We start from the raw sequence: 125771 nt of genomic DNA on the forward strand, positions 1-125771 counted from the left end.
GCTCGTAGTGAAACGGGCTCGTAGTGAAACGGGCTCGTAGTGAAATGGGCTCGTAGTGAATCAGGCTCATAGTGAAACGGGCTCGTAGTGAATCAGGCTCATAGTGAAACGGGCTCATAGTGAATCGGGCTCGCAGTGAATTGGGCTCATAGTGAATCGGGCTTGTAGTTAATCGGGCTCGTAGTGAATCAGGCTCATAGTGAAACAGGCTCGTAGTGAAACAGGCTCGTAGTGAAACAGGCTCATAGTGAATTGGGCTCATAGTGAATCAGGCTCATAGTGAAACGGGCTCGTAGTGAATCAGGCTCATAGTGAAACGGGCTCATAGTGAATCGGGCTCGCAGTGAATTGGGCTCATAGTGAATCGGGCTTGTAGTTAATCGGGCTCGTAGTGAATCAGGCTCATAGTGAAACAGGCTCGTAGTGAAACAGGCTCGTAGTGAAACAGGCTCATAGTGAATTGGGCTCATAGTGAATCAGGCTCATAGTGAAACGGGCTCGTAGTGAATCAGGCTCATAGTGAAACGGGCTCATAGTGAATCGGGCTCGCAGTGAATTGGGCTCATAGTGAATTGGGCTTGTAGTTAATCGGGCTCGTAGTGAATCAGGCTCGTAGTGAATCAGGCTCGTAGTGAAACAGGCTCATAGTGAATTGGGCTCATAGTGAATCAAGCTCACAGTGAAACCGGCTCACAGTGAAACGGGCTCACAGTGAATCAGGCTCATAGTGAAACGGGCTCACAGTGAATCGGGCTCACAGCGAATCAGACTCGTAGTGAATCGGGCTCGTAGTGAATCGGGCCCGTAGTAAAACGGGCTCGTAGTGAAACAGGCTCGTAGTCAATTGGGCTTGTAGTGAATCGGGCTCATAGTGAATCAGGCTCACAGTGAAACGGGCTCACAGTGAAACAGGCACGTAGTGAATCGGGCTCAGAGTGAATCGGGCTCGTAGTGAATCGGGCTCGTAGTGAATCGGGCTCGTAGTGAAGCGGGCTCGTAGTGAATCGGGCTCGTTAGCGAAACAGGTTTAGTGAAATGGCGGCCAGTTATACCCCACGCCCAATTTTCTTTTCCAACGTGAATGCTGCTGACGTTGTAATCCATGTATTGTTCGACCTGCAGTGAGCAATACCGCAGGAGGTCATCTAATTTCTAAATAATCTCAGTGAATATCATGAGACTAAAGAGACGATTTTAAGATAGCGGAGAGATTCCCGACACATTCCCCCACCCCCACACACATCGCCACGATTTCTACTTACCTGACTCCAGGCACAGCAAGGCCTCCTGCCCCAGAGAAGCAGGGGCCTAAATTAAATGGAAGTGTCGCATCGCGATGATGTCATCGGGACGCTCACGCCATTTTAACCGCGGGCCAGACTGCGGCCCACTGTGGCTCCAGCCCGCCAGTGAAAGCCGGCGGCAGCAAGGCCCCAGGCCCAGGTAAGTGCTTTTAAAAAAATATTTAAAGCTTCTTCGTGGGCCAGGAGAAGCAGGATACGTTGGACCTCCCCTGCCCCGGGCTTCCACTCTCACAGATTGAAGAGGGGGTCGGCAACCCCCCCACCCCCCGATTGTGGACTCGCCGACCCCCTCTTCAGCCTGTGCTTACCTCGCAGGACTGTTTCCCTCGGATCCCAGGAGGCGGCCTGGCCACCTCCAATAATTTTGATTCCCACCTCCTGGCAATGACGTCATTCCCAGCGGCTCCGGGCAGGAGTCAGTATTGGGGCCTATAAATGAGGCCCAGGAGTTAAAATCTCCCGGATTTCATGCTCCAGGGTCGGAGAGGCAGGGGCAGACAGATTGGGACATTTTGCGACAGTAAAGGCGCTATATAAACGCACGTTCTTGTTGTTGTCTTTTTACTAGATCAGATGATCTTGGTTTCTATCTCATTCATTGGGTTTGCTGACTAGGTCTCAGCAAGACTGCACCACAGCTGCAGCCAGTTAAAGCAATGACGTATTGCGACTACTGCTCACGTCCCTTCCGCTGGTACTTGTGGATTCCTGCTCTTGAACGTAGAATTGGAGCTTATTAAGAACATTATCAGGCAGGCTCAGCTGTTTTCTATCAGTGCTCACGCGGCCTGTCATAAGGGTTGAGCGAAGGATGTTGTCAAATTCTGCATCACTTACGGCTTATCAAAGAACGATCCCAACCTTGTCAGGGAGATAAAGAAGAATCAGTCGCTTTTCCGGGTTTTATTTTGACCAACATTCCTCTTTCTTCTCTGCAAAACTTTGTGAACTGTATTAAAAGGGCAACATTTTCATGAAAAAATGTTTGCCAAACTTTTTCATTTGTTTACAAGTGCGTAACATATACTGACATAGACTGTGTTCAGATGTATGCTCAAGATGCTTGAGTACGACCCTGTGGTGATAGAAGTGGTCACAGCTTCCCGTGTCACAGCTTCCCCTGTCACTGCTTCCTGTCACATCTTTCCCTGTCACAGCTTCCCCTGTCACAGCTTCCCCTGTCACAGCTTCCCCTGTCACTGCTTCCTGTCACATCTTCCCCTGTCACAGCTTCTCCTGTCACATCTTCCCGTGTCACAGCTCCTCCTGTCACAACTTCTCCTGTCACATCTTTCCCTGTCACAGCTTCTCCTATCACATCTTCCCCTGTCACATCTTCCCCTGTCACAGCTTCCCCTGTCACAGCCTCTCCTGTCACATCTGATTCTATTGTCTGGAACGAGCTGCCAGAGGCAGTAGTAGAGGCGGGTACAATTTTGTCTTTTAAAAAGCATTTGGACAGTTACATGGGTAAGATGCGTATAGAGGGATATGGGCCAAGTGCAGGCAATTGGGACTAGCTTGGTGGTATAAACTGGGCGACATGGACATGTTGGGCCGAAGGGCCTGTTTCCATGTTGTAACTTCTATGATTCTATGATCTTCCCCTGTCACAGCTTCTCCTGTCACAGATTCCCATGTCACAGCTTCTCCTGTCACAGCTTCTCCTGTCACAGCTTCACCTGTCACAGCTTCTCCTGTCACAGCTTCTCCCTGTCACAGCTTCTACCTGTCACAGCTACGCCTGTCACATTTTCCCCTGTCACAGCTTCTCCTGTCACAGCTTCACCTGTCACAGCTTCCAATGTCACAGCTTCCCCTGTCACAGCTTCTCCTGTCACAGGTTCCCCGTCACAGCTTCCCCTGTCACAGCTTCCCATGTTACAACTTCCCCTGTCACAGCTTCCAATGTCACAGCTTCCCCTGTCACAGCTTCCCCTGTCACAGCTTCTCCTGTCACAGCTTCTCCTGTCACATCTTCCCCTGTCACAGCTTCCCCTGTCACAGCTTCTCCTGTCACATCTTCCCCTGTCACAGCTTCCCATGTCACAGCTTCTCCTGGAACATCTTCCCCGCCACAGCTTCCCCATCACAGCTTCCCCGTCACAGCTTCTACTGTCACAGCTTCCCTTGTCACAGTTTCCCCTGTCACAGCTTACCCCGTCACATCTTCCCCTGTCACAGCTTCCTGTCACAGCTTCCCCTGTCACATCTTCCCCTGTCACAGCATCTCCTGTCACAGCTTCCCCTGTCACAGCTTCCTGTCACAGCATCTCCTGTCACAGCTTCCCCTGTCACAGCTTCTCCTGTCACAACTTCCCCTGTCACAGCGTCTCCTGTCACAGCTTCCCCTGTCACAGCTTCTCCTGTCACAGCTTCCCCTGTCACAGCTTTCCCCTGTCACATCTTCCCCTATCACAGCTTCCTGTCACAGCTTCCCCTGTCACATCTTCCCCTGTCATAGCTTCCTGGAACAGCTTCTCCTGTCACAGCTTCTCCTGTCACAGCTTCTCCTGTCACAGCTTCCCCCGTCACAGCTTCTCCTGTCACATCTTCCCCTGTCACAGCTCCTCCTGTCACATCTTCCCCTGTCACAGCTCCTCCTGTCACATCTTCCCCTGTCACAGCTTCCCCTGTCACATCTTTCCCTGTCACAGCTTCCCCTGTCACAGCTTCTCCTGTCACATCTTCTCCTGTCACATCTTCCCCTGTCACAGCTCCTCCTGTCACATCTTCCCCTGTCACAGCTCCTCCTGTCACAGCTCCACCTGTCACAGCCCCTCCTGTCACATCTTCCCCTGTCACAGCTTCCCCTGTCACAGCTTCCCCTGTCACAGCTTCTCCTGTCACATCTTCCCCTGTCGCAGCTTCTCCTGTCACAGCTTCCCCTGTCACAGCATCTCCTGTCACATCTTCTCCTGTCACAGCTTCTCCTGTCACATCTTCCCCTGTCGCAGCTTCTCCTGTCACAGCTTCCCCTGTCACAGCATCTCCTGTCACATCTTCTCCTGTCACAGCTTCTCCTGTCACAGCTTCTCCTGTCACAGCTTCCCCTGTCACAGCTTCTCCTGTCACAGCTTCTCCTGTCACAGCTTCCCCTGTCACATCTTCCCCTGCCACAGCTTCCCATGTCACAGCTTCCCCTGTCACATCTTCCCCTCTCACAGCTTCCCCTGTCACAGCTTCCCCTATCACATCTTCCCCTGCCACAGCTTCCCCTGTCACAGCTTCCCCTGTCACAGGTTCTCCTGTCACAGCTTCCCCGTCACAGCTTCTCCTGTCACAGCTTCCCTTGTCACAGTTTCCCCTGTCACAGCTTTCCCCGTCACATCTTCCCCTGTCACAGCTTCCTGTCACAGCTTCCCCTGTCACATCTTCCCCTGTCACAGCATCTCCTGTCACAGCTTCCCCTGTCACAGCTCCCTGTCACAGCATCTCCTGTCACAGCTTCCCCTGTCACAGCTTCCCCTGTCACAACTTCCCCTGTCACAGCTTCTCATGTCACAGCTTCCCCTGTCACAGCTTTCCCTGTCACAGCATCTCCTGTCACAGCATCCCCTGTCACAGCTTCCCCTGTCACAGCTTCCCCTGTCACAGCTTCCACTGTCACAGCTTCCCCTGTCACATCTTCCCCTGTCACAGCTTCTCCTGTCACAGCTTCCCCCGTCACAGCTTCTCCTGTCACATCTTCCCCTGTCACAGCTCCTCCTGTCACATCTTCCCCTGTCACAGCTCCTCCTGTCACATCTTCCCCTGTCACAGCTTCCCCTGTCACATCTTTCCCTGTCACAGCTTCCCCTGTCACAGCTTCTCCTGTCACATCTTCTCCTGTCACATCTTCCCCTGTCACAGCTCCTCCTGTCACATCTTCCCCTGTCACAGCTCCTCCTGTCACAGCTCCACCTATCACAGCCCCTCCTGTCACATCTTCCCCTGTCACAGCTTCCCCTGTCACAGCTTCCCCTGTCACAGCTTCTCCTGTCACATCTTCCCCTGTCACAGCTTCTCCTGTCACATCTTCCCCTGTCACAGCTTCTCCTGTCACAGCTTCCCCTGTCACAGCTTCCCCTGTCACAGCTTCTCCTGTCACATCTTCTCCTGTCACATCTTCCCCTGTCACAGCTCCTCCTGTCACATCTTCCCCTGTCACAGCTCCTCCTGTCACAGCTCCACCTGTCACAGCCCCTCCTGTCACATCTTCCCCTGTCACAGCTTCCCCTGTCACAGCTTCCCCTGTCACAGCTTCTCCTGTCACATCTTCCCCTGTCACAGCATCTCCTGTCACAGCTTCCCCTGTCACAGCTCCCTGTCACAGCATCTCCTGTCACAGCTTCCCCTGTCACAGCTTCCCCTGTCACAACTTCCCCTGACACAGCTTCTCATGTCACAGCTTCCCCTGTCACAGCTTTCCCTGTCACAGCATCTCCTGTCACAGCTTCCCCTGTCACAGCTTCCCCTGTCACAGCATCCCCTGTCACAGCTTCCACTGTCACAGCTTCCCCTGTCACATCTTCCCCTGTCACAGCTTCTCCTGTCACAACTTCCCCTGTCACAGCTTTCCCCTGTCGCATCTTAGCCTGTCACAGCTTCCTGTCACAGCTTCCCCTGTCATAGCTTCCTGTCACAGCTTCCCCCGTCACAGCTTCTCCTGTCACATCTTCCCCTGTCACAGCTCCTCCTGTCACATCTTCCCCTGTCACAGCTCCTCCTGTTACATCTTCCCCTGTCACAGCTTCCCCTGTCACATCTTTCCCTGTCACAGCTTCCCCTGTCACATCTTTCCCTGTCACAGCTTCTCCTGTCACAGCTTCTCTTGTCACAGCTTCCCCTGTCACAGCTTCTCCTGTCACATCTTCCCCTGTCACAGCTCCTCCTGTCACATCTTCCCCTGTCACAGCTCCTCCTGTCACAGCTCCTCCTGTCACAGCTCCTCCTGTCACATCTTCCCCTGTCACAGCTTCCCCTGTCACAGCTTCCCCTGTCACATCTTTCCCTGTCACAGCTTCCCCTGTCACAGCTTCTCCTGTCACATCTTCCCCTGTCACAGCTTCTCCTGTCACATCTTCCCCTGTCACAGCTTCCCCTGTCACTGCTTCCCCTGTCACAGCTTCTCCTGTCACAGCTTCTCCCTGTCACAGCTTCCTGTCACAGCTTCTCCTGTCACAGCTTCTCCTGTCACAGCTTCCCCCGTCACAGCTTCTCCTGTCACATCTTACCCTGTCACAGCTTCTCCTGTCACAGCTTCCCCTGTCACAGCTTCTCCTGTCACAGCTTCCCCTGTCACAGCTTCCCCTGTCACAGCTTATCCTGTCACATCTTCCCCTGTAACATCTTCCCCGCCACAGCTTCCCCATCAAAGCTTCCCCGTCACAGCTTCTCCTGTCACAGCTTCCCTTGTCACAGTTTCCCCTGTCACAGCTTTCCCCGTCACATCTTCCCCTGTCACAGCTTCCTGTCACAGCTTCCCCTGTCACATCTTCCCCTGTCACAGCATCTCCTGTCACAGCTTCCCCTGTCACAGCTCCCTGTCACAGCATCTCCTGTCACAGCTTCCCCTGTCACAACTTCCCCTGTCACAGCTTCTCATGTCACAGCTTCCCTTGTCACAGCTTTCCCTGTCACAGCATCTCCTGTCACATCTTCCCCTGTCACAGCTTCTCCTGTCACAGCTTCCCCTGTCACAGCTTCTCCTGTCACAGCTTCCACTGTCACAGCTTCCCCTGTCACATCTTCCCCTGTCACAGCTTCCCCTGTCACAGCTTCCCCTGTCACAGCTTCTCCTGTCACAGCTTCTCCTGTCACAACTTCCCCTGTCACAGCTTTCCGCTGTCGCATCTTCCCCTGTCACAGCTTCCTGTCACAGCTTCCCCTGTCATAGCTTCCTGTCACAGCTTCTCCTGTCACAGCTTCCCCCGTCACAGCTTCTCCTGTCACATCTTCCCCTGTCACAGCTCCTCCTATCACATCTTCCCCTGTCACAGCTCCTCCTGTTACATCTTCCCCTGTCACAGCTTCCCCTGTCACATCTTTCCCTGTCACAGCTTCCCCTGTCACAACTTTCCCTGTCACAGCTTCTCCTGTCACAGCTTCTCCTGTCACAGCTTCCCTTGTCACAGTTTCCCCTGTCACAGCTTCTCCTGTCACATCTTCCCCTGTCACAGCTCCTCCTGTCACATCTTCCCCTGTCACAGCTCCTCCTGTCACAGCTCCTCCTGTCACAGCTCCTCCTGTCACATCTTCCCCTGTCACAGCTTCCCCTTCACAGCACCTCCTCACAGCTTCTCCTGTCACAGCTTCCCCTGTCACATCTTTCCCTGTCACAGCTTCCCCTGTCACAGCTTCCCCTGTCACAGCTTCTCCTGTCACAGCTTGTCCCGTCACAGCTTCTCCCTGTCACAGCTTCCTGTCACAGCTTCTCCTGTCACAGTTTCTCCTGTCACAGCTTCCCCCGTCACAGCTTCTCCTGTCACATCATCCCCTGTCACAGCTCCTCCTGTCACATCTTCCCCTGTCACAGCTCCTCCTGTCACACCTTCCCCTGTCACATCTTTCCTTGTCACAGCTACCCCTGTCACATCTTCCCCTGTCACAGCTCCTCCTGTCACATCTTCCCCTGTCACAGCTCCTCCTGTCACATCTTCCCCTGTCACAGCTCCTCCTGTCACAGCTCCTCCTGTCACATCTTCCCCTGTTACAGCTTCCCCTGTCACAGCTTCTCCTGTCACAGCTTCCCCTGTCACACCTTTCCCCATCACAGCTTCCTGTCATAGCTTCTCCTGTCGCAGCTTCCTGTCACATCTGATTCTATTGTCTGGAACGAGCTGCCAGAGGCAGTAGTAGAGGCGGGTACAATTTTGTCTTTTAAAAAGCATTTGGACAGTTACATGGGTAAGATGGGTATAGAGGGAAATGGGCCAAGTGCAGGCAATTGGGACTAGCTTGGTGGTATAAACTGGGCGACATGGACATGTTGGGCCGAAGGGCCTGTTTCCATGTTGTAACTTCTATGATTCTATGATCTTCCCCTGTCACAGCTTCTCCTGTCACAGATTCCCATGTCACAGCTTCTCCTGTCACAGCTTCACCTGTCACATCTTCCCCTGTCACAGCTTCTCCCTGTCACAGCTTCTCCTGTCACAGATTCCCATGTCACAGCTTCTCCTGTCACAGATTCCCATGTCACAGCTTCTCCTGTCACAGCTTCACTGTCACAGCTTTCCCCGTCACATCTTCCCCTGTCACAGCTTCCTGTCACATCTTCCCCTGTCACAGCATCTCCTGTCACATCTTCCCCTGTCACAACATCTCCTGTCACAGCTTCCCCTGTCACAGCTTCTCCTGTCACAACTTCCCCTGTCACAGCTTCTCCTGTCACAGCTTCCCCTGCCACAGCTTTCCCTGTCACAGCATCTCCTGTCACAGCTTCCCCTGTCACAGCTTCTCCTGTCACAGCTTCCCCTGTCACAGCTTCTCCTGTCACAGCTTCCCCTGTCACAGCTTCCCCTGTCACAGCTTTCCCCTGTCACATCTTCCCCTGTCACAGCTTCCTGTCACAGCTTCCCCTGTCACATCTTCCCCTGTCACAGCTTCCTGTCACAGCTTCTCCTGTCACAGCTTCCCCTGTCACAGCTTCCCCGTCACAGCTTCTCCTGTCACATCTTCCCCTGTCACAGCTTGCCCTGTCACATCTTTCCCTGTCACAGCTTCCCGTGTCACATCTTTTCCTGTCACAGCTTCTCCTGTCACAGCTTCCCCTGTCACATCTTCCCCTGTCACAGCTCCTCCTGTCACAGCTCCTCCTGTCACAGCTTCTCCTGTCACAGCTTCCCGTGTCACATCTTTTCCTGTCACAGCTTCTCCTGTCACAGCTTCCCCTGTCACATCTTCCCCTGTCACAGCTTCTCCTGTCACAGCTTCCCCTGTCACAGCTTCTCCTGTCACAGCTTCCCCTGTCACATCTTCCCCTGTCACAGCTTCTCCTGTCACAGCTTCTCATGTCACAGCTTCCCCTGTCACAGCTTCCCGGTCACAGCTTCTCCTGTCACATCTTCCCCTGTCACAGCTTCCCCTGTCACATCTTTCCCTGTCACAGCTTCCCCTGTCACATCTTCCCCTGTCACAGCTTCCTGTCACAGCTTCTCCTGTCACAGCTTCTCCTGTCACAGCTTCCCCTGTCACAGCTTCTCCTGTCACATCTTCCCCTGTCACAGCTCCTCCTGTCACATCTTCCCCTGTCACAGCTTCCCCTGTCACATCTTTCCCTGTCACAGCTTCCCCTGTCACATCTTTCCCTGTCACAGCTTCTCCTGTCACAGCTTCTCCTGTCACAGCTTCTCCTGTCACAGCTTCCCCCGTCACAGCTTCTCCTGTCACATCTTTCCCTGTCACAGCTCCTCCTGTCACATCTTCCCCTGTCACAGCTCCTCCTGTCACATCTTCCCCTGTCACAGCTCCTCCTGTCACATCTACCCCATGTCACATCTTCCCCTGTCGCAGCTTCTCCTGTCACAGCTTCCCCGTCACAGCTTCCCCTGTCACAGCTTCCCCCGACACAGCTTCCCCCGTCACACCTTCTCCTGTCACAGCTTCTCCCCGTCACAGCTTCCCCTGTCACAGCTTCTCTTGTCACAGCTTCCTGTCACATTTTCCCCTGTCACAGCTTCTCCTGTCACAGCTTCTCCTGTCAAATCTTCCCCTGTCACAGCTTCCCCTGTCATAGCTTCTCCTGTCACAGCTTCCCCCGTCACAGCTTCCCCTGTCACAGCTTCCCATGTCACAGCTTCCCATGTCACATATTCCCCTGTCACAGCTTCTCCTGTCACAGCTTCTCCTGTCATAGCTTCTCCTGTCACAGCTTCCCCCGTCACAGCTTCCCCTGTCACAGCTTCCCATGTCACAGCTTCCCATGTCACATATTCCCCTGTCATAGCTTCTCCTGTCACAGCTTTCCCCATCACAGCTTCCTGTCACAGCTTCCCGTCACAGCTTCCCCCGTCACAGCTTCCCCTGTCACAGCTTCCCCTGTCACAGCTTCCCATGTCACATATTCCCCTGTCACAGCTTCCTGTCACATTTTCCCCTGTCACAGCTTCTCCTGTCAAAGCTTCCCCTGTCACAGCTTCTCCTGTCACAGCTTCCTGTCACATATTCCCCTGTCACAGCTTCTCCTGTCACATCTTCCCCTGTCACAGCTTCCCCTGTCACAGCTTCCTGTCACAGCTTCTCCTTGTCACAGCTTCCCCTGTCACAGCTTCTCCTGTCACAGCTTCCTGTCACATTTTCCCCTGTCACATATTCCCCTGTCACAGCTTCTCCTGTCACATCTTCCCCTATCACAGCTTCCTGTCACAGCTTCTCCCTGTCACAGCTTCCCCTGTCACAGCTTCTCCTGTCACAGCTTCCTGTCACATTTTCCCCTGTCACAGCTTCTCCTGTCAAAGCTTCCCCTGTCACAGCTTCTCCTGTCACAGCTTCCTGTCACAGCTTCCCCTGTCACATCTTCCCCTGTCACAGCATCTCCTGTCACAGCTTCCCCTGTCACAGCTCCCTGTCACAGCATCTCCTGTCACAGCTTCCCCTGTCACAGCTTCTCCTGTCACAACTTCCCCTGTCACAGCTTCTCATGTCACAGCTTCCCCTGTCACAGCTTTCCCTGTCACAGCATCTCCTGTCACATCTTCCCCTGTCACAGCTTCTCCTGTCACAGCTTCCCCTGTCACAGCTTCTCCTGTCACAGCTTCCACTGTCACAGCTTCCCCTGTCACATCAACCCCTGTCACAGCTTCCCCTGTCACAGCTTCCCCTGTCACAGCTTCTCCTGTCACAGCTTCTCGTGTCACAACTTCCCCTGTCACAGCTTTCCGCTGTCGCATCTTCCCCTGTCACAGCTTCCTGTCACAGCTTCCCCTGTCATAGCTTCCTGTCACAGCTTCTCCTGTCACAGCTTCCCCCGTCACAGCTTCTCCTGTCACATCTTCCCCTGTCACAGCTCCTCCTGTCACATCTTCCCCTGTCACAGCTCCTCCTGTTACATCTTCCCCTGTCACAGCTTCCCCTGTCACATCTTTCCCTGTCACAGCTTCCCCTGTCACATCTTTCCCTGTCACAGCTTCTCCTGTCACAGCTTCTCCTGTCACAGCTTCCCTTGTCACAGTTTCCCCTGTCACAGCTTCTCCTGTCACATCTTCCCCTGTCACAGCTCCTCCTGTCACATCTTCCCCTGTCACAGCTCCACCTGTCACAGCTCCTCCTGTCACAGCTCCTCCTGTCACATCTTCCCCTGTCACAGCTTCCCCTGTCACAGCACCTCCTCACAGCTTCTCCTGTCACAGCTTCCCCTGTCACATCTTTCCCTGTCACAGCTTCCCCTGTCACATCTTTCCCTGTCACAGCTTCCCCTGTCACAGCTTCCCCTGTCACAGCTTCTCCTGTCACAGCTTGTCCCGTCACAGCTTCTCCCTGTCACAGCTTCCTGTCACAGCTTCTCCTGTCACAGCTTCTCCTGTCACAGCTTCCCCCGTCACAGCTTCTCCTGTCACATCATCCCCTTTCACAGCTCCTCCTCTCACATCTTCCCCTGTCACAGCTCCTCCTGTCACACCTTCCCCTGTCACATCTTTCCTTGTCACAGCTACCCCTGTCACATCTTCCCCTGTCACAGCTCCTCCTGTCACATCTTCCCCTGTCACAGCTCCTCCTGTCACATCTTCCCCTGTCACAGCTCCTCCTGTCACAGCTCCTCCTGTCACATCTTCCCCTGTTACAGCTTCCCCTGTCACAGCTTCTCCTGTCACAGCTTCCCCTGTCACACCTTTCCCCATCACAGCTTCCTGTCATAGCTTCTCCTGTCACAGCTTCCTGTCACATCTGATTCTATTGTCTGGAACGAGCTGCCAGAGGCAGTAGTAGAGGCGGGTACAATTTTGTCTTTTAAAAAGCATTTGGACAGTTACATGGGTAAGATGGGTATAGAGGGAAATGGGCCAAGTGCAGGCAATTGGGACTAGCTTGGTGGTATAAACTGGGCGACATGGACATGTTGGGCCGAAGGGCCTGTTTCCATGTTGTAACTTCTATGATTCTATGATCTTCCCCTGTCACAGCTTCTCCTGTCACAGATTCCCATGTCACAGCTTCTCCTGTCACAGCTTCACCTGTCACATCTTCCCCTGTCACAGCTTCTCCCTGTCACAGCTTCTCCTGTCACAGATTCCCATGTCACAGCTTCTCCTGTCACAGATTCCCATGTCACAGCTTCTCCTGTCACAGCTTCACTGTCACAGCTTTCCCCGTCACATCTTCCCCTGTCACAGCTTCCTGTCACATCTTCCCCTGTCACAGCATCTCCTGTCACATCTTCCCCTGTCACAACATCTCCTGTCACAGCTTTCCCTGTCACAGCATCTCCTGTCACAGCTTCCCCTGTCACAGCTTCTCCTGTCACAGCTTCCCCTGTCACAGCTTCTCCTGTCACAGCTTCCCCTGTCACAGCTTCCCCTGTCACAGCTTTCCCCTGTCACATCTTCCCCTGTCACAGCTTCCTGTCACAGCTTCCCCTGTCACATCTTCCCCTGTCACAGCTTCCTGTCACAGCTTCTCCTGTCACAGCTTCCCCTGTCACAGCTTCCCCGTCACAGCTTCTCCTGTCACATCTTCCCCTGTCACAGCTTGCCCTGTCACATCTTTCCCTGTCACAGCTTCCCGTGTCACATCTTTTCCTGTCACAGCTTCTCCTGTCACAGCTTCCCCTGTCACATCTTCCCCTGTCACAGCTCCTCCTGTCACAGCTCCTCCTGTCACAGCTCCTCCTGTCACAGCTTCTCCTGTCACAGCTTCCCGTGTCACATCTTTTCCTGTCACAGCTTCTCCTGTCACAGCTTCCCCTGTCACATCTTCCCCTGTCACAGCTTCTCCTGTCACAGCTTCCCCTGTCACAGCTTCTCCTGTCACAGCTTCCCCTGTCACATCTTCCCCTGTCACAGCTTCTCCTGTCACAGCTTCTCCTGTCACAGCTTCCCCTGTCACAGCTTCCCGGTCACAGCTTCTCCTGTCACATCTTCCCCTGTCACAGCTTCCCCTGTCACATCTTTCCCTGTCACAGCTTCCCGTGTCACATCTTTTCCTGTCACAGCTCCTCCTGTCACAGCTCCTCCTGTCACAGCTCCTCCTGTCACAGCTTCTCCTGTCACAGCTTCCCCTGTCACAGCTTCTCCTGTCACAGCTTCCCCCGACACAGCTTCCCCCGTCACAGCTTCTCCTGTCACAGCTACTCCCTGTCACAGCTTCCCCTGTCACAGCTTTTCCCCTGTCACAGCTTCCTGTCACAGCTTCCCCTGTCACATCTTCCCCTGTCACAGCTTCCTGTCACAGCTTCTCCTGTCACAGCTTCTCCTGTCACAGCTTCCCCTGTCACAGCTTCTCCTGTCACATCTTCCCCTGTCACAGCTCCTCCTGTCACATCTTCCCCTGTCACAGCTTCCCCTGTCACATCTTTCCCTGTCACAGCTTCCCCTGTCACATCTTTCCCTGTCACAGCTTCTCCTGTCACAGCTTCTCCTGTCACAGCTTCCCCCGTCACAGCTTCTCCTGTCACATCTTTCCCTGTCACAGCTCCTCCTGTCACATCTTCCCCTGTCACAGCTCCTCCTGTCACATCTTCCCCTGTCACAGCTCCTCCTGTCACATCTTCCCCATGTCACATCTTCCCCTGTCGCAGCTTCTCCTGTCACAGCTTCCCCGTCACAGCTTCCCTTGTCACAGCTTCCCCCGACACAGCTTCCCCGTCACACCTTCTCCTGTCACAGTTTCTCCCTGTCACAGCTTCCCCTGTCACAGCTTCTCTTGTCACAGCTTCCTGTCACATTTTCCCCTGTCACAGCTTCTCCTGTCACAGCTTCTCCTGTCAAATCTTCCCCTGTCACAGCTTCCCCTGTCATAGCTTCTCCTGTCACAGCTTCCCCCGTCACAGCTTCCCCTGTCACAGCTTCCCATGTCACAGCTTCCCATGTCACATATTCCCCTGTCACAGCTTCTCCTGTCACATCTTCCCCTGTCACAGCTTCTCCCTGTCACAGCTTCTCCTGTCACAGATTCCCATGTCACAGCTTCTCCTGTCACAGATTCCCATGTCACAGCTTCTCCTGTCACAGCTTCACTGTCACAGCTTTCCCCGTCACATCTTCCCCTGTCACAGCTTCCTGTCACATCTTCCCCTGTCACAGCATCTCCTGTCACATCTTCCCCTGTCACAACATCTCCTGTCACAGCTTCCCCTGTCACAGCTTCTCCTGTCACAACTTCCCCTGTCACAGCTTCTCCTGTCACAGCTTCCCCTGCCACAGCTTTCCCTGTCACAGCATCTCCTGTCACAGCTTCCCCTGTCACAGCTTCTCCTGTCACAGCTTCCCCTGTCACAGCTTCTCCTGTCACAGCTTCCCCTGTCACAGCTTCCCCTGTCACAGCTTTCCCCTGTCACATCTTCCCCTGTCACAGCTTCCTGTCACAGCTTCCCCTGTCACATCTTCCCCTGTCACAGCTTCCTGTCACAGCTTCTCCTGTCACAGCTTCCCCTGTCACAGCTTCCCCGTCACAGCTTCTCCTGTCACATCTTCCCCTGTCACAGCTTGCCCTGTCACATCTTTCCCTGTCACAGCTTCCCGTGTCACATCTTTTCCTGTCACAGCTTCTCCTGTCACAGCTTCCCCTGTCACATCTTCCCCTGTCACAGCTCCTCCTGTCACAGCTCCTCCTGTCACAGCTCCTCCTGTCACAGCTTCTCCTGTCACAGCTTCCCGTGTCACATCTTTTCCTGTCACAGCTTCCCCTGTCACATCTTCCCCTGTCACAGCTTCTCCTGTCACAGCTTCCCCTGTCACAGCTTCTCCTGTCACAGCTTCCCCTGTCACATCTTCCCCTGTCACAGCTTCTCCTGTCACAGCTTCTCCTGTCACAGCTTCCCCTGTCACAGCTTCCCGGTCACAGCTTCTCCTGTCACATCTTCCCCTGTCACAGCTTCCCCTGTCACATCTTTCCCTGTCACAGCTTCCCGTGTCACATCTTTTCCTGTCACAGCTCCTCCTGTCACAGCTCCTCCTGTCACAGCTCCTCCTGTCACAGCTTCTCCTGTCACAGCTTCCCCTGTCACAGCTTCTCCTGTCACAGCTTCCCCCGACACAGCTTCCCCCGTCACAGCTTCTCCTGTCACAGCTACTCCCTGTCACAGCTTCCCCTGTCACAGCTTTTCCCCTGTCACAGCTTCCTGTCACAGCTTCCCCTGTCACATCTTCCCCTGTCACAGCTTCCTGTCACAGCTTCTCCTGTCACAGCTTCTCCTGTCACAGCTTCCCCTGTCACAGCTTCTCCTGTCACATCTTCCCCTGTCACAGCTCCTCCTGTCACATCTTCCCCTGTCACAGCTTCCCCTGTCACATCTTTCCCTGTCACAGCTTCCCCTGTCACATCTTTCCCTGTCACAGCTTCTCCTGTCACAGCTTCTCCTGTCACAGCTTCCCCCATCACAGCTTCTCCTGTCACATCTTTCCCTGTCACAGCTCCTCCTGTCACATCTTCCCCTGTCACAGCTCCTCCTGTCACATCTTCCCCTGTCACAGCTCCTCCTGTCACATCTTCCCCATGTCACATCTTCCCCTGTCGCAGCTTCTCCTGTCACAGCTTCCCCGTCACAGCTTCCCTTGTCACAGCTTCCCCCGACACAGCTTCCCCCGTCACACCTTCTCCTGTCACAGTTTCTCCCTGTCACAGCTTCCCCTGTCACAGCTTCTCTTGTCACAGCTTCCTGTCACATTTTCCCCTGTCACAGCTTCTCCTGTCACAGCTTCTCCTGTCAAATCTTCCCCTGTCACAGCTTCCCCTGTCATAGCTTCTCCTGTCACAGCTTCCCCCGTCACAGCTTCCCCTGTCACAGCTTCCCATGTCACAGCTTCCCATGTCACATATTCCCCTGTCACAGCTTCTCCTGTCACAGCTTCTCCTGTCATAGCTTCTCCTGTCACAGCTTCCCCCGTCACAGCTTCCCCTGTCACAGCTTCCCATGTCACAGCTTCCCATGTCACATATTCCCCTGTCATAGCTTCTCCTGTCACAGCTTTCCCCATCACAGCTTCCTGTCACAGCTTCCCGTCACAGCTTCCCCCGTCACAGCTTCCCCTGTCACAGCTTCCCCTGTCACAGCTTCCCATGTCACATATTCCCCTGTCACAGCTTCCTGTCACATTTTCCCCTGTCACAGCTTCTCCTGTCAAAGCTTCCCCTGTCACAGCTTCTCCTGTCACAGCTTCCTGTCACATATTCCCCTGTCACAGCTTCTCCTGTCACATCTTCCCCTGTCACAGCTTCCCCTGTCACAGCTTCCTGTCACAGCTTCTCCCTGTCACAGCTTCCCCTGTCACAGCTTCTCCTGTCACAGCTTCCTGTCACATTTTCCCCTGTCACAGCTTCTCCTGTCACAGCTTCCCCTGTTACAGCTTCCCATGTCACAGCTTCCCCTGTCACATCTTCCCCTGTCACAGCTTCTCCTGTCACAGCTTCCCCTGTCACAGCTTCCCCGACACAACTTCTCCTGTCACAGCTTCTCCTGTCACAGCTTCCCCTGTTACAGCTTCCCATGTCACAGCTTCCCATGTCACAGCTTCCCCTGTCACATCTTCCCCTGTCACAGCTTCTCCTGTCACAGCTTCCCCTGTCACAGCTTCCCCGACACAACTTCTCCTGTCACAGCTTCTCCCTCTCACAGCTTCCCCTGTCACAGCTTCCCCTGTCACAGCTTCCCCGACACAACTTCTCCTGTCACAGCTTCTCCCTCTCACAACTTCCCCTGTCACAGCTTCCCCTGTCACAGCTTCTCCTGTCACAGCTTCGCCTGTCACAGTTTCTCCCTGACATAGCTTCTCCTGTCACAGATTCCCTCTGGCACAGCTTGTCCCTCTCACAGTTTTCCCTGTGTCACGTCTTCTCTCCGTGTCACGTCTTCTCTCCGTGTCACGTCTTCTCTCCGTGTCACGTCTTCTCTCTATGTCACGTCTTCTCCCTGTGACACAGCTTCTCCCAGTGACACATCTCAGGCTCCGACCAGTTCCAACCTAAAGTAGCCACCGGGATCCTATTTACGTCACAGGACTCCAATTTCCATATTAAAAGGGGCTATCACCTGAACAGGTGGGTGGTTTGGACAACCTGAAGTAGACCCCTTTCAAAATGGAGCTGGCCGCATCCCCGGGGTTGGTGAGGCCATTTTAGGGCTGTTACTGCCCCATTAACACCAGGCGAAGGCAGTGAAAATCGACCCCACTGTATCCTAACACTGTCATGGTATTGGGAAGCTACCAGAATCCAAAGAATGGGACCTCGGCAACAGTCACGCCTCAAGTACAGACAGAGGGATAAGGAGAGAAAACATTGCAGAACATCCCTTCATTCTCTCCTCTGTCGCAGCAGCTAGTGAACACAGCTCAATCTGTGAGGCGAGCTGGTGCACAGTTCCTTTTGTCTCGTGCATCTGGATTTAATCCAGCCCAGACTGAAGGGACGAAATCAGTCCCAAGTGAGAGTCAGTCTCAAACCAGCTTTAAGCCACCACGAGCGTCCAGCAAAGAACTGCATACAATTTGGTACTAAATCAGCAACCTCACTCAGAAAGGCCCTGGAGATGGATGGATGGCAAGTGTGGGGGATGGGAAATTCACCCTGCAATAGGGATTCAGACACATTATTGGGGAACTGTAGAGAGAGTCTTACCCTATTGGACCGGATCTGGATTTCTCAATGAGACAACAGGAGCCCCGATTTTAACAAGGATCTTGAAGTTGGTTGGCAGCATTCTACACTCAGGGCTATAGGTGCTAATTGGGACCCACCCCTCTGGCCAGCTGAGCCCATGATACACATGGAGACAAAAAAAATCAATCAACACCGGCTGGAATCGTCAGTGGATCAGATGGCCAAGGGTTAATCTCAATGTTTAGACAGAAAGTAGCTCTGATTATTTCAGACACTGCTGTTCTGAGAAATGTACAGGAAGGAAAGTTTTCGAGTAATCCCAATTCCAGGAATCTGGGCTCAGTGCCTGTTATTTTTTGTGTGCCTTCTGTGGCTTTTGCATGAGTAACACACCGCTCGCCCACGTGACGTGCAAGCTTTATCTGACCACATTAAGCGCCCATGAGTTTAAAAATTAAATTTGCATCCAAAGGCTGATGTAATGTGAGGTTGGTGGCCTCGCAGAAAGCCCATCGTCCTACTGCGAAGCCCACTGTCAGGGTGAGCCATAGGGACCAACAATATCCCCACTCGGCACTGAGGCACTTAACCTCGGCTGGGGTCGAATACTGTACGTATAGGAGGGCAACAGAGGGCTTGGATGTGATGTGACCATGAGGATTCACGGCTGGGTGAGGTACCAGAGGGCTCCCAATGCCCTGGCGCCAAATCATTGGCTGGGTTTTCGACTCAGACGGACATATGGCAGAGTGTGATTCATGCCCCGCCCCCTGATGGGAAATGGAGGGCCCAGGACCCCAAGAATTCTTCAATGGGCTTTGCGCTCAGCATTTTAAGCAAGCACAGCCCGCATTTATACATCGCCTTTAATGTGAGAAAATGTCCCAAGTTGTTTCACAAATGGGAGAAGGAGGATGGATGCCAAGTCACAAAGTGGGGATTAGGAGGGGCGATCGTAAGCCTGGACAAAGAGATGGTTAACGGTGGAGAGAGAAATGGAGAGGTTGAGGTAGAGATTCCAAAGAGTGGGGCTGAGGAGGCTGATTGCTCTGCCCTCCGTGATGGGGAAAAGGGGGAACGGGATACATAGAAAGCTGGAGTCAAAGGAATGGTGCGTTTGGGAGGGCTGAAGGAGATTGCAGAGATATGGTGCAAAGAATTGGAGCGAATTGTTGACAAGGGTGTGGATTTTAAGTGTGATACATTGTAGGACTGGAAGCCAGTGTAGATCTAGAAGGATGGAGGTGATGGGTAAGCAAGACCTGGTGCAGGATAGTATATGTCCAGCAGAGTGTTGGGCAAGTTCGAGTTTATGGGGGATTAGGGGAGGAGGTCAAGATCTGGATCTGGTTCCTTCTCAATTTTCTTTCCCCCTAACAAGCTGTAAATCACTCCCCACAATTTAGACCTCTAAATCCTGGAATCATTTTTTGTCACTCTTCCATCAGCCCTCTCTATCATCAATGCCCTTGTGAAGATAATTGTAAACAATTTTACAACACCAAAGTTATAGTCCAACAATTTTTATTTGAAATCTACAAGCTACAAGCTTACACTTGTGAAGATAGGCTGCCCAATGTTACAGTCAACATCCGACTGGCAACTCCAACAACTGGTTATCCACAGTTAGAAAAACCTGTTTTGAATCAGAAGGAAGTTCCTTTGAGATACAAAGCAGTACTTAATAGCCTTGTTGACAGTGGTTTATACTGCCTGGCTGCTTTCAGTGATTTGTCAATACTCATACATACAACTTTCATTTATACCTTGGACATGTCTTCAATCTTCGCGAATAGTTCATTTTTTCATTCCAACATGCCTGATATCATATTTATCTCCATTCAAGTACATCCACCAGTACCTAAATTGGGCAACCAGCCAATACTCTGAGCTAAAGAATGGTCCATTGTTGATGAGCCTTGCAGCAGTCACTGGGATATTTAGTGAATACTGTTTTATGTGGTCAGGACATCTCCCATGACAAGTAACTCCCCAGGCTCAGCAGGTCAGTCAGCATCTGGAAAAAGCTGCAACATTTTAGACAGGTCCGCTTCATCAGAACTAAAAGCTGTGAAATAAGCATGTATTTTAGTAAGGTTGGAAACATTTAGAAAAATGGGAGGAGGAGAGGGGGAGAGAACCAAAAGATACACCAATCACAGAAAGGGGGAGAACCAACAGATACATCTATGCAGATAGATTTGAGGCCTTAAAGGGACACAACCTTAGCAGAGGAATGTTGCATTGTGCATTACTTGGCATAATGCTACTGTCTTTATAGAACAGTGCATACTCTGCCCTACTCTGAGCAATGGCACAGGAGGTCCATTAGATCAAAGAGCAGGGAGCATTCTTTGTGCCTTGGGCAGCATTCCCCCCCTCAAACAACACCACCAGAAACAGATTAACGGGTCAATCATCTCACTTGCTGTTTGTGAGATCTCACTGTGTGCAAAATGGCTGCCATATTTGCCCAACATGAAAACAGTCACTACCCTCCCAAGTAATTCACTGAGTGTGGGATGCTTTGAGACGCATTAAGGCATTATATAACCTTTTAAAATGCATTGGCATCGGGATCTGCATGGAAGTCCTGAAACTAGGAACACTTTCTAAAAGTAACTTCTTTGCGGAATCATGGACTTGTGGGTGCTGGTACCTCCCCAGTGGCGTTCCTCCCGCATCCACCCAGGGACTGCTGGCCAGCTATTCCACCACGGGAGGAGGTACCACAGCTGGCGTGACCCTGGCATCAACGCAAGTGAACTTTCCTGCAGGGGCCACTGGATATTCATCAGCTGTGGGAACCCTGGCTGATTCTTGTCCCTCCTCCCTCAAGAGCAGTCAGACCTCCCTCAGGAGCATCTGCCCTGGCTGAAATTAACAAATGCAATTGAGACTTCTGTGCGCCTCAGTACCGCACTGGGCAGAGTATTTACCCAATGAGTCACCTGGGAAAGTCTCCAGAAAGTAATAGGTTGTTAAACACTTCAGATACCCCTAAAGATAATTACTATTTGTTCTCACCGGTAAAACTTGCCTTACATAAATGTGCCAAAGTTTCTGTCAAAAAAAAAGTCATGATAGAATTCAGTGCCGAACTGGTTAATTACCCAGAACTAATGGTTCAGCTATTTCAGTGTGAATTCTTGTTCAGTAGAAGTCGCGATGTGAAGAGCAGACTTGAGGCAAACAGGCCACTTATATCATAGGACGTGACTGTGTTCTGCGAGATGGCCTAGTTATAACTGTGCCAGTGGCAGCCTCAACCTATACGATCCAAAATAAAACAAGAAGAAGAAATAAAATCTAGTTCCCCTTCAAGGAAAACTCATCTGCAGCTTGTGTAATTGGGGGGGGAGTGGGGGGAAGGATTTTTAAATTAAATTCTGAAGCTAAACTGTTAATTGTTAATAGTTCTGGTTACTTGCCCACATCCTGTTTTCTCTACAATCTCTCACCACTCTGTAGGCCGCAGGCTGCATTGGCGGCCAATTAATTCCAGACCAGAAGAATTACATTTTTTTTCCGAGACCTTATTCTAATTTTACACCGAGCAGCAGCAGCATTAACTATTAGAAGCCTGGTGGCAGAAGAACAATGCTGTTGGCGGAATCGGAAAGCTTTTCTAACAGGGATTACGTTAGGCCTTTCTGTCGTGCGAGGAGAGCTGGTGCCAAGGTCACTGGGAGAAACGGCGCTCTCTGTCTGTGAACCTCTGGCTTTCCTGGGGTTTCATAAAACTAAATTTGAGGCTGTTTAAACAACAAAGATAGAAGCTGCTAAATTTTCAAGGCCTCCGGTTCCAGAATATAATTACAAAAGTGCACTGGTGAGCTGTTTGTGAGTGGCAGAGTGATATTTTTGGTGGGTATTTGGGGCAGCAATTATGATGCTAAAAAACATGGAAGTATCTAATCATTTGAATTAAGCAACTTTAAATGAATAGTAGACTGTATTACAATTATGCTGCATGATATAATTCTGTACGGTTTTCAGTGGTCACCTATGCCTTTGTTACCTCCAGACTTGACTGTTCCAATGCTCTCCTGGCCGGTCTCCCATCTTCCACCCTCCATAAACTTGAGCTCATCTAAAACTCTGTTGCCTGTATCCTAACTCACACCAAGTCCTGTTCACCCAATGCCTCTGTGATCGCTGACCTACATTGGCTCCCGGTCCAGCAGTGCCTCAAATTTAAAATTCTAATCCCTGTGTTCCATCCATGGCCTCACCCCTCCCTATCTTTGTAGCCTCCTCCAGCTCTACAGCCCTCTGAGGTCTCTGCGTTCCTCCAATTCTGGTCTCTTGCGCATCCCTAAGTTCCTGCGCCCCACCATTGGCGGCCATGCCTTCAGCTCTCTAGGCGCTAAGCTCTGGAATTCCCTCTCGAAAACCTCTCCGGTTCTCCACCTCCCCTTCCTCCTTGAAGACGCTCCTTAAAACCTACCTCTTCGACCAAGCTTTTGGTCACCTGACTTAATGTCTCCTTCTTTGACTCGGTGTCAAATTTTTTGTCTGATCACACTGCTGTGAAGCACCTTGGGACATTTTACTATGTTAAAGGTGCTATATTAATACAAGTTGTCGTCATCTTCTGTCAGTGTGGAATTTAATGATTACAGTTTGGCCAAAGCTGTCTGGGAGCTGCATTGAGCCAGGTTTGTACTTGCTACATGAATCAACGTGAATAGGTTAGATACACTGTACCTTCCAATGGTGGGTGTCAAGGGAACATAGCAACAAGAGTGGACAATTCAACAACATTCCACCATTCAGTTAGATCATGGCTGATCTATACCTCAACTCCAATTACCCGCTTTGGATCCATATCCCTTGGGATGAGTTCTCAGCTTTGATTGGTCAGCTCTGGGCTTTAGTAAAACATCTACACTTTTTTTAAAGGTCGTCCAGTACCTGTAAGTTAAGCTGACCAATTTTAGGGGTTTTGATTGGTTCAAACCTATTTGATGTGACACAAAGCCTCATAATCAGCCCATTCCAGCACTTTGGATTCCTGAAACTGTAGATTTCTGTTCTCACACACCCGAGTAGTGTGTACAAAGGATAAATACGGAGCTAAATCTTGAACATGAGGTAACCTAAACTAGGTCGGTCTGGGTTAAAAACAAAGAACAGGGAACAAAAATGTCCGTGTATGTGTCATTTTGCCTGTCCTACCATGAGTCCATTTTAGGTGCACACTCCTGCCTAGTGTTGACTGTTGCCCATTATACATCCCTGTGTCTTGTATATTCCTGTACAATGTATTTCCTGACCACCATTTGTCCAGTGTGTAGATCCATATAGTCCACCTGCTTTTGCATGCATTCCCAGTGCTCAGATTTCTAAAGCCAGATTCCTAACCCTGCATCTTTCTGAAGTTCATATATGAACTTAAGGGTATTCTTCTTGACAGTGTGTTGTGTGCATCACAAAAATAAGCACACATAAGGAAAAACATTGAATTGATCCTTCCATTAAGACCTATCACCACCCTCTCACACATCTAACCATCTCTATCTAGCCCATTGACAGCCCAAAACACAAAGTCATCAAATATGCCAACAAACCCAACACCAGAAAACCAATCAAAATTTAACAAGAAAACCCAACGAAGGACACTTGAAAACGGAGCGAAATGCATACCAAAGAAAACTGGCCAAAATACAGCAGTAAACACAACATAATACCCCAGGAAACCTAATATAAAGCAGCAACCCCAACAAAATACATCAACAACAAACTACTCCAGTAAGCCAACTAAAATACACCTGCAAATCCACACACTAATAACAGGAAACATACCAAAATACACCACAAACCATACAAAAGGCGCCATCAAACTTACCAAAATACAATAGCATAAGCTGAGTTTAATTTATAGAAAATATCCATGGAAACACACCAGGAATCAACCGCTGGAATATGTTGGCAACTCATGCATTGACTGCAGGTTTGTTGCAAGCATTCATTAGAGAGCTGGACAAGTTTGTATGTGTGGTAAACATCTCAACCCATAGAAGTGGGTGAATGGGAGCTAGTCTCACCATTCACCGTGATCTCCTCACGTTCCATTATTGTCTTCATGGGTTGGAGAGAAATTTCCATCTTTTTTTCCGAAATTGGCCCAAGGTTTTTTCTGTAATTCTTCACCTTTGCCAGGAGATTATATGTCCGTGTGTGGAGGGGAGGAGGCGGTGGTGAATCAAAGTGATGGTGTGCATAATTTGCATCATGCAGCAGGACAGGCTTGAAGGACCAACTGGTCTTTTCCTGGCCTTCTTTTTCATATATTTGTAATACAGAAAAATAACCAACAAACCCACCAAAATACACCAACAAACCTACCAAAATATACCAACTAACCCATTAAAATATACCAACAAACCCACCAAAATATACCAACTAATTCACCAAAATACACCAAAAATCCACCAAAATATACCAACTAACTCACCAAAATACACCAACAAATCCACCAAAATATACCAACTAACTCACCAAAATATATCAACTAACTCGCCAAAACACACCAACAAACCCACCAAAATATACCAACCAACTCATCAAAATACACCAACTAACTCACCAAAATACACCAAAAATCCACCAAAATATACCAACTAACTCACCAAAATATATCAACTAACCCACCAAAATATACCAACCAACTCATCAAAATACACCAACTAACTCACCAAAATACACCAAAAATCCACCAAAACACACCAACAAACCCACCAAAATATACCAACTAACCCACCAAAATATACCAACCAACTCATCAAAATACACCAACTAACTCACCAAAATACACCAAAAATCCACCAAAACACACCAACAAACCCACCAAAATATACCAACTAACCCACCAAAATATACCAACCAACTCATCAAAATACACCAACTAACTCACCAAAATACAGCAACAAATCCACCAAAATATACCAACTAACTCACCAAAATATATCAACTAACTCGCCAAAACAAACCAACAAACTCACCAAAATATATCAACTAACTCACCACATGAACAAACCCACCAAAATGTACCAACAAACCCACCAAAATGTACCAACTAACCCACCAAAATATATGAACTAACTCACCACACCAACAAACCCACCAAAATGTACCAACAAACCCACCAAAATGTACAACTAACCCACCAAAATATACCAACAAACCCACCAAAATGTACCAACAAACCCGCCAAAATACACCAACAAACCCCGCAAAATAGACCAACAAACCCACCAAAATGTACCAACTAACCCACCAAAATATACCAACAAACCCACCAAAATATACCAACTAACCCACCAAAATATACCAACAAACCCACCAAAATGTACCAACTAACCCACCAAAATATACCAACTAACCCACCAAAATGTACCAACTAACCCATCAAAATATACCAACTAACCCACCAAAATATACCAACTAACCCACCAAAATATACCAACAAACCCACCAAAATGTACCAACTAACCCACCAAAATATACCAACTAACCCACCAAAATGTACCAACAAACCCACCAAAATATACCAACAGACCCACCAAAATGTACCAACTAACCCACCAAAATATACCAACAAACTCACCAAAATGTACCAAAAAACCCACCAAAATATACCAACAGACCCACCAAAATATACCAACTAACCCACCAAAATGTACCAACAAACCCACCAAAATATACCAACAGACCCACCAAAATGTACCAACAAACCCACCAAAATATACCAACAGACCCACCAAAATGTACCAACTAACCCACCAAAATATACCAACAAACTCACCAAAATGTACCAAAAAACCCACCAAAATATACCAACAAATTCACATAAAAAACACCATCAAATACATCAGGGAATCAATGACCTGCTTCTGGAATCTGATTGGTACCTGGTTCTGGGATCTGATAAATTGAAATTCAGTCATGTGACTGGTTGAAGGTAAGGCAATCCCTGGTTCTGCAAATTGATTGGCTGAAAGGACTCTACCCTATTATCGCATTACACACACAGGCACAAAAGTTTCTGTAATATGGATAGATAGAATATAATGTACACTAACATCCTCTAGTTTTTCTCCCATTATTTCTGTTCCTTTTTAATATCTTTCCTTAAACAGTCAACACTAATTACATCACCAGAAGCACCAGTATGAAGGAGTTGCTAACTGTGATAGGGCTGAGTTAACAGCACAGATAAAATCAAAAACTGCATTGTAGAAGTAAAATTGTTGGACTATAACTTGGTGTTGTAAAATTGTTTACAATTGCATTGTAGAAGTTATGCTGCAACCAATAGCACATCTACTTCTGCACAAACGTTCTGAAACTTTCAGGAGAAGCTTGTCCTTGGTTATTCCACGTAGTAAGTTGACACTCCTTTCAATGGAAACTTGTGATTTCCTGAGTAAAGAGGGCGTTTCCAGGTACAAAGGGTAAGTTGCTGGTTAGTTGCGATTGTGAGGAGTTTTTGGGTGATCGCAGTGTCTTTAGTGAGTCAAAGAGAAATTCACCAAATTTTGTCCTGAGTTCACCTGGGTCTTTGGCTGCAACGCAATGGGCTTCATGAACAAAAAGAGCTTTTATTCTACTAAAGTGCAGCTGGTCAGTGACCATCAATGCCGCGTCACATAGATCAGTGTTCACTTCCCAGCGCAAGCTTTTCTTCCCAAAGTAAGGGGAGCTTGGAAGTTGCTGTCAGTATAATTGCTCACACTGGCAGTAGTCTTGTGGGCGGGAGCATCTGTTTCACAAGTTCCAGAACTCACCTGCTTGACACCTCCATGAGCGCAGCAATGAATGTTCCTGGAAAGGTTCCATGTTGGTGTGTTGTTCTCTCACACTGACTGCGTAGTCACCTCATTAACAGTTCAAAAATGACCATTTCCGAGGGGGAGCCTGCAATTTTCCTCATTTCACAAAGCACGCGTGTGCTAATCCTGCCCATTCTACATGGGTGACTACCAGGTTCTCACCCATTTGGAACTGAAAATTAACAATAGCACCGTTCATTTGTTTCTGTTAGACTGGAGTTGCCACAAAATGCATGTGCATGGTAGACTGCAGTGGAGAAAGAAAGAAAGAACTTGCATTTATATAGCGTCTTTCACGGCCTCAGAATGTCCCAAAGTGTTTCACAGCCAATGAAGTATTTTTGAAGTGTAGTCACTGTTGTAATGTAGGAAACGCAGCAGCCAATTTGTGCACAGCAAGATCCCACAAACAACAATGAGATAAATGACCATATAATCTGTTTTTTTTAAGTGATATTGGTTGTACAGATTCAGCTAGTGGACTCTTCCATGCTCATGGCAAGACCTAGTAAACTTACATGACTGTAGATAATCCTGATTTGAATGCAGGTCCTGTGAGATCAGGAACTGTAGACACTGCACCTAAGAAAGGGAACAGCAGCTGCCGACTTCTCCTCTGCCGCCATCACTTGCACTATCTCACCCACGTACTGCGACCGCTCCTGGTGTGACCTTCTCAAATCCACTACCTACGTTCCCCAGGCTCTGTATAGTTGTGACTGTGTTTATGAAAGTGGGTGAGAATGATGCAAGGTGTGCGAGGTGTTGGCTTGCTTGTGACCACAGAAAGTGCTGGCAGGCCTACACAAACAGAAGAGGATCCTACGTTGAAAACATGACAAGAGCAGACCCTGAGCTTTGAGAAGACCTCTGGCTTCATCCTCCCCCCTACTCCTTTGCTATTTTCATACCGAATGATGACTAGGGTGGCCTTGTCAAAGGGAGTCAAGTGCTTGTAGCTTCTGCGCCCCTCTTCATTTCGGGTCTGTTCCGTTTTATTTGCTTCCACCTTGTCGTCCAAGCAGATAAATAGTCTTGAGATGCTGCAGGTTTAAGAAGAAATTACAGTGACAGGCGGCCCATCGCATTTGTCAGTAAAGCTTTGGAAGCGCAGCGAAAAATGAGATATCAGGAAGTACGTACATGTGGGGCAATTACTTGGCATGGAAGGCTGCTTTGGAGCTTTTACCTTGGCCGCTTTTTTTCAGGTCTGCCGTCTTCTTCCAGATTTGGATCCCGAACCACTGAGTCATGCAGAGAGATTTGACCTTGTCAGCTGTCTCCTGCCAGACTTAGCTCCTGCCTTTCAATCCCAAAGAGGCCAGCCCTCCTTTCCCTCATTTCCTGCAGCAACATCAACTCTCACAGTGCGTGGGCAAGATAGACCAATTTTCTTGGAATCTTCCATCGCAAACCCCCTCCTTGTTGTCCCAGGCAGGAATGTTAGAGTTTAAATGGCTGCCCAAGCCATGTAAATCAGCCTCAGCCATTCGCCTGGATTACATGCTCCATTAGGCAGCTCTCTGAGTGGATGAAAGCTCACTCACAACTCAAATGATATGCAACTCCTGAATACCAGGGGTTAACTCACAGTCCATTCATAGAAATGACTCCCACTGCATCCTTCACCCCTCACTTTGAGCAGGAGTGTTAATTGTATCCATGTGATTTGTATCAATTAGTGTTAATTGTATTCGGGTGGTGCGTATCAATTGGGAACTCTCTTGTATCCATTTATAAGAGAGCTGATCTAGGGTGTGGAGCTGGTAATGTGGATCTCTGTGAATAAAGGCTTGGAAACAACTGAAGACCAGGCTCCAGTGTTCTATCCTTCACCACCTGGCTATCCAGTTTATAAGGAGGAGTAGGAATTTCCAGGCGACCGTTCTTGAAGCCTTAGCAACACCTTTTTCCCACGATGCATTTCTTTAAGAACACAGATGTGCACAACGGACAATGAACTCAGGACCTACCTGCACTGCTGGTGGCCGTGTGTCTCCTCCAGGGGCAGTCAAATGTTGGTCCTCTGTAGTTGATTTCCATTGTCTTCAATGGGGAGCAACATTCTTCATTCCTTCTATCCCTCCCTTGACTGGGTTTCCTCACGCTACACAGAGTCACTGACCAAGATAATAGGCATCCAGTCAACACTCTTCTGAAAATGGTTGCCCGGAGCCTTGCGAGAGCAGATTGGAGCGACTCTCCCTTCAGTTTCCCCTCCCTCCCTGCACAGCGCCATTTGGCCTATCCTCAGTGATCTGTTGCCAAGCATCAAGGGCATGAAATGCCACCACTCCATGCACTGGCATGTTGGCCCTCCACTGTTCCAAACCAGCACGGCACCAAGGCTAACCATTGTGTTAAAATGGCGAACGCCATCATTGGTGGATCTTTCCGGAAGCACGATGAGTCCAATGAAGTTGAACAACATCAGCAAAGGTACAATTAATCCAGCGGATCCTTGGTCATTTCAAGTGGGCAGGTGTTAAACCAATTATCTGACTGAGCAATTCTGCCCCACACGGCTTAAATATTTAACGTGAATCTAACTCAGGAAAAAAATATGAGGGGAAAAATAAATCAGAGGGAAAATCCAAAGATGTTCAATATATTTTTCCCTCCTCTCCAATCCTGAAGGTAGTAACCTTTTCTGGAGATCAGTTTCATGGATGCCAAAAACCCTCTGGAATCTCATCCAAGTGGTCATATTTGAGGTGAGCCTAGACACTGACTGTCAGCAGGCTATTCGACTGCGGCAAGATTCACAGCGGTTCCTGGCTTTATCCAACTCCCACAGGTGCGCAACCTCCAGCATAAGGCGGCATAATGGGCTGTCAGGAGCAAAAACCCTGGCAGAGGAAACCTCCCCAGCCCAGGGGCACTGAGGCCACATGTGGCACCCCTCACCCGCCGTGCCCTCGGCTGAGATTGTGTAACCACAGGCCAAGGATCAAACCTGGCACCCTCCACATCTGATTGCTCAGTCCTAGGGTACCGGTGGAGCAGATAACATTCGTTTCTGTGCCGGCCACATCTTCACAAAGCAGAATGAATGGTCAGAAAATTCTAAAAAATAAGCTGAAACTGCAGAACAAACGAGAGAGCTCCGGGGGCAGCACGAGGAAGACTGCGAGCACATTCTCGAGAAAGAAGCAAGTCCAAAGCAACCATCCAACCTGTGAAAATTATTTTTGCATTACAGCAATTAATCTTTTTTGTTTTACTTTGACAAACATCTGTCTACCAGACAGAGCTCTGATCTTTTAATTCTATATCCTATAGGTTTTCATTATTGTTCCGATAAGGAAACTAGGCCAAATCCAACCGCAGTGTACCTTTTGCAGTATTTCTCAGTATTTGATACTATCTGTTCCTGGAAGTCACTTTAATAGATCAAGCAGTTTCTTTAAACCGCAGCGTTCAAAGATAATCTGTTATAATACACTGTTACCCCAGCCCAATTAGATTGGCCGGTGATAATATTTAAAGGGGAAGTTTGTTAGCCAATGTGCTGATCCATGTAGCTCCTCACCGACCTGGGGATGTGTGTCAGGGACCCAGCCTGTGTCTGTAGTGTATTTGGATTTTCATAAGGCATTCGAAAAGGCGTCACACAAAAGGTTGTTACACAAGATAAGGGCTCATGGGGTTGGGGGGGTAATATATTAGCATGGATAGAGGATTGGTTAACGGACAGGAAACAGAGAGTAGGAATAAACGGGTCATTTTCAGGTTGGCGAGCTGTAACTAGTGGAGTGCCGCAAGGATCGGTGCTTGGGCCTCAGCTATTTACAATCTATATTAATGATTTAGATGAAGGGACCGAGTGTAATGTATCCAAGTTTTCTGATGATACAAAGCTAGGTGGGAAAGTAAGCTGTGAGGAGGACACAAAAAGTCTGCAAAGGGATATAGACTGGGTGGACAAGAAGGTAGCAGATGGAGTATAATATGGGGAAATGTGAGGTTATTCACTTTGGTAGGAAGAATAGAAAAACAGAATATTTTTTTAAATGGTGAGAAACTATTAAATGTTGGTGTTCAGAGGGATTTGGATGTCCTTGTACACGAAGCACAGAAAGTTAACATGCAAGTACAGCAAGCAATTAGAAAGGCAAACGGTATGTTGGCCTTTATTGTAAGGGGGTTGCAGTACAAGAGTAAGGAAGTCTTGCTGCAATTGTACAGGGCCTTGGTGAGACCACACCTGGAGTACTGTGTACAGTTTTGGTCTCCTTACCTAAAGAAGGATACACTTTCTTTGAGGTGGTGCAAAGAAGTTTCACTAGATTGATTCCTGGGATGAGAGGGTTATTCTATGAGGAGAGATTACAGAGAATAGCGGACCCTGTGTATATTATAGGGAATAGCGGACCCTGTGTATATTACAGGGAATAGCGGACCCTGTGTATATTACAGGGAATAGCGGACCCTGTGTATATTACAGGGAATAGCGGACCCTGTGTATATTACAGGGAATAGCGGACCCTGTGTATATTACAGGGAATAGCGGACCCTGTGTATATTACAGAGAATAGCGGACCCTGTGTATATTACAGAGAATAGCGGACCCTGTGTATATTATAGGGAATAGCGGACCCTGTGTATATTACAGAGAATAGCGGACCCTGTGTATATTACAGAGAATAGCGGACCCTGTGTATATTATAGGGAATAGCGGACCCGGTGTATGTTATAGGGAATAGCAGACCCTGTGTATATTACAGAGAATAGCGGACCCTGTGTATATTATAGGGAATAGCGGACCCTGTGTATGTTATAGGGAATAGCAGACCCTGTGTATATTACAGAGAATAGCGGACTCTGTGTATATTATAGGGAATTTTACAACACCAAGTTATAGTCCAACAAATTTATTTTAAATTCCACAAGCTTTCGGAGGCTTCCTCCTTCGTCAGGTGAACGGTGTGGACCTGAGGAAGGAGGAAGCCTCCGAAAGCTTGTGGAATTTAACATAAATTTGTTGGACTATAACTTGGTGTTGTAAAATTGTTTACAATTGTCAACCCCAGTCCATCACCGGCATCTCCACATCATATATTATAGGGAATAGAGGACTATAATTAGCACTAATAACAGTGCATGGTCTGTAACTGCTGTCAACATTTGCCTGTGTTCAGGCTCTTACAGGCAATGTGGTCGTGTGATGTACAACCTGGTTATTTTTAAGACATAAGTGAAGAGTGGGATGCACAAGCCTCTCAGCGAAGAGTCCTTCCTTCTAGCATTGTGGCTACTGAGTGGTGGTGTGCAGTCTATTTTGACAGCACATCGTTCCTTGGTGTTAAAGATCAAACCATCTGACCTCAAAGCAATATTTGGACCCAGAAGCTGTATAGCTAAATGGGAACAAGTGGAACGGTTGAATTATTGCAGAATGTAACTCAGCAGTGGCAGAATGGCTCAGTTATTAATGCACTTTGATCCCTGGTCTGTGTCGAGTTGTCTGGTCTCAGCTGGTTAGAGTACTACAGTTAGCTTCAGTAACCCTGAGCTAAGGGAAGGAAATGAAAGGTTCCAGCTCCTGATCACTGCCCAGTGACCATCGCTGTGACCAGCGGTGTGCCTCAGGGATCGGTGCTGGGTCCGCTGTTATTTGTTATTTATATTAATGATTTGGATGAGAATTTAGGAGGCATGGTTAGTAAGTTTGCAGATGACACCAAGATTGGTGGCATTGTGGACGGTGAAGAAGGTTATCTAGGATTGCAACGGGATCTTGATAAATTGGGCCAGTGGGCCGATGAATGGCTGATGGAGTTTAATTTAGATAAATGTGAGGTGATGCATTTTGGTAGATCGAATCGGGCCAGGACCTACTCCGTTAATGGTAGGGCGTTGGGGAGAGTTATAGAACAAAGAGATCTAGGAGTACAGGTTCATAGCTCCTTGAAAGTGGAGTCACAGGTGGATAGGGTGGTGAAGAAGGCATTCAGCATGCTTGGTTTCATTGGTCAGAACATTGAATACAGGAGTTGGGATGTCTTGTTGAAGTTGTACAAGACATTAGTAAGGCCACACTTGGAATACTGTGTACAGTTCTGGTCACCCTATTATAGAAAGGATATTATTAAACTAGAAAGAGTGCAGAAAAGATTTACTAGGATGCGACCGGGACTTGATGGTTTGACTTATAGGGAGAGGTTGGATAGACTGAGACTTTTTTCCCTGGAGAGTAGGAGGTTTAGGGGTGATCTTATAGAAGTCTATAAAATAATGAGGGGCATAGATAAGGTTGATAGTCAAAATCTTTTCCCAAAGGTAGGGGAGTCTATAACAAGGGGGCATAGATTTAAGGTGAGAGGGGAGAGATACAAAAGGGTCCAGAGGGGCAATTTTTTCACTCAAAGGGTGGTGAGTGTCTGGAACGAGCTGCCAGAGGCAGTAGTAGAGGCGGGTACAATTTTGTCTTTTAAAAAGCATTTGGACAGTTACATGGGTAAGATGGGTATAGAGGGATATGGGCCAAGTGCAGGCAACTGGGACTAGCTTAGTGGTATAAACTGGGCGACATGGACATGTTGGGCCGAAGGGCCTGTTTCCATGTTGTAAACTTCTATGATTCTATGGTGATTGAGAGAGGGCAGGAGCAGATTTGGCTATGAGGCCCCACAATCAAAAAAGCACCAACCATGTCTATGTTCATACATGAAGGGTGACCACCTTGCTTAAGTAATGAGACGTTGCAGTTGTCCATTGGACCTCATACCAATGGTTCAAGACTCAACTCCATCGTTCATTCGAGGTTCACCCCAAAGCCTCAGTTTTTAACGTTGCATAAAAAGAGGTGGAGATTCATGTCACTGGGCCTCTTGTCACATTTCTAACAGGGGGATGGGGGAGGGGTGGAGGTTGGGGCTGCGGAAGCTCCTGATCCAGGCGGGAGTGTCATTAAAACATTTAAATGATGCAGGGGTACCACTCTGACATCTCCCGCATCTTTTCTCGGTTCTCAACACCACGTCTACGGCAACTGAAAATTAACACCTGTTGTAACTGGTTATCTAAGGTTTCTAGGTACCGGAAAGCATAGGTAGCTCCATCTAAAGGTTCAAAATTATTTTTTTGCAGTTTTGAGCCCATTTCTGGACCATTTTCATAATTGAAAGTCCATATACACCACATCAACTGCATTGCCCTCATCTACCCTCTCTGTTGTCTCATCAAAACACTCTATCAGGTTAGGTAAACACGATTTGCCTTTAACAAATCCATGCTGGCTTTCCCTAATCAATCCACCCTTGTCCAAGTGACTGTTAATTCTGTTCCAGATTATCGTTTCTAAAGGTTTCCCCACCACTGAGATTAAACTGACTGGCCTGTAGTTGCTGGGTTTATCCTTAACACCCTTTTTTGAACAAGGGTGTAACATTTGAAATTCTCCAGTCCTCCGGCACCACCCCCGTATCTATGGATGTTTGGAAGATTATGGCCAGCACCTCCACAATTTCCACCCTTACTTCCCTCAGCATCCTAGGGTGCATCCCATTTGGACCAGGTGACTTATCTACTTTAAATACAGCTAGCCTTTCAAGTACCTCTTCTTTATCAATTTTTAGCCCATCCAGTATCTCAACTACATCTTCCTTTACTGAGACTCTGGCAGCATCTACTTCCTTGGTAAAGACAGATGCAAGGTACTCATTTAGTACCTCGGACATCCTCTCTGCCTCCATAAGTAGATCTCCTTTATGGTCCCTAATCGGGCCCACCCCTCCTCTTAATCCCTGTTTACTATTTACATGCCTGTAGAAGACTTTTGGATTCCCTTTTATGTTGGCTGCCACTCTATTCTCATACTCTCTCTTTGCCCCTCTTATTTTCTTTTTCACTTCCCCTCTGAACTTTCTATATTCTGCCTGGTTCTCACTTGTGTTATCAACCTGACATCTGTCATACGCCCCTTTTTTCCGTATCATCTGACTCACTATTACTTTTGTCATCCAGGGGGCTCTGGCTTTAATTGCCTTACCTTTCTCCCTCGTGGGAATGTGCCTGGACTGTACCCGAACCATCTCCTCCTTAAAAATTACAGTTTTGCCTGCCAATCTTTGATTCCAATTTACCCGGGCCAGATCTGTTCTCATCCCACTGAAATTGGCCCTCCTCCAATTGAGTATTTTTACTTTAGAGTGGTCCGTGTCCTTTTCCATAGCTATTCTAAACCTGACACTTGCTCCACTTGGCCCACATCTTTCCCCTCGAACCAAGTGCAGCAATGTTTCCTTCCTCGTCGGGCCGGAAACATACCGATTAAGAAAGTTATCCTGAACGCATTTCAAAAATTCCTCCCCCTCTGTGCCCCTTATATTATTATTGTTATCCCAGTCAATATTAGGATAGTTGAAGATAGAAAGAGGTGACTGGACTTTGTTTTGGCAGATGATTACTGCATACAGAGGCTCCAACTCTCAGGATAGGCTGTGACGGCAGGCTCAATGGCAAAGATACATGTGAGGGCCTGATTAACCGTTATGCTGGACGGTTTTTCAGAAACATCCCAATCACTGCATGCCATGTTTTATGTGGCACTGCACGAACGAAGGCTTGCCAGGGTGACCGTCAGCCACCAAAATCCGATTGGCTGCATCTTGCCAAGATGCCACCAATGCTATCCGCAGACATTGACACATCGATCTGACAACAGCTGTGAGGAGCTATCTTCCCAGGATCCGGGGCAGCAGAGAGCCAGACGCAGAACTGTGCCGTCTACTATAAGGGCACCTGCAACTCACATACAGCATAGGGCTGGCACAGCCAGTGACAGAACCAGGCAGCTGTGCCAGACTTCAGTCAGCACATGGGGCTTCCTCTCGCTTAATTTTTGTCTGTCACTTCCTGATCCCCTGTTTCTTCAGCCTTGGCAAATAAAGAACTTGCATTTATATAGAGTCTTTCTCATCCCAAAGTGCCTTACAGCCAATGCTTTTGAAGTGTAGCCACTGTTGAAAGGTAGGCAAACGCAGTAGCCAATTTGCGCACAGCAAGCTCCCACAAACAGCAAAAGAGATAAACGACCAGATAATCAGTTTTAGTGATGTTAGTTGAGGGATAAATATTGGCCAGGACACCAGGGAGAACTCCCCTGCGAACAGTGCTATGGGATCTTCTATATCCGCCTGAACAGGCAGACAGGCCCTTGGTTTAGCATCCCATTAGAAAGATGGCACCTCCGACAGTGGAGCATTTCCTCGGTACTACACTGAAATGTCAGCCTAGATTATATGCTCAAGTCCGGCAGCGGGGCTTGATCCCATGACCTTCAGGCTCAGAGGGGAGGGTGCTACCCACTGAGCCAAAGTGACACCGAAACCCAGCACAGCCGGCAAAGACTGATAATCAGCGGAGATGCCTTTGTGAAGCCTTTCAGGATCTAATCCCCCTATTGTGACACTCTTTTTTAATTGTCCCCATCCTTTTCACATACACTCTCACGCTGCCCTGCTCTGTAAATAATGGTGCAAGTGAGCTGACCCAGGAAATTTGAGTGCTGTTGACACGTTGACACGGGGGGAGGGGAAGGGAAATGGCACCAATTTTAACCTTTAAGACATGACTTGCACCAGTGGAAAAAAAAAAATCAGCCCCAGAGTCTTCAGGAGAAAAGGAAGGAAGACTGAGGGAAAGAAACATCTAACCCAAGAATAAATCAATGTGTGTAAGCAGAAATTGGGGTCAATTTGTTTCTTTCACCAGTGATATTCTCTTATCAGATAGTTACTTCGATGGAAATGACTTTATTGAGTCAACAGGAATCACTGTGTATTGGCTGCAGAAAGGAAATGGCTGTGGTTTTCCGATTTCTATTCACTTAACAGAAATATTCTCTTATCGGGTTGTAGCAGCAGGTAAAGAGGAGATAATAATTTAACATCAGCAACCTCATATTAAGGAACAAACTGTTCGCAACGCGACACAAATGTCGACAGGGTCAGGTCCTTTCCTTTGCTGTATGTGAGCAAGTTAAACAGAAGGTTTCCCTCCCCGCTGCCTCCCCCACCCCCCCCAAATGAGAAATCTAGGTGAAGGGCTAAAGGCCCATTTGCTGCCTGTATCCTAACTCACACCAAGTCCCATTCACGCATCATCCCTGTGCTCTTCGACTTACATTGGCTCCCGGTCCGGCAATGCCTTGATTTTAAAATTCTCATCCTTGTTTTCAAATCCCTCCATGGTCTCGACCCTCCCTATCTCTGTAACCGCCGATTTTCATTGCTCTACCATTGGCGGCCGTGCCTTCAGCTGCCTAGGCCCTAAGCTCTGGCATTCCCTCTCTAAACCTCTCTGCCTCTCTCTCCTCCTTTAAAACCTACTTTGACGAAGCTTTTGGTCACCTGCCCTAATGCCTTCTTATGTGGCTCGGTGTCAAATTTTGTTTGATAATCGCTTCTGTGAAGCACCTCAGGACATTTTACTACGTTAAAGGCGCTATATCAATGCAAGTTGTTGCTTTGAAAGCCTGATGCTTTTAGAAGGAAGGAAAGACTGAGGGAGGTAAGGAGATCCTCAGCTTGGAGATGCTGGGGAGGAATGAGTTTGATTAGAAGATGGTACAATGAGTCTTGATGTCAGCACACCGCAGATGTAGGGAACTGCAAGAACATATGCGAGGAGCACTCAGTGATAATAGTGAGAAGGTTAAGATAGGTTGCAATGGAGAGAGAGGAGGTGGGAAAATGAGTGCCTATCAATCAGCAACCATCTTCTCAAATGCTGTCGAGTGGGTGCAAAAGTGCCCAGGAAGTACACGTGTCTCCCTCCATGGAAAGTTCTAACAGAATGGAGCTGCTTTGGAATGTATAAGGATGTTTTCATAATTGATGTCACCAGAACAGCCTAGAAGGAAGGCTTTTGTGGATTTTCATGGCAGTAAGTAGAATTTTTAAACAAATTATTCAGGCATCTTTTTAAAGTGGAGATGCAGGGGTTACTTATCAGAGAGACTTTGCTTCCCCTCTTAAATAAAGTACATATATAAACCAGTATTGGAGAATTGAAAGTTTAACAGCTATAATCACTCGAATTAGAGAAAAAGTTCCAATTAATGCATATTTCTAGTGCAAAATGTCAATACACATTTACGAAAAAAACTGATGAAATTTAATTTTAGCGGCACTGTCAGAGAAATAAAAAAGACTTGCGTTTATATAGCACCTTTCACAATCTCAAGACGTCTCAAAACGTTTTATAGCCAATGAAGTGCTTTTGAACTGAGTGGATATACTTATCAAGAAAGACTAAACACTAGAAAAGAGAAGACTGAGGGGTGACCTGATAGAGGTCTTTAAGGTAATGAAAGGGTTTGATAGGGTAGACGTAGAGAAAATATTCCCACTTGTGGGGGAATCCAAAACTACAGGTCTTCAATAGTCATTAATAAATCCAAAGGGATTTCAGGAGAAACTTCTTTACCCAAAGAGTGGTTAGAATGTGGAACTCACTACCACAAGGAGTAGTTGAGGCAAATAGCATAGATGCATTTAAGGGGAAGCTAGATAAACACATGGGGGAGAAAGGAATAGAAGGTTATGTTGCTGGGGGTAGATGAAGTAGGGAGGGAGGAGACTCGAGTGCAGCATAAACACCAGCATAGATCGGTTGGGCCGAATGGCCTGTTTCTATGCTGTAGACTCAATGCAATGCAATGTAACAGTTCAGTCTCTTAGCTGTCAGACTTTGTATTTTATTAATATGTTGTATTGCTGTCATTCAGCAGAATTCACGAGGACGAGGATGGATTGGGTACATGGGGCTACACAAAGGTATATAACCCACACCGCAGAGTCGCAGATAGAACCAGAGGGATGGAGTTTCACTTGCGTGACAAAGCCATTCTTGGCATGTGCGCCTAGACAGTGAATATAGGTGGATTATGTGACCATGGAGACTATGGCAACAAACGCCCACTACCCTCCGCACCTGGGAGATGATTTCATCTTGCGGCTAGGTGCAAGAAAATTGCAAACTGTACTTCAATGTGTTCCTAAAGGTGTTTCCATGAAGAGAGTGTGTTGGGAAAAGCCAGAACTTTAACAGAGGGAAGGGTTGGTATTGTGGAAGGAGATCGAATGGGCCAAAGGGTCTTCACCTAATGAAATCCAACATCTCAGTCAGAACTCAATCCACTTGCACATTAATGCTTGCAGATATACACATGAAAACACACAGACATGTACACAAACATGGACATGTACACAAACTCAAGCATGCACGAACAACTCCACCCCCCAACACACACACACACTCAGATACATAGACAGCCCATTGTAGGGAAATCTCAATTAATAGAAGAAGTTTCTTTACCATGTAAATCTCTCCTGAGCAGCTTGCTGCCCCTTCCTTTGAACTCCGATAACTTTAAAAGTCCTCATTTTACAATCGAGCCTCCAGATCCGTGACGATCGCTTATCAGTTCTCACGAAAGCTGACGGCTGCCATGTTTCCCCACCGCACAGTGCTACACTTTGGTGGGGGAGGGGAGGAAAACACAGGCCTCCGTCATCCCGATAAGAAGAGCAGAGCCAGTCCCACAGTCAGTGGAGTTGACCGGGATGAGCAAACGACCCATACCTGGCACTGATGTCACCTGCCGAAAAGATGTTTTTGCACTGATAAGAGGGCAGCACTGGGAAATTAGCCAGACCGTAGTTAGGCCTGTCTGTCACTAGGCCTCTCACCATCTGCTTCACTCAATGCAGAGCAACAAACCTAGTTCTGCAGAGGCCGTTTTATTTGTTTACGTTCCCACAGTCACATTCTCAAACCTAATTCTTTTTATTTTATTCATTGAATTTTTTTCTGTTAGGTAGGGGTTGAATTTTGAGTTCACCAAGATGAAAATGTCATGGAGCTGAGAAGTAGAACATTTTTCCATTTTTATTTCACCCAATGACTGGAGAGCGGTGCAGAGTCAGCAGTATAGCTGATATCAGCCGACTCCAGGTCACTCTAAGCAAGTACCAGTCTCAAACCAGTACCTGCAGTCTGACTGGAAATGCTGTCGACATCTGGAGAGACAAAAAAGCCAATGTTGGCCTAGAAATTTCATGGCAACTTGGCCGTTTTTCGGGTGCTAAACGGGCACTTAAAGCTCCAATATGGCGGGCGGGGTACATGCATTCATTGCACGCTAGAAGCGATGTAGACAAAGAAATAAGCGTTCAGGACCCCTGCCTGAAACTGGGGTTAGGCCCTTTGCATATGTAAATAAGGGGCTTCACGCCTGTTTGAGGACCCCTGTGCAAAATTGAGTTGCCCTGACCGCAGCCATCACCAGGTCTACGTGCAGCCTAACTGGCGGTCCTTAAAGGGATCTCTGGAGACCATCGCCAAAAAGGTAAGTTTGTAAAAAATGCTTACCTGAACGTGCAGCAGGAGCGCACCTCTCAACCCCTCATTAAAATCATGGGACGCTGCCGACCACCGCTCCCCCTGCCCCCACCCCGGTCCTGATCGCCGCCTCGACTCCCACCGTCCTGATGTCCCAATCACCCTCCCTTTCCTAGTCGCCCCCAACCCGATCTCATCCCCTTCCCCTTTAACAACCTACGGCCCAAAATTCGAAGCTTCTTTGCCAGTGAGCTGCCTGGGGACACCCAGCAAGGCGGTCTCATTTAAATGAGGCCCGAGGCCCAATATGAGGCAGGCTAGCGCGAACCAATTTCCAGGCTGTTGAGTCTAGTCACAGAAAACGAACCTGTCTTTTCTCTTTCAGATACTGGCAGGTCTGCTCTCGAATGTCCTTTTTTTAATATGTATTGCAAATTTCCAACATTCGCAGTTGTCTCTTTTTACCTCCACTTGCAGTATAACTGCGTTCAAAGAGGTAAGAAAGGATTTGTAATTATATAGCACCATTTGCATCACATAGTGCTTCACAGCCAGTGAAGTGTAGTCACTGTTGTACTGAAGAGAAACATGGCAGCCAATTTGCGCACAGCAAGGTCCCACAAACCACAACGAGATAAATCAATAATTAATCTGTTTTTAGGTGTTAGTTGAGAGATAAATATTGACCAGGACACCGGGGAGAACTTCCCTGCTCTTCTTCAAATAGCACGGTGGGATCTTTTATGTCCATCTGAGAGGGCAAACGGTACCTCGGTTTAACGTCTCATCTGAAAGACGGCACCTCCGACAGTGCAGCACTGGAGGGTCAGCCCAGATTTTGTGCTCAAGTCCTAGGGGTCATAAGAGCATAAGAGATAGCAGCAGGAGTAGGCCATTCAGCCCCTCGAGCCTGCTCCGCCATTTAATGAGATCATGGCTGATCTGATTTTTACCTCAACTCCACTTTCCCGCCCTTTCCCCATATCCTTTGACTCCCTTGCTGATCAAAAATTTGTCAAACTCAGCCTTGAATGTATTCAATGACTCAGCCTCCACAGCTTTTTGGGGTAAAGAATTCCAAAGATTCATGACCCTCTGAGAGATGAAATTCCTCCTCATTTCTGTCTTAATCGGGCGACCCCTTATTCTGAGACTATGCCCCCTAGTTTTAGATTCCCCCATGAGGGGTAACATCCTCTCAGCATCTCCCCTATCGAGTCCCCTCAGAATCTTCAATAAGATCTCCTCTCATTCTTCTAAACTCCAATGAGTATAGACCCAATCTGTTCAATCTTTCCTTATAACACAACCCTTCCATACCCGGAATCAACCTAGTGAGCCTTCTCTGAACTGCCTCCAATGCAAATATGTTCTTCCTTAAATAAGGGCACCAGAACTGTACGGAGTACTCCAGGTGTGGTCTAACCAGCACCCTGTACAGTTGTAGCATGACTTCCCTGCTTTTATACTCCATCTCCCTAGAAATAAAGGCCAATATTCCGGATTACCTGCTGCACCTGTATGTTGACTTTTTGTGTTTCATGTACGAGGACAAACAGATCCCTCTGTACCGCAGCATTTTGTAGTATTTCTCCATTCAAATAATATTTTGCTTTGTTATTTTTCCTCCCAAAGTGGATGACTTCACATTTTCCCACATTATATTCCATCTGCCAAATTTTTGCCCATTCGCTTAACCTGTCAATATCCCTTTGCAGACACTTTGTGTCCTCATCACAACTTGCTTTTCCACCTATCTTTGTATCATCAGCAAATTTGGCCACAAGACACTCTGTTCCTTCATCCAAGTCATTGATATATATTGTAAATAGTCGAGGCCCCAGCACTGAGCCCTGCGGCACCCCACTAGTTACAGATTGCCATTTTGAAAATGACCCTTTTATCCCGACTCTTTGTTTTCTGTTAGTTAGCCAATCCTCTATCTATGCCAGTATATTACCCCCAACACCATGAGCGCTTATATGAGCAGTAATCTTTTATGTGGCACCTTATCGAATGCCTTTTGGAAATCCAAATTTACTACATCCACTGGTTCCTCTTTATCCACCCTGCCCGTTACTTCCTCAAAGAACTCTAATAAATTTGTCAGACATGATTTTCCTTTTATAGAACCACGTTGACTCTCCTTGATTGTATTATGAGTCTCCAAATGTCCTGCTACTACTTCCTTAATAATGGATTCTAGCATTTTCCCAATGACAGATGTTAGGCTAACTGGTCTATAGTTACTTGCTTTTGGGTCGATTTTGACCTTTGGTGTGCACTAACCGGTTGCCCGTTCCGGCAGCGAGAGGCCCCATGATTTTGAGGACTTGGCCTCCTTTAAATCTGTCAGGCGAGCTGCGGGCCGCCCAACAGGTGCAGCTCACCAGTTTCAGGCCTCAAGGTCGGGTTGGGGCAGTCGCCAGCAAGGTTTGGGAAGGGGGATCGCAATCGTGGACGGTGGGGGTCCCAGACCGGCGGTGACCCAGATTTTTTTTGTGGGCTCTGAAGGTGCACTCCTGCTCCTCCGGGGCCCTGCAAAAAATAATTTGACACTTACCTTTGTCTGGGCCTCTTTGGTTCCACCGCCCGTGGAACTGGTCGGAGCGTCCATGGTGCCAGCTCCGACCTAAAATGGCGATCGGGGTCCTCTTTACGACATAGGACCCTGATTTCCGTATTAAAAGGGGCCTATCGCCTGAATCAGGCGGGCACTTTGGACGCCCAGCAGTAGCCCCTTTCAAAATGTCACTGGCCGCATCGCCGTGTCGACGGATCGCATTGTGAGGCTGTTTCCGTGCCTCTAACACCAGGCGAAGGCAGTGAAAGTCGACCCCTCACAGTGAGCTTGAACCCATGACTTTCTAACTCAGAGTGCTTCCCACTGAGGAAAACGGACTCTAATGATTTTTTTTTTTTAAATGGACACCTCGAAATGATACCGTGGGATACCATCGAACATTCAGCGTGCCCCCACGAAATAGCTTCCTTCACTATTTTGAGGAAGTTAGAAGTTAAAATAAGTGGCTGCTTAAATAGCAACGGAGGAAATTTCCCAGAAAGGGCGAGCGATCGCTCGCTGCCATCCCACGGCCTTTATTCCACGGCCCTGTTGAATTGGTGCAGACCAATCCATCTTATTTAAAATGGCCGCACCCCCCACCCCGACCTTCGCAATCCCCTCCCGCTGCCCGCCCTCTCAGCCTGCAAATGGTGCGGGAGGGCACATAAAACAACAAAAGGCAGCATCACAAGCTAAGTTAATACAAATACTTTTATTTTGCCCACAATAAATATTCTGTACATGTGCTGAGCAATACAGGGCAACTGAGCAGCTAAATTGCACTCGGTGCAAATGAAAAATTCATTTTGTAAACTTTAGAATCAAATACATGCTGAAAACTCAAGTGTTTCTTTTTGAAAGCAGTGTTTGGTTTACATGAGATTCTTAGTGTCTTTTGTCGAATTTTTAGAGTAATTTTACAGTTTGATTAGGAAACTTCCTGAAATGGCTTCAAAGGACAAATGGGAAATGATTTGCTATCTTTCATGACACTTACACACTCGCAATCTCTAAATTATCAAAGGTTTTGATCAGGAAATTTGGAAGCCTGTGACTCGACGGCATCAGTTTTAAGATCTTCATCAAAAGAACGAAGGGAGAGATTAGGAGATTGTGTTTTTTTTTTACGCAGAGGGTTTTAAGACATGGAATGTCCGACCAGAAACAGTGGTGGAAGCAGAATCCGTAACAGCTCTTAAAGGGGAAGTGGATAAATATTTGAAAGAGAAAAAAATTGATGGATTGCCCCTCCTCCCCTAGCTGAGGGTTGCTAAGGCCAATTGTAGCACCTCAACTCCTCCTCTGACTCAGATGAACTAATTTAACAGGGATCAAACCCAAGGCCTTGGGCCTGCGTGTTCAGTGTTAAACTGGGGCCTTTACCCACCGTCAAGTTTCACAACTCTTTAGCAAAACCATCAGACTGAGGACAATAGCAATGCATCATTCTAGGTGGGGGGGGTTTAGGGTGAAAAGATCAAGGATAAGCAGATGAAGTCCTGCCCAATGGACACTGAGAGGGTGAATACGTTTTCTCCCTGGCTCACTGATACCCATTCTGGGCCCCACGTGGAGTCTGGTACTCAGCAGCTGGTTGAGGCTACAGCGCGAAGTTGTCATGTACGATAGCCAATGATTCAGCAATCTCATTCAGAAAGACTGCTTGGATACAGAGTGTGGATAATGAAAAGGTCTCAGTGAAACAGCGGATGGCACTCTTTTGAGTTCAGCATTATTGGTTATCGTCAGGGCAAGACAGAGAAAACTTTGTGTTGTACTGATCCATTCTGACTTGGTGTCCAGTGCTAGGGTTGGAAGATAGTCAATCCTCACAGAAGTACCAAAAAAGAGGGGTGGGGAGTCAACATGTAAGCCAGACACTGCCCTTTTCAGACACACAAACTTTTTACCAAATCACAAAAATGGCAATTCCTCGGGACCTGTGCTTTATCCCTCTACAGTATCAAAGGGCGCACTGGTCAGAACTCGCACAGGCTACCCCATAACCCACGGGTGCCAGTCAATCTCTCTTTAGGGTTGCCACCTGCCCAGTCGTGAAGCAGGCGGCCTTGCTTTTCAGCAGCCTGTCCTGGGAATATAAAGAGGACAGCATAATATCTTGATTTTCAATATACACTTGTTCAATTTGCTCCTGTGCTTTTGTGACGATGAAGCATTAAGTTATTAAGGTTTTCAGTGAATTCTCATCCACAGCAAAGCAGACAATGGACCCCAAATTCCGACCCTTCCCTCCATCTGGTATCGGAACTGGGATAAGATGGAAACGCCAACTTTCATAGGACAACATTGCAGTATTCCACTGATCACGAGTGTCACGTGACAGGCTCCATGGAGCATCACATGACATAGTGTCAGATGGTAACTAGTTGCCATTAGATAGTCGGATTTTCACTGCGGTTGGAATTATTATTTGTATTAATAACTCTGACACTCAGACAAGAAGTAATTTTAAGAATTTTTTTTTTAAACTATTTACTTTTTTTATTAACAATTATTTTAAAAATAAAATGTGAGTACCAAAAGCTGATTGGCTACAAGTGACGCTCATCAGCATTGGTAGAGAATAGCAGAGCTTAGTAATGATACTCTACTGATGTCATAATTGGGATCTGATATAACGTCAGGATCAAGACAGTGGAATGGGGGAAGGTTGATGGTGTAAAATCCAAAATATTCAGCAAAAAGGTTTTAAAACATCGGCAAATTTCTAATTAAGCAAGAACATGGAACCATAGAGAATGAGTTACAGGCTGGAATCTAATCGTGGGATTCAGATTGTTTATATATAGAATAACGGATACCCGGGAGTGAGTTACAGGCTGGAATCTAATCGAGGGATTCAGATGGTTTACATATAGAATAACGGATACCTGGGAGTGAGTTACAGACTGGAATCTAATCGAGGGGTTCAGATGGTTTATATATAGAATGACGGATACCTGGGAGTGAGTTACAGACTGGAATCTAATCGAGGGGTTCAGATGGTTTATATATAGAATAACGGATACCCGGGAGTGAGTTACAGACTGGAATCTAATCGAGGGGTTCGGGTGTTTATATATAGAATAACGGATACCTGGGAGTGAGTTACAGACTGGAATCTAATCGAGGGGTTCGGGTGTTTATATATAGAATAACGGATACCCAGGAGTGAGTTACAGACTGGAATCTAATCGAGGGGTTCGGGTGTTTATATATAGAATAACGGATACCCAGGAGTGAGTTACAGACTGGAATCTAATCGAGGGGTTCAGATGGTTTATATATAGAATAACGGATACCCGGGAGTGAGTTACAGGCTGGAATCTAATTGAGGAGTTTGGATGGTTTATATATAGAATAATGGAGTGAAAGTGAGTTACAGGCTGGAATCTAATCGAGGGGATTGTATAGTGGATGAATGATGAGCTGACTGGATTGATATATTTTTACCTTAACCACTGTGAGGTGGTTAGATGAAGGCAGCAGAGCCGATGCTGCAATAGTTTAAAGACACAATTGCAGCCAGTGCTTCAGACTGTTTACCCGTTACTGTGGAGGTCCCCGGTTTTCACACATTTGATTCACAGCTCACAAAAATTTAAAAAGCAACGACATTAGTCATTTATTTCAATATCGATGAAGTGCGGGTGGAGAAATGAAAGGCACATTACACCTACATGGGGGATATTCTCACGGTTCTAGAATTGATGGGGGCCGTGTGAAATCTAAAGATGTGGATGAATTGGCACAAGGCCTTCCCCCCTCCCCGATGGAAAGCATTACTTCCATAGCCCCAAGATCATGAGGCTCGGCTCCAGAAAGTGCTGGCAAATTTTGTAACCATGATGTCAGCCATCAGCTCTCATCAAAGACTCATTGGTCTGATACTCCCAAATGCCCATTTAGAGTCAGTGAGCACTCACAGCTGCCTCAACTTGACCCATGCATTCTTCTGTAAATGTCACATCGACCACCATGTAAAATCTGAATCATCGTTTATCAAAAATGATCTAATGGAGCTCTGGCTATTAATTTTAGCCTAATTAAGGAGATTTAAACCAAAGGTGGAATTGAAAAGAATTTTCAAAAAGCAGGGGCTACTTTTTAAAGACGTGCCAAGCCGAATTTGATTTTTCCAATGATGGCGGATGGGTGTGGCGCGCGTGTTTGCTTGTTGACGATGCGGGGGACGAACAGATATTGTAGTCACAAGAAACGTTCAGCTGTCCCATCTTGCTCTGAAACTGACTTCACAGTTTGCAAATAAATCTGTGATCCTGAGATTAAACTGGAATGAAGGCTTTTTAAATGCTCTACCAAAGTACAAGCTGGTTCCTGAGCTACTGGGATCGAGGAGGTTCCCTTGCCAAGGAAGACAACTTGTCAAAAGATGTAAGGGTAGATAGGCCTGGAATCTTACTAAATGTATTTTGGAGGCAGAGCAAGGAAACCCAATCCAGAACCTTTCATCAAGAGATGAAATAGGTTGGGTAAAGTTGTAGATTAGAAGAAATTGGCTTGATGGAACAAGCACCTGTTTTATTGCAATACTTTCTTATCTTCTTCTATTAAGCCAGTGCATGTTCCAGGTGAGGCTTCACTTGCTGCAATGCCAACTTTTGTCGCAACTAACTTCTTTAAGAAAAACATTCTAAATGACAATATTATTGTGTTGACCCATTGCGTCCAAGCCCACGCTATTTATTAATCTTCTAATTTGTCGCAGGAGACAAATTAGGAGCAGGATGAGGGATGGTTAAACCATTGCCGACTCCACATTACCAGTGAAGAGGGAGACTCACTAGCAGAAATGACGTGGGAAGATTTAATGCCAGTTAATGAAATAGAAGGGGTGAAATTGGTTTTTGCCTGTAGCCGAACGGGCCCAGGAGTGAATCGGAGCCTGTTTTACACCGTGGCTGATATTTTTTTGCCGTCTGGCTCGGTGTAAAACAGGCTCCAATTCGCGATGAGGCCCGTTTCACGTTACTGGCGAAGACCAATTTCGCTCCCAGATATTCCAGCTGTCGATCTTTTTTGCCCCCGGCAGATGTTGAGAACAGCCTAGCTGCTACTCACCAAACAGGCCTCTCTAATTGACCCAATCATTGAGATTGCTCCTGATCATTCCATTGTTTACAATTACATTTATTTTAACCCTGATCCTTTCTGAATAAACATTCCCGGATGGATTCAATTGTATAAGTCATCACCAATTGAACAATTCCTTTAGTTTTGTTCCAGTTCACCCTCCTCCTCGTTCAAAGACACAGACTCATACTGGGATGCCTGTCCACAGGTGCCAGGTGCGCCACAAGACCAGAGTTCGTGCAAGAGACTGGGCGACGAGGGTGCATGGGCTATTCGACCACAGGGGCAGTACAGGGGAAGCTGATTTAATTCACACCCGACATCCTGCGAGGATCACTGAGCAGCAAAGAGTGCCCAAGTGGTTCAAACCAATATTTCCTTTACTAATTTCTTCTGAACCAATGCTCTGAACATCACTGGCCGCTTCCCAGCCGAATCAGATCAATTTTTAATTTTTTTTAATGTTGTATATAAAAAATAAAAATATTTCTTTCTAATACAGTAATGCTTTTTGTGTAAGTAAACATAATTCAGTGCTGGTTTCAAGTGAAACCACAGAACGCTGCATTCCTTGAAAGAATGAAGATGATTTCTGTTCATCTTTTAAATTCTTCATGAAAAACATTCTTCTACTCCAGCTTCCTCGCTCACCCAAGTGAGTTGCCGATACTGCGGAGCTTCTTGGCTCTGTACACCAGGCGTCCCATTGCGACAAGGGTCCCTTCCTGACTGCACATTGATCATAAACAACACTGCTCAACGATGCCTTCAACGACCTGACCCACAGCCAGGTTACGATGCCAGAGCAGAGGGCTGAGGGAAGAGAGTGGGGGTGTCGACGACATCCCAGGACCCCCATGCTCCACGCTGAGTGGATGCTTCCAGCGGTCAATCCCAGACCGGGTACTCCACAAAACAAAAAAAGACACAACGATCCCTTGTGCTTGGGGAGCTATATTTTGAATGGAAATTCCTCAACGTACTTTCGGAGAGTTGGCACCAAGGGAAGGTTCCTTATGCCATCTGTCCCGAAATGGCAGATTATATTCTTTCTGCATAACTCCTGCAGTTTTGGAACGGGGTTCATCCGCAGGGGTTTAGAAAAGACGACAGAGACTCCGCCTTCGAACAGGAAGGGTTTCTTTGCTGTGCTGTCCATGCAATACTCCAGGAGTTTCACGACGCAGTCAAAGTGGGCGTTATTGAACCAAAAGTGTTCTTTCTTGAACATAATCCGCATGCTGACCGGTTCCTTCTCAGCCCGGATGCTCAGGCTGAACAACTGGTCCGCCTGAGTGCTGTCCCGGACCAGAAAGGTGCCCACGGGCTCCGTTGTCAGCATGGCGTGCGCCCTCTCCACGGAGAGCGGCCCCCAGTAAAACCCGCTTTCGTTCAGGGTGCGCAGGGTCCGGTTGACCATCTCCCACTCCTCGTTCCGAAAGGTGCGAAGGTGGATCGGTGGCTCGGGCGGGCAGCGCTGGGATCGAGGTGGGTCGGGTTGTCGCACATTCGCCAGTGCATCCAGTGGTGCGCTCCCACCGACCATCTCAGAGAGTCCGCCAGTTCCAATGAGGCTCCATCTTTAACCTCCTCGCGGAAAAACGTCCTTTGGAGAGAGAAACAGAACATGCAAGATAAAACTTTCCAAAATGGAGAACATTGGAAGTTGTGTTACAGCTTAACTGCTACTTCAACAGACACCATCTTGACAATGAAGTGTTTTAAACTCCAGGCTAACACTCCAGTGCAGTACTTAAGGGAGGGCTGCACTGTCGGAGGCGCCATCGACCGGAGAAGTTAAACCAAGGCTCCATCTGCCCTCTCAGGTGGACGTAGTAGATCCCATGGTGCTATTCGAAGAAGAGCAGGGGAGTTCTCCCCATGTCCTGGCCAATATTTAACCCTCAACCAACATCACTAAAAACAGATTATCTCATTATCACATTGCTGTTTGTGGGACCTTACTGTGCGGAGACTGGCTGCTGCATTTCCTACATTACAACAGTGACTACACTTCAAAAATACTTAATTGACTGTAAAATCCATTGGGACATCCTGAGGTTGTGAAAGGCGCTATATAAATGCTAGTTCTTTCTTTTTGTTGAGCCTTTATTTAGAACCATGTTATGACATAAACCACCACATGTCCCTTGCACACCGCCAACATGATGAAACTGATGTCCGGCCCTCCTCACTTCTCATCCTCCCCAAAAGTTTGCCAAATACTTTTTCATGAACCCGTCTCTTCCCTTTTTTCCTAAGTTTTTAGGAACTGGAATTAGACCCAACAACCCCTCCCTTTTTGTTAGATCTCAAACCCACTGACCCACTTTCTCCACTTTTAACTGCTCCTTTAGCTCATTAATAGTGTTCACTCCAATGACCTTCTCTGGCCATTTATTCCACATTTCACAACTCTATTAACTCTGTAAAAAAATGTTCTTCTCACTCTGAACTTCCTCATTTTTAAACTTGTATCCACTGGTATTTCAACCCTTCACCACAGTGAAACATTGCCCAGCTCATCTTTGTTAATTCTCTTGACAAGGTCATCTCAACATCTCCTCACTTCTACAGAAAACAGGCCCAGCTTCCATCATCACAACTGAAAATTCTGCCGATTAAAAACATCTTTGTTAAAAGATCTTACTTATATATGTGGCCAGAGCTGCACAGGTCGGCCTGATCAACACCTTATACAGTAAGGATACAATCTCTTTCGGTTGCCCATCAATTCCTCTGGAAACCAATTGCTTACTTATTTTGACTGCAGCTAAACACTGTGCTGGTAGGTTCATGGTTGTTACCCACGATAACCCCTTTCCCAATCAGCACACCGTATCACTGCTCCATTTAACACCTATTGTTTTTCTGGTCCATTTTGAATTTTCTTTACGCTTATCAACATTGAACTGTATCTGCCATCCACTGGCCCAGTTACCAAGAGATCTAAAACCTTTGATACCCCCTCCCTGATCACCGTCTGAGGTTGAACCAGACTGTTTGCAACCTCGGCGTTCTATTTGACCCCATATCCTCTCCGTCACCAAGATCGCCTACTTCCACCTCCATAATATTGCCCATCTTCACCCTTGCCTCAGCCCATCTGCTGCTGAATCCCTCATCTATGTTTTTGTTAGTTCCAGACCTAACTATTCCAATGCTCTCCTGGCCGTCTCCCATCTTCCGCCCTCCGTAAACATCAGCTCATTTAAAGCTCTGTTGCCCTTATCCTGACTCGCACCAAATCCTGGTCACCCATCAACCCTCTGATCACTGACCTACATTGGCTCCAGGTGCAGCAATACCTCGAATTTAAAATTCTCATCCTTGTGTTCAAATCCCTTCATGGTCTTTCCCCTCTCTATCACTGTAACTTCCTCCAGCCCTACAACCCTCCAATAACTCTGCGCTCCTCCATTTCTAGTCTCTTGTCAATCCCCTACATCCTTCGCCCCACCGATGGCGGCCGTGCCTTCAGCTGTCTAGGCCCTAAATTCTGGAATTCCCTCCCAAAACCTCTTCGCCTCTCCACCTCTCTCTCTTTCTTTAAGACGCTCCTTAAATCCTATCTCTTTTTGTCACCTGTCCTAATATCTTATGTGGCTTGGTGTCAAATTTTGTTTAATAAGGCTCCTGTGAAGCGCCTTGGGATGTTTTAGGCGCTATATAAATGCAAGTTGGTGTTGATTTTATTGATGTTATGAGAGAGTTGTAACTTTACACTGGTAACACTCAGCACCCCCACCCCCATCCCCTCCAAGCCGTAGTCTGGTCTCCTGTAATACTATGCCATTGCTTCCTACAGGACCTTGCACCTCCATTACATAGACAAGGCAGCATGCGTGCCTTCAAAGGAAGGGAACACAACCATCTGACTTGGTTCCGTGCCCTGTTTCCAGAGCTAGGACACCAATGGCATCAATCCCTTTCCCCCACTGCACATTGGAGAAGTTGAAGAATCCTACAGCAGGATTAAGAATTCTTGGGGTCCTGTCACCAAGAATATTCAGGGCTCCTCCTGATCCATTGAAGCACAAATTTGTTTTCCCGGGGGACCCCTTATTTTCACTGGGGTCCCTGGGTATGGGCACTGTTGGGCTGTGCATTCACCCGCTCTTGTGCCCAACCACAAACCCAGATGCCAACACAATCTTTGAACAACTGCATATGCTTGTCCTCTCCGTAGTTAAGATTGCCAACTCTGCTTAGACGTATTCCTGAAGGTTTCATCACATGATTTCCTGCCTTCCTACGCCAATTGGAAAGTGAACAGACTTGTTATGACCTGACTGAATGATTCTTGACTGTTCGTCATAAGAGCCTTTTTTCTCATCTCCAATATTCTGATAACTAATAAATTAAAGTATTCAAAGAAAATGAATAAAATGCATTTTTTTTTCCCCAATGCTCCTATGATTTTTCACCCAGCAGCGTCCTGGAGATTAATCTTCAATTCCTGGAGACTCCAGGACAATCCTGGAGGGTTGGCAACCCACTGCGCCCCCGCAGTGTTGCAGAGCAACGTGTGGCAGAAGTTCCACAACATAAATGGGCAGCACAAAGAGCGTGCTACGGATGGTGTGAACATAACAAAAAGCATGTGATGTCCCGCACAGGTCCTCACACTTCATTGATGGTTTCCATATCCTAATTAATTGACACATTCAGTGAATTCGGTGGGTGTTTCTTACACATTTCTCATGTGACTGGGTTGCTGTACCCTGTAGGCTGTCACTATTTGCATTTCCTTTCACACTTGTGTAACATTCGAAATATATACCCGCAGAAAATCTGGGATGTTTTAACACACGGTGCAGAATACTGCACTTTACTCGAGGGTTGAGATTGACTGAGTTGCCTTCTCATATAAAGGAAGGCAGAGAAAGACGAGGAGAGACAGAGGGAGACGTGGGTCAGCAAACAGACACAGACACAGGCAGACAGACTCATAGACAGAGACATGGAAGGCCAGACAGCGACAAGGACAGGCAGATAATGACATAGGCAGACAAACAGAGAGACAGACACATGGACGGGCAGACAGAGACAAGGACACAGGCAGAGAGAGAAAGATATGGGCAAGCAGGCGGATGGAGGTGCAGATGGGCAGGTGCGTGGCCAGGTAGAGACACAGGGATAGGTGGGCTTGGGCTCAGCTATGAAGTCCCCCATGGTTAAACAGACATTCACTGCTTGGGCTCACACAGGGAGAATGGCTAATTATGTGAGGTCCCAGAGTGGAACGAGACCCCAAGCATGAGAAGAGGGGAGAATATTGGGAAATAAAAAAGAATGCTGTAACAGATCTACTTGTCAGCCAGCAAACTAAATAAAAACACAAACAGCTACACAGAGAGGAGATTTAAAGACTCACCAGTCCTGAGCAGCTTAACGCTCGTCATTATTAAATAACTCTGCAAGTATTAACTGTACAAAGCAGATATCTCTGTCCTCGAGGGGATTAAAATGTGTCTTTAATCTTATCATATTTTGTTGCTGCGCTAACAAGACATCCCACTCCATCCTGCAAGTATAGCCCCACCCTGACAAGGAGACTTCACAGATACCACGTTCTGTCAAACCCACAGTTATGCAAATCTGAGGAGAGCACATTTGTTCCTCAGGCCTCTTTTGGAAAAGTCACCAAAGCTTCCAAAGTACAATCCTGAGTCGAGCTTCCAGCCTTTGCAGTTTCACGTTGTTCTTGTTGCGGGAGCTTCACGTCCTCCACCATTTTAAGCTGCGTCTCATTTTGCTCCTTAAAGGTGTCAGCTGTGGATCAGTGGGCAGCACTCTCGCCTCTGAGTCAAAAGGTCGTAGGTTCAAGTCTCACTTCAGGGACTTGAGCACGTAATCTAGGCTGACACTCCCAGAGGGAGTGCTACACTGTTGGGAGATGCTGTCTTTTGGATGATATGATAAACCAAGGCCCTGTCTGCCCTCTCAGTGGATGTAAAAGATCCCACGGCATTATCTTAGTGTCCTGGCTGACATTTATCCCTCAACTACCACCTAAAACAGATTGTCTGGCCATTTATCTCATTGTGGGAGCTTGCTGTGTGCAAATTGGCTGCCGTGTTTCCTACATTACAACAGTGACTACACTTCATTGGCCGTAAAGCGCTTTGGGACAACCTGATATCATGAAAGGAGCTATACAAATGCAAGTTCTTTCCATCATTATATAAAGTTTAGGCTATTACCTCAAAGTAGGATAGATTAGTCGGACCAGCGAGTATAAAATTCAACAGACAAAAAGTAAATTTAAAATTGACTAGTTGATCTCATTCGGTGGGGCACACAGAAAGTTAAGACCAAGTGTAGTCTTTTAATTGAAGTGAGGTTAGAGGACAGGGGATAATTGGACCAGGGCAGGCAGACATAACTCAGTACCCATTTTAAAGTAATAAATTCTGTCCTTATTTTTAAATAATACTTATGGGCTGGTTTTAGGTGAAGGCAATAAAGTCAATGAAAAGGAAAACCTGGCTGGCTGTATAATCTGCTCTTGCCAGTTCTCACCACCGTCAAAAGTTAAAATCAGCCCTTTCGCTTTTATAGTTAAAAGCAGAAAAGCAGAGTTGATTGGAGTTTCTCTGCAGCAAAAAAAAAGCTGAGGACATGGGATACAGAAAACTGAGGGACAACAGTGCTGGCTGTGGTGGGAGGATGTAATTACAGTGCGACCGTTTTCACTCAAAGGGTAGTGGATATCTGGAACTCGCTGCCCTGAAAGGTTGTGGATGTTGGGTCAATTGAAATTTTCAAGACTGAGATTGATAGATTTTTGTTGGATAAGGGCATCAAGGGATATGGAGCAAAGGCGGGTAAATGGAGTTGAGGTACAGATCAGCCATGATCTAACTGAATGGCGGAACGGGCTCGAGGGGATGAATGGCCTGCTCGTGTTCCTGTCTTGACAGTTTGTATTACAAACGCGGACATAGGGATTTATCATGGAAAAAAGTTGACACAAAAGTGTGACAAACTGCGGACAGGAGGGGTGTGCAAGCCTGATTTTTAAAAAATATATTATAGATATTGGGAGGAACTTCTTGCCACAAAGAGTGAGAAATATTGGGAGCAATCTTCAGGCAGGCGGTAGAGTCTCAGGTATTAGGAATGCATTAAGAAGTAGTTGTGTGTTAGCCTGGGAGTCACAGTATTAGAGGACCCTGGTTTACTGGGCCGAATATTTCTTTGAGAAGGAAAAGGAAAAGTTATATAAATGAGTGTTAACTCTAAGACCCGGCCAACCTCTTCCTGTCTTTTATCTTCCTATGAAATATTTAGTTCAGGCAGCAAGTGCTGATGACATTCGAGGATGCTGCTGGCAGGTTTTACAGAGTTTAGCATTCAGAGGGGATAAGGAACAATCGTGTTAAAGAACTCCAAGCTAATCCCTGTATTGGTTCCCCGTGTCACCAGGCTCAGTCATTTTCCCCGGTCCTATCACAGAATCTTACAGCACAGAAGGCGGCCATTCGGCCCATCGTGCATGTTCTTTGAGAAAGATCCTCTGCTGATATTATCTGTACTCGCCCACTTACCATTCTGGCGAGACGTTAAACCGAAACCCAGGCTTCCTGTTTGGCTGGATATTAAAGACTCCCATGCACTATTGCAAGAAGAGCAGGGAGGTCTCCCTCAACCAACACCACCAAAAGCACATAGAATCATAGAAAATTTACGGCACAGAAGGAGGCCATTCGGCCCATCGTGTCCGTGCCGGCCGAAAATGAGCCACCCGGCCTAATCCCACTTTCCAGCACTTGGTCCGTAGCCCTGTAGGTTACGGCACTTCAGGTGCACATCCAGGTACTTTTTAAATGAGTTGAGGGTTTCTGCCTCTACCACCCTTTCAGGCAGTGAGTTCCAGACCCCCACCACCCTCTGGGTGAAAAAAATTCTCCTCAACTCCTCTCTAATCCTTCTACCAAAACCTTTAAATCCATGCCCCCTGGTCACTGACCTCTCTGCTAAGGGAAATAGATCCTCCCTATCCATTCTATCTAGGCCCCTCATAATTTTATACACACCTCAATTAAATCTCCCCTCAGCCTCCTCTGTTCCAAAGAGAACAACCCCAGCCTATCCAATCTTTCCACATTAACTGCTCATTCACCTCATTGCTGGCGTGCTTGTGTTCGTAACAACACTTCGTTACAAAACAAATTCATCGAATGAAGCACTCTGTGATGTTTCAACATAATAAGGTGTTATGTAAATGCCGTCTTATTTAACACATTAAAAAAAAGTCAATCATGGGCAGAAAAACAAAAAGGATTCTTTGCAAGTTTTTTTTCTGATAATATCTTCAATCCAGCAACACTACAGTTGACACCACCTTGTACAAGCTGCAGGAAACAAGTCGACTTCACATCATAAAGTGTGCTGCTTGCAGTGCCAGACTGTACTGCATATACGTTACATTGTGAAGTTATATGGCTTCATGTAAATATAAATTCCAGTAAGATAAATTGGCTAAAAATGTACTGCACCATGCACGCGTATTCTGTACATTCCCAAAATACTTAACGCTCAGGTTTACAAGAAAAGAATTAGATATAATAGTCCCATTGAGCAGAGTGGATAACACGGAGGAAGAGAGGTATTCTAAGCAAAACTAAGGCAGAAAAAGCAGAGGCCAGGATTGTAAGCTAAAACTTTGTGACATGTAGTCGTTGACTTACAGAACAGAGCCCGGCAGTATATACTATCTCAGGTGAAGCGTCAAAAAGAAAGTGGATTAATTCAACCGGGGTAGAGACCTATTAGACCAGGTCCTGAAATCGGATGTAGATGACAGAATGAGCTGGACAGGTTAAGGGTTTTCACATCTGCTTACATTCGTATTCTTTTATTTCCCACTGTCCTTCGGCTGGCGCACATCTGCCTCTTGACTGCTGTAAACGTCTCCTGGTGCCTGCCTATGTTACGGACAGCCCCAAACCTCACACACATGCATGACCTTTCTCTCAGGCTAAGTCTGCCACGCGCATCAAGTTGCCGTTTAAATTTAAACACTGCGGCGGAGTTCAGTTTTCTGTTTTATCAACTTTGCTATTTAAATATCAGACATTAGTCACCATCTCAGGGTTTAGTCAGGCTGCAAGTGTGAATGACACACACACACGCACACACAAACAGAGAACGCCACCCCCGACACCAGCACTGTACAAGCCTGACCCAGCTTGCTGTTTGCAGTGCGGGCGCAGTCTGAGTGTACATACTGCTCTCCCTCGAACACGGGCAGCCCACAGTGGCATTGAGCGCGTCTCACTGCAGCCTGGCACCACTCCAGCTTGCTTATTACTTGACTGTGGGAAGCGTTTTACTGAATGGCATCCGAGTCACATGCTCACGGGTCCTAGAATAGCATTAGACCACAGCTGTACTGATTGTACAAAGGAAGAAAATGCAGTAGCGCACAAATGCGGCATGTTAGACCATGTGTTAGTAGGTGGGCACATTACAGGCTGCTCCGGTGGTTTACTTTTTGTAAGCAGAGGACGAATTTTTGTGCTCATGAAGATGAGGGATCTTAATGTTTTCGAATGGAACATTTTCTCTTTTTTTGTTTTCGCCTGTTACGACATCAACCAGCCCCAATCAGGTATATTATGGGATGGATGCAGAGTTACGCTCCCACTGCACTGCCCCATCAAATCCTTCCAGGTCAGATACAGTACAGGTTGTCTCCCTCTCCTCTTCCACAAAAATATATCTTAATTCCACTCACAAGAGTGCTTCCTACTGTATCAGTGTAACATTTCCATTTGCCATACATGCTACTCTGTATCATCATAAGAATCCCAATTTATGATCAATTAATACCGAACGATGGTTCATTCTAACCCTCTATACCACCAAGTTCCTCCCCTCCTTCTCACAAAGCCTGCGTCAGTCTGCCCTGATCGTCCAATATTAGCTTCCTTACTGTTATTCCCATTCGCACTATCCCGACTGGAAAGGACAGGTAGTCACACAATAACTGCCAACAGGTCCAGCGTGGGTGACAGAACAGCCACCATGTATTCTAGCAACATAAAAAACAAAATACTGTATCTGGCATCGTACTGGCCTCGTGCAAAAGGATTTAAGGGTAAATACGTCTAATCCGCGCTCCTGGTGGGGAGCGACACTCGGAGGGAGCGTGGATTGGAGACTTGGGGCTACGGTTTTGGAACTCGATCTTTGACCCATGATCTCTTCGAACACTGCTCCCTCATGGAAGTGAATATTATACAATGCATAAAGACTCAAATTAAACTCCCCCCACTTCAGTTAAAACGGTTCACGGACTAACACAACACATCAGTACAGCACGCACAGCACTCTAAAACAGCACCAATACCCAAACACTGCTGCCTCCTAAGTTTACAGAGGCCTCGGTAACTTTCCTGAAACAGCAGCTAACCTGATACACGAGGCTTGAAATTACCAACGACATCAGCAGGAAACGCTCGATGTGGTCAATCAAACTTACCACGAAGCTGCTCTTCCCAACAACCGGCTGAAACTGTTCTCATGACTTTCTTATCTGACTGGAGATGTTAACTCATGCGGAATAAGCAGGTCAATAGCTCTGTCAAGACAGTGGCTAAACAAAACCATTGTGCAGTCCTCGGCTAATATCAGCTGCAGCAGTTTCAAGGCTATAGAGGACAGTGAATAGCGGCTTTGTGTATATTACATACAGTGTAGCTACAAACTGTACTACACGGTATGTATCACAGAAACAAGAGGGAAAAATTAACTAACAAGACTGAGATTGACAGGAAAGTTTTTCCAAGGGATAGTGGATAAAGTGTTTAATGTGGGTTCAACTGACTTTTCCCTTTAATTCATTCTCAGGACATAGGCAATAAATGCTGGCTTTGCCAGCAACGCCCATCTAGTTGCCCTCGAGAAGGTGGTGATGAGCCGCCTTCTTGAACCGCTGCAATGCGTGTGGTGAAGGGTCTCCCACAGTGCTGTTAGGCAGGGAGTTCCAGGACTCTGATCCAGTGACGGTGAAGGAACGGCGATATGTGTCCAAGGATGGTTTGTGACTTGGAAGGGAACTTGGAGGTGATGGTGGTTCCCATGCATCTGCTGCTCTTACCGTTCTAGGTGGTGGAGGTTGCAAGTTTGGGAGATGCTGTCGAAGATGTCTTGGCAGATTGCTGCAGTGCATCCTGTAGATAATACACGCTGCAGCCACATTACACCGATGGTGGAGGGAGTGGATGTTTAAGCTGGTGGATGGGGTGCCGATCAATAAAACTGCTTTGTCCTGGATGGTGTCAACCTTCTTGAGCATTGTTGGAGCTGTACCCATCTGGGCAAGTGGATCCATCACACACTGGCTTGTGCCTTTTCTGTTGACATGTTACACCGAAGCCTTTTTCTCCTTCAGGTGGACATAAAAGATCCCATGGCACTATTTTGAAGAAGAGCAGGGGAGTGCTCCCTGGTGTCCTGGCCAATATTTATCCTTCAACCAACATTGCTAAAACAGATTATCTGGTCATTATTTCATTGCTGTTTATGGGACCTTGCTGTGCGCAAATTGGCTGCCACATTTCCCTACATTACAATAGTGACTACACTTCAAAAGTACTCATTGACTGTAAAGTGCTTTGGGACGTCCTGAGGTCATGAAAGGTGTCTTTCTTCTTCTTTCTTTTTGCACACATACACTCACTCCTCCCTGTTCTCACACAACTCCAATATCCTCCACTAGGATTATTTGGCATCTTTATACCAATAAACGACTGGAAACATTGCAATTAAGTTTAAACGCCTTGAGTGGTATTTTTAATTCATCCCCTCAAATTGTTCCCCGCACTGCCATCACCAGTAAGAGGGCCTGTACTTCACCCGACTGTTATTTGGCTCAAAATGCTTACTCACATTTTCCAGTCCTCACTGGATAAAGGCATAGTGCCGCAGGATTGGAGGACTGCTAATGTTGTCCCGTTGTTTAAAAGGGGAGATAGGGATAGACCGAGTAAATACAGGCCAGTCAGTCTAACCTCGGTGGTGGGCAAATTATTGGAATTAATTCTGAGGGACAGGATAAACCATCACTTAGAAAGGCACAGAGTAATCAAGGACAGTCAGCATGGATTTGTTAAGGGAAGGTCGTGTCTGACTAACTTGATTGAATTTTTTGAAACGGCAACAAGGAGGGTCAATGAGGGTAATGCATTTGATGTAGTCTACATGGATTTTAGCAAGGCTTTTGACAAGATCCCACATAAGAACATAAGAACATAAGAAATTGGAGCAGGAGTAGGCCAATCGGCCCCTCGAGCCTGCTCCGCCATTTAATAAGATCATGGCTGATCTGATCCCAACCACAAATCTAAAGAACACAAGAAGTCGGAGCAGGACCCGGCCACATAGCCCCTGGGCCCTCTCCGCCACCCACAGGGCATTGACCGATCCGAACTCAGCTTCATGTCCAATTTCCTGCCCGCTCCCCATAACCCCTAATTCCCTTTACTTCGAGGAAACTGTCTATTTCTGTTTTAAATTTATCTAATGATGTAGCTTCCACAGCTTCCTGGGGCAGCATATTCCACAGACCTACCACCCTCTGAGTGAAGAAGTTTCTCCTCATCTCAGTTTTGAAAGAGCAGCCCCTTATTCTAAGATTATGCCCCCTAGTTCTAGTTTCACCCATCTTTGGGAACATCCTTACTGCATCCACCCGATCAAGACCCCTCACAATCTTATATGTTTCAATAAGATCGCCTCTCATTCTTCTGAACTCCAATGAGTAGAGTCCCAATCTGCTCAACCTCTCCTCATATGTGCGCCCCTTCATCCCCGGGATTAACCGAGTGAACCTTCTTTGTACTGCCTCGAGAGCAAGTATGTCTTTTCTTAAGTATGGAGACCAAAACTGTATGCAGTATTCCAGGTGCGGTCTCACCAATACCTTATATAACTGCAGCAATACCTCCCTGTTTTTATATTCTATCCCCCTAGCAATAAAAGCCAACATTCCGTTGGCTTTCTTGATCACCTGCTGCACCTGCATACCAACTTTTTGATTTTCTTGCACTAGGACCCCCAGATCCCTTTGTACTGCAGTACTTTCCAGTCTCTCGCCATTAAGAAAATAACTTGCTCTCTGATTTTTCCTGCCAAAGTGCATAACCTCACATTTTCCAATATTATATTGCATCTGCCAAATCTCCGCCCACTCACCCAGCCTGTCTATATCCCCTTGCAGGTTTTTTATGTCCTCCTCACTCTCTACTTTCCCTCCCATCTTTGTATCATCTGCAAATTTTGATATGTTGCACTCGGTCCCCTCCTCCAAATCGTTAATATAGATTGTAAAGAGTTGGGGACCCAGCACCGACCCCTGTGGAACACCACTGGTTACTGGTTGCCAGTCCGAAAATGAACCATTTATCCCAACTCTCTGCTTCCTGTTTGATAACCAATCCTCCACCCATGCCAGAATATTACCCCCAATCCCGTGATTTTTTATCTTAAGTAATAATCTTTCATGTGGCACCTTGTCGAATGCCTTCTGGAAGTCTAAATACACTACGTCCACTGGTTCCCCTTTATCCACCCTATACGTTATATCCTCGAAGAACTCAAGCAAATTTGTCAGACATGACTTCCCCTTCATGAAGCCATGCTGACTTTGTCCTATTAAATTATGCTTATCTAAATGTTCCGTTACTGTCTCCTTAATAATAGACTCCAAAATTTTACCCACCACAGATGTTAAGCTAACTGGCCTATAATTTCCAGCCTTCTGCCTACTACCCTTTTTAAATAACGGTGTTACATTAGCAGTTTTCCAATCTGCCGGGACCTCTCCTGAGTCCAGGGAATTTTGGAAAACTATCACCAAAGCATCCACAATCCCTACTGCCACTTCCCTCAAGACCCTAGGATGGAAGCCATCAGGTCCAGGGGATTTATCCGCCTTGAGTCCCATTATTTTACTGAGTACCATCTCCTGAGTGATTTTAATCGTATTTAGCTCCTCCCCCCCGAGAGTCCCCTGTTTGTCCAGTGTTGGGATATTCTTAGTGTCCTCTACTGTAAAGACTGAAACAAAATATTTGTTCAGCATTTTTGCCATCTCCATGTTTCCCACCATTAATTTCCCAGTCTCATCCTCTAAGGGACCTATGTTTGCCTTAGCCACCCTTTTTCTTTTTATATAACTATAGAAACTCTTGCTATCTGTTTTTATATTTTTTGCTAATTTCTTTTCATAATCTAACTTCCCTTTCTTAATCAATCCTTTAGTTACTTTTTGCTGTCTTTTGAAGAATTCCCAATCTTCTATCCTCCCACTAAGTTTGGCTACCTTATATGTCCTTGTTTTTAGTCGGATACTATCCTTGATTTCTTTACTTAGCCACGGGTGGCTGTCTTTTCTTTTACACCCTTTTTTCCTCAGTGGAATATATTTATTTTGAAAGTTGTAAAATAACTCCCTAAATGAACACCACTGCTCATGTACCGTCTTACCCTTTAATCTATTTTCCCAGTCCACTTTAATCAATTCCGCTCTCATACCATCATAGTCTCCTTTATTCAAGCTCAGTACGCTTGTTTGAGAATCAACCTTCTCACCCTCTAATTGGATATGGAATTCAACCATGTTGTGGTCGCTCGTTCCAAGGGGATCCTTAACTAGGACATTATTAATTAATCCTGACTCATTACACAGGACCAGGTCCAAGGTTGCCTGCCCCCTTGTAGGATCAGTTACATACTGCTCAAGAAATCCATCCCTGATGCACTCAATGAACTCGTCCTCAAGGCTGCTCTGCCCAATTTGATTTGTCCAGTTAATATGATAATTAAAATCCCCCATAATTATGGCTGTTCCCTTATTACATGCCCCGACTATCTCCTGATTAATACTTCTTCCAGCAGAGTTGCAACTATTAGGAGGCCTATATACTACGCCCACTAATGTTTTTTTTCCCTTATTATTCCTTATCTCCACCCAAACTGTTTCATTATCTTGATGCTTTGTCCCAATATCATTTCTCTGTATTACAGTGATTCCTTCCTTTATTAACATAGCCACCCCACCTCCCCTTCCTTCCTGCCTGTCCTTCCTGATTGTTAAATACCCTGGCATATTTAATTCCCAGTCGTTGTCACCCTGCAGCCATGTTTCTGTAATGGCCACAAGATCATACCCATACGTAGTTATTTGTGCCGTTAACTCGTCCATTTTATTACGAATGCTACGTGCATTCAGATAAAGAACTTTCAAATCTGTTTTGTGACGCTTAGTTCCTGCTTTTTCCTTTTTTAACACTTTACCTATTACTCCATACCTTCTGTCCCTTCCTGTTACGCTTTCCTCTCTCTCCCTGCTCAGGTTCCCAACCCCCTGCCACTTTAGTTTAAACCCTCCCCAACAGCACATGGCAGACTGGTCAAAAAAGTACAAGCCCATGGGATCCAAGGGAGATGGCAAGTTGGATCCAAAATTGGCTCAGTGGCAGGAAACAAAGGGTAAAGGTCGACGGGTGTTTTTGTGACTGGAAGGCTGTTTCCAGTGGGGTTCTGCAGGGCTCAGTACCGGGTCCCTTGCTTTTTGTGATATATATTAATGATTTGGACTTAAATATATGGGGCATGATTAAGAAGTTTGCAGATGGTACAAAAATTGGCCGTGTGGTTGATAGTGAGGAGGAAAGCTGTAGACTGCAGGAAGATATCAATGGGCTGGTCAGGTGGACAGAAAAGTGGCAAATGGAATTCAATCCAGGAAGTGTGAGGTAATGCATTTGGGGAGGGCAAACAAGGCAAGGGAGTACACAATAAATGGAAGGATACTGAGAGGTGTAAAGGAACAAAGGGACCTTGGAGTGCATGTCCACGGATCCCTGAAGGTAGCAGGACAGGTAGATAAGGTGATTAAGAAGGCATACGGGATACTTTCCTTTATTAGCTGAGGCATAGAATATAAGAGCAGGGAGGTTATGCTTGAACTGTATAAAACACTGGTTAGGCCACAGCTTGAGTACTGCACACAGTTCTGGTCACCACATTACAGGAAGGATGTAATTGCACTAGAGAGGGTACAGAGCAGATTTACGAGGATGTTGCTAGAACTGGAGAATTTTAGCTATGAAGAAAGATTGGATAGGCTGGAGTTGTTCTCTTTGGAACAGAGGAGGCTGAGGGGAGATTTAAATTGAGGTGTACAAAATTATGAGGGGCCTAGATAGAGTGGATAGGAAGGACCCATTTCCCTTAGCAGGGAGGTCAATAACCAGGGGGCATAGATTTATAGTGATTGGTAGAAGGATTAGAGGCAAGTTGAGGAAAAATGTTTTCACCCAGAGGGTGGTGGGGGTCTGGAACTCACTGCCTAAAAGGGTGGTAGAGGCAGAAACCCTCAACTCATTTAAAAAGTACCTGGATGTGCACTTGTAGTGACCTACAAGGCTACGGACCAAGTGCTGGAAAGTGTGATTAGGCCGGGTGGCTCATTTTTGGCCGGCGCAGACACCATGGGCCGAATGGCCTCCTTCTATGCCGTAAATTTTCTACGATTCTATGAAAGGACAAATGTATAATTGTACTGCTGGGCATATTTCACAATTCAATGGGACATTGTGTGAAAATTTCACACCCTTTCTACTTCATTGAAATCGCAGAGCAACACCCCACCACACTCAACAGGAACGGACCCAGTGCAGAGAAATCAAACTAGACACAGAATCTATCTGGAAATATCCCCATTGTACACAGCCCTCCCTTCTTATACCCTTGGCTGTGTTGAGCCCTCTCGCATGTACACGCTCCTTGCTGTATTTGCTCCAAGTTCAATGTTCTTCTAGTTAGGGTAATGGAGGCAAAAACTCTGGATTATTCAAGAGGCAGTTAGCTACTGTGATGGGGGCATTGCTGTAGGTTACAGTGGAAGGATGGGCCAAATGGCCACCCCCTAAGTACTTGTTACCTTTGCAAAATATGTCCTGTGCCTGTTATTTTCTGAAGTAATGATACTGAATATCTGCATAGTTACTGAGACATTCTCTTGTTTTCTATCCTAATAACTTCTGTCTGAAGCTGTCCAGCTTTATACTGATTGAAATAAAATGGACAAACTATTTTACTATGGAAATGATCACGTGCGACCCTCACGAGAGTGTAAGCAACTTTCTATAACAAAGAAACACAGAAGGATAGGTCATTGACCCATTGAACGTGCTCCCTTTAACAGACCATGTATGATTTGCACCATGGTGGACTTTATCTGATTTATTTGACCTCCTGGGGGGGATGAATAACAAGTGGAAATTCCAGAAGATGAAAGTTCAATGACAATTCTCCCTGATCGAATCAAGTTAAACATTCCAGGTTATCAACCAAACTTTACAAATGACCTTATTCAGCCTTGGCCAAACGCATTCCACAGGTGACACTTGCACAACCCGTCAGCACTGGAGCGTTGGAGCTCCACAGAGTATTTGATCACTTTTATTTCTCCCCATTCTCTTCATGGGCTGATGCTGGGGAACAGTTCCAGAAACTGGCTAAGAAATTGGTAAAATATAAGGGAAATGGAGAACATCTGCACGAGGTGTAATACAAGATTGAGATCAAAGTACTGGACACAGGTCACGAGAAGTGTGCATCATAACAGCACCATGAATGGGATTGAAGTAGACTTAAAAAAGAGACCCCAGAATAATAGTACACTAGTCGCATTCAAAATCGGGACAATGTGGTGAAACAATTAAAAAAGGTAGTCAAATGTTAGGATTCATAGCCAGAATGATGGAGTACAAGTTTATAGAGGTAATGCTAGGACTTTAGAATGCACGAGTCAGGCCACACTTGGAGCAGTAAGTACAAGTCTAGTGGCCGTGTCACCAAAAAAGATGTACAGGTATTAGAAAAACACACAAAAGAGAAACAAGACTATCACAAGTGTGAAGGGGACCTGTGATGAGGAAAGATTAGAGATCAAGTTCTACACGCTAGAAAGAAGGTGGTTCAGGGAGACCTCACTGGAGTGTATGAAATAATAAAATGATGTTCATAAGGTAAACCCAGAATATTACTTTAGACAAAGCCCAGAAAGTAGAACCAGAGGATGTAAACTTGGTGAAAAGTCAATTTAAAACACATATTAGGAAGAATTTCTTTACTCAAAGAGTGAGACATATTTGGAATAATCTACCAGGCAGCTTCATAGAAACAAAAACATTAGGGACATTCAAAATGCAGTTAGATGCTAAGATGGGAGAGCTAGGGTATTATAGACCAAGATGCGATGGGCCAAGTGGCTTTTCTCAACCTTGACTTTTCTTCTGCTCTTTTGGGTGCCAGCTACTCTTATCCAAGTGACCATTCTTCACCGAAATCCATCCAAGTGACCAATCTTCACGGAGATCCATCCAAGTGACCAATCTTCACGGCGATCCATGCAAGTGACCAATCTTCATGGAGATCCATCCAAGTGACCATTCTTCACCGAGATCCATCCAAGTGACCATTTATGGAGATCCATCCAAGTGACCATTCTTCACCGAGATCCATCCAAGTGACCATTCTTCACCGAGATCCATCCAAGTGACCATTCTTCACCAAGATCCATCCAAGTGACCATTCTTCACCGAGATCCATCCAAATGACCATTCTTCACCGAGATCCATCCAAATGACCATTCTTCATGGCGATCCATCCAAGTGACCAATCTTCATGGAGATCCATCCAAGTGACCATTCTTCACGGCGATCCATCCAAGTGACTAATCTTCATGGAGGGGCCTGGCAGGCAGCTACCGTGAATTGTACAGCCCACCCAAAGAGCCAATGAAAGATGATGTGAGTGGTGAATCCTTGATACAGCACTCAGATGACAGTGAACAAATGTTAGGATCTCATCTAGTTGTCTATTATAAACAGACCAAACCTCTGATTTCCTACTGCTGACTGTGGGGTGAAACACAGCCTGGTGCAAAGCTATTCTCACCCTATATCCATATTATCCTTGCTTCCCACAGGGGCACAGGATGGAAATATACAAGTGGGAACTCTGGCTGATATTTCTCCTCCCTAGCCAATGGATGCAGAGGTCAACTGCCCCCTCAGGTCAGCTAACCCAGCACAGACCAGGAATGGAGCCTGGGACCGCTAGAGACTGAAAATGAGGCAGCTCTGCCCTGTTTCTGCCCGCCTGAAACTCCCAGCTGAAACAGGCAGATCCTTCATTAAAATATTCCCTTGAGTTTAGAAGATTGAGGAGTGATCTAATGAAGGTATTTAAAATGATAAAGGGATTTGATAGAATAGATACAGAGAAGCTATTCCATCTGGTGGGGAAATCCAGAATATGGGGGGCACAATCTTAAAATTAGAGCCAGGCCACTCAGGAGTGGAATCAGGAAATATCTCTCCACACAAAGGGTAGTGGAAATCTGGAACTCTCTTCCCTCAAAAGGCTATGGATGCTGGGGGTCAATTGAAGCTATCAAGACTGAGAGCGATAGATTTTTTATTAGGTATCAAGGGATTTGGATTGAAGGCAGGTAAATGGAGGTGAGGTACTGCTCAGCCATGATCTAAGTGAATGGTGGAGCAAGCCCGAGGGGCTGAATGGCTTCCTCCTGTTTCAATGTTCCCATATTCAGATGATATGGGAATAACACCATTGCATGTCTCACGCCAGTTCCCGGCCAGATGGTAATGATACCCATACAGAATGGGCATCCCAAAGTTGCGAGGGAAGCAGCTGCAGGAAGAACTTCACTTAAGGCTATTTCTGCACTGATTTCCTTAATTGTTTTGTTGTTTTTTCTGCTCCCACTAAGAGTTTCAGGAATTTTTGTGGTATTGCCTCGATGTTTCCTTCTCTCTCCCCCCCCCCCCCCGACAGCTCCATTAGTGCCACCAATGCAATTCCCAATGGGAATGCCCCACCTCGGCTTTTTGGAGGGTGAAGAGGAGGAGGAGGAAGATAATAGAAAGATACCAGGCAGGTCAGGCTGCTCCGAAGATGTTCTGTACCCTCCCACCTGCATCTGCAGAGGTGAACACACCTTGCTTTGGAAAAGGTTAAGTACATGTAGAGGCTTTGCAATAAAAGCAGATTACGTTACAGTGTAAAAATCAAACTGACAAGAACAGATAATTAAATGGTTAAGATTGAAAATGGAGTAGAGGAGCAGGGGGACCTTGGTGTGTGGATACGCAGACCATTAAAAGTGGCAAGGCAAAGAGATAAGACCACAAAAAAGGCCAATGGAATTCTTGGCTTTGTATCTAGAGGCAAAGAATACAAAAGCAAGATTGTAATGTTGATCTTGTACAAAAACCTTGGTTAGGCTGAAGTTCGGTTATTGTATGCGGTTTTGGGAACCCCACTATAGGAATGATTTAAAAGCAGTGGAAAAGGTGCAGTGTAGATTCACTAGGATATTGGCAGGGATGAGAGGTTATGGCCATGAAGAGAGAGACTGTGAGGTGCTTTGAGTCCCTTCAGAACAAACACCTCACAGGACTGCAAGTGGGCAGCAGGCTGCTCTTAGGAGGAAATCTCACCAGCAAGAACACAGTTCACAAGAAATTCTGACCAAACTTGGCATCATTTTGTGATTTAAAAAAAAAATATTCAATGACTCCTTCCTATTGAAAACGCAACATTGAGTCAAAAACACAAATGCCGAGCTGTAAAGCCCCGTGGAGGATTATCAGATCTGAGTCATTCACAAATCTGGCTTTTACTATTCTCAGACCATGATTAGCCCTCCCCCGCCCCGCCCCCACCCATCACCATGCTTTGGTGACAAATGACACTTCGCTGATGACCTGGGAGTAAACTCATCAAGGCTCACAGACCGGCCTGTGCCGAGACTTCTGATCTCAGCCAGGACGCTACAGTTGGCCTCAGTACCCTTGGCCCGGCTAGTGGGGGGGGGGGGGGATTATATCTGCCAGGGTTCCTACCCACCGATCACTATCCAGTGACCCCTGCTGGAAAGTACATGTATATGATGTCAGCTAAAGACAGACTGCATTCGGCCTTCATTTCTTCCACAGTCAAATAGCTTATTGGCACTCACTATTTAGGCTCAGACACGGAGAATGGTTCTTTTGGGCAGTGTGCTGGAGGAACAGGTGTCCATGTAACTGCACCCCAGCAAGAGGGAAAAAAATTGTCAAGGGATGTCAGAATTGAACATTCTCCTCTTTGGTTATCCCAGTACTGAATAGCCCTGGGTCAGGCAGTGAGATGCAGAATATTATATTAGAGCTGTGGTATGGCTTCACTACACTGAACCAACAGCATTCCTCAGAGGAGCACCACTTGACAATTCCCCAAATTCCCAGCACGCCAATTATTCTTGTGTTTTCTGAATGAAGCTGGGTTCAGGCTGTTTTATGCATCAATTGAAAACTGCATTGGCACTCATTTTACAAAGAACCCTCACAGCAGCCAGACCGAAGGGACTCTCAACGCATTATTCTAGGCTGGAAATGAACCCAGACTCCAGAGGTGAAAGGGTGGCATTATGGTTCAGACCATGCCCAGTCATTGAGCAACATGTTTTACAAATCATAATTTACAAGCTACACACGGTCACCTACTGTAGAATACATTGAGGTCATTTCACTAACTTATCAAATGACACCAACTTGAAAAGCTCCACACAATGTATTAATTACTCACACCCCTGGAAACTGCTCCCCTCTCCCTTGCGCTTTGACAACCTAACAAAATCACCTCATCCTAAGATTCACATCTCCATCATAATTTACAAAGTATAATCACAAACTCTGGTGGAGGATGGAAGGGCTCCCCATCGGGAGAAACAGAATTAATATGAAACATAATGCATGGGAAACAAAATCTCCTCAACACTTCTGCTAGAAGATATTCCTGTAGATGTTTAAAGGGGAAGAGCATTCTACTGACTTGCCCCGTGATCCCTGATGTTATAAAGACCTGTATGTTTACCAGTATCTCTCAGTCATTGCTCATTGCCCTGTTCTACACTTGACCATCCTGCGTTATTTTTAAAATTAATTCTTAGGACATGGGCGTCACTGGCAAGGCTGGCATTTATTGCCCATCCCTTGTTGCCCCAAGAAGGTGGCGTTACAACTGAGTGGCTTGCTGGGCCACTTCAGACGGCAGTTAAGAGTCAACCACATTGGTGTGGGGCTGGAGTCACATACAGGACCAGGCTGGATAAGGACGGCAGGTTTACTTCTCTGAAGGACATCAGTGCACTAGTTAGGTTTTTACGACAATCCGACAGCTTCATGGTCACTGTTACTGATACCAGCTTTTTAATTCCAAATTTTTTAAAACTGAATTCAAATTCTCAAACTACTGTGGTGGGATTTGAACTCACAGTCCCTGGATTATTAGCCCAGTAACATAACCATTACACCACTATACCCATTCAATCCAATAATTCCTGCTGGAAAGTACTCATGTATGGACATTGGGTGAGTTCAGGCAGCCTCACTCTCCAGGTTCACACATGTAGAGGGGCTGTTTGGGTGAGATACAGCAGACCAGGTGGATCAATATCCCTGGACAAGTCAGTGCCTTCAGCAAGCGGCAAAGACTGGAAGGAAAGAAAAACACCATAAGGTGTGGGTGCAGGACACAATTATGTGTGCAGATAACAACCGTGAGAGCATTTAAGTAAAGGCAACACACCTCCTCTTAACTCCGAATTCTGGGCAATCACTGATGTGACTCTTGCTGAAAACTGATTACCAGATCAGGAAAGTCCCAGGCTTGATCCTCGGCCTACTCTGAGTTAGCTGACCTCATTCAGGCAGTGGTTTGGTGAGGTTCCAGCTCCAGACTGGAAGCGCTTGTGGGGTGGTGGGGGGGACATTGGATGACAGAACAGGGCCCCCCCCCAATCGAGGTTGAATAGCTTCCCCCAACACTCGTCGTGTAATGATGGGTAATAGCCATTCGGAGCAAGAGGGCAATCGTCTCCTGTGGAACCGTAACCCCGGGAAGGAGTCAAGGCCTGCAGGAGGAGGGGAGAGGAAAACTCTGGTTATTCACCCATTACGAAGAGTTGCATTTTGATTCGTGGGCGCGTGAAACTTCACCTCGCAGTTAGCACCACACTCATTGTACGGTTTTCCTCTCCTGTAACCTTTCTTACTTATGATAGAGATCTTAATACAGGTTCGCACAGAGCAGGTGTCATTAGCATGTAACCACACATTAGCACTAACATACACTCACAACACTCTCTTGCACACACAAAACCACTCTTGCACACACGTGCACATGCACAACCACACTCTTGCACGCACGAGCACACACACCACTCTTGCACGTGCAGACACAAAACCACTCTTGCATGCACGTGGACACACACCACTCTTGCACGCACGTGCACATACCACTCTTGCACGCACGTGCACACACAACTACACTCTTGCACGCACGTGCACACACAACTACACTCTTGCACGCACGTGCACACACTACACTCTTGCACGCACGTGCACACACAACTACTCTTGTACGCACATGCACACACACCATGCTTGCACTCACATGCCCACACACTACCACTTTCTTGCACGCACATGCACAACCACACTTGCACACACACACACAAACACAAAACTCTGTCTTGCACACGCACGTTTTCCTAGTTGACTCCCCTGCCTCTCGAAGGTGCTGAGATATAGCTACATTGCCTTTGGCACGAGACATCCAATCTTCTCTTCACCCAACATCCACATATGCAAACTTTCCAACAGGGATCCCTGAGTGGCAATCAGGAGCAGGAGCCTGGAGTCAATTTTCCCTTTCTGAATCCACGGGTGCTGAGCAGAAATGTAGGACCGTAACTGCTGCCCCAACACACACTGGGAACTGAATCCAGGTCCTGCTGGTCTGTATGGGTAAGTGCTACATTGGGAAAATATGGTGCTTTTATTATCTTCATTGAGCCTGGCACTAAATCTTCACCTCTATCCTGAGGTCATTCTGCCTGACAGCATTTGTGAATGAGGAATGAAGAATGTGTGCTCTCCAGGGGACCAGGGAGTATATACAGTAGTCGGTGTGGTATTGTGAGCAGGAAACTTTCATCCTACGTCTGTACTAAGATGGCTCCTCTCATTCAGAGTGGCAGTAGAGACACTGCAATAGCCTGAGTGCCCCTAGGCTGTGAACATAGGAACAGGAGCAGGCCATTCAGCCCCTTGAGCCTGCTCCACCATTCAATTAGATCATGATTGATCTGTGCCTCAACTCCATTTACCTGCCTTCGAGCCATGTCCTTTGATACCCTTACCGATTAAAAATCGATCTGAGTCTTGAAAGCTCCAACTGGCCCAGCATCCACAGCCTTTTGGGGGAACGAGTTCCAGATTTCTACCGCCCTTTGTGTGAAAATGTGCTTCCTGATTTCACTTCTGAACAGCCTAGCTCTAATCTGAAAATTATGCCCCCTTGTTCTGGGTTCCCCACCAGAGGAAATAGCTTCCCTGTATCTACCTTATCGAATCCTTTTAACATTTTAAGCACCTCGATCAGATCACCCCTCAAACTTCTAAACTCAAGGGAATACAAGCCAAGTTTACGCAATCTGTCCTCATAATTTAACCCTTTAAGCCCCGGTATCATTTTGGACGGCCCCCTGTTCATAATCACTATCCAGTGACCATCGCTGGGAAGTCAGTGTGTGTGCTGACTTCAGGCAAAATGAGGAGGGGGGTCGGCTGTGTTTCCCCATCTCCCCCCTGCCACTCGCCCCCGACAAGGATCAAATAGCCTGTTGACCCTCACAGTCCAGAACAATGAGCCGCACAAACCAGACAGGTCCCAGGTCCATTCCCAAGTCTTGTGCTGAGTTTGCTGCTCTCCAGCACAGACCAGAGAGCCAAGCGATCAACAACAGGGGGGGGTTCTGCGATGGGCTTCGGTTCTATTTTAAAAAACACACCAAATGAGGCCCTGTGTAAACTTTGTTGCAAACTCCATTTGGTAGTAGAAATAGCATCTGTTGTGGGACTGGTACAGAGCCAGACTCAGCCTTCCTGAAAGGAAATATGCCAGGGCTTGAAGGACTTCCGGAGGAGCCTGCAAGAAAGCAGATTTGCTGAGGCCACACGAGCGAGTGTGGGAAAAATCTTCTGTGCTTGCGCCATTGCTATCTCACCGATAGTTCCAGTAAATCCACTGGTGAATGGTTACTGATTGACTTTTCATTAACCAGGTAATCTCCCAATCTCTCCTCTCAGCCAAGAGTTACGCCACTCTCTCCGTAACACAGACACAGAATGTGGGAAATGAGGTACACAGAACAAAGACGACACAGTGTCTTTTGATAAGAAAGGCAACACTGGGAACTTCTGTCCTTGTACCTAAGGGACACAGGGGTGATGCTTTAGTCTTGACCGAGTTGTGTTTTTTCACCAGGGGCGGCTGCCAGGTTAGAAAGATTGTGAGACATGTCACCTGCGAGGCAGAGCTCCCATCCGAACACCTAACACTCGTACTGAGTCAGTCTGTGCGCTTTTTTAAATGCAGACTTTAATCTTTTTAAAACAGACAAACTAACATCAGTGTTAAAGAAGCACAGAGGGACTTTGTATCAGTGCGTCACAGAAGAACTTTCATTTATATAGCAACTTTCACATCCTCAGAATATCCCAAAGCATTTTACAGCCAATTAAGTACTTTTGAACTGCAGAGTTTGTGGTAATGAAGGTAAGCATTGCAGCCAATTTATGCACAGCAAGATCCCACAAGCAGCAATGAGATCATTTCCAGTTAATCTGTTTTACTGGGATAAATGATGGCCAGGACACCAGGAGAACTCCTTGCTCTTCTTCAAATTGCAGCTTGGGACCTTTTACATTCAACTGAATAAGCAGACGGTTTAACGTTCCACCTGAATGCAGCACTCCCTCAGTATGGCACTTAAGTGTCAGCTTAGAACAGGTGCTCAGGAGCTGCAGTGGGGTTTGAACCCACAACCCTCTGACTGAGAGATGAGACAAACTGGCAATTAAGCGTTCACACCGGAACAGGGCCAGTCGGAAGATCTACTCCAGCACCGTTTTGGGGCTATGCGTCAAACACATCCCACCGTGACACTTTTTTTTTTAAACAGTTCATTGTCTCTCCAAGTAGCTGGTGAAGTTACCTATTCAAGTAGGAGTGAGCGAGTTAGGGCTGCGGTGTGAGTCCCACTCACACTACTGAGTGGATTCCACAACACCAGCACCAACAGAAAGGCAAATACACATCCGCAGCACTTTGAAGGTCACAACTGCAGCTTGACTTTCTGGGTGTCCGACTGTCGCCAATGCCCAGGATGGGTTCATACAGAGCCCTGTGAAACTCTGTCCCCACAGCTAGGAAATGGCAGCACTGTCCTCGCTGTGCAGCCTCCAAAGGAGCAGCCAAACTCCATCTCAAAGTGGCTCTCCGCTCTCCTGCCTCATTCACATTGCAGCTCTACCCTTTAAGAGACACCTAGTTCACTCTCCAACCCTTCTCTGGCAGAAGTCACGCACAAAATCGATGTTCTGCAAACTGCAACAGTGCACGTCTGAATTCCAGGGACTCAAGACCAGAAGGCAGCTTCAGAGTTCGGCCTATTCTTAGAATTAATTGAAGCTGCAAGTTTTTTTTTTGTGGGGGTAATTTTGGTTGGAGCCACTGCTGTTAGGCTCACATGGTTACAGTTTTGTGCTGTGGCCTCACACCCATTCATATTTAGTCTGAGTCAGCCTGATGCTGTTTTACAGAGACAATCCTTCTTACCCCTTTGAAGCCCCCATAACTTGGCACCAAATCCGGGCTCTCGTGGACGTATCCTTTAATTTGGGACTTTATGTTTTGCACAATTACCAACAATCTGGGGTCAAATTTCCGCTGTCTTTAGATGTACTTCATTCCACGTATGACACTGTTTGTGGTGTATTACTGTTTGAACTACAGGGGCAGAAAAACAAAGCTAGCCACGCACGAAGAGGTTGTGGCTTTCGTTGGCGAATGGAGCCGCAGACATCAAAGGTCAGAGAGCCACCTCTCAATCTGGAGCTCAGAGTTACAAGGACAACAATCAAACACAACATGACCATCCAGAATCAATCTTCACTCCTTCCCTTTCCCTCTCCTCCCCCCCCCCCCCCCATTTCACGTTTAACCCATGTTCCCAGAGATAAAGGACTTGGCTCTAACACCTTGATGCTTAAGCTTCTGATGTGCCCCCCTCCATAACCAGTACTTTAACCCTCCACCCACCGTCCTCTACAATGGTTTTCCCGGCCCCCTAAATATAGTATGAACTCAGTGACAGACTCTAACCCAACAAACCCAGTGTCTCTAATAAGACAGTGCGACATAAGTGCGACAGTGTTTCCAAACTGCCTCGTTTTCATTAACAACTGAAGGGCCCTGCCACGAGCCTGGCTCTCACCTCAAAGTTAGAAGACTGTGGCTGTGGGTTCCAATCCCACTGCAGGACTTGGGCACATATTACCGAGAGATTTTCCACCGAGGCGCTCCAGTATCTGTCACCGTAACTTCGCCGGGAGTGCAGCGGAAACCCCCATTGGCAATCGTAAATTTCCCACTGCACTCCCGGCGAAGTTATGGCTTTGGTCCGAGCAAATTCCTGGCCGTACTCTAGGCTGGCGTTTGAGTGCAGTACTCAGGCTGCATTGGCAGAGGTGCCACCCTTTGGATGAAGCTACAGTCCAAATCTGCCTGTTCCTGTTAATGATAAAGGTCCCAGGGCACTGGTTGGAGAGCAGGGAGTCGTCCCAGTGCCCTGGACAATACTTCTCCCTCAACCAACACCATAGTAACACATCATCCACTTCATTACTGTTTATGGGCTGCTGTGTTGCCTACATAAGAATGTAAGGAATCTTACAACACCAGGTTATAGTCCAACAATTTTATTTTAAAATCCCTTCGTCAGGTGATAATCTCCGAAAGCTTGTGATTTTAAAATAAAATTGTTGGACTATAACCTGGTGTTGTAAGATTCCTTACATTTGTCCACCCCAGTCCATCACCGGCATCTCCATATCATACATAAGAATGGTCACTGCAATTTTTTTCAAACAAAGTTATTCATTGTTTGAAACACTATGAGATGTTTTGATACAGTAAATAAGGAGAAACTGTTTCCATTGGCAGGAGGATCAGTAACCAGAGGAACACAGATTTAAGATATTTGCAAAAGAGCCAGAGGGGAGAGATGAGGAGACGTTTATTTACGCAGCGAGTTGTTATGATCTGGAATGCGCTGCCTGAAAGGGTGGTGGAAGCAGATTCAATAATAACTTTCAAAAGGGAATTGGATAAATACTTGAAGGGAAAAAATTTGCATGGCTGTGGGGAAAGAGCAGGGGAGCGGGACTAATTGGATAGCTCTTTCAGAGAGCCAGCACAGGCATGATGGGCCGAATGGCCTCCTTCTGTGCTGTCTGATTCTGTGATCCTATGTTTTGACAAGACATAAAGGCAAATATAGGGGTAGAAAATTGTCTCGCGCTGAGTGGGCGATATCGCATCGGGCCGTCTGTTATACTGTTGCCCCCCCCTCCCCATCCTGATATTGAGGTCATTGGAACTGAATTTTGGGGAGGGCGGAGAACGGGTGGCCGATGCACTATTGCCCAAGACGAATTTCTACCCTATAGGGGCTGAGCTGGACGAGGGAGATTACTTTTACACAATTGGAGACAGTTCGTTCCTTTCCCCCACCTCAAAGTTTGGGGTATGAGGCTAGCCCAACAAAAAAAAAACGAACCTTAGCTGGGGTGAATGCTGAGCATTAGTGGGTGGACGCTGAGAGGCACTGACCATCCATGGACATAAGTTCAAGTCCTGCTCCATTTAGCTCTCAATCAGAGCTATGTGGAATGGGGAGGCACTGAGACGAGGCTCAAACACCTCTGAACAGGGAGGGAGGGAGGGGAACAAATCATTGTATAAATCAGCACCTTCAAGGGAGGAGGGGCGAAGGTCCAGGAGGGAGAGGGCAGAGTAGAGCTATCGTTAACAGTATTTTCCGCATGAAAACATCTCGTTTAAAAACAGCTTGTTCCCTTAGATTGATTCCACTTGATTTAGCAACAACGGGAATTCCTGCTACTATCGGGAATTGTTCTCATCAACTTCTTCTCTTGGCCAAAAAAAAAAGGTTTTCTCATAAACAGGAGTGAACTTAATTTTCTTAGAAATATATTGTGTAAGTGTCGTACTAGTTTAAAATTGACAAACTAAAGCTTAGTATATTTTGACGGGTTTGCCGGCGTACTTTTGGCGGGTCCGCTGGCGTGCTTTTGGCGGGTCCGCTGGTGTGCTTTTGGCGGGTCTGCCGGCGTGCTTTTGGCGGGTCCGCTGGTGTGCTTTTGGCGGGTCTGCCGGCGTGCTTTTGGCGGGTCCGCTGGTGTGCTTTTGGCGGGTCTGCCGGCGTGCTTTTGGCGGGTCCGCTGGTGTGCTTTTGACGGGTTTGCCGGCGTACTTTTGGCGGGTCCGCTGGTGTGCTTTTGGCGGGTCTGCCGGCGTGCTTTTGGCGGGTCCGCTGGTGTGCTTTTGACGGGTTTGCCGGCGTACTTTTGGCGGGTCCGCTGGTGTGCTTTTGGCGGGTCCGCTGGTGTGCTTTTGGCGGGTCCGCTGGTGTGCTTTTGGCGGGTTCGCCGGCGTGCGTTCGGCGGGTTCGCTGGTGTATTTTTGGCAGCTTCACTGCTGTTTTTTGGCAGGTTACTGGAGTGTATTATGACTGACTCAATTAGATGCTGTAAAATGGCAGCCCTGTGTCTGTTACAGAAACGCGGCTTACTCCTTGAATTAAATACATGAGCTAATCCACTGTGGTGTTGCTCACATATAGCCTGGGTCTGGAGCACTGTTTGGATGTTCAGCTGGTAAGATTGATCTGTATTTAACGTTGTCTGTCCCTTTAAGGTCAGTGCTCCAGTCCTCCCTGAGGAGAACTGGTCTGAATAGGCACATCTTATTGGTAGGTAATTGGGGAGGGGTAATTGGGGAGAGAAGTTTTTGTAGATTGGGCAGCTGTGTGTAAATCCAGTGAGGCAAGGTTACCCAGTGCAGAAAAAAACAGCAAGAAATGACTGGCTTTCTTTCTCTTTTCTTTTAATATTTTTGACACTTTGAAATGTTATAGATACTGCCGGACGAAAGGCAGATCACCTGTAGCCTTGCTCAAGGTAGTCTGGGTCTGGAGCAGAGTTGTGATGTGTAGCTGCTAAGATGGATCTGTCCCTTTAAGGCCATTGCTGAAATATTCCCTCTGGCGTAGTGGTTTAAATAGAAGAAAAACAGACAATGTTAGCTGCTTATAAACTGAGGTTAGATGGCCGGTTGTAGACACTCGTAAATTTCTGGCTGCAGGTCAAAAGTTGGCTCTCTTTTAGCTTTAGATATTTTCACTTCTACTTGTCTTTCTACACTCACAAAGAAGTCATGTAAACTGGGCTCAAATATACCAAGAAAAAAACTTTTCCACCTATAAGCTAAAAAACTATTGCCATTGTGAGTGAATGCAGTGAGTGCGGAGAGGGAACGATTTGGAGGGATTTTGGTGAATTCTATATGTAATGCACCAATGGTGAACTTACGGCATGTGCAACATTGAGTCATCTGAACCAGAAGGTCCCAGGTTTGACCTCTGGCTGTTGCTGAGGTAACTAATCACATGTGAGGCAGTCAAAGGGAGGGACTTGACAGATATCTGTGTCTTTAGATATCTGGAAGGAAATCATAACCCACCCATGGGGTCCTTACTCCTGATTGCTATCCAGTGAAACTGCCTATGTACAGACATATTACATTCATAGAATTTACAGCACAGATACAGGCCATTCGGCCCAACGACCGGTATTTATACTCCACACGAGCCTCCTCCCTCCCTACTTCATCTAACCCTATCAGCATATCCTTCTATTCCTTTCTCCCTCATATGTTTATCTAACTTCCTCTTAAATGCATCTATGCTATTCACTGCAACTATTCCATGTGGTAGCAACTTCCACATTCTAAGCACTCTCTGGGTAAAGAAGTTTCTCCCGAATTCCTTATTGGATTTATTTATTTGGAGAAGAGAGGATCAGCTGCGTCGTTCCCCCTCCCACAGTCAAATAGCTGACATCAACTCAGTGCCGAGGCCCAGACGTGGAAAACTCAAAAGGAGGCTCCAGAACGTAACTTGACTTACCGCCTCAGGGGTGAAATGGCAAGGGAGTACATTAAATAAATACATTTCTGCCTCATTTACAGAAACATTCCTTTAGGTATTTACTTCAAGGAAATCAAGTTGTGAAAATTAGGGCTGTCAAGCTATTTTTAAAAATAAACATTTCATTAAACTTGCAATTAAAGATTTTAATCTCAGTTAATCTCGGTTATAATTGCATATTTAATTTATACAATTATAGTATTCATTTCAAGTTTGTTTTATTACTGATATTATTATCCAAAAAACAGCATAAAAACCCTGACAAATTTTGTCTGTTTTCAGCTCACTTGCTGTGAGAAATCGTTCAAAAAATCCACTTGTACATCAGGAATAAATTTATCATAATTACAAAAACTAAAGTAAAACAATTTTAAGAAAATATAAAAAATAATCACTTTATCTGTTGTCTCTTTTTGTCCTTCTCATTCCCTCTTCAATCTTAAATTGAATGTTCCTCTTCTCTCAAATATTGCTTTATTCTAACTATTTCTCCCTCTCAATTTCTAAAGTTAAATAGCTTTCACTAGCCTTTGTTCTTTAAGCATACTGCTGCCACTATCTGTTTTGGAGGTGGGAGGGGAGCAAGATTCTTTTTAAAACAAAAGGGTAAAAACCAGCTTCCTCACATTCTGAAGATCGACAACTTTGGTATCAACATCACCAGGTCAATCTTTAACACTACGATGCTTCTCCTCGACTGATAGTCCTACTGACAAAACATTTACTCATCACTTGTGCCCACAGTTTGATAGCGCCTAAATGCTTAATAGAGTGAGCTTCCTGCCTCAACCTAAATAAAGGCCTCCATCATTGCGGGTCCTTCTCCTCTCTGGTCCAAGCAACAGCCAATTGAGTCAAATAATACACCGATACAGGTGTATTACAAACCGTAATTCACCAATACAGGTGTATCACAAACTGTAGTTCACCGATACAGATGTCTACAAACTATAATTCACTGATACAGGTGTATTACAAACCGTAATTCATCGATACAAGTGCATCACAAACTGTAATTCACCGATACAGGTGTATTACAAACTATAATTCACTGATACAGGTGTATTACAAACTGTAATTCACCGATACAGGTGTATCACAAACTGTAATACATTGATGCAACTGTATTAAAACCTTGAAAACTGCTGTGTGTGCAATTAGAGGGGACTGGGTGAAAGGAAACTCTTTTTCCTGTCTCATTCTGTAGGACTAATGTGTGCCTCAGAGTGAGCTCTTAACATTATATAAAATTACATAGAATTTACAGCACAGAAACAGGCCATTCGACCCAACAATAACAACTTGCAATTATATAGCACCTTTAACGTAGTAAAACGTCCCAAGGAGCTTCACAGGAGCGTTATCAAACAAAATTTGACACCGAGCCTCATAAGGAGATATTAGGACAGGTGACCAAAAGCTTGGTCAAAGAGGTAGGTTTTAAGGAGCGTCTTAAAGGAGGAGAGAGAGGTAGAGAGGTTTAGGGAGGGAATTGCAGAGCTTTGGGCCTAGGCAGCTGAAGGCATGGCCGCCAATGGTGGAATGATGAAAATCGGGGATGCGCAAGAGGCCAGAATTGAAGGAGCGCAGAGATCTCGGAGGGTTGTAGGGCTGGAGGAGGTTACAGAGATAGGGAGGGGCGAGGCCATGGAGGGATTTGAAAACAAGGATGAGAATTTTTAAAATTGAGAAATTGCCGGACTGGGAGCCAACGTAGGTCAGCGATCACAGGGGTGATGGGAGAATGGGACTTGGTGCGAGTTAGGATATGGGCAGCAGAGTATTGGATGAGCTCAAGTTTACAGAGGGTGGAAGATGGGAGGCCGGCCAGGAACATTGGAATAGTAGAGTCTAGATGTAACAAAGGCATGGATAAGGGTTTCAGCAGCAGATGAGCTGAGGCAGGGGCGAATGTTATGGAGGTGGAAGTAGGCAGTCTTGGTGATGGAAAGGATGTGGGGTCGGAAGCTCAGTTCAGGATCAAATAGGATGCTAAGGGAGAGGGATGGAGTCGGTGGATAGGGAATAGTGTTTGTGGTGAGGACTGAAGACAATGGCATTGGTAGTCCCGATATTTAAGTGGTCTATGCTGGTGTTTTTGCTCCAAACAAGCCTCCTCCCACCTCACTTCATCTCAGCATATCCTTCCATTTCTTTCTTCCTCATGTACTTATCCAGCTTCCTCTTAAATGCATCTACACTGATCGCGTCAACCATTCTACGTGGTAGCGAGTTCTACGTTCTCACCACTCCCTGAGTAAAAGAAGTTTCTCTTGAATTCCTTATTGGATTTATTAGTGACTATCTTATCTTTATGGTCCCTAGTTTTCAATTGCCCCACAAGTGAAAACATTTTCTCTACGTCTACCGAGTCGAACCCCTTCATAATTTTCAAGTCCTTTATCAGGTCATCTCTCGGCATTGACGTACACTTCACTGTGAAGGAGCAGGACACAAGTACTGCTGGACTTGGTGCCACTAACAGCCAGATAATAAATACTTTAGGAGTATGGCAGCAAAGTGGTTATGCTACTGGACTAATAATCCAGGGAATGCAAGTTCAAATCCCAGCAAGGTAGTTTGAGAATTTGAATTCAGTTTAAAAAACAAATCTGGGAATCAAAAGCCAGTATTAGTAAAAGTGATTGTGAAGCTATCGGCTTGTGGTAAAAACCCAACTGGTTCACTAATGTTCTTTAGGGAAGAGAACCCCTTGTGATTTCAATGGTATTAATTTCAGTGCTCCACACCGTCGGACTTTAATATCTCCACCAATCCAGTTCTTCTGGGTCACACATAGTGACAGTTACCAAATGCAAACTTGGCTCAGCTCCAAATTTCCAACTCAGAAAAACAATAATCTGAAGAAATTCATCAGTTATAAATCTCAGCTTCCTCAGGGCCGCAAGGGGAAGTGTCCCAAAAATAGTCAAATTGTCTCCATTTACATCCTCAAACGAACCTTTCCCTGCCTGCTCTGTTTGCCTGGATTATTTATATCCTGGAACAAATTGCTCTTATTTAAAAATTTCTCCAAGAACATGAAGATTTATCTCACAGTTCTGCTTAACTCAAAGCAGTTCATCGAAACCCAGAGATCATTTTTTGGTTATATATCAATCCGTTCTGATTTCTTGTGCCACCTTTGAATTTGTGCCACTGAGAATTGATTGGCGACAGCCCAAGCCACCTTCACAACCCTCAAGGAGAAAGAAAGACTTCATCTCCTCTGACAGGGATTGTTGCTTTGCCAGGTCTCAAGAGACTGAAGATGAAATAAATGTATTGTTATAGAATCATAGAATGGTAACTGCACAGAAGGAGGCCATTTGGCCCATCCATCCTGTGCCAGCTCTTTATAAGAGCAATCCAGTTAGTCCCATTCCCCACTCTTTCTCCGTAGCCCTGCAAATTTTTGCCCTTCAAATATTTATCCAATTCCTTTTTGAAAGCCACGATTGAATCTGCTTCCACCACCCTTTCAGTCAGCGCATTCCAGATCATAACCACTCGCTGCAGAAAAAAGTTTTTCCTCATGTTGCCTTTGGTTCTTTTGCCAATCACCTTACATCTGTGTCCTCTGGTTCTTGACCCTTCTGCCAATGGGAACAGTTTGTCTTTATTTACTTTATCTAAACCCTTCATGATTTTGAACACTTCTTTCAAATCTCCTCTCAACCTTCTCTGCTCTAAGGAGAACAACCCCAGCTTCTCCAGTCTCTCCACATAACTGAAGTCCCTCATCCCTGGTACCATTCTAGTAAATCTTTTCTGCACCCTCTCTAAGGCCTTCACATCCTTCCCAAAGTGCGGTGCCCAGAATTGGACAGAAAACCCCAGTTGTGGCTGAACCAGTGTTTTGTAAAGGTTCAACATAACTTCCTTGCTTTTGTACTCTATGCCTCTCTTTATAAAGCCCAGAATCCCATATGCTTTTTTAACCGCTTTCTCAACCTGTCTAAAGGGGGTGCAGGAACAGAGAAACATGGGGCTATACGTGCACAAATCTGTGAAGGTGGAACATAGGGACAGAAATGGAACATTCAGCCCCTCGAGCACGTTCCGTCATTAATTTAGATCATGGCTGATGTGTATCTTAACTCCATCTACTCGCCTTGGTTCCGTAACCTTTAATACCCATAACTAACAAAAATCTATCAATCTCAACTAAGAGTAATGGAGGCTGGTGCTTGGGATGGGGATCCCCTAACGGTACACGGCTAGCAGGGTGGCCCGCACCCCTGCGGTCTAATAATGGCTTTTAACAAAGTGAGGGATGTCAGTACTGGGAAGTGGAATCTTTCCTGCTTCAGTGTCACTATTTATCTTTCCAGTTTCTCCACTTCTGACTTGAATCTGCTGACTCGTGCTGAGGTATATTTCCACCGGCAATGGCAAGTCTTCTGGCACCTCACCCACGTGTGTGTGTCTAGACAGCAAGTATCAGCATGGAGGACATCATAATCGAGCCCACTTTGGACAGCTGCACACAAACACTTCCTAGCCAGCATCACTCGATAGCAATCATGAGGAGCAACACTGGCTCATTTCCGTACTGCCACCTAGGGTTGCCAACTCTGGCTGGGCATACTCCTTTTTTGTTTCATCACATGACCTCCTGCTAGCAATCACCCTGCCCAGTCAAATAGCCTCTTTCTCCCACCCCATCTCCAATATTTTTATAACTAATAAACAAAAGTCTTCAAAGAAATTTTTTTTAAAAACACACCATTTTTAATGCCCTATGATTTTTCTCCCAGTTGCTCGCAGCAGTGTCCGGGAGATTAATCTTTAAGCCCTGGAGACTCCAGGACAATCCTGGAGGGTTGGCATCCCTACTGCCACCAACCCCTCATAGCCCAAACGTTCTTAGGCCAATTGTAGCAACCCTACTGTCACATAGCCTGAAATCAAAGATAACATCACTTTCTGCGCGTGATACGCAGGATCGTCTGATTGTTATAGCTCAGTGTCGGCATCAAACGCTCCCAGGTCAGGTTTAGCTCTGATGGCCGGGGACCCTTTCAATCCCAGTCCCCTGTCAAGATACCTTTCCAAAAGTCAAAGTTAACAACAAATGATTAACTTTGCCTTGTGTTAGATTGTGCATTCTGGGATATAGGACTGGAGAAGATTGCAAGGCCAGGGGAGGATTTGGAGACAAGGGATGAGGATAAGAATCATCAAATGTCACGCTGGGGACCGGGAGCCAGAGAGGACTGAGTGATGGGTGCGTGGGACTGCCTGCAAACATGAGTACCAGCAGGGGAATTCTGGCTGGGTTGGAGTTTGTGTAGGGTAGAGCTGGAGGATAAGGAAGGGGAAGAAAAGGGAGGGGTAAGGCGAGAGAAAGATGTAAGTCCTGGAGGTCCCTTTAAGATTGCAGTCATTGCAGGGTGTCTGAAACAGAACAGACCAGGTCTGCACATCACCAAACCAGCAATTCTCAAAGCACAGGCCCATTGAGAAATGGCACTCATGGGTTAATGTGAGTTGCTGGTATCAGCTAATTGGGACGATTGTATTTCTTTAATATGTGGCAAAATATTGGAGCAGTTTCTATGTTTACACCTTCTTGTGGTCAGGCCAGGTCAAAATGCAGCAAACCATCTTGGAAATGCAGGAAAACAAATGTGTGCTTTACAGGAAAGTTGGAACAGTGTTATCTGGCATCAGGAGGTCCTGACAGTGAGGTGGCTGAATCAATAGTTAGAAGCCTAATAGATGTTTCAGGTTAAACTGCATGAGGTAAGTCACCTCTCTTGCATCAGTCAAGTAAGTCACCTCTCTTACATAAAGCATGTAAACCTGCACAGCAAACATGCTATACATCTGCTCTCAACTGACTACATATCAATTTTCATGAATCTATGATGCCATGGGTTCCTGGAACTTGGGCTTGTTTACATTACGAGTGCAGCTGCTGGAGAGAGACCCGCATGTTTGAGGCTGGCTGCACTCCTATAGTCCAAAATCATCTGTAGGGTTCCAGGTTCGATCCCCGATCTATTCCGAATTAGCTGTTCTCAGTTTAGCCGATTGTGCAGGTGCTACAGTTAGCCTCAGCTCCCTGTGGTAGAGAGGGATCGGCCAAGGTTCCCAGTGGTAATTGCTATCTAGTGACCCCTACTAGAAGGTCCCTGTGTGTGGGCAATATCCAGTCAGGGTGATCTCCCGCCCGTGTGTTAAATAGCCTGCCTACATTCACCGTGCAGGCTCACATATGAAGAATTATCATTGGGAAAGTACTTGTACGGAAGCTTAGATCAGCGCCTTCTGGAGAAAGAAAAATCCAGATACATTGAGCAGAGGAACCACACAGCCCAGGCATCCGATCAGAGACGGCTTGGATATGCACCAAAAGTTCGAGAACACAATCCATATCAAACACGCTGGGGGTCATTTTAACTTTGGGCAAAAGTGTAAAGTGGGCGATATTGGATCAGCTGCCCGTTGTACATCTCTCCCTATTTTCATTTCCACTGAAATCAGTGGAGAGATGTATAAGGGGCGGCTGTTCAGAAATCGCTCGTTTTAAACTATCGGTCAAAGTTAAAATTAGCCCCGTTGTGGCTCGATTCACTTTAAATATTCTTAACCCAGAGTTCCTGTTCCCATAGAAAGAATTAATCCTTTTGCACAAAATACTAATTAATGACTGTTTAATCCCTTTTGTTCCAAACACGCTCTGACATTGCTGCTTCAGACCAGCACATAAAGACCCGTGGTGAAAGTAGCCTGTGATTTCAAACAGACAGACACGGAATTACAATGACTGGGGACAGACTGAACTATCATTTCTTCCTTCAGAATTTTCTCTATCGACTTTTTAATTCTGCTAATGGCTGGAATGCTGGTGGAATCTCAAAAGGTGGCAGCCCACTCAGCCTTCTCTTGGCAGAGGCTGTGTTTGGCGCCCTTATTACAGGGGTTTAGGACACAGACTTTCGACCTGAGATAACCAGACCCTAGGGGTCATTGAGGTCATTAAGATTATCTGATTTTTCCGTATCTGTTGATTCACTGCACATTTTCCTGTTGCTGTACACTAATAAAAATCATTTTCTGTTGCACAATTTTCCTTTGGATAACGGGCAGCATCTTTTGGAAGTTAAGGGGGGGGGTCCCTAGGACCGTGACAATATTTGCAGGGGGCTCCCAGCAGCATACCAATATTTACAGGGGACCCCTGGAATGTGTCAATATTTGCAGGTGGTCCTAGGAAGGTGTCAATAATTGCAAGTGGTCCCAGAAGCATGTCAATATTTACAGGGGATTCCTAGGAGTCTGTCAACATTTGCGGGGGTCCCGGGGAGTGTGTCAGTACTTGCAGGGGGTCCTGGAATCGGTTGCAAGTTGCACCCACACAGAGTCTGAAAACCTCTGCTTTAGATGAATAGTTTTCGTTCACACGCTAAAACAACCTCGACCCGCCATGGGAGATAAAAACAGAAAATAGTGAAAATACACGGAGCATGTCAGCGTCTGAAAAGGGGAGGGAGAGGTTAACATTTCAGATAGAGATCCCACGGCCAGACCTGGAAACTGGGAGATCAGTCACTATTTTGTTCAGTTCTGCCCAATAAAGAGGTTCACTTATCTTCCAGTTTTGATGAAGGGACTACACCAAAATGTTAACCTGTCCTCTATCGCTTTACAGATGCTGATGTATCTGCTGCCTTTTGCCAGCATTTGAAGTTTTATCACAGTAGAAACTCTGCTTCACCTGTAAAAATGTCTTTTGTTAATAGATTTGGTCGGAATAAACAATAATTGAACAGGAGGTTGTTTAGTTCTGTTCGTGCAACAGAAAGAGTTGTCCAGTGCCAGCAATGAAATGATACCTTTGAGTTCCCATGAAACACGGGCTGTGCTTGCCCCCTTTATCAACCTCGAACTTATTGCAACGTTTGATGCAAAAAAAGACAGCAAATTAAATTTTAGATGTTTTCCAGAATAGTCTTCAAAAATTTGTTTAAAACATAAGCATTAGAAAAAAAAACACGCTTTAACTGGAAGTCAGCAGCAGAATTAACAGGGTCTTTTGAAAAGTTTACTCACCCTGTTCATAAAACTCATGTTGCTCTTTTCACACCCTGTCTGGTTTCAATGCAACAATCACAAAATTAAAAAGTACCTACCGAGCCCTGCAGATGTTTCAGGGACTGGGGGAGGGAGGATCATTCGAGTGCTGAAAGGTTTGCATGCAATGCCACTTCGGGTTGTTGGGTGAGCAGATCGGACAATCGGACGCTGCGCTGGTTTGGCGGAGCATTGCCCCTATGTGTCCGGAGTGTTGTGCTGTGGCCCCGGCCGCTGAGCCGGACGGGCTCGGCCTCTCGACCTGCTTCTGTGGCAGTTTCTGGAGCGCTGCCCGACCGTCAGTTTCGCAAGTCGTTTGAAGCGCCGCCTTCTCTCTCTCTCTCTCTCTCTCACTCCTTCATTTCACAGAAGCCCCGCCACGCGTAGTCTTTCCAGGAAATTTCAACCTGGTTTCACTTTCACACACGTCACTCACTCGAGCGTCTTATTTTTTTTTAATTAACCCTTAAACCCACAGAAATTTCCTACATGAGCTGCAGCCTCCACTCTCTTTTGTCTCAAAAAAGGTTTTTTCTTCCTCCTTAATCTATGCAGACTGGGGTCACTTTGGAGCTCAGTCCAGTTACTGAATGCACTATCTTGAAAATATACCGAATGTAAAATTCTGCAGCATTGGCTCCCACTGGGAGCTTTGCCCAGCTAGATGCACTTTTCAGAAATTTAGGGCATGGGTTACCTATGGTTATCCGGTTGGAAAATCAATCTGGAGTTGGTCAGCATGTTTTCCCAGTGTACTTTGTGTGCCATACTGACAGGCCAAGCTCCCTGCCCAAAGCTGGTAAAATTGCCCCGTATAAATCCTGCTTATTTGTCTGTTTAGTTCGAGTTTTTATTCCCCCCATCTCCTTTTCCCCTCTCCTCCTCGCAAGCCACTCGCCCTTGCTGGGTACAGACACCAGTCGCCTACCAGTGCAGGGTCCAAACAGCTATTCTTCCAGCCAGGGGCACAGGGTAGGCATCATGAGTGGCAAACCTGATTTTCTTTTTTGTCAGCTTGGCAGCGCTCTTATTTCTGAATCAGAAGGTTGTGGAATCAAGCCCCCGCTCCAGGATTCCAGCGCGTAATCCAGGCTGACAGTCCAGCTCGGCACTAATGGGAGTGCTGCACTGTCAGGGGTGCTGTTTTTCAAATGAGACGTTAAAAACTTTGTCTGTTGAGATGGATGTAAAATATCCCATGGCACGACTTAAGGAGAACTCTTCTTTGAGTTCGGGCCAACACCAAAACCACCACCAGCAACTTGCATTTATATAGCGTAGGAAAATGTCTCAAGACACGTCACAGGAGCGATTATCAAACAAAATTTGACACCAAACCGCAGAAGGCAATATTGGCACTAAAGCTTGGTCAAAGAGATAGGTTTTAAGGCGCCTCTTAAAAGGCGGAGAGGTTTAGGGAGGGAATTCCAGAGCTTAGGGCCTTGGCAGCTGAGGCGTAGCTGCCAATCGAGGTGTGATGAAAATCGGGGCTGCGCAAGAGGCCAGAATTGGAGGAGCGCCGAGATCTCGGAGGGTTGTAGGGCTGGAGGAGGTTACAGAGATAGTTACACCAAACACATTAACTGATCAATCACTTCATTCCTGTCTGGGTGACCAGCTGTGTGCAAATTGGCTGCTGTGTTTACTTGCACAGAAACAGTGATTATACGTTATAAGTCATCCATTGACTGGAAAGGGTTTGGGAAGTCCTGAGGACGCAAACGGTGCTATATCAATGCAAGTCTTTCTCATTTCTTTCTCCCTACCTGGGGTGCTGAGGCCACCTCCACAGAAGCCGTGTGTGTAAATGAGAGCCCTAGATTTATCACTTACCTCTTTGTTTTTGTGATGTAGATGTTAATTAGCTCTCTTTCTTTTTCTCTCCAGTTTGTCTGCCCTCACCTTTGTTCCTGTGCATATGGTGTTGACTCCCTCACTAGGGAGCAGCCCCACAAGCGCAGATCGTCCTCCAGGGCCTCACCCAAGTGGTCATTATTGATGTGTGAGCCTGGACTGTGAACATAAGAAATAGGAGCAGGAGCAGGCCATACAGCCCCTCGAGCCTGCTCCGCCATTCAATAAGATCATGGCTGACCTTCGACCTCAACTCCACTTTCCCGCCTGATCCCCTTAGAGTCCAAAACTCTATCGATCTCAGCCTTGAATATATTCAATGATTCAGCATCCACAGCCCTCTGGGGTAGAGAATTCCAGAGATTCACAACCCTCTGCGTGAAGAAATTCCTCCTCATCTCAGTCTTAAATGGCCGACCCCTTATCTTGACTCCTGCTCCTATTTCTTATGTTCTTATGTTCACAGTCCAGGCTCACACATCAATAACAGACCACTTGGGTGAGGCCCTGGAGGACGATCTGCACCTGTGGGGCTGCTCCCTAGTGAGGGAGTCAACACCATCTGCACAGGAACAAAGGTGAGGGCAGACAAACTGGAGAGAAAAAGAAAGAGAGCTAACATCTACATCACAAAAACAAAGAGGTAAGTGATAAAGCTTTGCCCCCTAGTTCTAAACTCTCTAGTCAGGGGAAACAACCTCTCAGCATCTACCCAGTCAAGCCCCCTCCAAATCTTGTACGTTTGTAAGTGCCAGCAAACTATCTGGCATCACTGCTGAGCCTGATCCTGTCCTCACACTTCCAGCAGGGGGCTCTGCGTAGCAACCAGGTGTAGAAACCCTGGCCGATTTTCCCCTTGCCTGACCCAGGGGAGCTGGGCCCAGTTTTAGTGACTCCCACTACTCTCTAAGCTGGGATCAGTTAACTCAGCTAAGGGCCAGGGATAAAACCTGGGACCATCTTGAGTCATGTGAATGAATATTAATGCGCAGTAAAGAACTTATCAGATTCATTTCAGTATCTGCTCTGCCCCCGTTTGAATTTGGTTTGGACAAGACAAAAAGTTTCAACCCAAGGGGACAGCAAGGGACTTGGTGTTAGTATTTGAATCTTTACCAATTGAAACATTTTTAGGCTGCCTATATGGACCGCATTCTGCTTAACCCATTCCCCTCCTACCAACATTATAATGTTGCTGCATGCTGCTATTGCAATGATGTCACTACCTGGACCGTACCCCACCACCTGTCCCAGATGGAGAAGTTCCCGAGGAGGAACCCTTTCGACCGCGAGACTGGCAGACAGTGGAACGTTCTGGGAGTCCTGCAGCGAAGGGACAGGGTGGATCCGATCGCGCAGTTCCCCGACCAGACGGTCGAAGCCATTTGCCAGAACGTCTCGTCGCCAGAACTGACCAACAGGCACCAGGATGCAGCCTGGGTGGTGGTGAGAAGGGCCCTCCCAGTGCGGTCTTTCCAATGCGCACGGAATCTCAGCCCCACTGTGAGCTGCCCTCGAGGCTGCAGCAGGGATGAGACTGTCTCCCACCTCCTGATGGACTGCCTCTTCACGCAGAAGGTGTGGAGAGAGATGCATTGATATCTGTCCCGGTTCATCTCCAACAGTTCAGTTACACAGGACGCTGTGCTCTACGGACTGTTCCTCAGGACGCACACCGAGACAGATATCAACTGCTGCTGGAAGACCGTCATCTCGGTGATGATGGTCTTCCGCCCGAAACCTGCTGGTCTTCCAGCTGAAGGAGCTGTCCACGACCGAGTGTCCCCGACTGGCACACCCCAAGGTACAGGAGTAAGTGCTGTGGGACGCACTGAGGCAAGGTGTGGCCTATGCAAAGACTCAATGGGGAAAGGACACCATGTAAGGCCACCCCTCCTAATTCATGGTGTACAATGCAAGAAGATATGTACTTTGTTTTGAATTGTAATGATGGGATCGGAGAGTGTACGATCTGTATTGTATTGTTTTGAATTGTAATTGTGATATTTACATTGAACTGTGTGCATCCTTAAATTTTATGAAATAAAGTATATTTTGAAATTTAAATAAAAGTCACTACCTGCTGCTGCGATGATGTCACTACATGCTGTCATTGTGATAGAACCAGATCTTCCAACCCAAGGAGAATTTTATGTAGGCCCAGCCAAGTAACCGTGAGTGCTGTAGCCACATCAACCTGGGGCATCGAGGACCCAATCTCGCTCTGGGAAGCTGTATAGTTTTATATGACTGCAGATCCAACCTGATGCATCTGTGAAACTCTATGGAATTGTCCAGGACTAGATTCACTGTGAAATTTTTCTATAGAAGGTAAGTAACATTAATGGCTGATTGTGGCACAGATACAGTTAAAATTGTTAAAAGAGGGGATAAAACCTAATTCCCCCATTCACCCAGAGCAACAAACCTGGCAATCAAATGAGGAAACCTATGCACACACAGACACATACTGTCATGTTCTGAGATCTTCACCTAGTTGGCCTGGAAGAGATTTTGGTTTAAGATCTAATATAATTTTGATAGAAAGTCAGGTTCATAATTTAAGGGGTGAATTCTCAGGGGTCCCGCCTACTTTTATGGCTTGATAGAAAAAAGCCTGGAGGCCTTGAAACAAAGGGTGGTCAGGGGTATGATGGGCTGTAGCGAAGGGACATATGGGTAACAATTTTAATGGGTAACCTATCAGTTTGAGACAATGAGTGGGGATCGTTAACGTATTCCAACAACTCCTAGTGATATTCGCAGGTGTAATATTGAATTGGTTTCTTTAATTGAGCGCAGGCTGGACAGGCAATGTAAGTGGAATGGGGGATGTTTCTCATTGAAGATGGCAGGTTTGATTGACAGCATGATGAGCCAATCCTCAGCACAGAGATGATGATTTTTGGCTCTCTCCGGATGGACAAAGTAATTTGGAGATTTTAAACAGACGGGCAGTAAACTCTTTGTTTAAAGTTAGCATCAGTCAGTTCTGCAAATATTTTCTTGTAAAGTGAAGCCAGGCCCATATTAAAAGCTACGTTTGTGCAATTGATTATTTTTGATGTTACAAGCACTGATAGGAAATAGACTGAATTTCACGGAAAACTGTGTTCTGTTCAACAACAACAACTTGCATTTATATAACCCTTTAACCTAAAAAAAGCAGCCCCTGGCACTTCACAGGAGATTAATCAGACAATAATCGACACTGAGGCAAAGAAAGCACTATTAGAAGGGATGACCATAAGCTTGGTCAAAGAGGTAGGTTTTCAATAGAGTCATAAAGGAGGAGGAGAGGTTATGGGAGGAAATTCCAGAGCTTAGGACCTAAACGGCTGAAGGCAAGGCTGCCAATGTTGGGAGGAATGGAGTGGGAGGTGCACAAGAGGCCAGAGTTGGAGGAACGTAGAGTTCTCAGAAGGCTGTAGGACTGGAGGAGTTTACTGAGATACGGAGGAGCGAGGCCACGATGGCTTTGGTCTTCCCAATGTTTAGCTAGAGGAAATTGAAGCTCATCCAGAACTGGATGTCGGACAAGCAGTCAGATAACACAACTGAGGGGTTTAGAGAGGTGACGGAGAGGTTGAGCTGGGTGTCACCAGCTTATATGTGGAACATGACGTATGTCTTCAGATAATGTCGCCGAGGGGCTGCATGTAGATGAGGAAGAGGAGGGGGCGAAGGATAGATCCTTGGGGAACTCCAGAGGTAATGGTACAGGGGCGGGAAAGGAAGCCATTGCAGGGAATTCTCTGGCTGTACAATGGAGGAGAGGCACAGGAGGAAGATGGTGTGGTCGACTACGTCAAAAGCTGAAGACAGGTAGAGAAGGATGAGGAGGGATAGTGCACCATGGTTGCGGTCACATAGGATGTCATTTGTGACTGATTGGAGCCATTTCAGTGCTGGGGCAGGGGTGGAAACCTGTTTGGAGAGATTAAAACATGGAGTTGTGGGAGAGATAGGCACAGATTTGGGAGGCGACAACACTTTTAAGGACTTTGGAGAGGAAAGGGAGGTTGGAGATGAGTTGGTAGTTTGCAAGGACAGAGGGGTCGCATGGGATTTTTGAGGAGGGGGTGATAATGGCAGTTTGAAAGGGAGGGGGACAGTATCTGAGGAGAGGGAACCATTTACTATATCAGCTAGCATGGGGGCCAAGAAGAGAATTTGGGTGGTCAGCAGTTTAGTGGGAATGAGGTCGAGAGCAGGTGGGTCTTGTGGACAAGTTAAGCTTGGAGAAGGCATGAGGGGAGATAGGAGAGAAGCTAGGGAAAGAGTTTAAGGCTTGGGCAGAGGGAAACCTTGGGGAAAGCTTGGCTTGGTGGGCAAGGGGCAAGAGGGATGCAGCAGGGGCGGCTGAACGGATAGTCTCAATCTTTGTGACAAAGAAGTCCATGAGCTCCTCGCACTTGTGGGAGGTGGCAGGGGAGAAGGGTTTAAGGAGACAGTTGGTAGTGAAGAAAAGAAACTGGAAGTTATCTTTGCATTCCAGGATGATCATGGAGTAGTGAACAGTTTTGGCAATGAAGAGCAAGGCCCGATAGTGCTTAATGTGGTCCAACCAGATAAGCACTGGTTGGACCACATTAAGTATTATCGGGCCTTGCTCTCCATTCCAAGGCCCGATGGTTAAACCAGTTGTGCACCGGATACGTTCAAGTCTGCGCCCCTTGGACTTAAGGGAGCAAAGTTGGTGGCCGTCACAGAGGGAACAACTCGGGTGGGAGAGTGTAAGGGGACAAAGGCATCAGAGCTGGTGAGGGAATGATTGAGCTGATCAACTGCTGCAGAGGTATCGTGGTGAAAGAAGATCCAAAGGCTAGACAGTTGGGAGTCCGAAAGTGTCGTTGTAAATTACTTGCAGTAGAGTTTCTTTCAAGGGCGGATGCAGAAGGAAGTGGGGTTGGAAGGGGTTTGGGGGCTGTGAGTGGAGAGGTTCACAAGGACATGATTAGAGATGGCCTTATCTGTGATTGAGACAATGGGAATAGAGAGGCCACGTGAGATGGCAAAGTGGGGAGGGTGGCTGGGAGAGTTTATATGGAGGGAGATGTCAAGGGATGGCAGGAGGAGAGAGGGCATGATGAGTTGAGATGGACATTGAAATCACCGAGGATGAAGAGTCGCTCAGTGGGAGGAAAGGAGTGAAGATATCTTGGTGAGAAACTCGGGAGTTTAGGAAGGTGGTAAAGGACGAGGGTTTTAAGGGAGAAGCGAGAAGGGTGGAACAAGGTGAGATGCTTGAAGGAGGAGAAGGTACCAGAGGAGTAGGGTGTGATTTGGTGATAAGGGCCACACCACCACAATGGCGGTTTGGGCGAGGCAGGTGGTGGAAAGTATTGCAAGTTCGGAGAGGAGTGGTGATTGTTGATCCATTGGCAGAGTCCAAAAGGGCAGCAGTGGGAGGGTGGGCAGGACCGGAAGGAAGTTGGCAAGATTGGCTTCTATCAGGCTCATTGGACGGGAAGGTCAGCGAGAGAGGAGGATGGGGCAGTTGCTCATAAGGAAGCAGTGATGGATGCCTCAATGGGAGCTTTGGAAAATGCCAGGAGAGGCACAGTGGGTAGCTGTGGGTTAATCCCAAGGGGAATTCAAGCCTGGGACGGCAGCAGGAGAGTAGGAAGGCAAGTGTTGGGTTAGAGATGGTGGGGGGGGGGGTGGGGGGGAGAGGAGAATAGTACCTAAGAGAGTAGAAATGAAATGTTCAGTCATATGTTTCCTGTAAATTAAACAGGCTTGTTGGTTTGGAATTGGCCTTGTCCCACTAGAGTGCTTATTGATCTGCCTTTCAGAAGATAGGAGAAACACACATAGGATATGTGCAAGATCACGGTATCCAGCACACACACAAGGGGGTCTTATTATTACAGCCCCCCAGGTCACACTATTGTGTAACTATTGGGCGGTAAAAGTACTCTCCGGGTCACAAGGGACGTGAGGTCCACTTACAGGAGTGACTGGTGATACTAAACTTGAGTGAATATCTGGTGCGTACTTTACATTTGTTACACGCACACACAGATATGACACATATGTACACTTAGACACGCACACACTGGGGTAGATTTTGTTCGACAGCATAAAACAGGTGTTGGGGAATTGGCAGCCCGCTTTACATCTTTCCCAATTTTTATTTCCATTGAAGTCAATAGTAATAGAAATCGGGCGAGATGTAAAACAGACTGCTGATTCACCATCTCCTGTTTTACGCTATCGCACCAAGTCAAAATCTACCCCACAAAGCTTTAGACACACACATAGACACGGAGTCACACAGTCAGAGATTCAAACACACAGATATAGATCCACATACACAAATAGAGGCAGACATGCACACACAGACATAACCACAAATTGCATAGAAAAACATCCCAAGGCACTTCATAGGAGCGATTATCAAACAAAATTTGACACCGAGCCACATACGGAGATATTAGGACAGGCGACCAAAAGCTTGGTCAAAGAGATAGGTTTTAAGGAGGGTTAAAGGAGGGGAGAGAGGTAGAGAGGCGGAGAGGTTTTGGGAGGAAATTCCAGAGCTTAGGACCTAGTCAGCTGAAGGCACGGCTGCCAATGGTGTTGTGATTAAAATCGGGCAAGAGGCCAGAATTGGAGGAACGCAAAGATCTCGGAGGGTTGTAGGGCTGGAGGAGGTTACAGAGATAGGGTGGGCTGAGGCTATGGAGGGGTTTGAAAGGAAGGATGAGAATTTTAAAATTGAGGCGTTGCCAGGCGGGGAGCCAATGTCGGGCAGCAAGCACAGGGGTGATGGGTAAACATACAGACTCACAGAAAAACACACATACAGGCACACATATAAACAAACAGATATCAATGCGCATACATACATACAGACACAGTCTGCTGTTCAACAAATAATTCTAGCTCTGTACCAATTAAAAACAAATGATTTCAACATGTGTCGCAAACGTATATTGAAACAGCAGGAGGGAATTGGAGGTAGAGAGAGCTCTGAGTGTTAGTGTGCCTCTCGCTGTGTGCTCCTGTGGATCCATTTTCTCCTTCTCACTGCCAAATGCAAGCTGTTAGGTACAGAGAACAAAGAGTCACTAAGCTGTATAAATTAGCTTCAGCGAGATTATTGGGTAACAGAGATTGATCACCACCCCTGCACACACTCTGCTCCTCACCTCTGGCGCAGGAAAATTGTTTCAGTTTGGTAAAATCCACGTTTACATGCCTTTATTTGGTGATTTCGCAAATTACATTGCCGATTGTTCAGTGCGTAATGCACGGCCTGGTGTGAAACTGAACCGTGCAGACCAGGAGAATCCCAGGTTGAATCACTGAGTTGATTGGTGGCAGGTTTCATCAACCTCAGGTCCCTTTCCCACTGTGACCAACAGTTGAAAACCTGGCTAATGTACCCCCTCCCTGGCACAGGGGTGCTGAAGATAACGGTGGTGCAGTGCCACCCGGGCTGGAGTCAGTTAGCAAAGACCGGGAATCGAAAACCAGGTTCCCTCCTGGTCTTTATGGCTAAAAGCCGGTCCGCGGGGGTGCAGTTCCCCAATTATCCATTTAATTATGGAATAATGAACCAGAGGTGGGAGGAAGCAGGGAAATTCCCATCCCCAGTACACCAATCATCTAATCACTCGGGGGATGATTTCCTCTGATCGCTATGTGTTAAAGGCGTTACAAATATATATACCAGGGAGATTTTCTGTCTGCTGCTTTTAGCAAAATAATAAATGCTGTAAAAGAAGGTGTATACGATTTCACTATGAATAGTGATCAGAGGAAATCTCCCCTACGTAGGCTGACAGCATTAGAAATTGTAAGAGCAATGTTTTATTTGTTTGTAAAGCCCTAGGGGCGTTCGGTTAATTAAGTACTTCTAAGCTCCTTTTACACATTTCTTAAACCAACGGCCCCCATTGAATGGTTCTCATATGCCTGCCAGCAGCATGACGATAGACCTGCCAAATTTTTTTTAAGAGCTCAGAATGCCTGGCCCTGATTTTATCAAGGGCAGGATCATTATGTGTGACGTGCAACAAACTTGCACGGCGAGACTCAGGGAGATTTTAACTCCCGGGCCTCATTTTATTATTCAGGCCCCAATTTCCGCCTGTACCCGGCAGGTATCACTCCCGGCGGGCGGGAGCAGGAATTCGGGCTGCAGGAGGTCCACGGGAAAAGCCCCTGGCAGTCAAGTGAGTGGTAAGGGGGAGGGGTGCTCCTGATGCGATTGGGGGAGGAGGGAAGCCTGGGACAGGGTGGGGGGGGGCCCAAGTTTTGCTTGCGCGGCCCCGAGGAGCACTCCACTGCTCCCTCACTTGGGCCTCAGGCCACAATAGCAGATCGGGCCTCTGTGACGCCATCGGAGCCCAATCTACATATTTTAAGAGTTTAAAATTGTAGTCGGTCAAATCGGGGCTGGAAAGGAATGGGTAAGTACCCCACTCCATTTTAACTGCCCCCCCCCACTCCCGACTGGTTTCCGCCAGATGGGGGGAGTTAAAATCGGCCCCCTGTTTTTTTTTTACTGGGCTTTCCTTTGCTCCACCATTAGCAGCCATGGCTTCAGCCACCAGATCCCATTCTCTTATAGTTCCCTCCCTGACCTTCTCTACCCCTAAGACAAAGCCTAAAATCCCCCTCCCTGGCCATCCTTCGGGTTACTCCTCCTAATCTCTCCTTTGCTTTCTTTGGCAAGGAATAGCCCTACCACTGCCACCAGTATTACCATCCCAATGTGAAGAACTTGTCTTTTTACTAGATTCTTTGACCATTTTTCCACAGGGAAAAAAAAAATCCAAATATGGGTTATTTTAAAATATGCCTTTAAAATTAAATGTTGTTTTAAAGGGGTCAATTTCTCAGGACAACGCTATTTTGGGTAATATTTATAATACAACCTGAGAATTGGGGTAGTGTTGCACAATCTTTATTTTTATATTATAAGAACATAAGAAATAGGAGCAGGAGTAGGCCACACGGCCCCTCGAGCCTGCTCTCCCATTCAATAAGATCATGGCTGATCTTTGACCTCAACTCCACTTTCCCGCCCGATCCCCATATTCCTTGATTCCCCTAGAGTCCAAAAATCTATCCATCTCAGTCTTGAATATACTCAGTGACTCAGCATCCACAGCCCTCTGGGGTAGAGAATTCCAAAGATTCACAACCCTCTGCGTGAAGAAATTCCTCCTCATCTCAGTCTTGAATGGCCGACCCCTTATCCTGCGACACAGGATAAGCGTTCACCTTGCTGGGGAATAAAGCAGCTTAATGATTCACCTCATTTAGTAATCCAGAGGCCTGGACTAAAATCCAGAGTCATGAGTTCAAATCCCGCCACGGCAGCTGGCGAATTTAAATTCAATTAATTAATTAAATTCAATTAATTAAATAAAAAAATCTGGAATTAAAATACTAGTATCAGTAATGATGGCCATGAAACTACCGGATTGTCGTAAAAACCCATCTGGTTCACTAATGTCCTTTAGGGAAGGAAGCCTGCCGCCCTTACCCGGTCTGGCCTATATGTGACTCCAGACCCACAGCAATGTGGTTGATTCTTAATTGCCCTCTGAAATGGCCTAGCAAGCCACTCAGTTGTAAAATCTCGCTACGAAAAGTCATAATAAGAATAAAACCGGACGGACCACCCGGCATCAGACCACTAGGCACCGGACACGACAACGGCAAACGAAGCCCAGTCGACCCTGCAAGGTCCTCCTTACTAACATATGGGGACTTGTGCCAAAATTGGGAGAGCTGTCCCACAGACTAGTCAAGCAACAGCCTGACATAGCCATACTCACAGAATCATATCTTTCAGCCAACGTCCCAGACTCTTCCATCACCATCCCTGGGTATGTCCTGTCCCACCGGCAGGACAGACCCACCAGAGGTGGCGGTACAGTGATATACAGTCAGGAGGGAGTGGCCCTGGGAGTCCTCAACATTGACTCTGGACCCCATGAAATCTCATGGCATCAGGTCAAACATGGGCAAGGAAACCTCCTGCTGATTACCACCTACCGCCCTCCCTCAGCTGATGAATCAGTCCTCCTCCATGTTGAGCACCACTTGGAGGAAGCACTGAGGGTAGCAAGGGCACAAAATGTACTCTGGGTGGGGGACTTCAATGTCCATCACCAAGAGTGGCTCGGTAGCACCACTACTGACCGAGCTGGCCGAGTCCTGAAGGACATAGCTGCTAGACTGGGCCTGCGGCAGGTGGTGAGCGAACCAACACGAGGGAAAAACTTACTTGACCTCGTCCTCACCAATCTACCTGTCGCAAATGCATCTGTCCATGACAATATTGGTAGGAGTGACCACCGCACAGTCCTCGTGGAGATGAAATCCCGTCTTCGCACTGAGGACACCATCCAACGTGTTGTGTGGCACTACCACCGTGCTAAATGGGATAGATTCAGAACAGATCTAGCAGCTCAAAACTGGGCATCCATGAGGCACTGTGGGCCATCAGCAGCAGCAGAATTGTATTCCAGCACAATCTGTAACCTCATGGCCCGGCATATTCCTCACTCTACCATTACCAACAAGCCAGGGGATCAACCCTGGTTCAATGAGGAGTGTAGAAGAGCATGCCAGGAGCAGCACCAGGCGTACCTAAAAATGAGGTGCCAACCTGGTGAAGCTACAACTCAGGACTACATGCATGCTAAACAACGGAAGCAACATGCTATAGACAGAGCTAAGCGATTCCACAACCAACGGATCAGATCAAAGCTCTGCAGTCCTGCCACATCCAGTCGTGAATGGTGGTGGACAATTAAACAACTAACGGGAAGAGGAGGCTCTGCAAACATCCCCATTCTCAATGATGGCGGAGTCCAGCACGTGAGTGCAAAAGACAAGGCTGAAGCGTTTGCAACCATCTTCAGCCAGAAGTGCCGAGTGGATAATCCATCTCAGCCTCCTCCCGATATCCCCACCATCACGGAAGCCAGTCTTCGGCCAATTCGATTCACTCCACGTGATATCAAGAAACGGCTGAGTGCACTGGATACAGCAAAGGCTATGGGCCCCGACAACATCCCAGCTGTAGTGCTGAAGACTTGTGCTCCAGAACTAGCTGCGCCTCGAGCCAAGCTGTTCCAGTACAGCTACAACACTGGCATCCACCCGACAATGTGGAAAATTGCCCAGGTATGTCCTGTCCACAAAAAGCAGGACAAATCCAATCCGGCCAATTACCGCCCCATCAGTCTACTCTCAATCATCAGCAAAGAGATGGAAGGTGTCGTCGACAGTGCTATCAAGCGGCACTTACTCACCAATAACCTGCTCACCGATGCTCAGTTTGGGTTCCGCCAGGACCACTCGGCTCCAGACCTCATTACAGCCTTGGTCCAAACATGGACAAAAGAGCTGAATTCCAGAGGTGAAGTGAGAGTGACTGCCCTTGACATCAAGGCAGCATTTGACCGAGTGTGGCACCAAGGAGCCCTAGTAAAATTGAAGTCAATGGGAATCAGGGGGAAAACTCTCCAGTGGCTGGAGTCATACCTAGCACAAAGGAAGATGGTAGTGGTTGTTGGAGGCCAAGCATCTCAGCCCCAGGGCATTGCTGCAGGAGTTCCTCAGGGCAGTGTCCTAGGCCCAACCATCTTCAGCTGCTTCATCAATGACCTTCCCTCCATCATAAGGTCAGAAATGGGGATGTTCGCTGATGACTGCACAGTGTTCAGTTCCATTCGCAACCCCTCAGATAATGAAGCAGTCCGAGCCCGCATGCAGCAAGACCTGGACAACATCCAGGCTTGGGCTCATAAGTGGCAAGTAACATTCGCGCCAGATAAGTGCCAAGCAATGACCATCTCCAACAAGAGAGAGTCTAACCACCTCCCCTTGACATTCAACGGCATTACCATCGCCGAATCCCCCACCATCAACATCCTGGGGGTCACCATTGACCAGAAACTTAACTGGACCAACCATATAAATACTGTGGCTACAAGAGCATGTCAGAGGCTGGGTATTCTGCGGCGAGTGACTCACCTCCTGACTCCCCAAAGCCTTTCCACCATCTACAAGGCACAAGTCAGGAGTGTGATGGAATGCTCTCCACTTGCCTGGATGAGTGCAGCTCCAACAACACTCAAGAAGCTCGACACCATCCAAGATAAAGCAGCCCGCTTGATTGGCACCCCATCCACCACCCTAAACATTCACTCCCTTCACCACCGGCGCACTGTGGCTGCAGTGTGCACCATCCACAGGATGCACTGCAGCAACTCGCCAAGGCTTCTTCGACAGCACCTCCCAAACCCGCGACCTCTACCACCAAGAAGGACAAGGGCAGCAGGCGCATGGGAACAACACCACCTGCACGTTCCCCTCCAAGTCACACACCATCCCGACTTGGAAATATATCGCTGTTCCTTCATTGTCGCTGTGTCAAAATCCTGGAACTCCCTTCCTAACAGCACTGTGGGAGAACCGTCACCACACGGACTGCAGCGGTTCAAGAAGGCGGCTCACCACCACCTTCTCAACGGCAATTAGGGATGGGCAATAAATGCCGGCCTTGCCAGCGACGCCCACATCCCGTGAACGAATAGAAAAAAAAAATTCAGTCCATCTTCAGAAAGATTAAAGAAATACGCATGCAAATGACAAGGAGATCCAGTCCAAATCACATTCATTGTTACACCCCCAGGTCCCAGTATCATGTGTGTAGCTACAAGGCAGCGTAAGTCAACTCCCACAATAGCAAGATGCTCAGACAGCTTACGGTAGGGACGATTCACTAAATCAAAGAAAGTATACAGCCTCAAATTTGTACCAAACGGCACACGTATACAAAGCCTGCAAATGTACGTAGCTGTAGGTACTTTATAACCAGCAAAGCAGCAATGTTCCCATGTTATTCTGCACTCTACAGCAAGTTGAGGAAGCTTGTGAATTCCTGGACAACTCAATAATAACAAAATCAAATTATTTTAACGGGAATAAAAATAAAGCATAAGGATCACTGACATTGAATGAAAGCTTTATGCGCTATCGGTGTTGATGGGATTATATATGACTGAGTATACACAGGACAATGTGGGATATATGAGATTGATCACAAGATAGTAATCTGCCTGACATGTAAACTTGAGGAATTTACAACTGACACCAGTAAGCAGAAATAGGACCACACCCTTAAAGGCAGTGTGTGTACTTTCCATCATTCCTTAACGTTAGCAGAAACGTTGGAGTGCTTGTAAAGTGGATCCCCCTCCGCACACTCACACAGACCCCTCCTTGCTAACTGAAGTGAACATAGGATGCTACACCCTCATTTTTTAATGAAACTTCAATGGTTTTATTGAGAGCTTGTGCTTTTAGCCGGAGATTGGTGTCTTGGTGGAGAACATGATGTGGAGATGCCAGTGATGGACTGGGGTTGACAATTGTAAACAATTTTACAACACCAAGTTATAGTCACGGTAACCTCTGCAAGACATGCCAGATCATCGACACAGATACCACCATCACACGAGAGGACACCACCCACCAGGTGCATGGTTCATACTCCTGTGACTCGGCCAACGTTGTCTACCTCATACGTTGCAGGAAAGGATGCCCCAGAGCATGGTACATTGGCGAGACCATGCAGACACTGCGACAACGGATGAACGGACACCGCGCAACAATCGCCAGACAGGAGGGTTCCCTCCCAGTCGGGGAACACTTCAGCAGTCAAGGACATTCAGCCACCGACCTTCGGGTAAGCGTACTCCAAGGCGGCCTTCGAGACACACGACAACGCAAAATCGTCGAGCAGAAATTGATAGCCAAGTTCCGCACCCATGAGGACGGCCTCAACCGGGATCTTGGGTTCATGTCACGCTACACGTAACCCCACCAGCGAACAAATGTTATCTGTTTTTAATATAACGGGTCATTTGCTGTCTTTCTCTTCCTTCCGGATGTTTCTATGTTTCTGCCTCTCTCTTTTTTTTTTGGTTGTTTGTATATTCGGTGGCCTTGTAGGTAACACCTCTCTGTCTGCACACTGTGATTGCCTTGGCAACGGGCAGCTGGAAAGACTATCTGTAATCACCAGGTATTGTTCTGTGATTTATAAATGCGAAGGGTTCGAGGATTTCATTTCCACAACATTCACCTGAGGAAGGAGGAAGCCTCCGAAAGCTTGTGAATTTCAAATAAAATTGTTGGACTATAACTTGGTGTTGTAAAATTGTTTACAATTGGTGGAGAACAGCATTGAAGGGTCCTTGCTGAAGGGTTCACAACTTATTTTTTTCCAATCTTCTCTCCTTTTCTCCTGAAGGTGCCAACACAAGTGGAGTATCGATCCACGGGGGAACAGCAACTCACAGTACTCCCCCGAGGGACCATTGTTGATTTGTGAACAGGTTGTGGGGTTTGCTAAAGCCGGGCTCAATCCCGCCCTTGGCCAATGTCGAAACATGCACTCATTTTATGGTACATCTGTTTACTGGTAAGTACCAAAGTTTTGCTTTCACCGTGCATCCATCACAGACATCAAACTTCAAAGTATCAAAAATATTCTAAAACTGAAAGAAAGCCAGTCCGTTTTTCACCTTGACATCCTGGCCACCCCCCAAAGGGCAGGAGCCGGGGATTTACGAGCAGTTTCCAATCCCTCAGCAATGAGTCTATAATTGACCACAAGATGAGTGCATTTAGACCGCTTCCCCACAGGGAGTACCCGAGCAGTCGCCTTAAAGTGATAGGCCCTGTTAAACACAACTCCATCGTAGCGGCGAGACATCAGAGCCACGCTCCAGACTACCTGTTAACAACACAGGAGAAGAGCTGGCAAAGAATGAAAGAACTTGCATTTATACAGCACCGTATCACATCTTCAGGATGTTCCAAAGCGCTTTACAACCATTTAAATAATTCTGAAGCGAAGTCACTATTGTTATAGAGCCAATTTATCCCAGCGAAGTCCCACAAACAGCAAGTGAGATGAATGGCAAAGTTAAGTTGTGTTTCGTGCTGGCAGCTCATTATAATGATTCATTTGTGAAGCCAGTGCTACCCATGCTATTCATTAGCTGCATGCCTGTTTGTGGGGGTAGGAAATCAGGCTTCAATGACACTACTAAAAGTAGACCACATCTCTTAAAGCGAGGGGGAGGGGGGGGGCTGCACTCTGACTGCAGACAATAGGGAAACGTCCGAGATTGAAAATAATGGCTGAAAGAGGTCCAGAGAGGGCACCGAGTTTTCCCGATGCTGCCTTGGAGGTCCTGCTGGAGACAGTAGACAGGAGGAGGGAAATCCTCTATCCCCCTGGGGGTAGAAAGCCCTCCAGGCAACACTTCTGTTGCCAGTGGTAAGAGGTTGCTGAGGAGGTCAATGCTAGGAGCTTAGCTCCCAGGATATGGCTGCAATGCCGAAAGACATTCAATGACCTCACCAGAGCTGTCAAGGTAAGAATACTGCTCTCTTGCTCTCTGCTCACACCTCCGCCACCTCTAGCCTCATCACTCACGGTACTCCCCTGCCCCACTCCCCTTCACTCTTCTACAATCACTGCATCACACTTCACTCCACCTCCTCCTCCTCATTCACACTCACCGCTATTGTGACCCTCAGTTCCCCAAACTTCACAACTTACACGCTGCACACCAACTGTTCTACATGACAGGCACACACCTCACAAGGATGTCACTAATACACTCCCTGCTTCCTTGGAGAAGAATGGTCATGCACAACTTGCGACAGGTTGTTGCCAGCGGAGGAGGCCGTGCCCACCTCTACATCCTCTCCCCTGTGGAAGGAAACATGCTGGCCATCTCAGGCAGGGGCAGAGTCATGGCCGTGGTGGATGGCAAAGCAGGAGGAGATGTCACACAGGTTTCCTTCACACCTTATTGTCTTTTTCCCTTCATACATCTCTCTCACCCTACACACTCTGCATGACAAACTGCAGCTGCTTTCACCAGTCATTTCTTCCTTTGCTCTGCCTTCACACCACGATCGAACCCTTGTGCCTCACTTTCATTTCAGGTGCTGAAAATGTGGACACCCCTCTGCCACTTCAGAAGGAGGAGTCCAGCCTTCCTCAAGATCATAGGGAGTTAAATTGGCTAACCCCCGAAAATGGGCACTGGGATCGCAGCGCGCAATTAACCCACGCCCATTGGTTGCGATGCAGGCAACAGGTAATATTCATGCTGCCTGATGATTCCAGTGATAGCTGCGTGCAGCCAGCGCTACCTGCGCTGTTGACTGGCTGCGAGCACCAGCAGGGAGCCCCGGTATCGGGAATGGCTAGCACTACTTAAAAGCAGCCTGCACCTCTTAAAGGGGAGGTGCACTGTGGCTGCAGAAGTGCTGGAAGTGCTTTGGAAAGAGAATCCGTGGTGGAATATACTGAAGAATGGCTGCACCGGTGAGACAGCGTGCAGCAAGGTTCTCGGACAGTGCACTAGAGGCCTTGGCGGAAGAGGTGGACAGACGGTGGGCCATCCTAAACCTGCAGGGGGCCAGGAGCCCCTCCAGATGTATGCTGGAAGAGGCAGTGGGAAGCTGTGGCGGACAAGGTCTATACCAGGAATGTCGCACCACGCACATCGATGCAGTGCAGGAAGAAGTTCAATGATTTGACACGAGTAGTCAAGGTGAGTGAGTTCAAGTAGCATATCCGACCAACTGCACCACTAGCCACGTCCACTGGTCCACGCACCACACCTCCCCCCCCCCCAACCTAAAAACAAACTCTTTCAATCACTACTCTGGCAAGCCGCATGCCCACAACTCACAGGTCTCACACACACTGGCAGCTATTCAACCATGACAGCCATATCACGCAAACATCTTGCAGGACACTCACTGACACACTTCCCGCTTTCTTGCGGGAGAAGGTGGCGCATAACAGCCGGCAGCAGGAAGGAACGGACGGAGGACAGGCACATCTACACATCCTTACCCTCACGGAGCAGACAGTGCTGTCCATCATTGGAAGGGCTGTTGCTGAGGCCGTGGCCACTGGTGGTGCTGGAGGTATCGGTGATGAGGGTCTCTGCATACCTAATCCTCCTTCTCACTTCTCCCTCAGCCCACAATCTTTTCTGACTGACGTGCTGCAGGTGGTGTAAACACGCACATCTTACTTTCTCCTCTCCCCGCACCACAACTCAACCCGAGTCCCTTTGTCATTTCAGATACTCAAGAACTGGAACCTGCACAGTCAGAGGAGGCAGAGGAAGACGACAGTGATGATGCAAACACACCGTCACTCGATCTTACACTCGCAGCCACCAGCTCAGGTACTGACACTGCATGTACTTTAGAGGCAGATGCCAGCTCGCCGGGGGGAGAGGTCGCACATTAGTTCTGCTGCAGAGGAATCAAGATGATGACTTTGATGGGTCAGGCTGCAGAAGAAGGCTGATGGGCGTACACAGTCAAATACTTGGTGCGCTGGAAAGGCTGCCAGAAAGCCTGCGCACAATGTCAAGGGGCATGGAGGAGTCCAATTCCAACTCGGAACAAGCTTGGGGCCCATCCTTTCCCACATGGAATGGGTGGTCACCTCCATCAGCGCAACTGTGGAACCCACCATGGACGCAGCGCCTGATGGCCAATGTCACAGCTTCCATTGCAGGACAAACATCTGCCATTCAAGGTCTGTCTGCTACTTTGGAAGCTCTGACTGCTGCTTTCATGGCTCTGGATTCCACTGTGGAACGCCGCTTCCAGGGCGTCACAGCAGTGAAGCAATCTGTTCCCCAACAGATCACCAAGATTCCTGAGGCGCCGCCCCGGGAGAGTGGCAGTAGCACCATGGAAGATGAACCTGCTGTCCTCTCAGGACGACAGCATTCCTGCTCCAACGCCTGCCATTCTGCCAGTGCCCTTGCTGTTGTCTGTCAGCCAGCCAGGCCAGAGTGCTGCAGGCCAGGCGAGATGGTGCGGTCTGAAACTGGGCCCTCGGGGCCCAGAGCTGCTCGAGGTCGTCCTCCATGGCCATCTGCCCGCTCCTTAATTGAAAGTCAGCAGCCTTCCACCACCCATGCTCCAGCCAGTGGGGATGCACTTCATAGGAGCACTAGGAAAGATAAAGGCACATGAACGACAGGCACGAAGGGAAGGCACAAGGGTGAATAGTATGTTTGTTTGAATCATTTGATGTGTAAACCTATAAATGTGATTATGAATTTGTATTTGGTATTGGTTTTCACTTCTGCAATGAGCTGAGGGAGGAAGCAATGAATCATAAGGAGGACAATTTGATGGTCATGTGGGAGAGGAAAGGTAAGGAGTGTGGGACTGTTGGTGAATGGGGAGGTGTCGTTGAGGTTACTGGTATTGCTCATTAATCATCTGATCACGCAGAGCCCTGGCAGGCAGGGCCTGTCTACCTTGTTGCCTCCCCTGCCTCTTCCTCCACTTCTCTCTTCCTCCTTTTTCTTCTCCTTCTCCTCCTCCTTCACTTCCTCCTCCTCCCTCCTCTTCAGGCCTCTGCCTGGCCTCTCTGCATGCTCCCAGTCATGTTCAATTCCCAGAGGAAGCCCTCAGCAGGCCACCCATGTCTGGAAGCAACTTTGGTCAGCACACTATATTGAAAGTCACTAACAGTACTGCAAGACCAGCCAGACCACCCTCTGTATAATATTGCAACTTTTTCCAAGTATAGGAAACTTCCACAAACACCCACAATTGTACCAGCAGCCAGAATAAATAATCCAGCAACTAATCTGTAACTCCCGCATGCTCCCTTTAAATAGCGCTGGTGTGGGGGGGTTCTTCATCCCCATTAACTCCTGTTTAGCTGTGGAGCAGGGGAGTTCGAAAATGCCACCCAGCTTCAAATCAGCGTTGCACACTGATTAATGTCATAATCTCCCTACTCTACATGCTTCCGGCGTTCGATAGGTACCACCTTTACCAAGATGGTGTCCTGCGCACGTCATGCCGGAAATGCGCACCTCGGAGCCATTTTCGGGGCTTAGGTGTCCGTGTAGCACCTACGTGACGGGCGCTACGCGGCCCAATTTAGTCCCCCGTAGCTCCTCACTTCCGTCAGTCCCAGCTGAACCCGGCAACAGCTGTTCCTTACTTTCCTCATTCTAGCTTACTCTGAGTGCATTGTGAGTGCCAAACCAGGAAATTCAGGGCTCACTGAAATATGTTTCAATTAGGCGGCTGGGGAATATGGCAGGTGGATCGGGAGGAAGAGCCGACTCGTGTTTGGAAACTTGAGGAAATTGATTTTGGGCCAGGAAATTGGCAGAAAGGACTCCAGGCCCAGTTTACTACTCAGAAAGTAAAGTTGGGCCAATTTTACGGTTTGGCAGGACAAGAGCGGTGTGGAATTTCAGGGCCATTGTTTGCTGTGGCTTTTGTATTTATGAATTGTATTATCATTAAACTGTCTGGGAGTTTAACTTCAAAAGAATTGAATGCTTTAAACGAGGACACAGAGAGTATTGCAGTTCTGGTGGTTTCTGTCATTTGAGCAGATGGAAGGCTCACCTTTTGTTCTATACTTGAGGGAGATTATTCATTGCATTACTTAATATTATATTACACAATACTGAAAGTGGTATGGGAAGATGAAACTTTCCCAGTAATCCAAAAGACTCCTTCATTTCTTCAGAAGTGTTTCATGTGAAAAGTATTTAACCCATTACAGACTTTTCATTGCGTATTTGTGGCTCTTGTGGTCATCAGTATATCACCCAGATGTTTGTTTGCTTCACATCTCTATTTAACAGTAGATAAAAATCTCAGTATAATATCTGCTAATCAAGTAGCATAGCAGAAGACTAGAGATTGCTACAAACAAGGTGATTGCACAGTTGAATCAGTCGAGCGTGAACAAAGAGCAGATAATATCGTCTCATTTCTGGATTCAGACAAGTTCGGATTATGACGATCGATGTGACTCTGTTAAAGCAGGAGCTATTTCTATAAAAACACCAAATTGCAGCTCTGAAGGAATCATTTTTGGGATGGGCCTCAGCTTTCTGCCCTTCTTTCCTCAAGGCACTGACTGAGATCCAGTGCCATGTCTGCTGGCTGCCTTCCAATATTCCGTGCATTCTTCATGTGTGAGGCAAGATGGTGAGCATTGATGAGCTATTTGAAAATGAGGCCAAGCTTCTTCATCATCATCCAATGTGCACACACATGTAAGGTAAGAGTAAGGAAGAGGAACTCTGGTTGAATTTTCCCCTCTCAGGGAGCGTCTGGACTAGAAAGGACCACTGGTCAGCCTCAGAGTTCAAAAACAGGATATGCAGTTACTACTCATATCCGACAATTGATTTTTCTCACCAAATGCCTGTCAAACTTCCCCTTAAAATTACTGAAGTTATTTGTTTCAATCGCTCCCTAGGCAGTCCATTCCAAGCAAACATCAGCCTCTGTGTGAAGTAGTTCTATCTGATCTGTTGATTCAACTTCTTGCTTCTCACCTTCATCCCATATCTCTTGTTCTCATTCTTGGGTCCATGATAAACAGTTCCTCAAATTTCAACCTGTCGATGCTCTTATGAACCTTGGACTATTTCAATAAGATTCCTTCTCAGTCTTCTCTCTTATATAAACAAACTAGTTTCTACAGCCTCTCCTTGTAGCTCAGATGTCAGAGGGGTAGCCCTTTGCTGCCCCTTTTCCAGTGCTATGATGTCCTTCCTGTAATATGGCGACCAGAACTGCCCACGGTACGATAGATGGGGATGGGCCAATGTCCCTTATAGGGCGAGTGTCACATCCAGTGATTTGTGTTCTCTTCCACGTTCTCTACAACCATTCTATCTGCCTTGATTATCACTGCTGCACATTGGGCAAATGGTCCGATAATCTGTCCACCAATACCCCCAGATCCTTCTCCTGTGCTGTGCCATTTAGACTAACACCATTTAGTTTATGGTGTTTATTGTTCTTTTCTAGACTCCTCACTCTACATTTGTCAATGCTGAATGCTATTTCTCAGCCCAACTTTCTAATCTACCTAGATCGGCCTGCTTTTGCTCATTTGCAATGCCACCTTGGTGAATTTTGACAGTTCTGTCCCTAACTCCACATCTAAATAATTGATATGCAACCTGAATAGCAAAGGGGCGTTGAGCAAAGATTAAAGTGGGCCGCAATGGTCCAATATGCCATTTGGTTTTTTATAGTGCTGCTTCTTGTTGCTAGGTCGGTCCCGTCCTTGAGTAAAGCCAGCATTTGAAAAACATGGGAGTGGAAATTCGTTTGGGCCTGTTTTCGGGCCCAAAATAGGCGAAGCGCTACAAGTGCCCGAGGCCCACCCGAAATTGGGCCTCGGGTCTCATTTTAATAGCAGAGGCCAGCTGCCAGCACCTGTCGTGCCTCCAGTGGCAGCCAGTGACATCAGGGATCGAATTTCAGTCTACTATCTCGACGGCAGCGGCCCTCAGGTAAGTCCTGGTGGGGGAGGGGGCGGAGACAAACATGGAAGGTTCCAGCAGCGGCCTGCAATAGTACTATAGAGCCAGGAGGGGCATTCTTGCTCCTCCTGGCTCCACAAAAGGGGAAGTATAAAGAACTTTTCTCCGCCATTTCTTTGGTGGCCTCCAGCAGTTCCTTTAAGGACCACGGGTTAGGCTGTTGTGGAGCAGGAATGACACATGTTCAGCCTGGATTTGCTTGAATTTTGCAGAAGGGTCCTGAGCCTGTTTCAGGACCCTTCTTTACATATTTAAATCGATCCAATGCTGCTTTCAGGTAGTCACCAGGGATGCCTAAAAACAGCAAGGACCAGTGTGGCACCTGCCATGCAACCGGTGCCAGTCGGGTGCAGGAGCTTGTGCCCAGAAATTGGTATATGTTGCGCCCGTTTTATGCCCGAAATATTTGCAAAACGCATACCAATTTCTACCCCACTGACTGGTAGGGATAAACTTGCAGCTGGGCACCACTGAAATGTGTGTTAGTGATAGAATCTTACAATGATAAAGATAACACAGACCTTTCTCTGAGATACACAGTAAACACACACAAACACACCACGTAGCGGCTGTAATTCTGGTAAAAATTCTATTTAGTCACTGACTGACAGACAATCACAAGCTACATTTATAACCTTGTCAACATTAGTTACGTCAGACTGTTAAAATGCTGAGTGCTTATACTTTTTAACGTGATATGGTAACTCACCTGCAAACTTTCCATCTGCTGCTACAACAGAGAAAGGAGATGGGGGAAATCTGATCTTGGAAATGTGTAATGCATGAACAGAGTTGGTTGGGAGTTTTGTGTTGCATTCTGAATAATACACCATAATTAAAATCTCCTATTCAACCCATATACACAATGTCACCCTTGCAATTTTTTTCCTGTTACTAATCCACACTGAAGATATTTCCTCAAACTGACCCCTTTGCCTTTTAAGAAAAAAAGCATACCACAATGAAGTCTACCGGATAAATTCTCCGTTTTTTTTTAAACTTCTCACAGTGATGAACTTTATTGTGTGTTCCCCTCCTTGTCAAAAAAAAATAATCCCATGATGACGGCAAAAAATGAGTGGCAATGTAAAATATTATGTTGGCAAAGTTAAAGTTTATGGAAGAATTGAGGCGATGAGCAGGGGCTAAATTGGGCTGGATTGGTCCAGTACAGGGTTCCAGTTCGAGAACATAAATCCAGCATGAATACTCGCTACTATATTTAGTTATTTGTAGTCTGTGTTCACCTGCAGGAATTATGTTATAAGATCGATGAGGGGCTGCTATGTTTTAGGTTTAATTTAAAGGCTGAGGGGTTGTGATGGTTCATCTAACTTGAAGCCAGTCGGCGCAGATTCGATGGGCCGAACGGCCTCCTTCCGTGCCAATCGGCCCTTCGAGCCTGCTCCGCCATTCAATAAGATCATGGCTGATCTGATCCTAACCTCAAATCTAAATTCATATAATGAAATTTTAGGTACGGCAAAACACTGCAGATATACTTCTGGCTAACTGCATAATTAATAAGAGTTTCCTTGTCTGTATGGGAGAAGGAAGACAGCTGCACAAAATGTCTAGAGATTTAGTTTAGGGGAAGTTGGCCAAACGATTTCCTGGAGAGAAGTACTCCCAAATTAACATGATCTGGTTTTGGGCCCTTCACAGTACAGAGGAGGATATGGTGAGCAATACAAGAGAGCCTCTGGTGCTTAACAGTGGTAAAGGAGTAATTAGTAATCCTTTGGCACAATATTCCCATTCACGACATGCGGAAGGTTATAATTTTCAGATCATAGGAGAAACAGGCTGCTTATGGATGCTGTGAACCCCAGTAAAGTGAGTTGGAAGAGAACTCAAATTGTACCAAGGGTTAAAGAGTAAGACAAAGAATGAAAGAGATGGAGAAGGAAGGGGATAAAAGAATAGGTACAGCATGGGGGATAAATCTGAAGGTGGCTTAGGGAAGGAAGAGAAACAATAAAATAAACAAGACAGGGCAAGAGAGACAAAGTCATGGGTGGAAGTGAAAATAGAGGGAGAGAAAGGGAAAGGAGAAAAAAGAGAGATTAGAAAGAAATGTGGAACAGGGAGCTAATGGGGGTAAGAGAGTAATGGATAAGATATGGACAGAGGCAAATGGTGGGAAAAAGGGAAAAATAACAGGAAAGAAGAGGTCTGGGATAGACAGGTAGAGTGGGTTGTGATTGAGCGAGAACTGGGGATGAAGGGAAGATTTTGGAGCAGCATGAAAGATGGGATTGAGTCTGAAGAATGAGAGAGATGGAGAGAACACAGGACCATAGAAATACAAGATAAAGGTAGCCATTCAGCCCATTGTGCTTGTGTCGGTGCTAACTCTTCAACTGGGGCTATCTATTTCAAACTAATTTCCTCATCCTTTCTATCATTTCCTTTTATATTCTTCCTTTTTAAATATGTATCCAATTCCATTTTTTAAATGGCATTATAGTTTTTGGCCCTGAACTTCCTCCGACTTTTGGCCACTGTGCTGCTGTAACTTCGCCACAGTTACGGTTTTATGCGTGTAAACGGGGTTTGAGCCAGAGTTACGGGTTTGTGCGTGTAAACGGGGTTTGAGCCAGAGTTACGGGTTTGTGCGTGTAAACGGGGTTTGAGCCGGAGTTACGGTTTTATGCGTGTAAACGGGGTTTGAGCCGGAGTTACGGGTTTTATGCGTGTAATCGGGGTTTGAGCCGGAGTTACCGGTTTATGCGTGTAAACGGGGTTTGAGCCGGAGGTACAGGTTTATGCGTGTAAACGGGGTTTGAGCCGGAGTTACGGTTTTATGCGTGTAAACGGGGTTTGAGCCGGAGTTACGGGTTTTATGCGTGTAAACGGGGTTTGAGCCGGAGTTACGGTTTTATGCGTGTAATCGGGGTTTTAGCCGGAGTTACGGGTTTTATGCGTGTAAACGGGGTTTGAGCCGGAGTTACGGTTTTATGCGTGTAATCGGGGTTTTAGCTGGACTTCCTGCAAAGTTACAGCGGTGCAACAGCAGAAAGTCCAAAGAAATTCAGGGCCTGTGTTTAAATAATGAAGTAGTGAAGCATTGCAATAACACCCTGTAACAAAAATTCTTCTCACTATTTCCTTCATTCATTTAATACTAGTCTGTGCCACTTTGTACCAATTCACCAACTAGTGGAAATAACCTGTCACTATTTTTGTTCTTAAAATTTTAATATTGGAACTCTCTCTTCGATTTCCCCCTTCTTTGTTCCTGTGCAAAAAAAGCATTTTTCTGAGCCTTTCATCATAACTATATTGCATGTGTGTGTGTTACACACATACAATTTTTTATTTATTCTTGGGATGTCGGTGTCACTGGCAAGGCCCTAATTTGAGACAACTGAGTGTTTTTTGCTTGGTCACTTCAGAGAGCAGTTAAGAGTCAACCATGTTGGTGTGATGCTGGGGTCACATATTGGCCAGATCGGGTACGAATGGTAGGCTTCCTTCCCTAAAGGGCATTAGTGAACCAGTTGGGTTTTTATGACAATCCGACAGCTTCACGGTCACTTTAACTGCCACCAGTTTTCTATTTCCAGATGTTTTAAAATCAGAACTCAAATTGCCCTGGTGGGATTTGAACTCACAGTCGCTGGATTATTAGTCTAGTAACATAGCCGTTACACTACCGTACCTGTCTGAGAGAGAAGGAAGGCAGTAGAAAGGTTGTAATGTGGTTTAAAGGGGGTTGAGTGCCCCCTTTGTTACAAATTCAAGGAGTAAGCCATTGGCTTAGTGGTAGCATTCCTGTCTCGGAGTCAGAAGGTGATAGGGTTCAAGACCCACTCCAGATAGTCCCGGTGAGTGGAGACAGGAATTCCGGCCCTGAGTTCTAGATTGACATCCAGCGGGATACTCGTGCTCAGTGAGTATGGGTGGCCCCTCCCTCATCGTATAGGACTAACCGTCCCATCGGCTGGTATAAAGATGGTTACGACCGCGGAAGGAGTGTTCACATTGCGGCTTAACAGGCTGTTAATCAGCCTACGAATCATAGAAAGGTTACAACACAGAAGGAGGCCATTGGGCCATCGAGTCGGCGGCAGAAAGCCCAAGAATAGAGCGAGAGCAGGAGGTGAAAAAGGCCTAGAGTAGAGCGAGAGCAGGAGGCGATAAAGGCCGAGAGTAGAGTAGAGTGAGAGCGGGAGTGATAAAGGCCGAGAGTGGAGCGGGAGTGAGACACAGTTGGAGTCAACTCACCACAGGCAGAAATTGAAAGAGTGGCTTCACAGGACAGCAGGTTGGTGATTGGTTGGTGAGTATTACTGTTTTCTCGCTAGGATAGGGCAAGGATTTCACTAAGAACTTAACTCAATAACTTTAACCAGATAAATTAATTAGTTAATAAAATTAAGAATAGTGAGAGATTAAAAACTTTATAAAGTATGTAAATAAATTCTCATTCGACAAGCGATGGCAGGGCAGGTGATGTGTCGTAACTGCAGTATGTGGGAGTTGGCGGACAGCAGCGTGATCCCAGGGAACCAATCAAGTGTCTGCAGCTCGAGGAGCTTCAGCTCAGAGTTCTTGAACTGGAGTCCAAGCTGCAGACATTGCAATGCATCCGGGAGGGGGAGAGTTACCTGGACACTTTGATCCAGGAGGCACTCCCACCCCTGAGATTAGGTAGTAGTTTAGATTTGTTCAGTGTTCAGGGGCAGGAGGGTGTGACTGTGAGTCAGGCAGGTATGGCGACCCAGGATCTAGTGATGGAGGAGCCTCAGCCCTTTGACCTTGTCCAACAGGTACGAGGTACTTGCTACCTGCATGGATGAAAGCAAGGACTGCAGGGAGGATGGGCAAACTGACCATGGCACCATGGTACAGGAGGCCATTCAAGTGGGGGGAGTAAAAAGGAATGTGGTAGTGATAGGGGATAGTATAGTCAGGAGGATAGACACTGTTCTCTGCAGCCGTGACCGAGGGTCCCGAAGGCTGTGTTGCCTGCCTGGTGCCAGGGTTAAGAACCTCTTCTCACGGCTGGAAAAGAACTTGGAGAATGAGTGGGAGGATCCAGTTGTCGTGGTCCATGTAGTAACCAACGACATAGGTAGAACTAGGAATGAGGTTCTGCCTAGACAGTTTGAGGAGCTAGGGACTAAATTAATAAGCAGAACCTCAAAAGGTAATAATCTCTGGATTACTACCTGAGCCACGTGCAAGTTGGCATAGAGACAAACAGATCAGAGAGTTAAATGCGTAGCTCAAAGAGTGGTGAGGGAGGAAGGGGTTTCGATTCATGGGGTACTAGTACCAGAACTGAGGAAAGAGGGAGCTTTTCCAACGGGACAGACTCCACTTAAACCGGGATGGGACCAGAGTCCTGGCAAATCGAATAACTAGGGCTGTAGATTGGGCTTTAAACTAAAAAGGCGGGGGGGGGGGGGGGGGAGTTGGTGGTCAAGTCAGCTGAGGGGAAATTTAGAAATCTAATGAGAAAAGTTAAGACAATAGAACAGTGGGTACAAACTTGGGTAAAGATAAGCAGAGTGTGGCAGGAAGGGACAGAAAGTTTACCAATAATAGTGCAACAATAAGCAAGGTCAAAGCAGGAAAAATGGTAAAATGTCAAAATTAAAAGCTCTTTATCTGAATGCACGGAGCATTCCTAACAAGATAGATAAATTAATTGCACAAATAGAGATAACTGGGTTTGACCTAATAGTCATTACAGAGACATGGGGCTCAATTTTCAAATACAAGTTCGGGTGCGTTAGGGGCGGGGGCGGGGTGGGGGGGGGGGGGTGGAGGGCGGGCGAAGAAAATCACAAAAATCCGGAGCGGGGACGAATCCTGGCTCCGACCCGCCGACTTCCGAGTTTCACACAGACGCAACTGGGTTGGCGCGTCGTTCCCGCACCTGGAAGTCCCGACTGCAATTAAAGCCGGCAGGATGATATTTAAACCATCAAATGTACCTCATTGAGGTACTTACAGTACTTTATTTCTTACATTTTGGCCGCTTAAAATGATTTTCAACTTACCTGAGCGGCTTTCCCACGGCTTCCGATTCACGCCTGGTGAAACCAGACATGAAGGGCCGGATCAGGCAAAAATAAAGTAAATAAATGAAATAAAATAATATTTCACAATGTAAAAAAAACCTACCTTTCAAACATTGTCACTCGGACCTCCCTGCTCCAATGTCTGATGTCTCCCCCCCCGACCCCTGATATCTCTCTGATGTCTCCCCTCCCCGATGTCTCTCCAATGTCTCCCCCCCCACCCCCCATGTCTCTCCAGGGTTTCCCCACCCCCATGTCTCTCCGGGGTCTCCCCACCCCCATGTCTCTCCGGGGTCTCCCCACCCCCATGTCTCTCCGGGGTCTCCCCACCCCCATGTCTCTCCGGGGTCTCCCCACCCCCATGTCTCTCCGGGGTTCCCCCCCCTCCCCCGATGATGTCAATCAGGCTGGCTGCCGGGCGCAAAACCTGGAAGATGCTTCAATTGGCCTCAGATCGCAACCCGCCTAACTTGCCTTCCGTGTTTGGCGCCCGCAAAACACCACCACCCCCCCACCCCCCCCTACTCCGCTGCCAAACCGCCGCCCTTTGAAAATTGACCCCATGGTTGCAAAATGACCAAGGTTGAGAACTAAATATTCCAGGGTGCATGACATTTAGAAAAGACAGGCAGAATGGAAAAGGAGGGGGGTGCAGCGCTAATAATAAAGGATGAGATAAGGACAGTGGTGAGAAAGGATCTTGGCTCCGAGGATCAGGAAGTAGAATCAGTATGGGTGGAAATAAGAAATAACAAAGGGCAGAAAACACTGGTGGGAGTAGTTTATAGGCCCCCTAATAGTAGCTATACAATTGGACAGAGTATTAATTATGAAATAATGGGAGCTTGTAACAAAGGAAATGCAGTCATCATGGGGGACTTTAATCTGCATATAGACTGGGCAAATCAAATTGGCAAAGGTAGTTTGGAAGACGAGTTCATGGAATGTATTCGAGACAGTTTCCTAGAGCAGTACACCATGGAACCAACCAGGGAACAGGCTATTTTAGATCTTGTATTATGTAATGAGATAGGGTTAGTTAGTAAACTCACAGTTAAAGAACCTCTGGGGAAGAGTGATCATAATATGATAGCGTTTCATATTGAGTTTGAAAGTAACGTACTTAAGTCAGAAATTAGAATCTTAAACTTAAATAAAGCCAATTTCATAGGTATGAGGGGTGAGTTGTCAAAGGTAGATTGAGAAATTAAATTCAAGGGTTTGACAGTTGAAAAGCAATGGCAAACATTTAAAGAAATATTTCAACATTCTCAACAAATATACATTCCATTGAGAAATAAAAACTCCACGGGAAAAGTGATCCACCCAAGGCTAACTAAAGAAGTTAAGGAGAGTTTTAGATGGAAAGAAGAGGCCTATAAAGTTGCCAAGAAGAATAATAAGCCTGGGGATTGGGAGTTTTAGAAACCAGCAAAGGATGACCAAAAATTGATAAAGAGGGAGAAAATAGAATATGAAAGTAGACTAGCAAGAAATATAAAAACAGATTGTAAGAGCTTCTACAAGTATGTAAAAAGGAAGAGAGTAGCAAAAGTAAACATTGGTCCCTCAGAGGCTGAGACAGGAGAAATTATAATGGGGAATCAGAACATGGCAGATGAGTTAAACAAATATTTTGTATCTGTCTTCACAGTAGAAGACACAAAAAGCATACCAAAAATAATGGGGAACCAAGAGGTAAATGAGAGTGAGGAACTTAAAACAATTAATATCACTAGAGAAAAAGTACTGGATAAACTAGTGGGACTAAAAGCCAACAAATTCCCTGGACCTGAAGGCCGACATCGTAGGGTTCTAAAAAAGGAGGCTGCAGAGATAGTGGATGCACTGGTTATGATCTTCCAAAATTCTCTAGATTCTGGAATGTTCCCAGTGGACTGGAAGGCAGCAAATATAACCCTGCTATTCAAGAAAGGAGGGAGAGAGAAAACAGGGAGCTAGAGACCAGTTAGCCTGACTTCAGTCGTCAGGAAAATGCTGGAATCCATTATTAAGGAAGTGGTAACAGAGCACTTAGAAAATCATTAAATGATTAGGCAGAGTCAACATTGCTTTATGAAAGGGAAATCGTGTTTGACAAAGTTTTGACAGAGTTTTTGATAGAGTTTTTTGAGGATGTAACTAACAGGGTAGATAAAGGGGAACCAGTAGATGTAGTATATTTGGATTTTCAAAAGGCATTCGATAAAGTGCCACATAAAAGGTTGTTACACAAGGTAAGGGTTGGGGGTAATATATTAGCATGGATAAAGGATTGATTAAAGGACAGAAAACAGAGAGTAGGGATAAACGGGTCATTTTCAGGTTGGCAGGCTGTAACTAGTGGGGTGCTGCAAGGATCGGTGCTTGGGCCTCAGCTATTTACAATCTATATTAATGACTTAGATGAAGGGACCGAGTGTAATGTATCCAAGTTTGCTGACGATACAAAGCTAGGTGGGAAAGCAAGCTGCGAGGAGGACACAAACAATCTGCAAAGGGATATAAACAGGTTAAGTGAGTGGGAAAGAAGGTGGCAGATAGACTATAATGTGGGGAAATGTGAGGTTATTCACTTTGGTAGGAAGAATAGAAAAACAGAATATTTTTTAAATGGTGAGAAACTATTAAATGTTGGTGTTCAGAGAGACTTGGGTATTCTCATCCAAGAAACACAAAAAGTTAGCACGCAGGTACAGCAGGCAATTAGGAAAGTAAATGGTACGTTGGCCTTTATTGCAAGGGGGTTGGAGTACAAGAAGGAGGAAGCCTTACTACAGTTGTACAGGGTTTTAGTGAGACCTCACCTGGAGTACAGTGTACAGTTTTGCTCTCCTTATCTAAGGAAGGATATACTTGCCTTGGAGGTGGTGCAACGAAGGTTCACTAGATTAATTCCTGGGATGAGAGGGTTGTCCTGTGAAGAGAGGTTGAGTAGAATGGACCTATACTCTCTGGAGTTTAGAAGAATGAGAGGTGATCTCATTGAAACATATAAGATTATGAGAGGGCTTGACAGGGTAGATGCTGAGAGATTGTTTCCCCTGGCTAGAGAGTCTAGAAATAGGGGGCGTAGTCTCAGGATAAGGGGTCGGCCATTCAAGACTGAGATGAGGAGGAATTTCTTCATGCAGAGGGTTGTGAATCTTTGGAATTCTCTACCCCAGAGGGCTGTGGATGCTGAGTCGTTGAATATATTCAAGGCTGAGAGAGATAGATTTTTGGTCTCTAGGGGACTCATGGTATATGGGGATCGGGTGGGAAAGTGGAGTTGAGGTCGAAGATCAGCCATGATCTGATTGAATGGCGGAGCAGGCTCGAGGGGCCTACTCTTGCTTCTATTTCTTATGTTCTTATGAGTCTGTGCTGGCTCTATGCAAGAGCAATCCAGCTAGTCCCACTCACCCGCCCTATCCCCATAGCTATGTAAATTTTTTCCTTTCAAGTACTTATCCAGTTCCCTTTTGAAGGCCACGATTGAATCTGCCTCCACCACCCTCTGGGAGTGCATTCCAGATCCTAACCACTCGCTGCATAAGAAAGTTTTTCCTCATGTTACCTTTGGTTCTTTTGCCAATCACCTTAAATCTATGTCCTCCGGTTCTTGACCCAACCGCCAAAGGGAACAGTTTCTCACTATCTATCCTGTTTAGACCCTTCATGATTTTAAATACCTCTATCAAATCTCCTCTCAACCTTCTCTGTTCCAAGGAGAACAACCCCAGCTTCTCCAGTCTATCCACGTAACTAAAGTCTCTCATCCCTGGAATCATTCTAGTAAATCTCTTCTGCACCTTCTCTAAGGCCTTCACATCTTCCCTGAAGTGCGATGGAACTGGACACAATACTCCAGTTGTGGCTGAGCCAGTATTTTATAAAGGTCCATCGTGACTTCCTTGCTTTTGTGTCCTTCCGCTACTTCACACTATCCTCCAAGGGAAGAGCGCGAAGGTACAACAAAAAATTCCACTTCATCCACAGGTGCCAAGGTCAACTGTAGCATCCATACCAGTGCCCCAGCTGAGATCAGTGAACACAGCACAGCCCTGGAACTGAACCTGAAACCTGTCAGGTCAGTACGGCCCAGTGCCACACTGGAGAATGCATTTACACAGTACTCCATCGGGGGGGCCCCTTTCTGTGAAACATTTGAAGAAGTAAAAGTCTGGCGGCTTAAAAAAGTCCCTTCCAATCTCCAAGTTTGATGTTTTAAACAGATGTATATCGTTTTATTGCGATTATCTATATGACTCCACAGGTCTGGAAATGGCTGTGACCACAAAGTGAATGGGAACCAGATTTCCACAAACGTCAGCTGAAATTCCCCACAAATTTTTTAAAAGCAATCTTTCGGGGCAATTTTTTTTTGGCTTTGGCCTTGTTACTGGTCCAGTGTCATACAACAAAAGTCTGTGCAAACAGCATTAGTCATAAAAGCTCAGACTGGTTTCTGAGCTGATGTGTCATTTTGCCTCCGCAGCAGATGCTCAGGACTTTCCCAGCAAAGTATCTGTCAACTGTGTCATGTGCAGTTGGCATGTAAAGAAAAACATGAACTCAGCTCTCTATTTTACCACTTACTCAGCTGAACAATTTATATCTACTTGCCAGTTTTAGGATGAGTTCTGAAAATTGCTAAATGGGATAGATTCAGAACAGATCTAGCAGCTCAAAACTGGGCATCCATGAGGTGCTGTGGGCCATCAGCAGCAGCAGAATTGTATTCCAGCACAATCTGTAACCTCATGGCCCGGCATATTCCTCACTCTACCATTACCGACAAGCCACGGGATCAACCCTGGTTCAATGAGGAGTGTAGAAGAGCATGCCAGGAGCAGCACCAGACGTACCTAAAAATGAGGTGCCAACCTGGTGAAGCTACAACACTGGACTACATGCATGCTAAACAGCGGAAGCAACATGCTATAGTCAGAGCTAAGCGATTCCACAAACAACGGATCAGATCAAAGCTCTGCAGTCCTGCCACATCCAGTCGTGAATGGTGGTGGACAATTAAACAACTAATGGGAGGAGGAGGCTCTGTAAACATCCCCATCCTCAATGATGGCAGAGTCCAGCACGTGAGTTCAAAAGACCAGGCTGAAGCGTTTGCAACCATCTTCAGCCAGAAGTGCCGAGTGGATGATCCATCTCAGCCTCCTCCCAATATCCCCACCATCACAGAAGCCAGTCTTCAGCCAATTCGATTCACTCCACGTGCTATCAAGAAACGGCCGAGTGCACTGGATACAGCAAAGACTATGGGCCCTGACAACATCCTGTGCTCCAGAACTAGCCGCGCCTCTAGCCAAGCTGTTCCAGTACAGCTACAACACTGGCACCTACCCGACAATGTGGAAAATTGCCCAGGTATGTCCTGTCCACAAAAAACAGGACAAATCAAATCCGGCCAATTACCGCCCCATCAGTCTACTCTCAATCATCAAAGTGATGGAAGGTGTCGTCGACAGTGCTATCAAGCGGCACTTACTCACCAATAACCTGCTCACTGATGCTCAGTTTAGGTTCCGCCAGGACCAATCGGCTCCTGACCTCATTACAGCCTTGGTCCAAACATGGACAAAAGAGCTGAATTCCAGAGGTGAGGTGAGAGTGACTGCCCTTGACATCAAGGCAGCATTTGACCGAGTGTGGCACCAAGGGGCCCTAGTAAAATTGAAGTCAATGGGAATTAGGGGGAAAACTCTCCAGTGGCTGGAGTCATACCTAGCACAAAGGAAGATGGTAGTGATTGTTGGAGGCAAATCACCTCAACCCCAGGACAGTGCTGCAGGAGTTCCTCAGGGCAGTGTCCAAGGCCCAACCATCTTCAGCTGCTTCATCAATGACCTTCCCTCCATCCTAAGGTCAGAAATGGGGATGTTCGCTGACGATTGCACAGTGTTCAGTTCCATTCGCAACCCATCAGATAATGAAGCTGTCCGTGCCTGCATGCAGCAATATCTGGACAACATCCAGACTTGGGCTGATAAGTGGCAAGTAACATTCGCGCCAGACAAGTGCCAGGCAATGACCATCACCAACAAAAGAGAGTCTAACCACCTCACCTTGACATTCGGCATTACCATCGCCGAATCCCCCACCATCAAAATCCTGGGGGTCACTATTGACCAGAAACTTAACTGGACCAGCCATATAATTACTGTGGCTACAAGAGCAGGTCAGAGGCTGGGTATTCTGTGGCGAGTGACTCACCTCCTGACTCCCCAAAGCCTTTCTACCATCTACAAGGCACAAGTCAGGAGTGTGATGGAATACTCTCCATTTGCCTGGATGAGTGCAGCTCCAACAACACTCAAGAAGCTCAACACCATCCAGGACAAAGCTGCCTACTTGATTGGCACCCCATCCACCACCCGAAACATTCACTCCCTTCACCACCGGTGCACTGTGGCTGCAGTGTGTACCATCCACAGGATGCACTGCAGCAACTCGCCAAGGCTTCTTCGACAGCACCTCCCAAACCCGTGACCTCTACCACCTAGAAGGACAAGAGCAGGAGGCACATGGGAACAACACCACCTGCACGTTCCCCTCCAAGTCATACACCATCCCGACTTGGAAATATACCGCCATTCCTTCATCGTCGCTGGGTCAAAATCCTGGAACTTCCTTCCTAACAGCACTGTGGGAGAACCTTCACCACACGGACTGCAGCGGTTCAAGAAGGCAGCTCACCACCACCTTCTCAAGGGCAATTAGAGATGGGCAGTAAACGCTGGCCTCGCCAGTGATGCCCACATCCCATGAATGAATAAAAAAAAAATTCTAATCATTGTAAGAGCAACAGACTGGTTGTGCAGCGAGGTGAAATACTGGGGGTAAAATACAACTTTGGCGGGGGTACAACGGGCAATAGCGGATCATGTCAATGGAAGGGGAAATTGGACGAGATTATTAGGTGAGGTGTACAATGGGCGGCCGATCCGCCTTCGCCCTTTGTACCCCCCTGAAGTTGAGCTTTACCCTCACTCTCTTTTCACCTCTCAGACCTGGATTCATATCCAGGCTAGACTGATAGGATGAAAACTTTTTCTCTCTCTGTAAACTGTGAGGATCCTAAGTGAAACGTGCTTGGACAACCTCAATTCAATTAATAGTCATGAACAACCCACCAAGGCTTCTTCGACAGCTCCTCCCAAACCCATGACCTCCACCATCTAGATGGGCAACGGGTATATGGGAACACAATAACCTCCAAGTTCCCCTCCAAGTCACACACCATCCCGACTTGGAAATATATCACTGTTCCTTCATCATCGATGGTTCAAAATCCTGGAACTCCCTTCCTAACAGCATTGCAGGAGCACCTTCACCACATGGACTGCAGCGGTTCAAGAAGGCGGCCCACCACCACCTTCTCAAGGGGCAACTATGGATTGGTAATAAATGCCAGCCTTGCTAGCGACGCCCATATCCAGGGAATGAATTTTTTTAAATACTGTGTACATAACAGAGAGAAAGAAGGCATTGATCCATTCTGGGAAACTGTCTAGAATTTGGTTTAAATTGGTGATCTAATTCAGAGAGGCTTTAAAGATGGTTGACATGGGACATGAGCTTGTGCAGTATATTCAGAGTGTTCTTCTGATACTGGGGGTTTAACGTTATTGAGGCAGAGCAGAGGGATGCAATCCTCAGTGTTTAAAACCCTAATGGTAGTTGCTGGGGTGGGTGCTTGGTTTCTGGTGGAGTCTGTGCTCCCTGGAAGCCTCTCCCACCAACTGCAGTGCTCGAACCAGTTACTGAAAATTCTGTCTTCAACTCTCTGCTTTGTGCTTGAGTTAACTTCAGTTCAGTGGGTAAGCTAATTCCCAGCTGGTCATTTTTAATCCGAGTGGGAAACTGCCTCATCTCTTACTGAAGGTTCATTAATAACCACTTAAGAGCTATAGAAAAATCTTTTAAAAAAAAACGTTAGCAATTTCACTTCCTTTTTTGGAAACGGAAAAGAGGAAGTAGGGAAGAAAAAGGAAAAAAATGTCATTTCAGCTTATTACCCGGTTGTCTGGCACTTTTAACATTTGTTAGTTGCCATAGTTGCTGTTAACAACACAGAGCGTCTTCATAAGTTCTCCATTTGAGACTCTAAACAGTGTGCCTGCAGCCTACTCGACCAGAAGAAGCATCACAGCCAAGCCCGATCCTGTCCTTACCATGCAAATACATACAAGTGTCATTAGATAGCGACTCAGAGCACAAAACCCTGACTGACATTTCTCTTCTCTAGCCCAGGGACGCTGGTTAAGGCCAATTCAGTGATCATGTCAAAACTAGTGCTGGGTTCTTTGAGCAATTGCAGAGGGAGGCTGGCCTTTGCCGGATACAGCGAGGTCAGCTCATTAACAACAATTTGCCATTGAAATAATGGCCAGGCTTATGGCGTTGACCGTTACTTGTGTGCAAATCGCGCTGCAACCTTACTGTGCCGTTAGCTTCGTAAAAACGGGTTCTCCCTGTCTGCCTCATCGTTCAAATGCATTGAACAGCATGAAGTTCCTGTATTTGCCTGGTAGATACGAACTAAACCCGCCACACAAAGCGAAGTCTTGTCCATTTCAGTCTAAGTACCCTTTAACGACATGAGAGGTGCTAATTACTGCCAGTCAACCTCTCTGGCACTGAAAATTAACTATTACAAGTGTGGAATCTCATTCCTTCAGGTTTTAATTGTTGTTGGCAATTTAAAAGATAAATTTAATTAACATTTTTTTCTAACTTTTTCTTTCTGTCTCTTTTTTCTCTCTTCATCCAGTCTTTCTTTCCTTCTCTTTCCTTCTCTTTCTGTTCATTGAATTCACCCTCCTTCTCAGTCCTTCCTGTGTTTATTTCCCAATCTTTAAATATCCTTGGTTAAGGAGATCGGTTGGTTGCCCTGTTCACTCAGGTCCCAAATTTAATTGAATTCACTATTCTAAATTGCACTTCTTTCTCAGTTCTTGCGCCGATAATTTCACAATCCTTCAATCTGATTAGTTAAGGAGACACACAGTTGCTTGCCCTGGTCACTCAGGTCCCAGATGACCTGTAGAAGGCGCCATGCTGTTTCCATCTCGCACTTCCAGCAAATTTACGTTGCAAAATATCATGGAGATTAAACAGACAAGGGGAAGTCTAACTAATGGAGGGCACCGTTCGTTTCCAGGCTACAGCAAATACTGGGCCACAGTGAATGAACCCCCTGCACATTTTCCGTGAATGCAGGGACAGCAATGAGTGGAAGGGAGTGGGGAGTTATAAGAACACT

The 125771-nt window shown here is 46.7% G+C and overlaps 1 protein-coding gene across 6 annotated transcripts; it reads right to left on the bottom strand.

The window, feature by feature from the left end:
• Positions 1–19545: 19545 nt before the first annotated feature.
• LOC137305692 (suppressor of cytokine signaling 1-like) lies at positions 19546–87673 on the bottom strand. 6 transcript variants are annotated; one of them, XR_010958738.1, is made up of 3 exons: positions 87255–87596; positions 21152–21308; positions 19546–20106 (listed from the first exon to the last, which is right to left on the bottom strand). XR_010958738.1 is itself a non-coding variant. In XM_067974601.1 (2 exons), exon 2 carries the CDS (start codon positions 49429–49431, stop codon positions 48838–48840), a length of 594 nt encoding a protein of 197 aa, XP_067830702.1. In that variant the 5' UTR covers positions 49432–49491; positions 87255–87581; the 3' UTR covers positions 43485–48837. The 6 variants fall into 6 exon arrangements, 4 of the variants coding, with proteins under 4 accessions (XP_067830702.1, XP_067830705.1, XP_067830704.1 ...); XM_067974601.1 differs by lacking the exons at positions 19546–20106; positions 21152–21308 and adding an exon at positions 43485–49491 and having other exon boundaries at positions 87255–87581; XM_067974604.1 differs by lacking the exons at positions 19546–20106; positions 21152–21308; positions 87255–87596 and adding exons at positions 43485–49491; positions 87175–87197.
• Positions 87674–125771: the final 38098 nt, after the last annotated feature.

The sequence above is a fragment of the Heptranchias perlo genome, chromosome 40 (genome assembly GCF_035084215.1).
Source record: "Heptranchias perlo isolate sHepPer1 chromosome 40, sHepPer1.hap1, whole genome shotgun sequence".
Lineage (NCBI taxonomy): Eukaryota > Metazoa > Chordata > Chondrichthyes > Hexanchiformes > Hexanchidae > Heptranchias > Heptranchias perlo.

Bases quoted from the DNA above. Each gene is read 5' to 3' on its own strand.
- LOC137305692 (XM_067974601.1), bottom strand. From the start codon at position 49,431: ATGGTCGGTGGGAGCGCACCACTGGATGCACTGGCGAATGTGCGACAA.